Source organism: Clarias gariepinus, chromosome 1, assembly GCF_024256425.1.
Source record: "Clarias gariepinus isolate MV-2021 ecotype Netherlands chromosome 1, CGAR_prim_01v2, whole genome shotgun sequence".
Classification (NCBI taxonomy): Eukaryota; Metazoa; Chordata; class Actinopteri; order Siluriformes; family Clariidae; genus Clarias; species Clarias gariepinus.
Window position 1 is genome coordinate 39169827 of NC_071100.1, and position 144179 is coordinate 39314005.

General features: G+C 37.0%; 3 protein-coding genes and 9 gene segments (V, D, J or C); 1 reads left to right on the forward strand and 11 right to left on the reverse strand.

Moving 5' to 3' along the window:
* Positions 1 to 1882: 1882 nt before the first annotated feature.
* On the reverse strand, positions 1883 to 6357 carry LOC128521163 (T cell receptor gamma variable 2-like). The segment is given in 3 exon segments: positions 1883 to 2148; positions 5673 to 6032; positions 6154 to 6357. Coding segments are annotated over 3 exon segments (669 nt in total).
* A 4013-nt stretch (positions 6358 to 10370) lies between these two features.
* LOC128521179 (T cell receptor gamma variable 2-like) lies at positions 10371 to 11437 on the reverse strand. The segment is given in 3 exon segments: positions 10371 to 10444; positions 10898 to 11257; positions 11344 to 11437. Coding segments are annotated over 3 exon segments (477 nt in total).
* Positions 11438 to 27426: 15989 nt separating this feature from the next.
* On the reverse strand, positions 27427 to 27821 carry LOC128529662 (T cell receptor gamma variable 3-like). The segment is given in 2 exon segments: positions 27427 to 27696; positions 27779 to 27821. Coding segments are annotated over 2 exon segments (312 nt in total).
* A 670-nt stretch (positions 27822 to 28491) lies between these two features.
* Positions 28492 to 28971, reverse strand: LOC128526935 (T cell receptor gamma variable 2-like). The segment is given in 2 exon segments: positions 28492 to 28820; positions 28929 to 28971. Coding segments are annotated over 2 exon segments (372 nt in total).
* An 8259-nt stretch (positions 28972 to 37230) lies between these two features.
* On the reverse strand, positions 37231 to 37696 carry LOC128526943 (T cell receptor gamma variable 3-like). The segment is given in 2 exon segments: positions 37231 to 37559; positions 37657 to 37696. Coding segments are annotated over 2 exon segments (369 nt in total).
* Positions 37697 to 46226: 8530 nt separating this feature from the next.
* On the reverse strand, positions 46227 to 46827 carry LOC128521195 (immunoglobulin lambda variable 6-57-like). The segment is given in 2 exon segments: positions 46227 to 46630; positions 46723 to 46827. Coding segments are annotated over 2 exon segments (447 nt in total).
* A 6118-nt stretch (positions 46828 to 52945) lies between these two features.
* LOC128528613 (T cell receptor gamma variable 3-like) lies at positions 52946 to 53491 on the reverse strand. The segment is given in 2 exon segments: positions 52946 to 53301; positions 53399 to 53491. Coding segments are annotated over 2 exon segments (396 nt in total).
* Positions 53492 to 53745: 254 nt separating this feature from the next.
* On the reverse strand, positions 53746 to 54390 carry LOC128521211 (probable non-functional T cell receptor gamma variable). The segment is given in 2 exon segments: positions 53746 to 54158; positions 54262 to 54390. Coding segments are annotated over 2 exon segments (456 nt in total).
* A 3274-nt stretch (positions 54391 to 57664) lies between these two features.
* Positions 57665 to 58209, reverse strand: LOC128530433 (T cell receptor gamma variable 3-like). The segment is given in 2 exon segments: positions 57665 to 58020; positions 58118 to 58209. Coding segments are annotated over 2 exon segments (396 nt in total).
* Positions 58210 to 64707: 6498 nt separating this feature from the next.
* On the reverse strand, positions 64708 to 76156 carry LOC128521228 (uncharacterized). The gene is made up of 8 exons (XM_053495539.1): positions 76114 to 76156; positions 75657 to 75999; positions 73255 to 73325; positions 72854 to 73163; positions 68730 to 68776; positions 65585 to 65902; positions 65376 to 65480; positions 64708 to 65005 (listed from the first exon to the last, which is right to left on the reverse strand). The coding sequence occupies exons 1-8, from the start codon at positions 76154 to 76156 to the stop codon at positions 64854 to 64856; spliced, it is 1389 nt and encodes a 462-aa protein (XP_053351514.1). The 3' UTR covers positions 64708 to 64853.
* A 3352-nt stretch (positions 76157 to 79508) lies between these two features.
* On the reverse strand, positions 79509 to 119616 carry amph (amphiphysin). Of its 2 annotated transcripts, XM_053500660.1 has the most exons (25): positions 119518 to 119616; positions 109045 to 109125; positions 107884 to 107938; positions 107676 to 107770; positions 106111 to 106206; positions 105851 to 105958; positions 105635 to 105720; positions 102508 to 102583; positions 99746 to 99828; positions 98165 to 98303; positions 97612 to 97734; positions 97392 to 97493; positions 97171 to 97194; positions 96926 to 96946; positions 94915 to 95070; positions 91200 to 91244; positions 90031 to 90261; positions 89492 to 89545; positions 87324 to 87374; positions 87084 to 87134; positions 86653 to 86694; positions 84225 to 84488; positions 83678 to 83854; positions 83438 to 83539; positions 79509 to 80796 (listed from the first exon to the last, which is right to left on the reverse strand). In XM_053500660.1, exons 1-25 carry the CDS (start codon positions 119584 to 119586, stop codon positions 80692 to 80694), a joined length of 2436 nt encoding a protein of 811 aa, XP_053356635.1. In that variant the 5' UTR covers positions 119587 to 119616; the 3' UTR covers positions 79509 to 80691. The 2 variants fall into 2 exon arrangements, with proteins under 2 accessions (XP_053356635.1, XP_053356644.1); XM_053500669.1 differs by lacking the exon at positions 84225 to 84488.
* A 10674-nt stretch (positions 119617 to 130290) lies between these two features.
* Positions 130291 to 144179, forward strand: part of otulinb (OTU deubiquitinase with linear linkage specificity b) — a 14714-nt gene continuing 825 nt past the window's right edge. Inside the window, exons 1-9 of the mRNA XM_053504872.1 lie at positions 130291 to 130362; positions 130598 to 130747; positions 135455 to 135610; positions 135733 to 135803; positions 135974 to 136086; positions 136853 to 136996; positions 137417 to 137527; positions 141405 to 141674; positions 142528 to 144179. The exon at positions 142528 to 144179 is cut by the window's right edge and continues 825 nt beyond it. Of these exons, the coding sequence (XP_053360847.1) occupies positions 130629 to 130747; positions 135455 to 135610; positions 135733 to 135803; positions 135974 to 136086; positions 136853 to 136996; positions 137417 to 137527; positions 141405 to 141674; positions 142528 to 142791 (1248 nt within the window). The 5' untranslated portion in view covers positions 130291 to 130362; positions 130598 to 130628 and the 3' untranslated portion in view covers positions 142792 to 144179. The remainder of the gene's footprint in view (positions 130363 to 130597; positions 130748 to 135454; positions 135611 to 135732; positions 135804 to 135973; positions 136087 to 136852; positions 136997 to 137416; positions 137528 to 141404; positions 141675 to 142527) is intronic.

The window sequence follows — 144179 nt, forward strand, 5'->3', positions numbered from 1 at the left end:
TTACAGAAGGCAGCCCAGAATTATGCTGCAAACTGGGGTCCACAGTCCGATACAATGTCCGTCGAGAGTCCATGAAGCCGGAAAACATGAGTGACTAGTAGTTCCACCGTCTCCTTGGCGGTGGGAAGACTAGACAGGGAAACAAAGTGAGCTGCCTTAGAGAAACGGTCCACTACCGTGAGAGCGCAGGCGTGACCTTCGGACTTGGGGAGTCCGGTGACAAAATCAAGAGCTATGTGGGACCAGGGTCTGTGCGGGATTGGAAGAGGTCTGAGATGGCCAGCGGGTGGCTTATTGCTGGTATTATTCTTATTATTATTCCTACCAGGCATTGAGGGGGCAAAATGCTGGCTTCAGATTCTTGATTCTGGACTGGTGAGAACTGATGAGAGAGTGCATCTGGTTTGGTGTTCATTGAGCCCGGGCGGTAGGACAGGGAAAAATTAAAACGAGAAAAGAATAGGGACCACTTCGTCTGTCGGGAATTGAGGCGTTTGGCTGTTCTGAGATACTCCAGGTTTTTGTGGTCTGTCCAGACCAGAAATGGGGTCTCAGTCCCCTCTAGCCAGTGCCTCCATTCCTCTAACGGCAGTTTCACCGCCAGTAGTTCTCGATCACCAATGTCGTAGTTTCTTTCGGTGGGCGAAAGTCAGCGAGAGAAAAAACAGCAGGGGTGTAGCTTGTAGTTGTCCTTGGGTGATCGTTGTGATAGTACTGCCCCTACTCCAGAATCTGAGGCGTCCACCTCGACAATGAACTGAAGGGAAGAATCAGGCTGTTGGAGAATGGGTGCTGAGGTAAAGCGCCTCTTGAGTTCCTAAAATGTTTCAGCTGCTTGTTCTGTCCAGACAAAAGGACTTTTTACTGAGGTCATGGAGGTGAGTGGCATGGCTACCGAGCTATAGTCGCGGATAAATCGCCTGTAAAAATTGGCGAAACCCAAGAAGTGCTGGACGTCTTTACGGGTGGTTGGGAGGGGCCAGTCAGTAAAAGCTTGCAGCTTGGCATATTCCATCTGGATCTTTAAAGGGGCAATTATGAAACCCAGAAAAGAAACCGTGTTGCGATGAAATTCGCACTTCTCAGCCTTGACGAAGAGCTGGTTCTCTAGAAGCCTCTGAAGCACCTGGCCAACATGTCTGGAATGTTCCTCTAAGGAGCGGGAGAAGATTAAGATGTCATCCAGGTAAACGAAGAAAAATACGTTAATGAAGTCCCTAAGGACGTCGTTGACCAAGGTAGACCGCCGGGGCATTGCCTAATCCAAACGGCATCATGAGATGTTCATGATGACCGGACATGGTGTTGAAGATCGTCTCCCTCCCTGATTCTGACCAAGTGATAGGCACTGCGAAGGTCCAGCTTGGTAAAGATTTGGGCCCCCTGCAGGAGGTCAAAGGCGGTAGACATCAGGGGTAGGGGATAATCAATACAGGGACACAGGGACCCGTCTTTTTTTGGCCACAAAGAAGAAGCCAGCCCCGGCAGGAGATGATGAAGGTCAGACGATGCCGGCGGCTAATGATTCGGAGATGTACTTGTCCATGGCCTCCCTTTCGTGTTGTGAGAGTGAGTAGAGATGTCCCCGGGGCGGACGAATAAGAGAATTCGTCTGGGACTTGCTGAAGACCATTCTGAGATCTGAGTAGTCATTTGGGACCGAGATGATGTCGGGGAACTCCTCAGAGGAGATTGTTACTGAAGCGGGACTGAGCACAGACTTGAGGCATGAGGCTAGACAAAGAGGGCTCCATCCCAGGATGGCGTTGTTCTGCCAGTCTATTTGCGGGTTATGGCGGATTAGCCAGGGGCGTCCAAGGACCAGGTGGGCTTGAGCCTTTGGCATGGCTAAAGATGATACTGTATTTCCTCCGAATGGTTCTCAGATGTCCTTAGGGTGACTTGAGCGGTTCTCCAGGTAATTGGGGGGAGGAGCGTCCCATCGAGGAGGCGGAGCTCCCATCGAGGAGGCGGAGCGTCCCATCAAGGAGGCGGGGCTGTGACGCAAGGGAATCTTCACAAACCCGGAAACCCGCAGTTTAGGGTCTGGAGGTGCTGGTTTGGTCTGGCTGGCGTGTGACACATATAGGATCCTTTTAAGACTTTTACCATCTTTCCTTTGGTACCAATGGACATAAGTGGTGGACACTTTACAGCCAGCCAACTTTTTTTGTCAGGGAGATATCTTTTTGCTCAAGTGTCAGTCCCAGAACAGCTTCTACAGTGGTGTGAAAAACTACTTGCCCCCTTCCTGATTTCTTATTCTTTTGCATGTTTGTCACACAAAATGTTTCTGATCATCAAACACATTTAACTATTAGTCAAAGATAACACAAGTAAACACAAAATGCAGTTTTTAAATGATGGTTTTTATTATTTAGGGAGAAAAAAAATCCAAACCTACATGGCCCTAGTAATTGCCCCCTGAACCTAATAACTGGTTGGGCCACCCTTAGCAGCAATAACTGCAATCAAGCGTTTGCGATAACTTGCAACGAGTCTTTTACAGCGCTCTGGAGGAATTTTGGCCCACTCATCTTTGCAGAATTGTTGTAATTCAGCTTTATTTGAGGGTTTTCTAGCATGAACCGCCTTTTTAAGGTCATGCCACAACATCTTAATAGGATTCAGGTCAGGACTTTGACTAGGCCACTCCAAAGTCATTTTGTTTTTCTTCAGCCATTTACAGGGGGATTTGCTGGTGTGTTTTGGGTCATTGTCCTGCTGCAGCACCCAAGATCGCTTCAGCTTGAGTTGACGAACAGATGGCCGGATATTCTCCTTCAGGATTTTTTGGTAGACAGTAGAATTCATGGTTCCATCTATCACAGCAAGCCTTCCAGGTCCTGAAGCAGCAAAACAACCCCATCACACTATCACCACCATATTTAACTGTTGGTATGATGTTCTTTTTCTGAAATGCTGTGTTACTTTTACGCCAGATGTAACGGGACACGCACCTTCCAAAAAGTCTCGTCGGTCCACAATGTATTTTCCCAAAAGTCTCGGCAATCATTGAGATGTTTTTTTAGCAAAATTGAGACGAGCCTTAATGTTCTTTTTGCTTAAAAGTGGTTTGCGCCTTGGAAATCTGCCATGCAGACCGTTTTTGCCCAGTCTCTTTCTTATGGTGGAGTCGTGAACACTGACCCTAATTGAGGCAAGATAGGCCTGCAGTTCTTTAGATGTTGTCCTGGGGTCTTTTGTGGCCTCTCGGATGAGTTGTCTCTGTGCTCTTGGGGTAATTTTGGTCGGGCGGCCACTCCTGAGAAGGTTAACCACTGTTCCATGTTTTTGCCATTTGTGGATAATGGCTTTCACTGTGGTTCGCTGGAGTCCCAAAGCTTTAGAAATGGCTTTATAACCTTTACCAGACTGATAGATCTCAATTACTTTTGTTCTCATTTGTTCCTGAATTTCTTTGGATCTTGGCATGATGTCTAGCTTTTGAGGTTCTTTTGGTCTACTTCTCTGTGTCAGGTAGCTCCTATTTAAGTGATTTCTTGATTGAAACAGGTGTGGCAGTAATCAGGCCTGGGGGTGACTACAGAAATTGAACTCAGGTGTGATAAACCACAGTTAAGTTATTTTTTAACAAGGGGGGCAATGACTTTTTCACACAGGGCCATGTAGATTTGGAGTTTTTTTCCCCTTAATAACGTAAACCTTCATTTAAAAACTGCATTTTGTGTTCAATTATGTTATCTTTGACTAATAGTTAATGGTTTTTGATGAGCAGAAACATTTATGTGTGACAAACATGCAAAAGAATAAGAAATCAGGAAGGGGGCAAATAGTTTACAGTAGTTCACACCACTGTATTAAAAACAAATTAATTATTATTATTATTATTATTATTATTATTATTATTATTATTGTTGTTGTTGTTGTAATTATTATTAATAATAATAATAATACAGTAGTTATTAATAATAATTAAAATAATAAAAAGAAGAAAAAAAACTTAAAAACAGCAAAAACATTTATTTTTAATTTTCCCTTACACCACGAGAATATTCGCACATGTCTCTCATAAATTACATTTATCATTTTGCTATAATACTTACCTGCAGCCAAAGAGAACAGAACAGAATATATGGCAATAAACATTTTATTAGATTTATAAATTAAGTATTACAGGACTATTTATTGAACCTGTTTTGGCATGTATACTGGTATGGAACTTTTTTTTTTTCTTCAAAAAAGTAATGTTTTTTGATGTAATTTCCTAAGGGCGGGAACTAGCCACCTTGGCAGCCAACATTACACCAGATTTGGATAACTGTTTATTCCTAAAGATGTACCCTGTTTGCTACTTTAAAATGAACTTACTATTCATACTATTTATTTACTTGCACAAGTAAATTCTTTTTTTTTTACTCCTTCGTTATATGTTTCAAATTGTACAAATAAGAAAAATAAACATTTTGTAGAGAATCAGTATATAGTAAATGAACTTATAAATAATTAACCAGACAAATATAAAGATGTTCAGGCTCTATTCACTCTTACACGCTCATTCTCTACACCCCTTATACTGTACAGAGTCACGAGAAACCTGGAGTTTATTCTAGAGGACACAAGGCACTGTAATTTCTGAAAAGGGCACTGTGTGAGTGACTGTGTGCAAGTATGTATGTTTGTCAGGTGTGTTGCTGTACAGCTGTATTGTGGTTGGAGTCACACTGTATCCAGGGAATACTGCGAGAGTTCAGAAACATTTATGGAACACCAGTCAAACTTCATATAAAGAATCATCCAAATTGCAAGATTGATCCAGGCACCTTGGAGCTGTAAGGCAAGAACTCTATTCACTACACCATAGTAAAGCAGGGAAATTCCTAAGATTGCAACAATGGATTAGAAAATCATTTTTCAAAATATATAAAGCATGTGTGCATACACTAAATATGAAATGTTTTAATTGACACAACTGTTAAATCCTATTCTACATCTAGCATTGGTACCACAACATACAATAATTTTTTCAAGCACAGCACCAGCAAAAGAATATCTGTAGCGCCACCACTGATTTTGACATTCTTACACTTAATAATGTTGCCTGTGAAAATCATTTCCTGTTTTGGTTATATACAGTACCATCAGGGTTTTTGTACATGCTGTTAATATTTACTGTCACTGTGGTCATCATCATCCCAGCTGGCGCAGTAATAAACTGCTGAGTGTTTTTTACTCAGTTTTGTTATCTTTAGATCATAATTATCAGACTATATCCTCACGTCAAATGTATTTGCTTCAGGATGGGTATCGTGAACAGCTGGGCTTTCTTTGACATACAGGATCCTTTTAAGAGCGTCTCCATCTTTCTTTTGGTACCAGTGGACATAATTGCCACTAGACAATCCGGTCTTTTTGCAAGTGATGTACACACTTTTGCCCTGTAACAAACATGAATCTGTAAAAAATTGATTTGATGGATTCCCCTGTTGTCGGTCTGCACTAGTATGACTGACCCCCAGAAATCTTGCATCAACTTAAATTCTGAGGACTGTTTGTTACCCTAAACACTGCATGTCTAAAACTCACCTTTTATTTTTTATACAAAGGGATTTCCTAAATATTAAATGAAAAAAAAAAGTTTACTCATGTCATTACTGTTTGAGTAAATGTATATTTAAGACTTCTAAAGTGTTTGAATGTGCTTGTATAACATTGGGGTTTTTGCACACACTGTGAATATTTGCTATCATTGTGGGAGCCTCCCCAGCTGGCACAGTAATAAACTGCAGAGTGCTTTTTCTTCAGGTTTGCTATTTTCAGGTCATAATTATTAGACTGTGTCCTCACACCAAATTCCTGTGCTTCATGAAAGTTAGCATCATGAACAGGTTCCAGGCTTCCACTTTTGACATACAGGATCCTTGCGAGAGCTTCTCCTTCTTTCTTTTGGTACCAGTGGACATAATTGCTAGAAGACAATCCGGTCACCTCGCAGCTGATATACACACTTTTGTCCTCGTCTTTGGTCATGGAGAAATCTTTTTGCTTCAGTGTCTGTCCCAGAACTGATTCTGTAATGAAACGAAATTGGGTGAAAATTTTCTGGGATTATGTTTTTTTTTCTTTATCTTTTTTGTTTTCCATATCTGTTTTTCTGTTCTTATAGTTTTATTGCAGTGATCTTATACTTACCCATAGCCAGAGAGAAGAGAACAGCATATATTGTTATAAACATATTAAGTGAAATAAAGTTTTTTCTCAGTCCAGCACTCTTTATTGCACCTGTTATTGCATTAATGCTATCTTAGCATATGAGTCTTTCCTTTTTTTAAAGTATTGATGTCATTTCCTGGGGTGGGGATTGTACCCCTTGTCAGCAAACATTAACCCAGATTTGGTGTAATATTATAAGACAACTCATTTATACTATATCTAGGAATAAGAGGAAATGAATAGGATTTGACATGACTTTTTAAAATTTTATATATAGTACAAGTTTGGTAACCGTAGAAATACTGCTAGCCTCGGGACAGGTTAAGCTCATTGGTTAAGGTGCTGGTGTACTGATTGGAAAGTCGCAGGGTAAAACCCCAGCACCACCAAGCTGCCGCTGTTGAACCCTTAAAGCAGACCGTTAAACCTCAACTGTTCAAATGTTTGATGAGCTAAAATGTAAGTCACTTTGGATATGGAGATTTGTCATATGGCGTAAATGTTTTAAATGTAGTTTTCTACTTGTTCTCTTTTTTTATGATTTTATTGCAATGATCTGATATTTAACTGTTACCAAAGACAAGATAACAAATGTGGTTATAAACATGAGTTTGAGTTGGTTGTCAAAAAAAGAAAAAAGGAAGGACAAACATAAGCTTTATGTTCTCCACATTTTTCTGTGAAATTTAGGACATGCGTTTTTATGCATTAAGTAATGATGTCATTTCCTAGGGTGGGGATTGGCCACCAAGTCAGCCAGAGTTGCCCTAAACTTAGTGTATGTGTAAGTATGCAAAAAGCAAGACAATTTATTACAAGACACCCTGTTTGTAATAGTTCTAGAAACATTTTTGACTCTTTTATAAATGTTTGGTAGAGAGCTATTAGTGTTTGAATAAATGCGTGTTTCTCTGTCCCATTTTGTGGGCTTTTGTGCATACTGTAAATATTTACTGTAACTGTGGTAACTTGACTCCCAACTGGCACAGTAATAAACCCCTGAGTGACTTTGCTGGTGTTTTGCTATCTTAAGCTCATAATTATCAGACTGTTCCCTTACTTCAAAGTCAATATTGGTATTATCAAGAACAGCTGCACCATTTTGCATGATATACATGATGCTTGTGAGAGCTTCACCATCTTTCTTTTGGTAACATAATTGAACATAATTGCCACTAGACAATCCAGTCACTTTGCAGCTGATATGTACAGTTTGCCCTCTTCTTTTGTTATGGAGATCTTAACTTTTTGGTCCAGTCCCAAAACAGATTCTGTTCAAAGTCATAATGTGTACAGTTGCAATTCTGGCATTTTATGTTTCTCAATTAAAGTAGCAATACAAGTTGTTATTTGTTAAAACTATCATTAGTTTTGGTTTAGGGAATTTGTAAAATGTTTTATTCTTATGTCATTTTATTTTTTTTCATTTACAGTAAAGTAGATTTACTTATACTCAACAAAAGAAAAAAATTAAAATTTTTATTACTCAAGGCCTAAAAACAGTTTTGTGGTCCTCATAAACATCTACTGTATAAGCAAACACCCTTCAATACATAGAAATGGGATATAATGCATCAGTGTTTGAATTAAGAATCTTCTAATTCCTCTAGAGGTCGTGCAGCGTCATGATTACTGTACACACTGTGGATATTTACTATAAAAAATATTGCCTTCTGTAGAATAGCTAACATGGTAGTTTGGTTATTATGAAGTATGCTCTCAGTTCTTTATTGCACATACTCTACTATATTGCACCAGTTTTGCATTATAGAACATAAGCCTTTTTAAAAATAAAGTAATTACATAATTTCCTGGAGTTCTAACTCAGACTTGGTGTAGTTGGTTCCTTATGTTCCTTAAAGAGGTCCTATTATGCTTTTTCAAATATTTTCTTTCATGCAGTGTCATGTAGCTGTATGTGAACATAAACTATCTGCACTATCTGTGACACTGACAGTGCAAGATATTTGGAGTTTTTGTCTATTAAAAAAAGAATCGGCTCACATTCGCCTAAACGAGTCGTTAGCAAATTTATTTTTATTCTGTTACGGATCCACGTCACTCCATAACATATTTGCATAATGTCCGACCATGTTCTATGTCGCGAACAACGTGCCCGCCCACATTCTTTGTCATGAACAACTTGCCCGCCCACGTTCTACGTCACGAACAACTTGCCCGCCATCTTACAATTAACGGTACCACACTCTTGTTAATGTGACCGAGCATTCATGCCAGGTTCGCTTAAACACTTTGTAATATATAAAAACAATAAAAACGTGAGCAAACAAAATCCTTTTTTAACTGTTTATTCTCCACCACTCACCAAAACTGAACTTAAAACTCGCAAAGTGGCAAGGCCCATGCGCACTTCGCGTGTGTGGAGGTATTTTTTCCCTCAGGGTTTGCTGTAGACACACAAAATCTTTTTACCTACTGTTGCTACCCTTAGAATAGCCATAGTAGCCACTAGCACCTCTAAGAAATTTCTGTGATTTATTTTGATGTTTTATTTTTAATGTGAGAATGCTATAATTTAAAAATGTAAAAAAATTGTTAAATGGATTGATAAAGCAAACTGATCATTTTTTGCTTGAACATATTAGGCCAACACAGTAATCTGTTTTAATTAACTGGTACAGCATGCATTGAACTTTTGACCTTACTTTATCATCCTGTTAGCCAGAGCGCTGTAGCATTATTATGAAACTTTAAATAACTATTTCACTGTAATTTAATTAAACCAAGTAATTTAGTTTTTAATTCCAATAAGTCCCTGTAAACATTTCTGTAGGATAGGCTTGGTTTCATTACTACATTTTAAAGCACCTTAAAAGCCAAGCAACCCCACAGCACCAGCAAAAGAATATCTATGGCACCACCAGTGATTTTAACATTTTTACACTTACAGTAATGATGACTGTGAAAAATCATTTAATGTTTTGTTTATATGCCATAAGGGTTTTTGTACATGCTGTTAATATTTACTGTGGTTGTCATAATCCTAGCTGGCGCAGTAATAAACTGCTAAGTGGTTTCTACTCAGTTTTGTTATCTTTAGATTATAATAATCAGACTGTATACTCACTTCAAATGTATTTGCTTCAGGATGGGTATCGTGAACAGCTGGGCTACTTTTTTGACATACAGGATCCTTTTAAGAGCTTCTACGTCCTTCTTTTGGTACCAGTGCACATATTCTCTGGTTAATTCGGTCACTTTGCATGTGATGTACACACTTTTGCCCTCCTCTTTTGTCACAGAGAGATGTTGTTGCGCCAGAGTCACTCCTAGGACAGTTTCTGTAACAAACATGAATCTATAAAACATACTGTAGATTCTATGGATTACCCCCTTTTTATTGCTGTACCATGGTATACTTACCTGTGACCAAAGAGAAGAGAGAAGCATATATGACTATAAACATGTTGATTAGATGATTTAATAAAGGTTTCTGTGGGTTCAGCAATGATGTCATTTCCTGGGGTGGAGATTGTTGACCTTGGCAGGCAGCATTAACAAGCGTTAATTATAAATATTAACATAAATATACAGTAAGTTTAAGTATTTTCTTTGTTATATAAAGGGATTTCCTAATTATTTAATTTAAAAAATGGGTTTACTGTTATGATGTTGTGGGATAGCGCGTTATGCAAGCGTCCCCGACTTTCCTTTTTTTCTTTTTACATTGCCCTGATGCTGGGCTTTGGAGGGAAGGTTGTGTGTATGAGCTATGGGAGTGATTGTGCACACTTACCGTAGGCTTTTCCCGTTCTGAGATAACGTGGGATTATTAATTAGACACAAAACTTCTAATGGGAGAAAGAGCAAACATAAAATATATAACTAAGTGTTCTGTCCCCTCCAGACAAGGTTAATTCTTCTTATTGACCTTCAGTTCAATGAAGGTCAATAAGAAGGATTGTTTTTCCTTTTCAGTTTTCTTTTTCTTATCTGTTTTCTTTTCTCTTTTTAGTTTTTTTTTTTTTTTTTACTTTTTTAGTTCTTTCCTCCTTTAAATTTTTTTTTTTCTTTTAACTTTCTCAGTTTTCTTTTCTCTTTTCCTATACCGAAGCAACGCTCCACACCCTGGTGCTTCCTAAATGTCCGCGCGCCAAATGCTTTAAGTTGGGGGCCTATATAGACATGCATTCAGGTGTCATGCATCCCCCTGATTGCCATCATGGCAGCGTTGCCTAGAAACTGCACGTGAGGGTGACCGCGGGCCTGCCTGACTGGAAACCCGTGGAGTAGTTATCCGTGGGTTTGCCTGTCGCAATACCCGCAACGTTACAGTTTACTATGTTGAAACAAGACCCAGGCTACTAAGTTTTTATTTCATTTGTATGCTATATTTTATAACATGTATAAGTTTTAAATAAAAAAGAAGAGAATATAAAAGGAACAAAAATAGACACTTTCTTTTAAGCTTTGATACGAACCCCCCGAATATGTGGTTTTTGTTAAAAAATAACGATGAGAAAGTAGAAATTGTATTATTGTGCACTTTATATATCTTGTCTTTTATTTTAGAAAGAAATAAAATGTTGAGGAATCATCATTGTTTGAATAACAAACAGAACAGAGTTATCCATACACTGACTTTGTAGACTGTCGGATATGGTAATTTTAATCTACAGAGTTTGAAATTTATATATTCACCTTTTCACAATTTACAGTATATAATTCTTGTAAATATCATTTCCTGTTGTGCTTGTATAACATTGGGGTTTTTGCACACACTGTGAATATTTTCTGTCATTGTGGGAGCCTCTCCAGCTGGCACAGTAATAAACTGCAGAGTGCTTTTTCTTCAGTTTTACTATTTTTAGGTCATAATTATTAGACTGTGTCCTCACACCAAATTCCTGTGCTTCATGGAAGTTAGCATCATGAACAGGTTCCAGGCTTCCACTTTTGACATACAGGATCCTTGCGAGAGCTTCTCCTTCTTTCCTTTGGTACCAGTGGACGTAATTGCTAGATGACAACCCGGTCACCTCGCAGCTGATATACACACTTTTGCCCTCGTCTTTGGTCATGGAGAAATCTTTTTGCTCCAGTGTCTGTCCCAGAACTGGTTCTGTAATAAAAAAAATGCGATTTTCTTTTCTTTTTCCATTTTTTTTTTTTTTGCTTATAGTTTTATTGCAGTGATCTTATACTTACCCATGGCCAGAGAGAACAGAACAGCACATATGATTACAAACATGTTAATTTGGACGGAAAAAGGTTCTCTTTCAAAATAAAATAAAACTATTTTTCATGTAAAATAGTTTTCTCTAAGTCCAGTACTCTTTATTGCACCTGTTATTGCATTAATGCTAGTTTATCATATGAGTCTTTTTCTTTTTTTAAGTATTGATGTCATTTCCTGGGGTGGGGATTGTTAACCTCGTCAACAAACATTCATCCAGATTTGGTGTATTTGTTGTTTTCTTGTTACTGAGAAATACCATACTACTACTATTACTAAAATAATAATAATAATAATAATAATAATAACAAAAATAATGTATGACATGTAATTATAAGAATATTGTTTGTACCAGTTCTAGGAAAAGGGGAAACGAAGCGAATTTGACCCAGACTTAACATATATACACATTTAGTGATTATAGAGATTTATCAGGTTTAGAATAAACACTGCTAAACTTGGGACAGGGTAAGCTCAGTGGTTAAGGTGATGGTGTACTGACTAGAAAGTCCCAGGTTCAAACCCACAGCACCCCCAAGCTGCCCTTTGTGTATCATCGGGGTTTCTGTACACTTTGAACATTTGCTGTCACTGTGTGTCACTGCTGTACTCCCAGCTGGCGCAGTAATAAACCCCTGAGTGACTTTCCTCAGGCTATTGTATCTTCAGATCGTAATTATCACTTTGTATCCTCACTATAAACTGTTCTGCTCCAGGATAGTTATTATCAGGAACAGGTTGGTTGTCTTTTTTGACATTAAGGATCCATTTGAGAACTTCTTCACCGTCTTTCTTATGGTACCAGTGGACATAATCTCTCGATAATTTGGTAACTTTGCAGATGATGTTCGCAGTTTTACCCTTCTGTTTTGTTATGGAGAGATCATTTTGCTCCAGTGTCACTTCCAGAACAGCTTCTGTAATCAATATTTAAAAAACAAAAACAATATTTTAGTATTTTGTTTTCTACTGTTTTTTATGCTTTCATTGTAGTGATCTGATATTTACTTGTGATCAAAGAAAAAAGAACAAATATTGTTATAAACATTTTAAGTTGGCTGTAAAAATAAATAAACAACAAGGTCTCAATTCACCATTTTTTATGAGAAATTGTTTTTTAAAATGTGTTTTTTATGTATTGAGTAATGATGTCATTTCCTTGGGTGGGGATTGGCCACCGTATCAGCAAGTCTTAACCCAAACTTGGTGTATGTATTGTGGGAGAAAATTCTTCCACCTGTTGATGTTGCTGTTAATTTAAAATATCAATCAGTTAACAAGTCATTAACAAAGAGAATTAAAAAAGAATTAAAGAAGATTACGCCACGCAGAGCTGGATGAAGTAAGTCAGGCTTTTATTGCAGCAATAAGAACCCAGATGAGCCAGCCTAGCCATGCCTTGAATCAGAACCAAAGCAGTGCCAAGTCCAGACTGAATTCACAGTCAAAATCACGCTCCTTTTATACAGTTTCTGAGAGGGGGGATCTCCAGTCTCCTCCCCTGTACCTTCACCTCGTTTGACCACAGCAAAATTGTAATCCATTATAATTCAGTTTTTATCAATTAATTTTTTCATTAAAATTACATTTCTCTTATCTTGTACCATTATGTCATACACCTCGCTATCTGACTCCTCTCCATGCTCATAACTCTTTCCCTTTATATTTACACCTCGTTATTTGACTTCTTCCTGCGCTTATCTGACTCTTACAACTTCTCTCCATTATAATACATCTTCTTTAATAATTATTTTCTATTATCTTTACACTTTTCATATCTTTTTTTATAAAAATATAGGGGTGCCGCTTGTTTTCAAGGCTTTTTCCTTGTTTTTCTTTTGTATGTTCTTCATTTTTCAAGAGACCAGCCATGGGTAAGCATCTCCTTTACACTATTTTACTTATTTGCCTTATTTTACCCCATTCAATGTTTTTATACATTTTATTCTATTTTATAGCCAACTGCGACTTCTCCATTGATGACTTCATCCCTTTGGATGATTCGGACAGCCAGAGCAGTTCAGATCGTGTTCATTCTGAGGAATTTTATTTCTGTTGATGCTTTTACCCTGGCCCCTTATGTTTTGTATTTTACGTTGGGCTTTTACACTTTGTATTTTATATTATTACCATGTAGATATGCCTTTTTATTCTTTGTCTACTCTTATTAAAATATTTTATTCACAAGACTAGCTCTGTGTCTCTAATTTTTTCTATTTCTTATCTGCCCGTCCAGTCTGCCCACATGGCCATCTTCACACACACACACACACACACACACACACACACACACACACACACACACACACACACACACACACACACACACATACTGTCTCGCAGGGAGATTCCCCTGATTCTTTCAAGTTTAGTTTCAGTGTATAGTTTATTACATAGTTTCCCGTATACCTCGTTAGCCCCTCTTTTTATCTGGTTTCTAGTGCCTGGTGCTTATCTGGTGTCTGTCACCTGATTATTTCTTCTGTCCTTGGGTTTTTGTTGGTTGTTCCAGGATTTTTCTATCCTCCCTTCTTTGCCCTTGTTTTTTCTATCTGTTGGTTGTTCCTGGTTTATTCTACAGTTCTCAAGAGACAGACCATGTATAAGCATCTCTTTATTAGGTAGATGCACATACTTGTTTATTTTTGTGTCTACTTTTATTAAACTCAGTATTCCTAAAACTGATTGTGTGTCTTTTGGATATTTGTCTATATTTTTACTTAGACATGTATACGTGTATCCAACACTTGTTTCAATCCTTCATTAGGCCAAGTCCAACACCTGGCACCTTATCTTGTCTTATCTGGGTCACTCTAACCATTCCCTTACTGCTATGTTTTACGACCTGTCTGCTTTTCTCACTTAACCTCTATATTATTTCACTAAGATTAATATTATGTTGATTAATATTATCATATTGTTACATTGCTGCATACACAAATATATTTAATTAAAATATGCTTACATATTTCCCCCTCTGCGACTTTTAAGTCGCATAAAGAAAAACTCTGCAACTTTTCTTATCAATCCATTTTTCCTGTCCTTCTTACATTTTTCTGTCCTTCTTACATTTATCTGTCCTTCTTACATATTACCCCCTCAATCAACGGACCACCCTGAAATTAAGCATAAACGTATACAGTATAATCAGGTGTAAACATATGGTGAGTAAATAAGAAGTAATAATGAGTATGTTGGTTACAAACTTGAGTAAATAGCGGGTACATATAATGAGTAATTAACAGTTATATATAACGAGTTCAGAGGTGGGCGAAAAACCCTCAAGTTTAGCCAATCCAGAGGGAAAATTCCACACCTTGCCAGCATCTTATGCTCGACAGTGTATTTATCACCTGAACTTATCCCTTTGGATATATAGCAAATATCATACGTATACATTGAAAGACGGGTCGAACATAGAATTAGGGTCCCTGTAGAACAAAGATAGAGTGTCCAGTTTTTCACTTCCCTCGTCCATCATCAGTTTGCGGTCCTCCTTAGTGTAGTCAAGGATGTGTAAGTCTGTACAGGTCAGGAGGAATGATAGCGGTTCGTCTCCAACAGTTTGTCTTCTCCTTGACAAAGAAGATCTAACCAGTGCCCTGGCGTGGGCAATGCATCCAACATTCGTTGTGTGCATAAACGTTCATAAACATCTTTTCCCAACCGTATCTTAGTTATGGTCTTTGATGCTGTTAGATAGACATGTTCGAATTCAATCGTCCCAACGGTCCATACCTTTCGCCATGCTCTTTACCGTTTGCAGTAGTGCAGCAGCCAAACTTAAAGTATCTCTCTAGTTGGTATGATGTTGTCTCTAGAAGTCCTCAGTTCTCATCAAGGGAAACCATGTCCCGTGCCTTTGCTGTAACCCACTTGAGGTCCTGAGTCACTACGCCTGCCATGGTGATGAATTTCTTAGGCTGTGTTGGGTAGGCTGGATACCAGTCGACCAGATCATGTCATAATGCGTCCCATCTTTCCTGGGGGTCTGTGCCGTAGTCTGCTTCCAGATCTCGGTGCAGATCGTACAGGAGATTTTCCACTGTGGATACGGCCTTGCTACCCCCTCTGGTACAGGTTCTATAGGGTCCATTCTTGTATGGTCCTTCTCTTCTAGCAGCACTGTTCTTTCGTCTGTCTCCTCTGCGTCGTTAGCTGGTCTCTGCCTGTTGTCATCAAGCACTGTTGCTCCCTTAACCTGTTGGAAAATAACTTTGTGTATTTCAGATTAGTGTTTTACATAATGATCAAGTTCACTTTGTAGTTATTCGTGAGATGGACCTTTATAGGGTCCTCGAACAAAGGATGTCAGCATTGGTCTGCCAGTAAGCATTTCATACGGTGTTAAATGTGTGTTTTGGTTAGTTTGCGATCTCGTGCACATTAGAGCTAGCGGTAAAGCTTGTGACCAGCTCATACCTGTATCTGCACATATTTTAGCCAATTTCATTTTTAAAATTCCGTTCGCTCTCTCTCTACCATCCCCTGAGATTGGGGCAATATACACATCCGAATCTATGCTTGATGTTTCTGTATTACCTTGTTTGCAAAGTGCTTTCCGTTATCTGAGCTTAGGGTGTCTGGGATTCAAATCTTGGTATTACTTCTCTACGTAGGAATTTTACTACAGCAGTTGCATCCTCCTTAGCTGTTGCTATAGCTTCTACCCATCTGCTGAATCTATCGACAACCACTAAGATGTATCGTTTATCTTGAAACCTAGGCTCACCCATGTCTACAAAGTCACACATTATGTGTCTAAATGGTCCGTATGGTTCTGGAATATGTTCTATTGGTGATGTAAAGTGCTTTTTATTGTTTAATCTAGCAAAGATGTCGCAGAACTGTGATAGCGTTCGATGAACCATGGGGCCTAAATAGGGTGACCACCATTCCTTTGGATTCTTTTTATCACTTCCCCTCTTGCTACATGATCTTTACCATGAGCTTGTTTTATCAAGGTTATGAGAAAACTTTGTGGAGCAAAACAACGCCCATCTGCACTTTGCCATAAATTAGTGTCATTATTTTTATTCTGGCTTCCTGTTTATCTGTTTTACTGCTGGTTTCTTTGCTACTTCATCTGCTGCTTCATTTCCATCACTAACAAAAGTACTATCTTTTCTATGTGCTGTACACATTTGACTATGGCTAGACTTGATGGTAGTTTGATTGCATCTAATAGCTCTGCTATTGCTTCTCCATGTACTACTGATGTTCCGTCCGCTCTTTCGTAACCTCTTTGTGCCCATATGGGGCCATACAAATGGCATATTCCATATGCGTAAGCTAAATCAGTATATATAGTGCATGCTTTTCCTTCTCCTATCTTACAGACAAAGCTAACTGGGTACAAGGTAGTGGCACATGTTCTGCTTGTACTATTCTAAATGCTTTTCCATATAGAGCTGGTGTTACTATTGCATAGCCTGCTTTATTGCTATCCCCATCTCTAAAACACAACCCATCTACAAAAAATATACAATCTGGATGTGACAGAGGTTGATTCTCTAAATCTTGGCGTGTCTATATATATATAGTTAACTCAGGTGCAGAAAGTATTACATAATATTCTTTTCTTCTAGCATTTGTAATTACAAACTGTGGCTGGTCAGGAGTGCATGTAATAGGTGGGTGGTATACAACTGGATGTCCCATGGTAATAGATGAGGCTTGTCAATAAACAAATGCTGCTGCTCGGTAGCAGGGTGGCATGCCTTTTCCAATATTATCAAGCGTTGTACTATAATTAACGATTGGTTGCTTGCTAGGACCTTGTTGTTATGTCAGAACCCCCGTGGCAAAACAGCTACACTCTGAGACATACAGGTGGAATGGCTTATTATACTCTGGACTAGCGAGTGCTGGTGCTGTACAGAGTTCTCTCTTTAGCTGTTCAAAAGCCTCCAGTGCTTCAGGTGTCCATTCTAACACTGCACTATTTTTTGTCTGTTCAGCTGCTTTAACTATTGCTCTCAATGGATCACAAATCCAGTCTCTACTAAATCCTACCTAGAAAAGACAGCATCTCTTTTACAGTCCGTGGTTTAGGGGCTTTTAATATTGCTTCTATATGTTCAGGAGATATGTGTCTAGATGTTCCTTTCAATTCTCTTCCTAGATATTCTACTTCCAACTTTTCTCTACTAGCTTTGTCCATTTTCACATGTAGTGGAATACTAACAAATCCTGAACATAAATCTATGACAGTGTGCCACTGAGTATCTTCTGGTATATTAGACAGTGGTGTGTGAGGATCAGGCATTACAGGCAATTCTGCTTCTACAATTTTATCTATGGCTCATAAGTCATGCACAAGTCTCTATTATCTAATTTGGGCTTTCTGACAGGAAATATGGGAGTATTACAAGGACTTTTAGTGGGCATTAATACTCCAGCTTCTAATAACCCATCTATTGTAGGCTTAATACCTGTTATAGCTTGAGGTGTCAGTGGATATTGTCTTTGATGAGGCAATGTTGCATTTGTCTTATTGTTATTAACACTTGTCCTCCAGCCTTAACTAATCCTACCTCTGTGGAATGTCTTGTCCATAGTTTCTCTGGGATTGTTTTTAGCTATTCCTCCTCTATTGCTAATTCTTTTTTATCTATCCGTCCTGCCATCTTAAATGACATTTGTGTGTGCGATGACAACAGAATGTTACACATCCCCCTCTAAGGGTGTGTTGACAAAAGCATGTTCCCATCTATCTCTGTGTGTGTTACCCTTATTCTATCTAATCCTAAAAAATTTTTTTTGTATTTGTTTTTTTCAAAAAATCTTTGATCTTGTAAAATATGTACAGAAGGGTTAGAGGTTTGTTCCCACCTAGTCACTTCAGCTGCTTGCTTGATCATCAGTCATAGTTCTTTAGATTGTGTTTTCTTCTCCCACTAGCAGAGAAATGTGAGGTGCTGTGTTAGATACTTGATACCAGTGTTCCAGTTGTTCAGTCAAATGTACAGTAATGGCTGCTCCTGAGGCACCTAAGATTATGTCTCCTAATGCCATATAGGTGATTGTGTCTTCCATAACATCGGTCCACAGCTGTGCATATTCTTCATCTTGACTTCCTGTGTCATAATACATGATTTCTGTGCAATGGCAGGGTCACTCTTCTGCAGTCTGGTCATCGTTGCGTGCGTTCTCCACCTCTTGGGTATGTTTAAACGCTGCGTCTTGAAGTGCTCATCCGGTCTTTCCTTTCTGTTCTTTTTATTGCATCTTTTTTAGGTTCAATGATCATGAACCCTTTTACTTTCCTTTTCACTCGTTCCTTCTGAGCTCTTTCGATTATCTTATCCTCCTCGGTTTCTACCTCTTCTGTGTCACACTTGTGACATGACGACGAGCAGGATTCTCTGGGACATACGTCTGTGTCTTCCCTTTCTTCCAGGTCTTCTTCTCTTTTTCTTTCCTTTATGGCACATTCCACTTGTTCCATTATTCCTTTGTCAGATATGGCTTGCCGTTTATCTCCGAGCCCTTTTCTTTCCCTCAGGTATTGTGTACTTTGTTTTCTCATTCTCTCCAGCTCCTCATTCTCTGTTAGCATGTGTAACTCTGTTTCTTCTTCTTCACTCCATTCTTTTTCGTTGTCACTATCATGCCTGGGAGTTGTTGACTCTTGTCTTGTTTCTTCTGTTTGTCTGGGCATCCACTCAGAGTCAAATAACATCATTTTTTTTTTTCCTTCTTCCAACACATGTCCTTCACATCCCCATGTTCCTTTATCTTGTTCATGCAGCTCCTGTAGTGGGTACATTCCCCTATTCCTCTGTTGTATGTGTTCCTCAGTGTATGGTGGTGGTCTCTGAGTTTGTCTTCTCTTTTCTTCCCTCATGAGCTTTTTCTTTCCTGTCTTCGCTCCCTCCTGACTCCTGATCCTCTTTCTCTAACTTTGTTTCCTGTTTTTCTTCTTCAGTTTGTCTTCTTTTATCCTTTTCTTATTCTTCCTTTTCAAACCATTTAACAATGTCCTTTTTTTTTTTTTTTTGCTACCCTTTCCCGTAGTTGTGTGTCTGATCATTTTTTTTACTTCCTTACAACATTCTTCATTAAAAGTTCCTTGTTTAAGCCATTGCAATTCTCCTGATGTCCCGTCATGCCAATTTATCATGCACTTTCAAATATTTTTTTATCTTCTTTATGTTTAGTTATAATTTATGTCTGCAGGTGTCGCTGGCTTTGGCCATGCTTTTTTTTTTTGTGTTTACTGCAGAATATCTTCCCCATCACACACCTCTGTCTTGATCTATGGTGTAAATTCCTGTGCCTCTTCCCTATAGCTCCCTTACTGTGTACTTTTTAGCTGCTACCGATTTATAATAGCTGTTTCTTTTTTGTTTTTTTTCATATATATATATATATATATATATATATATATATATATATATATATATATATATATATATATATATATATATATATATACATACACACATACATACATATACACACATACATACACATAAACACATACACATACATATTTAAGCATTAATATTCCACTGGTGTCAATATCAGAGGCATAACTATCTTGTCAAGGGTCTGAAAAATTATAATCCTGTCTGGTCCCTCATGTATTAACGCAAATTCACTATTGTTATTAATCACCCACATACGACTCAGCGCTACCGGACCTGCCTCTGCTCTTATTAGTCTATATCTTTTTACTTTCCAACCTCCCGCGCCTTCCAATAACGCAATAAATCTGGGTATGCTTGCAGGAGTGAAATGAGCGATAAACAAGGAAGTAGAGGGGGGGTCCACTTATTCCTCCAAATTCTATTACTTTTAAACGAATCTCTCTAAGAACTAACCCAATGAAAAAATAGTTTCTCCATCCTAAAATATGATGTAAGTAATAAAGTGTGTGTTGCCATCAAGATCCAACACAACAGGTCTTAATGAGAGCCTATGTATCCACTCTCCCTTGTCACACTCTTTTTCTAAAAGTAAATCCTTCTCAGGATTATTCAATAAACATCTATATCTTTCACTCTGATCTGACTCCAAAATTCTAAACTCCCGTTCGCGCTTAGTTAAAACTTCTTCTTCTCTTATTTGCTCATCCCAGTTAATTCTCTAACTCCACTTATCATCTTATCTCCTCCATTTGTTATATTTAATATTTGTTTTACAGTATGTGTAACCTAGGTGCATTTATTACTTTATGCACTATGTCTATTGTTCTTAGTATTGTGTCAATGACTACACAACACGTAAAGGTACCTTTTATATCTTACTTAAGCTTATCATTAATAACTAATATGTTGCTGCGCATATGTACACTAATCCAAAAATATTATTATTTTATAATACTACTATGCTGGTACATTCAACACCTGTACCACTTTGTGTTACAGAGGAAGCTTATGTCACAGTGAGTTCTATGTCTAACGGCACGTACCATAACCACACGTTTCCTTTAATACTATAAATATTATATGTATCACTTATATGCTTTTATCTTATACGCTATTATTTAAACTTATTATTATGTATTTATCATATTTATTAAAATCAGGGACGTTTCTAGGATTTTCAGTTAAGGGAGGCTCAGCCCCCATAGATGTTTAACACATATTTGGCTTGTTCATAATCATTACTCAAATGAGTCTTCCTGATCACACATGCACGCACACACACTGTTTACTGTATAAACCTTTTTCTATGTACAGGTACAATCAGAAAAATGTAACCAGAAAACAGCATATAACTTTAAACTTACATTGATTAGCAAAATAAACAACACACCTATGAGGCTGGACAATGGAATAAACTGTGTGGGTGCCAATTGGAAAAACACACACCTTGACTTAATCCTCCCTTTGTGATGGCGAATTAAAGACCCGCTGAAAGACGCGAAGGAGCCGAAGTCTGTCACCGCTTTCATATCAAATTTAAAGGGGACGACGGGCGACCAGCAATGTGTGTGAAGTTTATAGAGAATTTTTAGGGGGGCTGAGTACAAATGTTGGCCTAACGACGCCTATGCTAATAATTATAGCAAGTCAGAAAATCCAAAAAGGTGTTTTTGAATTCTTCTATCTTCTCATTAAGTTATCTCTAATATCATATCACTTACTATATTCTTACACACACACAAATTCAGGACTGTGCACATAAATTTAATGCACGCACACTTTTAAAGGACTCTCACAGATACAAAAGACACACAGCACAAGCGTTTTTCTACTTTTCACAACAGTTTTTAACAATTTGAGTACTCAAAACAACATCAACAGTAAAACCTTTTATCACACAACACAACCTGGGCCCAGAAAACTTCAATACCACCTGTAGGAATTTTCAAATAGCAATCTCCTTTCCTTCCCTAGCGATACCTCATATATATGGGTTCTAACCCTAAGGAACGTGATTGCAGCACTGTTCCTAGCGATACCTCACACAAGTGGGTTCTAGCCCTAGGACTCGTGATTACAGCACAACCACCTACAGGACTTTTTCACAATAACCACCTGTTCAGCTCCGCGTCTTAGAAACACCTCGCTTTTTAATGAGTTCTATACCTAGCGGCTTATTACAGGACTTTTTCCACCTGCCACGTCTGAGGATTTGCTTCCGTCCTCTACCTAGTGATCTGCAGGACTTTAAACCATCTGGGTCCAGCCCCACCTGTTGGCGATTCCTCGTGTACGGGCTCTAGCCCCAACACGGTGGCGTTACCTCAGATATCTTGTACCATATATCAAAACGGACCATCTGGGTCCAGCCCCACTTGTTGGCGATTCCTCATATACGGGCTCTAGCCCCAACACAGTGGCGTTACCTCAGATGTCACACAACACAAAAAATAATAAAAAGAATATAAACAACAAAAATCAGAAAACAAAAACTTTTGGAGATCTCCCAGTTCTTTGTTACTTCATCCAGTCTTTTTATATTAAAATAAATGTAGCGCTTATTTGATCAATATTAGCAACATTCAACAAAATGTGTTCAATATACCTTAGGAGTTACTCCCTCCAGCCGGAAACACGCACAAGCCGGCACAAGTTAATGGTCTGTCAGCCCGCGGTGGTCCCAGGTCCCCAGAGGGGTCACCCCTCAACGGCAGTCGCAGTCGGGGGTCACCAATAAATGTGGGAGAAAATTCTTCCACCTGTTGATGTTGCTGTTAATTTAAAATATCAATCAGTTAACAAGTCATTAACAAAGAGAATTAAAGAAGAATTAAAGAAGATTACGCCACGCAGAGCTGGATGAAGTAAATCAGGCTTTTATTGCAGCAATAAGAACCCAGATGAGCCAGCCTAGCCATGCCTTGAATCAGAACCAAAGCAGTGCCAAGTCCAGACTGAATTCACAGTCAAAATCACGCTCCTTTTATACAGTTTCTGAGAGGGGGGGATCTCCAGTCTCCTCCCCTGTACCTTCACCTCGTTTGACCACAGCAAAATTGTAATCCATTATAATTCAGTTTTTATCAATTAATTTTTTCATTAAAATTACATTTCTCTTATCTTGTACCATTATGTCATACACCTCGCTATCTGACTCCTCTCCATGCTCATAACTCTTTCCCTTTATATTTACACCTCGTTATTTGACTTCTTCCTGCGCTTATCTGACTCTTACAACTTCTCTCCATTATAATACATCTTCTTTAATAATTATTTTCTATTATCTTTACACTTTTCATATCTTTTTTTATAAAAATATAGGGGTGCCGCTTGTTTTCAAGGCTTTTTCCTTGTTTTTCTTTTGTATGTTCTTCATTTTTCAAGAGACCAGCCATGGGTAAGCATCTCCTTTACACTATTTTACTTATTTGCCTTATTTTACCCCATTCAATGTTTTTATACATTTTATTCTATTTTATAGCCAACTGCGACTTCTCCATTGATGACTTCATCCCTTTGGATGATTCGGACAGCCAGAGCAGTTCAGATCGTGTTTATTCTGAGGAATTTTATTTCTGTTGATGCTTTTACCCTGGCCCCTTATGTTTTGTATTTTACGTTGGGCTTTTACACTTTGTATTTTATATTATTACCATGTAGATATGCCTTTTTATTCTTTGTCTACTCTTATTAAAATATTTTATTCACAAGACTAGCTCTGTGTCTCTAATTTTTTCTATTTCTTATCTGCCCGTCCAGTCTGCCCACATGGCCATCTACACACACACACACACACACACACACACACACACACACACACACACACACACACACACACACATACTGTCTCGCAGGGAGATTCCCCTGATTCTTTCAAGTTTAGTTTCAGTGTATAGTTTATTACATATTTTCCCGTACACCTCGTTAGCCCCTCTTTTTATCTGGTTTCTAGTGCCTGGTGCTTATCTGGTGTCTGTCACCTGATTATTTCTTCTGTCCTTGGGTTTTTGTTGGTTGTTCCAGGATTTTTCTATCCTCCCTTCTTTGCCCTTGTTTTTTCTATCTGTTGGTTGTTCCTGGTTTATTCTACAGTTCTCAAGAGACAGACCATGTATAAGCATCTCTTTATTAGGTAGATGCACATACTTGTTTATTTTTGTGTCTACTTTTATTAAACTCAGTATTCCTAAAACTGATTGTGTGTCTTTTGGATATTTGTCTATATTTTTACTTAGACATGTATACGTGTATCCAACACTTGTTTCAATCCTTCATTAGGCCAAGTCCAACACCTGGCACCTTATCTTGTCTTATCTGGGTCACTCTAACCATTCCCTTACTGCTATGTTTTACGACCTGTCTGCTTTTCTCACTTAACCTCTATATTATTTCACTAAGATTAATATTATGTTGATTAATATTATCATATTGTTACATTGCTGCATACACAAATATATTTAATTAAAATATGCTTACAGTATTATTTTATTATAGCTGAAAAAACATACTAAGCAAAATCAAGTCAATTTGTTATAGGACATCCTATTTGTAGTAGTTCTGTAAACAGGAAATTAAAAGGAAATTAACTGTATGTAAACAATTCCTACATACATGAGGAGTGAAAGGATTTGTTGTAGGAATAGTATAAATATGTATATACAGTAAATTAGTATTTAAAATTCTATTTATTTTAGCTGTCTCCCACAGTATATAGAAAGTAAAATGTAAAAATTAATATGACATTAAAACCCAGACATTCAGTTTTAATTTCATTCACTCCTTCTCTATACTGCTTATTCTTTACAGGGTCATGGGAAGCATGGAGCCTATCCCAGTTCAATCAGGGAACAAGGAGAATTATTCCCTGGATGTGGTGCTTATACAACACAGGGCACACGAGCACACTTATTTACCCACAAGTCTTAGGATTGTGGGAGGAACTAGAGCAACCAGAGGAAACCAACCAAGCATGGTGGAAATAATGCAAACCACTAGGCTTTTTAATTGAAGGGTATTTAATCCAAACCGTGTAGGAATTAAAGCAACTTTTTGTTCAGTCCGTACGGGGTTTTACAAAGACAACAAAGATTATAACACAAAAACTCTCTTTCTCTCTGGTACAACACTCAAAAATAAATGATGAAACATACAACAGTCAATCAGAATCTCAAAATACTAGCACATGAAAGATAGCATTTCACAAGGTTCAAAATGAGACCTTCTAGCTGAGTGTTTGGGGTCCTTATATTAGGATAGGATGCAGAGTAAAACCAATCCCTAGCTCCAGCTGATTAACAGGCCACACCTATTTATTTTGATTTGATTTTTTCATGTTGCCAAGTTTATTTTGTTTTCTCCTTTTGTTTTCTCCTTTATTGCATATACTCTTTACTATATTGCACCAGTTTTTTCATTAATGCTAGTATATAACATGAGCCTTTTAAAAAATAATCATATATTTCCTGGAGTTCTAATTCAGACGTGGTGTCGTTGTTATTTCTTTATTATTAACCAAAATCTAGCACTGTCACCTTGCACCTCCAGGGTCAAGGGTTCGATTCTCGCCTCGGGTCTGTGTGCATGGAGATTGCATGTTCTTTCCCACAGTCCAAAGACATCCAGATTAAGTTGATAGGGACCTGTCAATTGTCTGTAGTGTGCATATGTGTGTGTGCCCTGCGATAGATTGCCACCCAGTCCAAGATGTACCCAGCCTTGTGCCCTGGTCTCCTGGGATAGGCTCCAGGCCCACTGTGGCCCTATACACAGGATAAGCTGTAGAGAAGATGAATAATCAAAATCTGTTTAGTTTTAGAGACAAAAACAAAGTAGAGATAAAAATAAAGATAAAAATAAAAGTAACCATTGCACCATCCACTGTCTACACTGTTTATCCTATGTATGGCCTTAGATGGCCTGAAGCGTATCCCAGTTAATTTAGACCACAATGCAGGGTACACTCTGGACAGGATGCCAACAAAAAAAAAATTCAATGTTTGAACAAAATATTTATTTTTAGTCATACCACTGCCTGTGAATGTAATTTTCTGTTGTGGTTGTATACCATCGTGGTTTTTGTACACACTGTGAGTATTTACTGTCACTGTGGGTGCCTGACTCCCAGGCAGCGCAGTAATAAACTGCAGAGTGACTTGTATCCAGTTTTGCTATCTTTAGATCATAATTATCAGACTGTATCCTTACATCAAATTTTCTCCCCTCAGCAGGGTCATCAGGGACTGGTGGGCTATCTTTTTTGACATATAGGATCCTTTTGAGAGCTTCACCATTTTTCTGCTGGTACCAGTGGACATAAGTGGTGGATAAACTGGACACTTTACATGTAATATGCACAGTTTTGCCCTCCTCTTTTGTCAGGGAGAAATCTTTTTGCTCAAGTGTCACTCCCAAAACAGCTTCTGCAAATAAAAAAAAAGGTTATTATTATTATTATTATTATTATTATTATTATTATTATTAATTATAATTAAAAGAAGAAGAATATTTTAAACAGCAAAACATTTAATTAAATTTTCTCTTACATTTTTACACTATAAACATATTTGCACACTTTTCTCATTAATTACTTTTATTATTTTGCTATGATACTTACCTGCAGTCAAAGACAAAAGAAGAGCATATATGACTATAAACATTTTTATTTGATTGTAAAGTGAAGTATTTCAGCACTCTTTATTGCACCAGTTTTGGCAAGTATACTAGTATTGAATATGACTTTTTTTCCCCCTTTAAAAAGTAATGATGTCATTTTCTGGGGCGGAGACTGGCTACATTGGCAGCCAACATTACCCCAGACTTGGTGTGTTACAGTAGTTCGTTACTTGTTATTGAACAAAAACTATTTATTCCCAAAGAGGCACTTCTTTACTACTTTAAAATGTACATTCTGTTGATCCAGCCCACAAGTATAACCTTTTTTACTTCTGCGTTAAATGTTTAAAATTGTACAGTTAAGAAAAAATGTATACCTATTTTAGCTTTGCTCCACAGTATATAGTAAGAAAAACTTAACATGACATAAAAACCTGGACATTCAACTTTACTTTACAGCTTTTCATTCACTCATTCTTTACTGTACACCACTTATACAGGGTCACAGAAAGCCTGACGCCTATCTTAGGGGACTCAGATGGGCAATCCATCTCAGGGCACACACACAAACACACACACAAAATTGTTCCTCATAATACTGGCACCTACTGTTGCTACCCTTAGAATAGCCATAGCAGCCACTAGCACCTCCAAGAAATTTCTGTGAACAGTAATCTGTTTTAGTTAACTGGTACAGCATGCATTAAACATTTGACCTTACTTCATCATCCTGTTAGCCAGAGCACTGTAGCATTATTATGACAACTTTAAATGACTATTTTACTGTACTTTAATGAAACCAAGTAATTTAGTTTTTAATTCCAATAAGTTGAAAAATTTCTGTAGGAGAGGCTTGACATATTTTAGTATTTTATTACTACATTTTAAAGGACCCTAAAAGCCAAGCAACCCCACAGCACCAGCAAAAGAATATCTATGGCACCACCAGTGATTTTGACATTCTTACACTTAATGATGGCTGTGAAAAATCATTTTATGTTTTGTTTATATACCATAAGAGGTCTTGTACATGCTGTTAATATTTATTGTCACTGTGGTTGTCATAATCCTAGCTGGCGCAGTAATTAACTGCTAAGTGGTTTCTACTCAGTTTTGTTATCTTTAGATTATAATTATCAGACTGTATCCTCACGTCAATGCATTTGCTATGTTTTTTAACATACAGGGTCCTTGTAAAAGCTTCTCCATCTTTCTTTTGGTACCAGTGCACATATTCTCTGGTTAATTTGGTCACTTTGCAGGTGATGTACACACTTTTGCCCTTCTCTTTTGTCACAGAGAGATGTTGTTGCTCCAAAGTCACTCCTAGAACAGCTTCTGTAACAGACATCAATTTATAAAACATACATTCTATGGATTATGGCCTTTTTTTATTTTATTACTGTGCTATGGTACTTACCTGTGAGCAAAGAGAAGAGAGCAGCATATATGACTATAAACATGTTGATTAGATGGTTTAATAAAGTTTTTAGTAGGTTCAGCAATATGTATTGTCTCTGTTCATACATTAATGCTTATTTGCAACAGTTTTTGTTTAGAAAGCAATGATGTAATTTCCTGGGGTGGAGATTGTTGACCTCCAGGCAGCATTAACAAGCGTTATTTATAAATATTAACATAAGTATATAGTAAGTATAAGTATACTGTAAGTTTAAGTATTTTCTTCTTTATATAAATGTATATGTTTTAAATAAAAAAAGGAGAGAATATGAAAGAAACAAAAATAGACACTTTCTTTTAAGCTTTGATACGAATCCCTGAATATGGGGTTTGTGTTAGGAAATAATGATGAGAAACATCAGGACAGTCTACACCACTAATGAATAGTTACTTCTAGTAGAAATTGTATTATTGAGCATTTTAGATATCTTTTTCTTCTTAATACTTTTATTTTAAAAAGAGATAAAATGTTGAGGGATCATCATTGTTTAAATAACAAACAGATCAGAGTTATCCATACACTGATTTTGTAGACTGTCGGATATGTTGATCTTAATCTACAGAGTTTGAAATTTATATATTCACCTTTTCACAATTGATATAATTCTTGCAAATATCATTTTCTGTTGTGCTTGTATAACATTGGGGTTTTTGCACACACTGTAAATATTTTCAGTCATTGTGGGAGCTTCTCCAGCTGGCACAGTAATAAACTGCAGAGTGCTTTTTCTTCAGGTTTACTATTTTCAGGTCATAATTATTAGACTGTGTCCTCACACCAAATTCCTGTGCTTCATGAAAGTTAGCATCATGAACAGGCTTCAGGCTTCCACTTTTGACATACAGGATCCTTGTGAGAGCTTCTCCTTCTTTCTTTTGGTACCAGTGGACGTAATTGTCACTAGACAAACCGGTCACTTTGCAGCTAATAAACACACTTTTCTCCTTGTCTTTGGTCATGGAAAAATCTTTTTGCTCCAGTGTCTGTCCCAGAACTGATTCTGTAATGAAAAAAATTGAGGGAAAACGTTCTGAGATTTCCTTTTCTTTTTCCATCTTTTTTTTTTTTTTTTTTGCTTATAGTTTTATTGCAGTGATCTTATACTTACCCATGGCCAGGGAGAACAGAACAGCACATATGATTACAAACATGGTAATATAGAAGTAAAATAGTTTTCTCTAAGTCCAGCACTCTTTATTGCACCTGTTATTGCATTAATGCTAGTTTATCATATGAGTCTTTCCTTTTTTTAAGTATTGATGTCATTTCCTGGGGTGGGGATTGTTAACCTCGTCAGCAAACATTAATCCAGATTTGTTGTATTTGTTGTTTTCTTATTACTGAGAAATACCATACTATACTATTACTAAAATAATAATCATAATAACAATAATAATAATAATAATAACAATAATAATGTATGACATGTAATTATAAGAATATTGTTTGTACCAGTTTTAGGAAAAGGGGAAATGAAGAGAATTTGACCCAGACTTAACATATATACACATTTAGTGATTATAGAGATTTATCAGGTTTAGAATAAACACTGCTAAACTTGGGACAGGGTAAGCTCAGTGGTTAAGGTGATGTGTACTGACTGGAAAGTCCCAGGTTCAAACCCACAGTACCACCAAGCTGCCCTTTGTGTATCATCAGGGTTTCTGTACATACTTTGAACATTTGCTGTCACTGTGTGTCACTGCTGTACTCCCAGCTGGCGCAGTAATAAACCCCTGAGTGACTTTTCTCACTTTGTATTCTTACTATAAACTGTTCTGCTCCAGAATTGTTATTATCAGGAACAGGTTGGTTGCCTTTTTTGACATAAAGGATCCGTTTGAGAACGTCTTCACCGTCTTTCTTATGGTACCAGTGGACATAATCTCTAGATAATTTGGTAACTTTGCAGATGATGTTCGCAGTTTTACCCTTCTGTTTTGTTATGGAGAGATCATTTTGCTCCAGTGACACTCCCAGAACAGCTTCTATAATTAATATTTAAAAGACAAAAACCAAATTTTTAGTATTTTGTTTTCTACTTTTTCTTGTTTATGCTCACAAAAAAGTGGTGAATGGAGACCTAATTGTTTATATTATATTTTCACAGCCAACTTAAAATGTTTAAGCTTTCATTGTAGTGATCTGATATTTACCTGGGATCAAAGAGGAGAGAACAAATATTGTTATAAACATTTTAAGTTGGCTGTGAAAATATATAAACAATTAGGTCTCAATTCACCACTTTTTTGTGAGCAATAGTTTTTTGATATGTGTTTTTTATGTATTGAGTAATGATGTCATTTCCTTGGGTGGGGATTGGCCACCGTATCAACAAGCCTAACCCAAACATGGTGTATGTATTTTTTTTTATAGCTAAAAAAAAACATACTAAGCAAAATCAAGTCAATTTGTTATACAACATCCTATTTGTAGTAGTTCTGTAAACAGGAAATTAAGGTAATTAACTGTATGTAAACAATTCTTACACGTGCACCTGGACGTGGTGCTTATACAACACAGGGCACACAAGCACACATTTATTTACCCACAAGTTTTTAGGATTGTGGGAGGCACTGGCAAGCATGGTGGGAACATGCAAACCACATGCAAACCACTAGGCTTTTTAATTAGAGGCTATTTAATCCAAATCAGGTGAACCATGTAGGAATTAAAGCAACTTTTTGCTGTTTAAAAGACTAAAAGTAATTGTACCACATACTATTTGCACCAACTGATGTTGCCAGTTTCACTGTGGGCAACACCAGGGAGGCACCTGGGGTCCTGTAGCTAGGATATAGGATAGCTGTAACACCCCGATGATTTAACGCTTTATTATTATTATTAGTAGTAGTAGTAGTAGTATTGTTGTTGTTATTTGTGAAAACATAAATGTAATATAAAAGTTAGCATTAATGATGCTGCTATGAGTGGTGGCGTGGCAAATGTTAAGGGAGCTGCTGAGATAGCCGTATAATAAATGGAGCCAGATGCAAGGCTTAGAAGAAGTTTTGGGGAACGTTTTGAGTGAAGAACTGCAGGAATGGTTGTGCAAGTTTTTGGGAGATTGTTTCTCTTTTCGTTGGGAGGGGGTCTTTCTCTTCAGGTTCAGTGTGAAAGGTCGCTTTGTACCTTTTATTTAAGCACTTCCTATCAGGTATCTTTAAGCAAACCCTTTCTGTTATTTACACACTGTTCTCTCTCTTCTTTTCAAACCATCTTTGCCCTTTTTCTGCATTTTCCTTCAGGTACTCTTTTACCTTTTCTCTTTTCTTTTCAAACACTCTTCTTAACAACATACACCTTCTCACTAATACTCCAAGTTTCTTGGATTCCACTCTCAGCGGAAGGTTCTTGCTGCAGAAACATACTCACTGTCTTGTGCAGAATGCTGCTCCCAACTTGCAGTTCTATTTTCCATTTTCCATTCTTTCCAGATTTGGTAACAACACCAAACTATTTAATGAGGCATTGAGACCCCTACTTCAGGTTCCTTTTCTAGGAATATGGATGAAGGATAGCCGTGCTGACACTCAAATGATGACATGCCCACGAGTTAAAAGTGCCACAAGGTGGGCACTTCACCCGGAGTAGATATTTGGCCAAGGGCAGGGGGTTTAAGGATGCTAGATATTGGCGGGAGACTTCTATGTCTATTTTACCCTTTCAGAGTTCCCAATCCCCCTGACGATAAGCTGACTGTTGTTCCAATTGGATGCCAGAAGCCCTTTCTTAAATTGGGTCCGCGGTCTAACACTAGGTACTGTAACTCCTTGGCTCAGTAGAGTTACGGCAATGAGATGAATTTGCATGCCTTTAAGAAGCAATCTGCTACCACTAGTATGATCATGTTCCCATTGGAGAGCGGCAGGCCGGTCACAAAGTCTAGTAAAAGGTGGGACTATGGGCAAGTCAGTATGGGCAACAGATGCAAAAGACAGCAGGGTCACAAGTGCAGCATTTTATTTTGTGCGCACATGGAACATGTCTCCACATGGGCACGGACATTCTTGTTCAAACCAGGCCACCATACAAATGCCAGCACAGATGATCACATTCCAGGACAGTGTCACGCTCTCAGCTCTTCGCTCAGCGCTGTTCAAAGACCGCTTCCACCTTTTGACATTTCTGTTTCAACAATGTCATGCTCTTCACCACGTGGGCTTGTTTTCCCATGCTGTCATGTCACCTTCTACACCCTGGACCGCCCGGCCTGCACACCGGTTTGTCATCCGGCTCTGATTTCTCTTTAATTATAAGGAAGCGCAGCACGCTGTCTCTTCGTCAGATTGGGACAAAGTGCCCTAGCCCAATTCTTTTTATTGTTTTTTATGTTGCCAGGTTTATTTTGTTTTCTCCTTTTGCCTCACCATTCGGATTTTTTGCTTTGCTGACGGATTTCCCTGCTCTGACCCCCGCTTGCACTTTCTCGACAACGGCTCTGTTTAAATCTACACTGACGGATTTTACGGCTCGGATCAAATGCGCCTGCTCTCTTGACTACTCAATTCAATTCAATTTTATCTGTATAGCGCTTTTAGCAATTTTCATTGCCGCAAAGCAGCTTTACACAGTCAAAATAATTATTTAAGTGTGTATGAAATGTGAATTTGTATGAATCAAAATGGTCAGTTTGTCCCTGGTGAGCAAGCCGAGGGCGACAGTGCGAAGGAAAAACTCCCTGAGATGGTAATAGGAAGAACCCTTGAGAGGAACCAGACTCAACAGGGAACCCAACCTCATTTGGGTGAAACAGAAAGCAGTAAATGATCTGCATTTATACAGTGTGTAGGGTGGGAGGCAGTTCAGCTATAATAGCTGATGTTAATTGATGTTAATATGGAGTCCAGGTAGTTATTGAAGATCCAGGTAGACTTGTAGGAAGTTCCAGTCATGAACTATCAAACTGTCAAGTCCCCAGAGAAACAGTTGCCAACACCAGTCAAGGCCAGAACCGTCTTCTAGGTAGAGAAAATCATCCCCAGACACCAGACGCATCCCAAAGAGACACACGGGGCATCCATGTGACAAGATCTTCAACCAAAAGCGGGGCACCAGGATGGGTCAGACAGGTCCGGAGGGCAGAGGGAGTCTGGATCACTGGCAGCTCAGGAACGACATGTGTAGCTCGACAGAGAGAGAGAAAGAGTGAAAGAGGGAGACAGAAGGAAAGAGGAAAGAGAAAGAGGGGGAGAAAGAGAAGAAGAGGAGAGATGGCAGTTAGGTATGGTCACAGTCACACAATGTATAATGTAAATGTATATTAACTGTAGAGTGCAAGCAGAGACTCCGGCAGGACTAACTATGACAGCATAACTAAAAGGGAGAGCCAGAAGGAAACACAAACATGAGGGCTTCCTGACATGTAAAGCAACCAATCACCTCACCGTCAGCAAACCTGAGTGATCAATGAGAGTGGGGAAGACAGCATCTAAACATACCAGTTCACCATAATACTCTACGTCCATGAGTCCCCCAGATCTGCTCCTTTACCTATGGCAAATCTATTTTTTAAAATGCTTGGCTAAATAAATAGGTTTTTAGCCTGGACTTAAACACTGAGATTGTGTTTGAGTCCCGAACACTATTTGGAAGACTATTCCATAATTTTGGGGCTTTGTAAGAAAAAGCTCTGCCCCCAGCTGTATTTTTCATAATACACGGTACTGACAAGCAGCCTGCATCCTTTGTTCAAAGTAGGCGTAGCGGATCGTAAGACACTAGCAGTTCGCTCAGGTACTGCGGCGCGAGACCATTTAATGCTTTATATGTCAAGAGTAGTATTTTAAAATCAATGCAAAATTCCACAGGGAGCCAATGAAGTGAAGATAAGATAGGGGTGATGTGCTTATATCTTCTGGTTCTAGTGAGGACTCTCGCTGCTGCATTCTGGACTAGCTGAAGCTTATTTATGCATCTAGCTGAACAACCAGACAGTAAGGCATTACAATAGTCCAACCTAGAGGTGATAAAAGCATGAACTAGTTTTTCTGCATCGTTTAGCGACAATAAATTTCTTATCCTGGCAATATTTCTGAGGTGAAAGAATGCTATCCTGGTAATATTATCAACATGAGCTTCAAATGAAAGGCTGGAATCAATAATCACACCAAGGTCTTTCACTGTTGCATTTGATGGAACAAAAAGGCCATCTAAAGTTACGGTGTGATCTAAAATTTTACTCCTAGCTGTATGCGGTCCTATGACTAGAACTTCTGTCTTATCCGGATTAAGCAGAAGGAAGTTAATTAGCATCCAAATTTCCAGGCGCATTCCTGCACACATTGCTCAACTTTAGTAAGCTGTTTTTTTTCATCAGGTTTTGCTGAGACATATAACTGTGTGTCGTCAGCATAATAATGAAAACTAATACCATGCTTATGGATTATGTTGCCCAGAGGAAGCATGTAGAGAGAAAAAAGCAGTGGACCTAAAACTGAACCCTGCGGAACGCCAAACTCCACCAGAGAACATGCAGAATAATCACCATTTAAGTCTACATACTGATAACGATGGGTCAGATAGGATCTGAGCCAGGAGAGGGCTGTACCCTTAATTCCTACTACATTTTCTAATCTGTGAAGAAGAATAGCGTGATCAATGGTGTCAAAAGCTGCACTGAGGTCGAGTAATACAAGCATAGTTACACAACCCTGATCAGAGGCCAATAGGATGTCATTTACTACTTTAACGAGTGCTGTCTCTGTGCTGTGATGAGGCCTAAATCCTGACTGATACAGTTCATGTATGCCATTTCTATGTAGATATGAGCATAGCTGCTCCGCTACTATCTTTTCCAAAATCTAGTCGGCATTGACACTACTCTTATGAACTTCACAGCTTTGACCCAACGCTCACGACCCCCTGACCATGGCTCTTCTCTACGCCTTGGTACTGACACTATGATTCCAGATTTAACGGCTTTGACCCAATGCTCTGGCTCTCTCAACCACAGCTTTTTTTCACACTTCTAAACTGACGCCACACTGATTGATTTCATGACTTTGAAAGCACCAGGAGGAACTCGTCACCACCAGACAGACAATGCTATAAAAACAGAGATTCTGATTTCTGAGATTTACTTTTTATTTTACTTATCTGTCACCAAAGAGAAGAGAGCAGCATAAATGACTATAAATCAAATCATAACAATATATATCGAATCACAATATGTTGATTTAATTGTATAATAAAGTTCTCTCTAGATTCAGCTATATTTAATGTCTCTGTTTCTACATTAATGCTTAATTGCAACAGTTTTTGCTCAGAAAGTAATGATGTCATGTCCTGGGGTGGAGATTGTCAACCTTGGCAGGCAGCATTAACATGAATTAATTATAAATATTTGGGGTTATGTGCCATGCTGTTGCCATGGTGTCATGCTGCATCGCATTGCATATCATATCTGTATGATAAAGCATCAGAAATCTTGCAGCAATTTAGATTCTGAAGACTTGTTGTTACTTTAAATACAACATGCCTAGGAATCACCTTTTCTGCTTTATACAGTATCAAGGGATTTCATAAATATTGAATAATATATAGATTTACTATATTGAAACAAGACCCAGCCCACTTACTTTTTAATTTTTATGCTATATTTTATAACATATAAGTTTCAAATAAGAAAAAAAAAGAGATCCTATCATCCGGAGATCACTGGTTCAATCCGCAGGTGATGCTATGGCCTCTCACAGCCATAAGTCTAAAGAGAGCTGATTGGCCGAGCTCTTTTAGAGGGGAGGGATGAGAGGTACTCATGCTCCCACATTAATACGGCTCTACAAACCAATCAGTCTGTGAGCTCACGTAAGCGGAGGGAGCAGATAGCGCTGTCATCCGAGTGTGTTACTCCGCCCCCAACGGTGCATGAGCAAGCAGTTCGAAAAGATGGTCGGTGACATCACGTGGGTCGGAGGAAACACATGATAGTCTGCGGCCCTCCTGACTGAGTGGTGATAGAAGCTTAGGTGTGGGAGCACCCTAGTGACTGGGATGAATTGGACACTACTAAATTAGGGAGAAAAATCGGGGGAAAAAATATAATAAAACAAAAAAAAGAAGAAGAAGTAAAAAGAGAATATAAAAGGAACAAAAGTTAACACTTTCTTTTAAGCTTAGATATGAGCCCCCAAATATGGATTTATTTGTTAAGAAATGGTGGTGAGATGGGGCTAAAATTAGACCCGACAACACTGATCAACAATTAATTCAAATAGCATTATTGTGCATTTTAGATATCTTTTATTTTAAAAACACATAAAATGTTAAGGAACCATCAATGTTTAAATAACAAACAGAACAGGGTTATACACTACTTGTGCAAATAGCATTTCCTGTTGTGCTTGTACTGTATAACATTGGGGTTTTTGCACACACTGTAAATATTTTCTATCATTGTGGGAGCTTCTCCAGCTGGCACAGTAATAAACTGCAGAGTGCTTTTTCTTCAGGTCTGCTATTTTCAGGTCATAATTATTAGACTGTGTTCTCACACCAAATTCCTGTGCTTCATGAAAGTTAGCATCATGAACAGGCTTCAGGCTTCCACTTTTGACATACAGGATCCTTGTGAGAGCTTCTCCTTCTTTCTTTTGGTACCAGTGGACGTAATTGTCACTAGACAAACCGGTCACTTTGCAGCTAATAAACACACTTTTGCCCTCGTCTTTGGTCATGGAAAAATCTTTTTGCTCCAGTGTCTGTCCTAGAACTGATTCTGTAATGAAAAAAATTGAGGGAAAACGTTCTGAGATTTCCTTTTCTTTTTCCATCTTTTTTTTTTTTTTTTTGCTTATAGTTTTATTGCAGTGATCTTATACTTACCCAGAGAGATCAGAACAGCACATATAATTACAAACATGTTAATTTGGACGGAAAAAGGTTTTCTTTCAGTCCCGCACTCTTTATTGCACCTGTTATTGCATTAATGCTAGTTTATCATATGAGTCTTTCCTTTTTTTAAGTACTGATGTCATTTCCTGGGTGGGGATTTCTAACCTTGTCAGCAAACATTAATCCAGATTTGTTGTATTTGTTGTTTTCATGTTACTGAAAAATACCATACTACTACTATTACTAAAATAATAATAATAATAATAATAATAATAATAATAATAATAATAATAATAATGTATGACATGTACTGTAATTATAAGAAAATTGTTTGTACCAGTTCTAGGAAAAGGGGAAATGAAAGGAATTTGACCCAGACTTAACATATATACACGTTTAGTGATTATAGAGATTTATCAGGTTTAGAATAAACACTGCTAAACTTGGGACAGGGTAAGCTCAGTGGTTAAGGTGATGGTGTACTGACTAGAAAGTCCCAGGTTCAAACCCACAGCACCCCCAAGCTGCCCTTTGTGTATCATTGGGGTTTCTGTACATACTTTGAACATTTGCTGTCACTGTGTGTCACTGCTGTACTCCCAGCTGGCGCAGTAATAAACCCCTGAATGATTTTCCTCAAGCTGTTGTATCTTCAGATCGTAATTATCACTTTGTATCCTCACTATAAACTGTTCTGCTCCAGGATAGTTATTATCAGGAACAGGTTGGTTGCCTTTTTTGACATAAAGGATCCGTTTGAGAACTTCTTCACCGTCTTTCTTATGGTACCAGTGGACATAATCTCTAGATAGTTTGGTAACTTTGCAGATGATGTTCACAGTTTTACCCTTCTGTTTTGTTATGGAGAGATCATTTTGCTCCAATGACACTCCCAGAACAGCTTCTGTAATCAACATTTAAAAAACAAAAACCAAATTTTCAGTATTTTGTTTTCTACTTTTTCTTTTTTATGCTTTTTATTGTGGTGATCTGATATTTACCTGGGATCAAAGAGGAGAGAACAAATATTGTTATAAACATTTTAAGTTGGCTGTGAAAATATATAAACAATTACAGTAGGTCTCAATTCACCACTTCTTTGTGAGAATTAGTTTTTTGAAATGTGTTTTTTATGTATTGAGTAATGATGTCATTTCCTTGGGTGGGGATTGGCCACCGTATCCACAAGCCTAATCCAAACATGGTGTACGTATTTTTTTTATAGCTGAAAAAACATACTAAGCAAAATCAAGTAAATTTGTTATATGACATCCTATTTGTAGTAGTTCTGTAAACAGGAAATTAAGGTTATTAACTGTATGTAAACAATTCCTACATACTTGAGGAGTGGAGGGAATTGTTGTAGGAATAGTATAAATACTTATATACAGTAAATTGCTATTTAAAATTCTATTTATTTTAGCTGTCTCCCACATTATATAGAAAGTAAAATTTTTAAATTAATATGACATCAAAACTCAGACATTCAGCTTTACTCTCATTTACTCCTTTTCTATACTGCTTATTCTTATCAGTGATCTGTTTTAGTCAAAAGACCCAGCACATATTTAACTTTTGACCTTACTTGCTCATCCTGTTAGCCAGAGCCCTCTTTTAGTAAGTTAGCATTAATGATGCTGCTATGAGTGATGGCGTGGCAGATGTTAAGGGAGCTGCTGAGATAACCGTATAATAAATGGAGCCAGATGCAAGGCTTAGAAGAAGTTTTGGGGAACATTTTGAGTGAAGAACTGCAGGAATGTTTGTGCAAGTTTTTGTGAGATTGTTTACCTTTTCGTCGGAAGGGGGTCTTTCTCTTCAGGTTCGGTGTGAAAGGTCGCTTTGTACCTTTTATTTAAGCACTTCCTATCAGGTATCTTTAAGCAAACCCTCTCTGTTATTTACACACTGTTCGCTCTCTTCTTTTCAATCCATCTTTGCCCTTTTTCTGCATTTTCCTTCAGGTACTCTTTTCCCTTTTCTCTTTTCTTTTCAAACACTTTTCTCAACAACATACTCTCTTCTTACTAACACACTAACACTCCAAGTTTCTTGGATTCCACTCTAAGCAAAAGGTTTTGCTGTAGAGACATACTCACTGTCTTAAGCAGAACGCTGCTCCCAACTTGCAGTTCCATTTTCCATTCTTTCCAGATTTGGTGACAAGACCAAACTACAATGTGGCATTGAGACCCCTACTTCAAGTTTCTTTTCTGGAAATATGGATGAAGGATAGCCGAGCTGACAGTCAAATGATGACATGCCCAGTGAAAAGTGCCAGAAGGTGGGCACTCCCCCCAAAGTAGATATTTGGCCGAGGGCAGGGGGTTAAAGGATGCTAGATATTGGCGGGAGACTTCTATGTCTAGTTGACCCTTTCAGAGTTCCCAATCCCCCTGACGATAAGCTGACTGTTGTTCCAATTGGATGCCAGAAGCCCTTTCTTAAATTGGGTCCGCGGTCTAACACTAGGTTGGAGAAACCATGAACATGCACCACATGCTGTTTGGTCTCCTCGGCTTAGTGGAGTTTTGGCAGAGAGATGAATTTGCATTCCTTTGAGAAGCAACCTGCTACCACTAGTATGAACATGTTCCCATTGGAGGGCGGCAGGCCGGTCACAAAGTCTAGTAAAAGGTGGGACTATGGGCATGTCAGTGTGGCGCGACGCTACAGCATGAAAAGATTTACTAAGCGTTATTATACCGATTACGCCACCCTGGGACTCACCCCAGAGACAAAAAGATTTAAACCACTCAATTTAGAGGTCAAGCACACAAGTTTGACTACTTCCCAGCAGGCAGGAGGCGTGGATAAGATATTTGGAAAATTAGAAATTTATTGATACAATTATTTAAAACACACTAAAAACAGAAGACAAAAGAAACCCCAGGTCAAACAGGTAAACACAAAATATAAAGAAAGGAAAACTAATTGGAAAGACCGGACTGAAATGTATATATTGTTGGATAAACTCAAATCAAAATATTTAGAGCTAAGGTTCACCAGAGCCAGACCAAGTAGAGTGGTCTTTTTACCGGAACACACTTCCACACACACCACTGTGCACAATGATCGCGCGCTCAAACACTCCAGGTGTAGCACTGCACACAATCGGGAAGAATGACCACCACAGCGAAGAAAACCAATCGGTCACTGAACCTCAGCTCCTACAATAAACAAAAGAAAAAGGACAAACAAAACACTCCAACAATATTACAAACACTTCTTAAGACATCTGACAACAATAAGGGTCAGAAGCTAACAAGTACAAAAGAAAGAATCATAAAAAATTAAACGTACTGAATAGTCTCTAGCAGGTCAGCCGTCAAGAAATGCGTCCATTCCAATTAACAAAGAAAAAGAAACAATTAATAAAACCAAAATAACAATAAACCAAATACACTTAAATAGGCCAAGAAAACTTAAAGTACTTAGCCAAAAAGGGAACAAAAAGAAAAAGAAAGAACAACGAATAAACCATACGTTCGACACAGGGCGACAAAGCAACACGACACCAGACGGATAAACAGTCCCCTCTCGACGTTATTCACGGCAACACTGGCGCGAGATTAACGGCAGCGTCTTCGCTATCAGCAATTAGCAACTTTAGCTTCTCACACTGTTAGCAGCTGTATCTTCACAGCCCTACAAACGAACAGTTCTAGCGGCACTTCTTACCTTAAAGATAGGTCATATGAGGTAACATGGAGGGGATCTACATCTGCCCCACGTAGACTCTCTACTGGTGTCCCGCAGGGCTCAGTACTTGGTCCTCTTCTGTTCTCCCTCTATACCCGGTCTCTTGGTAAGGTCATATCATCGCATGGATTCTCATACCACTGTTATGCAGATGACACCCAACTTGTCCTCTCCTTTCCTCCCTCTGACACTCAGGTTTCCACCCGGATCTCAGCATGTCTGGCAGACATCTCATTTTGGATGGCTGCTCATCAGCTGAAGCTCAATCTCAGTAAAACCGAACTGTTGTTTATTACTTGTGACTCATCTCCAGGTCAAGACCTTGTGATATCCATGGACAACAACCAAATCACTCCCTCAACCACCGCCCGCAATCTTGGGGTAACCGTGGACAATCATCTGTCATTTTCCCCACACATCGCTAACCTTACGCGCTCTTGTCGATTTCTTCTTTACAATATCAGAAGAATTCGCCCATTTCTTTCTTCACAGGCTACTCAGGTGCTTGTTCAGTCCCTTGTTATTTCAAGACTGGACTACTGCAACTCACTCCTGGCAGGCCTGCCTCTGTCCACGATTCGTCCTCTGCAACTGATCCAGAATGCAGCAGCACGACTCGTTTTTAACCTTCCCAAGTTCTCCCACACCACCCCACTCCTCCGCTCCCTGCACTGGCTTCCTGTAGCTGCCCGCATCAAATTCAAAACACTGATGCTTGCCTACAAAGCCAAAAATGGCCCAGCACCCACTTACCTCTCTGCGCTAATTACACCACGCACTGCACCACGTTGCCTCCGATCCTCCAGCACTGCTCGCCTCATCCCACCATCTCTCAGGGATCGAGGGCGGCATTCATCCAGGCTCTTTTCTGTTCTGGCACCTAGATGGTGGAATGAACTTCCTCTAGATGTCCGTACATCAGAGACTTTGACTATCTTTAAACGACGACTCAAGACGCATCTGTTTCTCCAGTACTTGGACTAACCCCCCTCCCCCCGAAAAAAAAAAAAAAAAAAAAAAAAACCTCAGTTGTGTTGGACTAATGGTACTTAGTTATTAACCTAGTTAACCCAGTGTAAGTATGTATCCAATGTTGTAAACATTAAAGCACTTTTTGTAAGTCGCTCTGGATAAGAGCGTCTGCCAAATGCCTAAATGTAAATGTAAATGTAGCGGCACCACTCGATTAGCAACAGCCAACACAACAATAGCAACGAGAGGGAGTTTCTTATGACAAACACAAGAGAGGAAACAATAACAACATGTACACTTCTAACTCTCAGTAAAAGGCAAGTTAAACCACTTACCATTCAGGTCTTCAGAGCGAAAACACACAGGCACCGGTTTAGTCAGAGCTGTATCCCATCATAACAATGGGGCACAAGGAAGCCTAATCAATATGCAAGAATTAATATTATTAATTCCTTCGGCAGCTAATGAACCAACCCGGGTTAAACAAACATACCTTTAAGGCAAATGCTCACAACTACGTCCACTGCAGCGCTGGAAAACACGCTATAAAAAGTAAGAATGATTAATGTTTAAACAACGCGCTTACCTGTCGCCTCTACAAACATGGACAACAAAGGGGAAACCGGGCGTGACGCAACCCAGGTAACCTCCAATCCGGCTTTAAATAGGGAGGTGCCCTACTCTGATAGGCTAATACTGCTGTCACTTACCTGAACCCACTACATCAGTATGGGCGACAGATGCAAAAGACAGCGGGGTCACAAGTGCAGCATTTTATTCTGTGCGCACATGGAACATGTCCCCACATGGGCCCGGACATTCTTGTTCAAACCAGGCCACCATACAAATGCCAGCACAGATGATCACATTCCAGGAAAGTGTCACGCTCTCAGCTCTTACGCTGTTCAAAGACCGCTTCGCCTTTTGACATTTCTGTTCCCACAATGTCATGCTCTTCACCACGTGGGCTTGTTTTCCCACGCTGTCATGTCACCTCCTACACCTCTGGACCGCCCCGCCTGCACACCGGTTTGTTATCCGGCACTGATTTCTCTCTAATTATAAGGAAGCGCAGCACGCTGTCTCTTCGTCAGATTGACGAAGCCCAATTTCTCCTTTTGCCTCACAATTCGGATTTGTTGCTTCGCTGACGGATTTCCCTGCTCTGACCCCCGCTTGCACTTTCTCGAAAACGACTCTGTTTAAATCTACACAGACAGATTTCATGGCTCGGATTAAATGCGCCTGCTCTCTTGACTACTCGGCATTGACACTACTCTTGTGAACTTCACAGCTTTGACCCAACGCTCATGACCCCCTGACCATGGCTCTTCTCCACGCCTCGGCACTGACACTATGATTCCAGATTTCACGGCTTTGACCCAATGCTCTGGCTCTCTCAACCACGGCTTTTCTGCATGCTTCTAAACTGACGCCACACTGATTGATTTTATGACTTTGAAAGCACCAGGAGGAACTCGTCACCACCAGACAGACACTAGCCGATGCCATGGTCCAGATGCAAAGCCTCCAGACACCTACAGCTCGTAACACAACCCTAGTACCCCCACGAGAGCCACGCCTACCAGCTACTCCCACTTACGGAGGAGACTCGGGAATATGTACTGTAGATCCTTTCTATCCCAATGTTCCCTGATTTTTGAGCTTCAAGCCTCCACCTCCTCCTCTGAAAGATCCCAGGTGGCCTACGTGATCACTCTTCACACCGGTAGGGCACCGAAGTTTAGCATGACTCTCTGGGATGCTTACAACCCATGCTACGAGAGTTTTGAGGCCTTTTCTGGAGAAATTAAGAGGTTCTTTGATCAATCTTATGATGGCACAGAAGCCGGGACTAAACTACTACTCCTTCTCCAAGGATCATGCTCCGCCTATGATTTGGCCATCGAGTTTCGAACTTTAGCCGCCTTGAGTGGGTGGAACGACAGAGCCCTAGCAGGCGTCTTCCTGGAGGGACTGTCGGAGGCACTAAAGGATGAACTAAATTCTCTAGAGCTTCCCTCTGACCTCCACGAACTTATGGAGGCCACTGCCACCCGGAAAGGGCTGCTGTGGGGGCTCAGGTCACATGCTCAAGGACTGCCTGGTAAAAGGAGGCGCCCTCTAGTCAGGCTGGCCACCACCTTTGCAATGCTCCAGGGAGCCAACACCTTCACGAAACTAGATTTATAAAATGTTTATCACCTTATCCGTATCCGGGAGGGTGATGAGTGTAAGACAGCCTTCAACACCCTTACTGGGAAGTTCAATAATTTGGTGGTCCCTTTTGGTCTGACCAACACCCCTGCCATCTTCCACTCCCTCATTAATGACGTCCTTTGCGATTTCCTGAATTCTTCCGTGTTCGTCTACATGGATGACATTTTAATTTTCTCTTGAGGCCTGGAGGAGCACTGGCACCATTTTTGCCAGGTTCTATAGATAACAACCTCTATGTCAAAACAGAAAAGTGCTCCACCACTTTTCTTGCTTTTGTTATTTCCCCTTCCAGGCTAGAGATGGAACCAGCCAAGGTCCAGGCAGTCTCCAACTGGCCCACTCAAGAAGACAGGCTTGATTATACAGTAGGCCCTGTTTGGAGTGGCTAGCCATCTAGCAATGTCACTGGGATACAGTAGGAGAGGGAAGTAGGCTCATGGGGATCCCTAGTTTCTAGCTCATTTAGCTTATTTTTTGGCTGTTCTGATAGCCCCTGCGTGTGAGCCGCCATGAGAGCCAAGGCGTTTCAAGTTGGCTGCCAAAGTGAGAAATTCTACTGCATAGTCGACCTCTGAGTGAGTACCCTGACGAATCCATAGTAGCGGAGAGGTCACACCCCCTGCCGTATGTAGGTAAAGGAAGGTAGTTTTAAATGCTTCCACAAATGTGTCCAGGGTTGAATCAGGGGAAAGTACATTTTGCCACCTTGCAATGGTCCATTTCAGTGCTCAATTGGATAATATAAAGATCATGTAGGCTATTTTAGCTCTTTCCAAAGAGAATTGTTAGGGCTGCGGCTCGAAAACTCGCAACGACTGCAAAATTTTAAAAAAGTCTCTGGGTTCCCCTGCACTCTTCTACTAACACGCATTCTAGTCCCACATACCCTCTTATCACTAACACACTTTATTTTCTCACACGCTCTCTTCCCACTAACACAAATTCAATACAATGTTATTACACTATAACATTTTCAGTTGAAACGGCTTGATTTTTTTTTTTTACAATGCTCACTAAATACATTTAATAATGTTGCCTGTGAAAATCATTTCATGTTTTGGTTATACAGTATACCATCAGGGTTTTTGTTAATGCTATACAATATACAACATTGTGACAATGCCAGCTGGCACAGTAATAAACTGCTGAGTGGTTTCTATTCAGTTTTGTTATCTTTAAATCAGACTGTATCAGACATAATTATCAGAGTGTATCCTTACATCAAACTTATTTGCTTCAGGATGGATATCATGAAAAGCTGGGCTTTTTTATTTAACATTCAGGGTCCCTGTAAGAGCTTCTCCATCTTTCTTTTGGTACCAGTGCACATATTCTCTGGATAATTCGGTCACTTTGCAGCCGATGTACACATTTTTGCCCTCAAAGAGAGATGTTGTTGCTCCAGCATCACTCCTAGAAAACTCCTACAAACATAAATCTATAAAAACAGAGGTTCTGATTTCTGAGATTTACTTTTTATTTTACTTATCTGTCACCAAAGAGAAGAGAGCAGCATAAATGACTATAAATCAAATCATAACAATATATATCAAATCACAATATGTTGATTTAATTGTATAATAAAGTTTTCTCTAGGTTCAGCTATATTTATTGTCTCTGTTTTTACATTAATGCTTAATTGCAACAGTTTTTGTTTAGAAAGTATATATGTATAATAATGTCATGTCCTGGGGTGGAGATTGTCAACCTTGGCAGGCAGCATTAACATGAATTAATTATAAATATTGGGGGTTATGTGCCATGCTGTTGCCATGGTGTCGTGCTGCATTACATTGCATATAATATCTGTATGATTAAGCATCAGAAATCTTGCAGCAATTTACTGTAGATTCTGAAGACTGGTGTTACTTTAAATACAACATGCCTAGGAATCACCTTTTCTGCTTTATACAGTATCAAGGGATTTCATAAATATTGAATAATATATAGATTTACTATATTGAAACAAGACCCAGCCCACTTACTTTTTAATTTTTATGGTATATTTTATAACATAAGTTTCAAATAAGAAAAAAAAATGCTGTGGCCTCTCACAGCCGGAGGTCTAGAGAGAGCCGATTGGTCGAGCTCTTTTAGAGGGGAGGGATGAGAGGTACTCGTGCTCCCACATTAATCATGGCTCTACAAACCAATCAGTCTGTGAGCTCACGTAAGCGGAGGGAGCGGATAGCACTGTCCTCCGAGTGTGTTACTCCGCCCCCAACGGTGCGTGAGCAAGCAGTTCGAAAAGATGGTCGGTGACATCACGTGGGTCGGAGGAAACACGTGATAGTCTGCAGCCCTCCTAAATGAGTGGTGGTAGAAGCTTAGGCGTGGGAGCACCCTAGTGACTGGGAGGAATTGGACACTGCTAAATTAGGGAGAAAAATCGGGGGGAAAAATCCAAAAATATAATAAAATAAAAAAAAAGAAGAAGAAAAAAAGAGAGAATATAAAAGGAACAAAAGTTAACACTTTTTTTTAAGCTTAGATACGAACCCCCGAATATGGATTTTTTTGTTAAGAAATGGTGGTGAGATGGGGCTAAAATTAGACCCGACAACACTGATCAACAATTAATTCAAATAGCATTATTGTGCATTTTAGATATCTTGTATTTTAAAAACACATAAAATGTTAAGGAACTATCAATGTTTAAATTACAAACAGAACAGGGTTATACACTACTTGTGCAAATATCATTTCCTGTTGTGCTTGTAGAACATTGGGGTTTTTGCACACACTGTGAATATTTTCTATCATTGTGAGAGTCCCAGCTGGCACAGTAATAAACTGCAGAGTGCTTTTTCTTCAGCTCTGCTATTTTCAGGTCATAATTATTAAACTGTGTCCTCACATCAAATTCCTGTGCTTCATGAAAGTTAGCATCATAAAGAGGTTCCTGGCTTCCACTTTTGACATACAGGATCCTTGTGAGAGCTTCTCCTTCTTTCTTTTGGTACCAGTGGACATAATCACCACTAGACAATCCGGTCACCTCGCAGCTGATATACACAGTTTTGCCCTCGCCTTTGGTAACGGAGTAATCCTTTTGCTCCAGGGTGATTCCCAGAACTGGTTCTGTAATAAAATAAAAAACATTCTGTGATTTTATTTTATTTTTTCATCTTTTTTCTGTTTTTATAGTTTTATTGCAGTGATCTTATACTTACCCATGGCCAGGGAGAACAGAACAGCATATATGATTACAAACATGGTAATATAGAAGTAAAATAGTTTTTTCTAAGTCCAGCACTCTTTATTGCACCTGTTATTGCATTAATGCTAGTTGAAAATATGAGTCTTTCCTTTTTTAAGTATTGATGTCATTTCCTGGGGTGGGGATTGTTAACCTCGTCAACAAACATTAATCCAGATTTGTTGTATTTGTTGTTTTCTTATTACTGAAAAATACCATACTTTTACCAGTTTTAATAATAAGAGGAAATTAAGGGAATTTGACCCAACTTTTACAAAAAATATACATGCTTGGTGACCGATAGAGATTTATCAGGTTTAGAATAAACACTGCTAAACTTGGGACAGGGTAAGCTCAGTGGTTAAGGTGATGGTGTACTGACTGGAAAGGCCCAGGTTCAAACCCACAGCACCACCAAGCTGCCCTTTGTGTATCATCAGGGTTTCTGTACATACTTTGAACATTTGCTGTCACTGTGTGTCACTGCTGTACTCCCAGCTGGCGCAGTAATAAACCCCTGAGTGACTTTTCTCAAGCTGTTGTATCTTCAGATTATTATCACCCTGCATCCTCACTTTAAACTGTTCTGCTCCAGGATAGTTATTATCAGCAACAGGTTGGTCGCCTCTTTTGACATAAAGGATCCGTTTGAGAACGTCTTCACCGTCTTTCTTATGGTACCAGTGGACATAATCTGTGGATAATCCTTTAACTCTGCAAATGATGTTTGTGGTTTTTCCCGTCTCTTTTGTCATGGAGAGATCATTTTGCTCCAATGTCACTTCCAGAACAGCTTCTGTAATCAACATTTAAAAAATAAAAACAATATTTACAGTATTTTGTTTTTTACTTTTTTATGCTTTTATTGTAGTGATCTTGTATTTACCTGTAATCAAAGAGAAGAGAACAAATAGTGTTATAAGCATTTTGAGTTGGTTGTTTTAAAAAAAAAAAAAACAAGAAAGAAAACGGACAAAAATAAGTTCTAAATGCACTCTCTTTTTGTGTGAAATGTAGGACATGAGTTTTTTATGAATTAAGTAATGATGTCATTTCCTGGGGTGGGGACTGGCTACCGTCTCACCCAGTTTTACCCCAACAATTTATTACAAGATATCCTATTTGTAATAGTTTTAGAAACAGGAGGAATTTACCTTAGTTTTTGCCTTTTTATATTATAAATTTTTGGTGACAGTAGAGACTTATTAGTTTTTGAATAAATGTAGGTAAGGAACACCTGGACAGGTAATTTCCTGGGGGTGGGGATTGGCCACAGTGTTAGTCAGCATTGAGCAAGCCTTGGTGTTTAATTATTGAACAGAGCAACAATACTAGTAATAATGCAAGACCCAGTGGTAGACCCAGTTTTTAAAAAAGGCAGAATATTTTGCTTCCAAAGCTTTCTTGCTCACTTCAGGCACATTTTTCATTAAGGCAAAATATATTTTTTCAGAACGTAAGTATATAAATAATGTCAGATTTATGTTAAACATAAATGTAATTATATACACTACGGCTCAAAAACATGGGATCACTTTTTGGAACACTTGAAAATTATATTGTTTTCCAAGAAAACACACACAAAATTAGTCTGAATATAACATATAGCAAAATAACAAAACATGCTGTCATTGTCAGAGTTAGAAATAATGATTTTAATGGAAATGATGAATGTGTTTTTTAAACAAAAAAAAAAAACCTTTTGCATCAAAAGGAAGACCATAGGCATTCCTGTTATCTTTTGCTAGTTACATGCAATTGTTGCATAAAAATGCGTTTGAGTAGAAACTCTTGAGCAGTAGTATACATACTACCAGTCGGAAGTTGCCTGGTTTCTTCCAGGTACTTCGGTTTCCTTCCACAGTCCAAACACATGCAGGTTAGGCTAACTGAAATTACCTGTAGGGTGTCGAGCAGGCAACTTAAGTAAACACCTCTGTTTGCCCGCTAGAAGTCTAAATTCACACCTAAGCTTCGTGTCCCTTTCAGATATTAAAAGTGCTGTTCATGCAAAATTCTCTTATTATATCAGTACTTTTTTATTTTTACTTTAAACAACCATATGCTTGATTTCTGAGTGTACATCACATACAGTACAGTACATAGGATATGAAATACATTGTTTCTAAAGTAATGGCCATATTTGTACTGTTATAAAAATGTTTTTGTCAATCATGTAGATCATAATTAAACCAATCTTCACTTTAAACTGTTCTGCTCCAGGATAGTTATTATCAGGAACAGGTTGGCTGCCATTTTTGACATAAAGGATCCATTTGAGAGCTTCTTCACCATCTTTCTTATGGTAATTGCTCCAGTGTCACTCCCAGAACAGCTTCTGTAATCAACATTTAAAAAAACAAAACAATATTTCTAATATTTTGTTTTTGACTTTTTCTATTTTTATGCTTTTATTGCAGTGATCTAATATTTACCTGTTATCAAAGAGAAGAAAACAAATATTGTTATAAACATTTTGAGATTTTATTGTCAAAATATAATAAGGAACAAAAAAGGCTCCAAATTCACCACCTTTTGTGTGAAAGTTAGAACATGAGGTTTTTTTATGTATTAAGTAATGATGTCATTTCCTGGGGTGGGGATTGGCCACTGTATCAGCCAGGGTTACCCCAAACTTGTATGTGTATCTGTTATTTTCACAAAAAAAATAGTATTAAACAATACTAAGTTACCAAAGCAAGACAAGTTATTACAAGACAACGTATTTGTAATAGTTCTAGAAACAGGAGGAAATTTCATAATTTTTTATAAATGTTTGGTGACAGTAGAGAGCTATTAGTGTTTGAATAAATGTAGGTAAGGAACACCTGGACAGGTTTTGTTGTGGTTGTATCGCATCAGGGTTTCTGTACACACTGTGAATATTTACTGTTACTGTGGACCCTCTTTCCCAGCTGGCGCAGTAATAAACCCCTGAGTGACTTGCCTCCAGTTTTTTGATCCTTAGATCATAATTATCAGACTGTATTCTTACTTTGAATTCCCCAATTTCTAAGGGATTAGGGTTGGTTTTTTTTTCATATATGATCCTTGTCAGAGCTTCATCGGCATCTTTCTTTTGGTACCAGTGGACATAATCTGTGTTTAATCCGGTCACTTTGCAGCTGATGTACACGCTTTTACCCCTTTCTTTTGTCATGGAGAAATCTTTTTGTTCCAGCACCACTCCCTGGACAGCTTCTGTAATCAACATTAATCATAAAAAACTGCAATTTCTGTTGCTATTCCTGTTGGTTTTTCCTTATTTAATTTAAAAAGTTTTAATACTTACCCATGACAAGGCAGAACACAACAGCATATATTGCTAGATACATCTTAATTTTATAGGCAAAATTATGCTTTTAGCTGTGCATTCTTTGATTCTTTGGATGGGCTTCATGAGAGCCAGTTTCATTAAGGTGATTGATGGGCTTTAAAAATGCACTTCTTGCAAGAAGTATTCCAGAGCAGTTGACCTTGCAGTCTTAAAATAACAACTGACTGTTTTTCTTACCTAATTACCTAATGCAGTATGGCATAGTTTTAAAATCTGCAGTACGGTGAAAGATTGTGGAAAATACATCACAAAACAAAAAACCTTGAATGAGAAGCTGTTTTTAAACTGTTATAGTGTGTGTGTGTGTGTGTGTGTGTGTGTGTGTGTGTGTGTGTGTGTGTGTGTGTGTGTGTGTGTGTGTGTGTGTGTGTGTGTTCACATAATAATTATAGTCGTGACACAGTGACTTAGTCAATTAGTTAGAATGTTCTCCCCATGGTTGCTGTGTTTCCTTCAGGTACTTCAGTTTTCCAAGATTTTCAAATTCCCCACACGGTGCGAGCTGGCAACCTGACCCCTTAAGAAACATGCAGTATATACAGTATATACAGCTTGATAGGGCAATACAAATTCACTCCTGATATCACATCATAATGATATCACAGAGCTGCTGGATGTTAGACATCTGGTGGTGGATGCCCCACAGGTGCTCAATAGGGTTCAGGTGTGGAGGCATAGTGATGCTACCACCACCATGCTTAACTGTCGGCAGGGGTACATACTGGAGACACATACTGGACACCATTTTATCTTAGTTTATTTTGGTCTCATCAGACCACAGGACATGGATCCAATAATTCATGCTCTTGGACAGGTTGTCTTCAGCAAATTGTTTACAAGCTTTCTTGTGAATCAGCTTCAGAAGAAGCTCCCTTTTGGGATGACGGCCATGCAAACTAACAAAGTTAGTTTGTCTGAGCACTGCCAGCTGACCTCCCGCTTCTGCAACCTCTGAAGCAATGCTGGCAGCTTATGCATCTGACACACAGCACAAGGAGTAGAATCTGTCTTGGAAAACCTCTGTATGACCCTGGCCACTGCACTGTCACTCAGTTTCAGGGTGTTACTGATCATCTTGTAGTCTAACACATCTTTGTGGAAAATAACAATACTATTTCTCAAATCCTCTGAGAGTTCTTTGACATGAGGTGCTATGATTATCCAGTGGTCAGTTTGAGTGAATTGTACACAAAGCACCAAATTTTAACCGCTCTAATATAATATCCACAAATTTGTGATCCTATCAAACTGACAAACACAAAAACATGATGAATAGGACATGTGACTTTGCATGGTATCACTTAGGGTGTACTCACTTTTGTTGCCAGATATTTTGACAATAATGGCTGTATGTCAGTTATTTTATAAAAGTTATTTTCACTGGACAGTAACTCTATACTGTTATACAAGCTCCAAGTTTCATTTCTATAGTATTGCCTTTTAATAAGATATACTTTTTGAGATACTGTACTGTACATCATTTTATTGTATACAGTTCTGAAGGGGTAATATATGATCATTAACATCCTGTAATAAGTGTCACCTAGTAGAGGATCGGTGCCCTCTTGAGTTCCTCTTAGGGATTTGTTTTTAGCCACAGTCACCTCTGTCTTGTTCATTAGAAGTCTAAATACAAACCCAAGCTGCATTCCTTGTGAATGTTGTATATTAACACAGTAGTAGAGCTGTCATCTGTGATTCTACATTTATAGCACATCTTGCTTAGGTATAGAATATGTACTGTAGCTTACATGTGTTTGGTGATAGTATCATCAGTGTTATCAGTGTTATATTATAAAAATAAGTAATTAAAAGACTGCTGTAGATTTACTGTTGAGGTTGTGTCCCGTCAGGGTTTCTGTACATACTGTGAATATTTACTGTCACTGTGGGTTCTTTCCCAGCTGGCGCAGTAATAAACCCCTGAATGACTTTCTTTCAGTAATTCTACAGTATCTTCAGGTCATAATTATTACCCTGAAATCTCACTTTGAAATCCCCTGCTTCACTATGGGTATTATCAGAAACAATTGGGCTATTTAGTTTGACATAAAGGATCCGTTTGAGAGCTTCTTCACCATCCTTCTTTTGGTACCAGTGGACATAGTCTGTGGATAAATCGGTAACTTCGCAGGTGATGTGCACAGTTTTGCCCTTCTTTTTTGTCATGAAGAAATCTTTTTTATATTTTTTCACCTTTTTTTTTGTTGCCTTTTTATATTTTTTTAGTGAGTTGATACTTACCCAAGGACAAAGAAAAGAGAACAGCAAATATGGTTATAAACATTTTTATTTGGCTGTCAAATAAAAATAAGCTCCCAGTTCAGCACTCTTTATTGCACTTTTTTGCAGTAATGTTAGTTTAGAACTTGAGTTTATCATGTGTAAAGTAATGATGTCATTTCCTTGGGAGGGGACTGATAAACTTGTCAGCCAGCATTGACCCTGTCTAATTATTATTATTATTATTATTATTATTATTATTATTATTATTATTATTATTAATATTATTATTATCATAGAAGATCATCATTATTATTATTATTATTATTATTATTATTATTATTATTATTATTATTGGAGGCCTTGAGGTCAAACAGATCTAAACATAAATACTTTATAAATTATGTTTATTATTACGATATTACAATAATTAACAGAGCACATTAAGGTTTGCCAATACAGGGTGCCAATAACCGCTAAAGCTACGTCTACTGGTCATCCCAGGTTAGTTCTTGACAGATAGGCTATGTACTGTAGCTTACACGTGTCTGGTGATAGTATCATGAGTGTTAGTTAGTGTTTAAAAATGTGTAATTACTCTACTGCTGTAGAGTTTTTCTTTTGTGGTTGTGTCACATTAGGGTTTTTGTACATACTGTAAATATTTACTGTCACTGTGGGTGCTTTCCCAGCTGGCGCAGTAATAAACCCCTGAGTGACTTTCTTCAAGCTTTTGTATATTCAGATTATAATCATCATCCTTTATTTTCACTGTAAACTTTTCTGCTCCAGAATAGTTATTATCATGAACAGGTTGGCTGCCTTTTTTGACATAAAGGATCCGTTTGAGAACTTCTTCACCGTCTTTCTTATGGTACCAGTGGACATAATCTGTGGATAATCCTTTAACACTGCAGGAGATCTCCACAGTTTTTTCCTTCCCTTTTGTCACGGAGAGATACTTTTGCTCCAGTGTCACCCCCAGAACAGCTTCTGTAATCAACATTTAAAAAACAAAAACAATATTTCCAATATTTTGTTTTTTACTTTTTCTATTTTTATGCTTTTATTGCAGTGATCTGATATTTACCTGTAATCAAAGAGAGGAAAACAAATATTGTTATAAACATTTTGAGATGTTATTGTCAAAATATAATAAAGAACAAAATAGGCTCCAAATTCACCACCTTTTGTGTGAAAGTTAGAACATGTTTTTTTTTTTTATGTATTAAGTAATGATGTCATTTCCTGGGGTGGGGATTGGCCACCGTATCAGCCAGGGTTACCCCAAACTTGTATGTGTATCTGTTATTTTCACACACAAAAAATACTAAGTTAATACTAAGTTAAAAAATACTTGCAAGACAAGTTATTACAAGACAACGTATTTGTAATAGTTCTAGAGACAGGAGGAAATTACCTCAGTTTTTGACTCTTTTATAAATGTTTGGTGACAGTAGATGTAGGTAAGGAACACCTGGACAGGTTTTGTTGTGGTTGTATCGCATCAGGGTTTCTGTACACACTGTGAATATTTACTGTCACTGTGGACCCTCTTTCCCAGCTGGCGCAGTAATAAACCCCTGAGTGACTTGCCTCCAGTTTTTTGATTCTTAGATCATAATTATCAGACTGTATTCTCACTTTAAGGTCCCCAATTTCTAAGGGGTTAGGGTTATCTTTTTTTTCATATATGATCCTTGTGAGAGCTTCATCGGAATCTTTCTTTTGGTACCAGTGGACATAATCTGTGTTTAATCCGGTCACTTTGCAGCTGATGTACACGCTTTTACCCCTTTCTTTTGTCATGGAGAAATCTCTTTGTTCCAGCACCACTCCCTGGACAGCTTCTGTAATCAACATTAATCATCAAAAAACTGCAATTTCTGTTGCTATTGCTGTTGGTTTTTCCTTATTTAATTTTCAAAGTTCTATTACTGTTGGAATACTTACCCATGACAAGGCAGAACACAACAGCATATATTGCTAGATACATCTTAATTTTATAGGCAAAATTATGCTTTTAGCTGTGCATTCTTTGATTCACTTATTTTTTATTCTAGTTGATTTCATGAGTTAAGTTTATCATGTGTAAAACAATGATGTCATTTCCTGGGGTGGGGATCGGGCACAGTGTTTGTCAGCAATGAGCAAGGTGTATCATCCTATTTAAAGCTACATGCTTTTTTTATTTATTGAACAGAACAACAATACAGAACAATACATTTAATAAATAATATCAGGTATGTTAAACATATTAAATAGAATTATGCACATACTACTATAAGTCAAAAGTTTGCCCCCTTCGAATTCCTGTGTTTTATCCAACATGTAGAATAATTTTCTTTGATCAGTTATTATTGAGATGTGTCTACTACTTATGGTCTGTGAAGCCTTCTAATCTAAGCTGATAATTGGTGATTTTTGAATAAACTTCTCCTCTGCAACAGAGGTAAGTTTTGGTCTTGCTTTCCTGGGATGGGCTTCATGAGAGCCAGTTTCATTAAAGTGATTGATGGGCTTTAAAAATGCACTTCTTGCAAGAAGTATTCCAGAGCAGTTGACCTTGCAGTCTTAAAATAACAACTGACTGTTTTTCTTACTTAATTACCTAATGCAGTATGGCATAGTTTTGATAGTACTGTGCTAGATTGTGGAAAATACATCACGAAACAAAAAACCTTGAATGAGAAGGTGTTTTTAAACTGGTATTGTGTGTGTGTGTGTGTGTGTGTGTGTGTGTGTGTGTGTGTGTGTGTGTGTGTGTGTGTGTGTGTGTGTGTGTGTGTGTGTGTTCACATAATAATTATAGTCGTGACACAGTGACTTAGTCAATTAGTTCGATTTCCCAGGTCAGGTTTGTGTGCATAGAGTTAGAATGTTCTCCCTGTGCTTGCTGTGTTTCCTTCACTTACTTCAGTTTTCCAAGATTTCCAAATTCCCCACAGGGTGCGAGCTGGCAACCTGACCCCTTAAGGAACAGGCAGTATATATACAGCTTGATAGGACAATACAAATTCACTCCTGATATCACATCATAATGATATCACAGAGCTGCTAGATGTTAGACATCTGGTGGATGCCCCAAAGGTGCTCAATACTGATGCTACCACCACCATGCTTAACTGTAGGCAGGGGTACATACTGGAAACACATACTGGACACCATTTTATCTTAGTTTATTTTAGTCTCATCAGACCACAGGACATGGATCCAATAATTCATGCTCTTGGACAGGTTGTCTTCAGCAAACTGTTTACAGGCTTTCTTGTAAGTCAGCTTCAGAAGAAGCTTCCTTCTGGGATGATGGGCATGCAAACTAACGAAACAGTGTGCAGTGTATGGTCTGAGCACTGACAAGCTGACCTCCCGCTTCTGCAAACTCTGAAGCAATGCTGGCAGCTTATGCATCTGACACACAGCACAAGGAGTAGAACCTGTCTTGGAAAACCCCTGTATGACCCTGGCCACTGCGCTGTCACTCAGTTTCAGGGTGTTACTGATCATCTTGTAGTCTAACACATCTTTGTGGAAAATAACAATATTATTTCTCAAATCCTCTGAGAGTTCTTTGACATGAGGTGCTATGATTATCCAGTGGTCAGTTTGAGTGAATTGTACACAAAGCACCAAATTTTAACCGCTCTAATATAAGATCCACAAATTTGTGATCCTATCAAACTGACAAACACAAAAAAAATGATGAATAGGACATGTGACTTTGCATGGTATCACTTAGGGTGTACTCACTTTTGTTGCCAGATATTTTGACAATAATGGCTGTATGTCAGTTATTTTATAAAAGTTATTTTCACTGGACAGTAACTCTATACTGTTATACAAGCTCCAAGTTTCATTTCTATAGTATTGCCTTTTAATAAGATATACTTTTTGAGATATGGTACTGTACATCATTTTATTGTATACAGTTCTGAAAGGGTAATATATGATCATTAACATTATCCACTGTCACCTAGTAGAGGATCGGTGCCCTCTTGAGTTCCTCTTAGGGATTCGTTTTTAGCCACAGTCACCTCTGTCTTGTTCATTAGAAGTCTAAATACAAACCCAAGCTGCATTCCTTGTGAATGTTGTATATTAACACAGTAGTAGAGCTGTCATATGTGATTCTACATTTATAGCACATTTATAGCTTAGATATAGGATATGTACTGTAGCTTACATGTGTTTGGTGATAGTATCATCAGTGTTATCAGTGTTATATTATAAAAATAAGTAATTAAAAGACTGCTGTAGATTTACTGTTGAGGTTGTGTCCCGTCAGGGTTTCTGTACATACTGTGAATATTTACTGTCACTGTGGGTTCTTTCCCAGCTGGCGCAGTAATAAACCCCTGAATGACTTTCTTTCAGTAATTCTATCTTCTGGTCATAATTATTTACCTGATATCTCACTTTAAAATCCCCTGCTTCACTATGGGTATTATCAGAAACAAATGGGCTATTTTGTTTGACATAAAGGATCCGTTTGAGAGCTTCTTCACCATCCTTCTTTTGGTACCAGTGGACATAGTCTGTGGATAAATCGGTAACTTCGCAGGTGATGTGCAAAGTTTTGCCCTTCTCTTTTGTCATGGAGAAATCTTTTTGTTTCAGTGTCACTCCCAGAACAGCTTCTGTAATAAGCATTAAAACAGCAATTTCAGTATTTGTTTATCTTTTTTATATTTTTTCACTTTTTTTTCGCCTTTTTTATATTTTTTCAGTGAGTTGATACTTACCCAAGGACAAAGAAAAGAGAACAGCAAATATGGTTATAAACATTTTTATTTGGCTGTCAAATAAAAATAAGCTCCCAGTTCAGCACTCTTTATTGCACTTTTTTGCAGTAATGTTAGTTTAGAACTTGACTTTATCATGTGTAAAGTAATGATGTCATTTCCTTGGGAGGGGACTGATAAACTTGTCAGCCAGCATTGACCCTGTCTAATTATTATTATTATTATTATTATTATTATTATTATTATTATTATTATTATTATTATTATTATTATTATTATTATTATTATAGAAGATCATCATTATTATTATTATTATTATTATTATTATTATTATTATTATTATTATTATTGAAGGCCTTGAGGTCAAACAGATCTAAACATAAATACTTTATAAATTATGTTTATTATTACGATATTACAATAATTAACAGAGCACATTAAGGTTTGCCAATACAGGGTGCCAATAACTGCTAAAGCTACGTCTTCTGGTCATCCCAGGTTAGTTCTTGACAGATAGGCTATGTACTGTAGCTTACACGTGTCTGGTGATAGTATCATGAGTGTTAGTTAGTGTTTAAAAATGTGTAGAGTTTTTCTTTTGTGGTTGTGTCACATTAGGGTTTTTGTACATACTGTAAATATTTACTGTCACTGTGGGTGCTTTCCCAGCTGGCGCAGTAATAAACCCCTGAGTGACTTTCTTCAAGCGTTTGTATATTCAGATTATAATCATCATCCTTTATTTTCACTTTAAACTTTTCTGCTCCAGAATAGTTATTATCATGAACAGGTTGGCTGCCTTTTTTGACATAAAGGATCCGTTTGAGAACTTCTTCACCGTCTTTCTTATGGTACCAGTGGACATAATCTCTGGATAATTCTTTAACACTGCAGGAGATGTCCACAGTTTTTTCCTTCCCTTTTGTCACGGAGAGATACTTTTGCTCCAGTGTCACCCCCAGAACAGCTTCTGTAATCAACATTTAAAAAACAAAAACAATATTTCCAATATTTTGTTTTTTACTTTTTCTATTTTTATGCTTTTATTGCAGTGATCTGATATTTACCTGTAATCAAAGAGAGGAGAACAAATATTGTTATAAACATTTTGAGATCTTATTGTCAAAATATAATAAAGAACAAAATAGGCTCCAAATTCACCACCTTTTGTGGGAAAGTTAGAACATGTTTTTTTTTTAATGTATTAAGTAATGATGTCATTTCCTGGGGTGGGGATTGGCCACCGTATCAGCCAGGGTTACCCCAAACTTGTATGTGTATCTGTTATTTTCACACACAAAAAATACTAAGTTAATACTAAGTTAAAAAATACTTGCAAGAAAAGTTATTACAAGACAACGTATTTGTAATAGTTCTAGAAACAGGAGGAAATTACCTCAGTTTTTGACTCTTTTATAAATGTTTGGTGACAGTAGATGTAGGTAAGGAACACCTGGACAGGTTTTGTTGTGGTTGTATCGCATCAGGGTTTCTGTACACACTGTGAATATTTACTGTCACTGTGGACCCTCTTTCCCAGCTGGCGCAGTAATAAACCGCTGAATGACTTGCCTCCAGTTTTTTGATCCATAGATCATAATTATCAGACTGTATTCTCACTTTAAGGTCCCCAATTTCTAAGGGGTTAGGGTTATCTTTTTTTTCATATATGATCCTTGTGAGAGCTTCATCGGAATCTTTCTTTTGGTACCAGTGGACATAATCTGTGTTTAATCCGGTCACTTTGCAGCTGATGTACACGCTTTTACCCCTTTCTTTTGTCATGGAGAAATCTCTTTGTTCCAGCACCACTCCCTGGACAGCTTCTGTAATCAACATTAATCATCAAAAAACTGCAATTTCTGTTGCTATTGCTGTTGGTTTTTCCTTATTTAATTTTCAAAGTTCTATTACTGTTGGAATACTTACCCATGACAAGGCAGAACACAACAGCATATATTGCTAGATACATCTTAATTTTATAGGCAAAATTATGCTTTTAGCTGTGCATTCTTTAATTCACTTATTTTTTATTCTAGTTGATTGCATGAGTTAAGTTTATCATGTGTAAAACAATGATGTCATTTCCTGGGGTGGGGATCGGGCACAGTGTTTGTCAGCAATGAGCAAGGTGTATCATCCTATTTAAAGCTACATGCTTTTTTTATTTATTGAACAGAACAACAATACAGAACAAAAATACATTCAATAAATAATATCAGGTATGTTAAACATAGCAGTTGACCTTCCTGTCTTAAAATAACAACTGACTGTTTTTCTTACTTAATTACCTTATGCAGTATGGCATAGTTTTGAAATCTGCAGTACTGTGAAAGGTTGTGGAAAATACATCACGAAACAAAAAACCTTGAATGAGAAGCTGTTTTTAAACTGGTATTGTGTGTGTGTGTGTGTGTGTGTGTGTGTGTGTGTGTGTGTGTGTGTGTGTGTGTGTGTGTGTGTGTGTGTGTGTTCACATAATAATTATAGTCGTGACACAGTGACTTAGTCAATTAGTTCGATTTCCCAGGTCAGGTTTCTGTGCATAGAGTTAGAATGTCCTCCCTGTGCTTGCTGTGTTTCCTTCACTTACTTCAGTTTTCCAAGATTTCCAAATTCCCCACAGGGTGCGAGCTGGCAACCTGACCCCTTAAGAAACATGCAGTATATATACAGCTTGATAGGACAATACAAATTCACTCCTGATATCACATCATAATGATATCACAGAGCTGCTAGATGTTAAACATCTGGTGGATGCCCCAAAGGTGCTCAATACTGATGCTACCACCACCATGCTTAACTGTAGGCAGGGGTACATACTGGAAACACATACTGGACACCATTTTATCTTAGTTTATTTTAGTCTCATCAGACCACAGGACATGGATCCAATAATTCATGCTCTTGGACAGGTTGTCTTCAGCAAACTGTTTACAGGCTTTCTTGTAAGTCAGCTTCAGAAGAAGCTTCCTTCTGGGATGATGGGCATGCAAACTAACGAAACAGTGTGCAGTGTATGGTCTGAGCACTGACAAGCTGACCTCCCGCTTCTGCAAACTCTGAAGCAATGCTGGCAGCTTATGCATCTGACACACAGCACAAGGAGTAGAATCTGTCTTGGAAAACCTCTGTATGACCCTGGCCACTGCGCTGTCACTCAGTTTCAGGGTGTTACTGATCATCTTGTAGTCTAACACATCTTTGTGGAAAATAACAATACTATTTCTCAAATCCTCTGAGAGTTCTTTGACATGAGGTGCTATGATTATCCAGTGGTCAGTTTGAGTGAATTGTACACAAAGCACCAAATTTTAACCGCTCTAATATAAGATCCACAAATTTGTGATCCTATCAAACTGACAAACACAAAAACTTGATGAATAGGACATGTGACTTTGCATGGTATCACTTAGGGTGTACTCACTTTTGTTGCCAGATATTTTGACAATAATGGCTGTATGTCAGTTATTTTATAAAAGTTATTTTCACTGGACAGTAACTCTATACTGTTATACAAGCTCCAAGTTTCATTTCTATAGTATTGTCTTTTAATAAGATATACTTTTTGAGATACTGTACTGTACATCATTTTATTGTATACAGTTCTGAAAGGTAATATATGATCATTAACATTATCCAGTGTCACCTAGTAGAGGATCGGTGCCCTCTTGAGTTCCTCTTAGGGATGCGTTTTTAGCCACAGTCACCTCTGTCTTGTTCATTAGAAGTCTAAATACAAACCCAAGCTGCATTCCTTGTGAATGTTGTATATTAACACAGTAGTAGAGCTGTCATATGTGATTCTACATTTATAGCACATTTATAGCTTAGATATAGGATATGTACTGTAGCTTACATGTGTTTGGTGATAGTATCATCAGTGTTATCAGTGTTATATTATAAAAATAAGTAATTAAAAGACTGCTGTAGATTTACTGTTGAGGTTGTGTCCCATCAGGGTTTCTGTACATACTGTGAATATTTACTGTCACTGTGGGTTCTTTCCCAGCTGGCGCAGTAATAAACCCCTGAATGACTTTCTTTCAGTACTTCTATCTTCAGGTCATAATTATTACCCTGATAACTAGCTTTAAAATCCCCTGCTTCACTATGGGTATTATCAGAAACAAATGGGCTATTTTGTTTGACATAAAGGATCCGTTTGAGAGCTTATTATTATTATTATTATTATAGAAGAGAATTATTATTATTATTATTATTATTATTATTATTATTCAAGGCCTTGAGATCAAACAGATCTAAACATAAACACTTTATAAATTATGTTTATTATTAGGATATTACAATAATTAACAAAGCACATCAAGGTTTTGTAATAACAATAATAATAATAATAATAATAATAATAATAATAATAATAATAATAATAATAATAATAATAATGTATTTTTAATTCTGGTGTTTTGCACTGGCACATGCAGTGTGTAAACTGTGCCACTGGTGGGCAAACAAGTAGTGTAGTAGTGATCAGGATTAGTGTAGAGATCATCATAAATATTTAATGGTTCTACAAAGTGGAAAAATAAATTACTTAAATACATTCCCAAAAGGAAAGATCAAATCTCACTCACTTACTTACTTATCAATATCACTTTATTCTGTATACAGGGTACAGGAAGGCCTGGAGCCTATCCCAGGAGTGCACGACGCTGGGTACACCCTGGACAGGGTGCCAATCCATCGCAGGGCACACACACGTACACTCAGACCTTTATTCACACGGGCAATTTGGGAACACCAGTTAGTCTGATCTGTATGTCTTTTGACTGTTGAGGAAACTGGAGTACCACCTAGCATGGGAAAAACATGCAAACTCCATGCAGACAGACCAGAGACAGTAATCAAACCGAACAGGAGGTGCAAGGCACCATTGCTATCCACTACACAACAGTGCCACCTAAAGATCAAATCTACCCAAGTTTTTTTTTTTTTTTGCTTAAAATGACCATAACAAAAAAATAGCTAAACCTTGCAAAATTAAGAGCAGCTTCCTCTTTACGTAGGAAGGTAGCCTTGCTATCTGTAATTGCAGTCACTGGCGTTACTGTAGTTGCATTCACCTTGTTGTTTACTGTTGTCCAAAAAATAATAATACTTTTGCTTGTCCTCCACTAGAGGTTCTACTTTGTTCATGTTCATACTGTATGTGCCTATTCTTAAAAAGAGAAATGGTATTTGTTGACCTTGTGGCCATGTGCACATAAGAGCACTACTAAGAAGACATTGTTTTATCCCAGTTGTGTTTGTTTACCTCAACCAGACCAAGATACTCTATGCCCTCTCCCACCTGCAATTTTAAATACTGTCTTCTTAGATGTACAGATTAATGTTAAGGCCTTACATTAATGCTTGTTTATAAAGAAGTGAAGTCTGCAATGTAAACAACATGTCAGATACACATAATGTGCACCAAATTGTGCCTGGATTGTTAGGGCACTAATGATTAACTAACATGTCAATACTAGGTATGTGACAAAACCTTTCAGATGTCAGATCTAATGTAGCCCAGGTCTCAAAATTACTATGGCCTAGTTCTGGTCCACCTCTAACACATGGCCTACATTTTAAGCCATCTGACCTACATACCACATGGTATGAAAGTTTCACTCCTGTTTGCCAAATGCCAAGGGCACACAAACAATTATTAGATAATTCTAGACTCTAATTTTTTTATATAAATTTTAAATACCTTTACAAATTACAAATGCAAATGCAAAAATACAAATTTTTACTCTGGGCAATTTTAAATTATTATTATTATTATTATTATACAATACAAATAAAAATAATATGAATATAAATATAAATAATAGAATTTTAAATCTGATTTATAATATTATAAAATTAATATTTGCATTCACTATTTGATAATTTAAAATATGTTTCTCCTATTATGCATTCAATTCAATACGTAATTAGAATAGTAAATGTTGGCAAGATAATCAAACTTTGCATTAAGGTAAATATTGTTTTAGTGTTATACAGAAGTAATTAATTACTAACTGAGAACAGTATTATAATAAATAGCAGCAACTTATTATAATAGGCTAAATAGCAGCAACTTATAATTAATGATTATTACAATCTATGATTGTCATGTCATTAAACTTCATTTAAATAAATAAATAAAATTATTTTTATTGTATTATTATTATTGTTGTTATTATTATTTTAATTATTATTATTATTAGTAGTAGTAGTAGTAGTAGTAGTAATAGTAGTATTGTGGTTGTTAATAATGATAATGACAAGAAGAAGAAGAGGAAGAAGAAGAAGCAGAAGAAGAAGGAATATTTAGCTTGGTACAATATTCTAACCTAATTTCATTTAAAAAACATAAGGTTTTGTTTGTTACTAAAGTATTTTAACCAAAGTACAATTCATGGCACTTGGCAGATGTACTGTATAATCAAATATAATCAAAAACTGTTAAATCAGAAGGAAGTTTTTTTTATGCAAAAATACCACTAAGTGAATCCAGGTGCATCCTCACTGTTAAATGATTGTTCAGCTCTAATAAAGGAAACTTTGCACGCTTAAACATTAAATATAATTGAAGCCTACATTATATTCACTCAGAATAACACATAAATGGACATTAATGTTATTATACATCTAAGATTTAGCGATAATTATAATTTTGAGAAATACCAAAAATTAGATTAAAAAAAAAATAAAAATCCAGTTTTTTTCTGTGCACATATATGTTAATAATCAGTGTTTGACTGTAGTCAAGATTTAAGTATCTAAGTATTGAAACAAAATTACACGACAAAATATGTCCACACAAATTAGACATACAACATTGTCATAGCTACAAGGTGCCACGTTCAGTCCAGTATAACTAACTATGTGGGGACTTTAATAATGTGTATATATATTTTTTTTTTTCTATTATTTATTTATTTTTTATGTGAATAGGCAATGCCAGGACTTTAGATTTTTAACACCATCTATACTCTAAAGAGAAAAGAGAGAAAATATACCCTTAAAGGTTATTTGATTATCCATTTGGGGAAACATTTATAGATTGTTATAGAATCAATCAACAGTGTTTACAAACTAAAACCATTTTAGTAAAATAAGAACTAAAAAAACGTGGGTGTACAAGTAAGGGTTCAGAGAATGATAAAGACATATCCTGTACAGCTACTGTAATAGCTTATCATCTCAGCAAATTGTGGTGAAGCTGCTGCATGTGTTTCCAGCAAACACATCAGCTACCGTGTATGTATATAAAAAAAAAAAACATACAACCCATCATGACCACATTTTCCACCCACAGCAGTTATTAAAGTAATGAACATCTTAAAGTGCAATTGCAAAGCATAGCTGTTTAATTTTAAATAGAAATTTTTATGTCACCAATACAGTATATGGAACCGTGGTACAAACTGTGTTGCAATTTTAAAGATTAACATTGTGAAATTACTTCTCTTTGGATTATACAGACTATTTTTGTTTCTGAAAGCTAATATTAGAAAAACAAAAACTAAGCTTTTTCTTAAGGTATTTTTAGTAATTTATTGCAAGAACATCTTAGCAATACATAAAGAGAAGAATAAAAATGTTTTTAAAAAAAAAAACATATTTACTTAACCAAATAGAATAAAAAGGTGATTTATAGTAAAATAGTAAAAAAAAATGAAAAATGTTTCTCTTTGGTTTATCATTGTACTTACGACAAACAAGTTACAAAGTAAATAAGAAAATGAATGTGGTAAATGTGTCTCAAAAACTATTGCTGTGATGTTGCATGCTGTTTGGTGGATGAACTTATCAACAATCCTTGCTTCTGAGCATCTTCTTTTTTGCAGCATTTCGTTTGCACAGTAGGACCAAGATGGTGCAAAAATATATTATGTTTTTCACCAGCAGCATCACATACGTCACAGTGAAGAGATAGAGGCTGCGGCTGAGCTCAAACACACCTGCACCAGAGATACAAATGATTAATGTGTCCATTTTAAATGCATTTACATTTTATTGCAATCATTAATTATCCTAAAATTATACCTTTCATGTTTTTGATTTTAACATTCATTTTATTTTCATCTCATCCATATACTTTAAACGTGCACTCTTTTTTAGTCAGTTTACTGTACAGCTAGCACCTTCACAAAATTGTCAATTTGTTCCTCTTAACAAATCAAAAACCTTTTAAACAGATGGGTTTTGTTTTTAGATAAGACAGAAGCTTAACTTAAAAAAACTAAAGTTGTTTGTAATTCAGAGGACCTTTTAAGTGAATTAATATCTGACATTGAAAATAGTGCATTTTTTTGTTTGTTTTTGTTTTACCATTTATAGGTTTTTCCTCCACCTCCTCCTCTTCTTCTTTTATTACTTGTTCTATTACTTTAGAGGTTGGACAGGTGTTAACAGGGACAGGATCAGGCTCTTCATCTAAAGTATACCAACATAGAACCATATATAAAATCATTTAATTACATATCAAATAAACTAAACTGGTAACACAAGCTTTTAATGAAACAAGAGCAGAGAATTACCTTGTTGTTTGTATTCAGGAATGTCAACTGTTTGTTTATTGCTGCTGTGTTCAACAGAGCAGGTGAATTTATTGGACTTTAATTTTGACTTGTCTACAATGAGCATGCTGGTTATTCTGACCTCTGGAACCTCATCTCTCTGTTCAAGCAGCTCATCTCTCAAATCCTCCCTTCGCCCACTCTGATCTTCTGCTTGCCAACTGAATTTCACCAGGTCAGGGAACATTTCTCTAGCCTGGCACAGCAACACATGCTTTCCATTTGATTGTGGTTTGGATACTGAGTATGCTGACACTTTGGGAGTCTTTGCATTACCACCTGTCAGTGAAAAGAGCACTGAATCTACTTATTGAACATTTAACAGGTGATAAAACAGATACATAAAAACTTGTATTCCTGTTTGATCTGGAGTCTATGTTGACAACAAGGGGCACAAAACCAGCAGGGATTTACCGGTAATCAAAACCTTGTGGGCAGGTTATTGCGACAATGTTTTGGATGTTAATATACCATTGAGATGAGATTGTTTTTGAAAAGTAGAATAACTTTGATAAATTGATTGATATTTGATATTGATATTGACTGTGTTAATAGTCAGAGAATTGGCTTAGTTGCTGATAATAATAAAAACAAAAACATGTATGTATTCGTATGTGTGTATTACATATCATTTTTTATAAATGTACATATTATACTTAATGTTCCTTACTCAATTGCAACTCAATTTATATAATGTATGACATTTATATATATTTTTTTTATTGATATTCTGTCTCTTAAATCTGATAATTGATGATATTATACATTTTAAAGTTATACCTTGCATTTCTTTGTAAGTGGGCAAACTGCAGGGGATATTACTTAATATTTAATAATAATTATTTGTAATAACATGTGTGTGTGTGTGTGTGTGTGTGTGTGTGTGTGTGTGTGTGTGTGCGTGCGTGCGTGCGTGCGTGCGTGCGTGCGTGCGTGTGTGTGTGTGTTTATACTGCTGATTTTTTATCAGCAACTTTGCAAATTTTCTGACTATTAATCAAACTAACATGGAATCTACTGCTAAATCTGGAAAATGCACATATATTGCTTTGTCAAACAGCAAGCACAAAATAACTCCTACAAGTCAAAAATCTGGGCAATTTACAAAGCCATGAAATTAGGAACCAGCCAAAAAATAAATAAAAAATGTGAGCATGCAATATGAACAAGTCAAGTACTGTTTAACATTGGAGATCTGTTTTGTGTAACCAGATAATATGCAGTTTGGACCATGCATAACACCATGTTACCCTCAGCAGTGTACACATTGAGCAAAGCTATTCAGTGTACCTGCAAAGTATGTATGTGACATGCCTATTTTAGGAACAGCAGTATTTATTACTTTTCTGTAGTTTATTAACCGTTTGTTTCATTTGTAAATGAAAATGAACTTCTCTGTGTAATATGTTTATAAGAAACTTAAACAGAAAAATAATGCAACAACACTCAGGAGAGAAGTAAATGCTTTGTGTACAAAAAACATGAGGCCGCATTAATACCAAGAGCGCTTATGAAACAGTCTCCAAAGCTCTATAGTTATGGAATGCACTGATTGTTACATCCATCTACTTCCACTGAGCTCTGTTGAAACTTAAGTGATCATAAATGTACAGTATATACAGTCAGACACTGTGCAAACACATGTTAAATTGCATAGATGAGACAAATATATATTTGATAAGTTGTTTTAATGTTTCTTTTGTAATGTTGGCTTAATTTATTCAATATTATCACAAGGGCATGTACTGTAAATCAGTCTAACTTTCTAAAACAATTTAATATCATTGTTGACCCAATGTCATGTTACACATAGGGCAAATATACAACAACCTTTGTTACAGTCCTTTGGAAACTGTTTAAGCAAATTGTGCACTGATCACGTTTAAACTAATATGTAATCAGTCAATCAATTAATTGAATAATAAAGCGGTCTTAGCGACTTACATCATGGCATACCTGTTAGTGCCACAATGAGCCGGTTCAACAAAGAATTTTCACCCACAGACTGTCACTCACTGGATATTTTTTCCACATAATTCAACTTACACCTGTGTGCAAATATCTTAGGAGATCAGCATCTGAAATACTCAAACCGAGCTTGTTTGGCACAAACAACCATGCTCCGATTAAACCACCAAATTCACATATCTCAGTTCTAAAGTAAATATAGTACATATTTAACAGTTGCAGTTTCAACTGTTTCTGTCCATTTGTAATTCTTTAGGATTTTTTGGATAATTTAAAATGTTATGAGACAATGAAACATTAAATAAACAGGGCTTGACTTGACCAACCATGCTGTACTTCATAAAAAGAAAGACATGCATGGCTGTTCAAATCACTAATTTACTGTATCTTGAAACAATAATGATGACAGGCCTCTTTACTAAGAATTGCATCAAGAAAAAAAGGTATTTAAACTCTATCTTTTATACTTTGTACTCAAGGAATTAATTACTGTCCTATGTTTGAATCTTGATTATGTTTTATCTGTATCCTAATGTTTTTTTAAGTTTCTGTTTTTTGAAACGTGTGATATTGTATTACACTGATAAAACACACAAACAAACATAAGTATAAAGGTTAATACATTTGTTTGTTTGTTTGTGTATGTGTATTTTGTCTTAAGTAGCTTTTTTGTAGTAAAGGATGATTATTTAAATTGTTAGCATTAAAGAGGGTTACCTGCACTTACCATTGCATGGATTTTGTTAATTTTCTTCTACAGTGCTATTAGGAAACTCTCATAATAACGCAATTATAAAATTACAACATTTTTCTTATGCCTCGTTATATAAATAGCCATAACTTAAAGACTTTTTTTGTGATGTGTGAACTTTGTACAAACAAAATAATGCTGAATAAATCATTAGTTATAGTTTTAGGGTTTTTTATGTTTTTTGGTTAGTATGTAAATAGCATGGTATAAAGAATACTCATTTGAATGTTTTATCGATATTTAGCTTTGCAGAGATATACAGTAAATATTTCTTAGTACATTGCCAAATCATAGAGTACAAGAAAAACATTTAAAAATCAATTTATATTACAAGCCAAATAACATCTCATTTACCAAAACCATTTAGTCTTTAGAGTTTGTTCTTACCTGTAACAATCAGTCTCGTGCCTGAGCTAAAGGCTTTCTCATACCACAATGTGAAACGCAAGAACAAAAAGTCGAACATAATTTCATAGATGTGTGAGTAGCATAACTTATCCCACATTACACATTTATCATATTACCCTGGAAATGTTAATTTAAAAAAATACTGTATTCATTTTTGATTAACTTACAGATGCGTTGTGCTCATGTGTTTTGTTGTTTTATCAGAAGGTTGAGAGTTAAAATAAATCTGCTTTAATGTGCAGTATACAGTGTTCATTTTCATGCCATTTATGAGTTTACTATTATATACCATTCATATTTAGGTATATACTTGTCTATACATACACATACATGACATACGCTGATTGCATATCACATTGATCAGCTATAGCATTAAAACAACTGGCAGGTGAAATAAATAACATTTATTATTAGCAGCATCTGTCAAGAGTTGAGATATACACTGCCTGGCCAAAGAAAAGTCACACACTCATTTCATTTGACCACCTTTATCTTTAACTACAATACTTGAATATACCCAAGTCATTAGGGAAGAAAAATAAATCATAAAAGGGGTTAACCAAATTATTCAGGACTTTCAGGTAGTCAGCTGACTTCATTTTATTACCACATAACTTTGCTGAGCTTGGACATGACCAATTGACTGTATTTTACTGACTGACCATATTTGAGTTAAATATAGGTTATAGTTTACATTAATATCTTTTTTAGCTTATTTTGTCACCGTTATATAAAATGTAATGAAGCCTTACAGGGAAAAACAACTCTACAAGTAAATAAAATCATGATAAAATATTTTAAAAAGCATGTTAGAATGGAATGTTCTGAAATTGCACATTAAAAAAATAATTACTACCTAAATAAAAGGAAGGTTTTATTTGCACATTGGTTGTGTCGATTTCAATTATATTTTTTCGTTTCATACATTGAAGGACCCGAAACCAGTCTCAGAAAATTGTATCTATGTAAAAATGTATCTATGTCTGTCAAGCCAGATTTTGTGTCACAGCAACACGCTAAACTGTCTCAACATAATTTAATTAAACTTTGGTGGTTGTTAGGCATTTGTCTGAACTAAAACCTGCACCACATACATGGTACATAACTGCTCATAACAAAAAAGTAATGAGCAGTTATGTACCACAGCATCTAGCGCTTTTTTAAACAAAGATATTGCTTTTTTCCCTTAAGGTGGGGGTAGCTATATGCGTCTTCAACAGAGCCAAACAAGATCGTTTACTGTGTATAGACTGAGTATGAAGCAGACACAGAAATTACAGTAATGCACCTCATATCAAAAGCCGCCAAAACCTCATGAACTCAAATGAAAGCATGACAAAGCGTGACTTACTCCAAAAAAAGTGCAAGTACACTATGAAAACTGAATTTACAAGGATAAATGGACAGATGTTTGTATGTTTATTCTTTCTGTGGGAAGTTTAAAACCACTTTGTTTCATGATACTAATAAAAAGCAGTAATGTAAAGCACAATGCAAAGATAAAACATGTTTTTTTCAAGCAATATGAGGTGAGAGCATGGAAAATGCCCCAACTGACAGAAGATTGTTATGTACTAAAATATATATATATATTTTTTTTATTCCTCAAAAAGCTGGTGGACAAACAAAAACCCACAAATTGTGACAAACTCAAATAATACATTATGCAGGAATGGTCTGCTATCAGTCAGAATGTGGAACAGAAGTTGATTGACAACATGCCAGGTTGATTGACAACAGAGGTCTTGAAAAAGATGGGTTAACAAGCATATATTGACCCTATGCATAAAAGGTTATATAAGGAATCACCCCTTTGGCTCGATAAATTAGTATGTGCATTTGTGTATTTTTTGTTTGTTTGTTTTTGGACTCAGTTTCCCAGAAGGTACCTCGGTCAGGTGATGAAATCGCACTCCTAAACCGAGGTAGCTCATAAGTTCCTTTATAAATAGCTGTTTGTTCTGGGAAACTGGGTCGATCATTTGTTATTTAAAGTGGCCATTTGTTTTGTTATGTTCTGTTTCAGTTGGTTGTGTCATGTTGCCACTTGTTTTATGGAGCTGTTTGGTTTTTTACATGTTCTGTTAAGTTGGTGTTGTTAGTTTTTTCTCTTTGTCTGTGAGTATTCTTGTCTGTGTAATACCCTAGTATGTTTAATTACCGTTACTGTCTGTATGTCTCCTTATCTCTGTCTTCTCCTTCTATAAACTTAGCCTCTAGCATGGTTAGCCCCTAGTAGGATTAGCCTCTTGTGTGTTTACCCTCATGTGTGTTTCCTCTTTTGTAGAGTATGTTAAGATCTTAGTCTGTTTAGCTACTAACCTATTTAGCCACTAACCTGAACCTGTTTAGCCACTAACCTGTTTAGTTCTTAGTCTGTTTAGCCTGTTTATACCTATTCCGATGTGTACTTAGTCTGTTCATCCCTTGGATCTTTGGCTACTAGTCTGTTTAGCAACTAGTCAGTTTAGCTACAGTACCATCCTGCTTAGAAGCTAGTGTGCGTAACAGCTAGTAGGCCTAGCCAAGTCTGTTTAGTATGTTTAGTCTCTTGTTTAATCCCTAGTATGTGTTGACACTAGTTTGTATCCTAGTCTGTTTAGTTTCCTAGTATGTTTTAGTTCCTTGTATGTTATGATACTTGTCTAATTCTCTTGTATGTGTAAGTTATTATTTGATAAATGTTTTGTTTAAGACATGCTCCAAAGTAAAGTCAACTTCCTTTGTTCATGTTTTGTTTAAGGTTCATGTTTGTTTTATGTTCTTGTTAATAAAAGACTCTATACGTCCTTACCTCTGTATCTATGCCATCCAACATCCACAAGCCCACAGCCCAACACTAGACACCATACAATACATGACCGGTTAATTGCCAATAAATGCCTTTGACACTTGTGAAATGCTTGTAATTATACTTCAGTATACAATATACACTGAAGCAGCAGGCTTTTTTTTTTTTCACTTTTGAAAATTATTTGTCATTCTTAAAACGTTTGGCCATGGCTATATATGGGCTTTAACCTAAAATAATATTACTGATTACATTAAAGTTGATCAGCTTATTTTTAGCTGTAACCTTTTAACTATTTCTAACAACTGTTCACCCATCAAAAACGGGGACTTACGCTAGTGTGAACATAAATGTATGACTTAACAAAAAAAAAAAAAGAATCCTGGGAAGAAAAATTAAAAATATATATTTTTAATTAAACACAATGATATGTTAAATGTGTAACATAAATATTAATTCATCATATATCACTTATCCTAGTATATTACGCAGAATTTTGGGCACATCCTTGTGGCAAGATATATTACAGGGCACAAACACAGAGAAACATCCACGCAATACAGGCATTTTGGAAACACGAATCATCCTCAACAACATATGGGTCAAGAAACCCAACAAGCACAGAGAGAACATGCAAACTTCACACAGCTCTCACTCATTTTCCATACTACTTATCCGGTACAGGGTAACACGAGACCTGGAGTCTATCCCAGAGGATTCTGGGCATGAGGCAGGGTGCACCCTGGACAGGATTGCAGTCCAACGCAGGGAACATTACAGGGAATTAAACTAATATGCATGTCTTCGCACTGTGGAAAGAAACTTGAGTTCACAGCTAAGGACTACACATCATCCCACCATCATGTGAATTTTGCATAAACAAAAATTTCAAAAAAATTAATAAAATATTAAAATAATAAAATGAAAGAGATAGGTGTATTAATAAATCCCATGTGAAGAAGTGAAAAAAAAACAAAAGTGTGAAATTGTGTAAATGCATCACTGTGATTATCATTTAATTTGTCATTAATTCACTTTTCATTTTGTTAATCCTATGTGGGGTAAAAACCCAGCAAGTACAGGGGGGATATGGACTCCATGGCAACTGTAAAGTTATTAGTGATTACTCACAATTTCAATAAATTTTGATTTGTGTGATTTTGTTTCATTTGTCAATCATTATTGTTTTATTTACAATAATAAAATGTTTGTGATTATTAGTTCTTCTATTTAGTTTTACGTGGCTGTTGTATAAAGGGAGGAAGCGCTGAGTTTTTGCACAGCTGTAAGCGGATGCTCTGTAACCGTGTCCCCGCGCCACAGCGCGCAGTAGTAAGTGGCCGCGTCGCCGTCGGTTGCGCCATTGATGGTCAGAGAAAATGTTTTGTCCTTTTTACCACCGTTAATTTTGCCCGAAAATTTTGTCTCGATGGTGGGTGATGAAGCTCCAGCTCCAAAGTACAAAAGCCGTTCCATGGCCTCTCCGGGTTTGCCTCTGTACCAGTGAATAACATCGGAGGAGAGGGTTACTGACGAGTCCACGGTGCAGGTGAGCCGCTTAGCCCTGCCTTTGCGAGCGAGTTCCCATGGGGTCTGGAACTCAAACTGCGCACTGATGTGACCTGATCAACAGAAACAGTTTTTACTATTCATAAGATAATAGGACCAAAATTGTAGTGTAAACTTAGTGTGTTTAAATGGGAGCAACCTCACCGATTAGCGCCAGCAGAAAACATGCAGTTGTTACATTGGACATGGTCAGATTTGTGCAACAGACTTCACGTCTTTACAGGGTTTATTCAATGCAAATACCTGAGGGTACAGTGAGCAGCCCACGAAAAGTTGCAGTGGGTGGGTATCACGGCTGCTGAAGGGGGCGGGTCACATAGGAAGAACACAATAATGCAAAACATGCAGTTGCTTTGTTAGTTGCTCTAATAAGTCTTCTGTTTGGCAAAACCTCAAACTACACCAATGATCTGCTGGTGTGCTCAGGTGTCAAGTATGTGAAAACGTAATTTCTTTTAATTTAAAAAAGAATTGAGTGTGTACCAAATAACTTGTGATTTCAACAGACTTCAAACACATTTTTTGCCCTTAGCTACTGTATAAAGATTATTCTAACATCGGTGACTGCATTTTGATGCGGATTTTTCCCTCTCATGCGTCATTGAGAGGAAACAGCGTGGTAATGTAGTTTAGAAGACAATTTATTACACCCGGTTTGGATGAGCTTTATGATTTTAAGTTAGTAAAAACAATAAGAAAATAAATAAATAAATAAATAAACAAGCATATAATGAATAACAATAATAATGTAAAGTACTGTAGTATTAGCACTAAATTATTAAAAGTAATATAAGTCAGCTGGGCAGGTGAAGTCACAGTGAGTGGAATATTACACTGATAACATTTTACACATCTTAATACATTTTAAATGCACTATAATAATAGTAAATTATATTGCATGTTTGCTGCATTCCATCTTGGTTTTATGTTAGATAATATAATAGGAATTAGACACACAAGATTAGAATATGGGGAGTTTCTAGTAATTGTGTATTACGTTCTACACAAAACTATTAAACATGGATAGAATTTATTAACGAGCATTTGGTATCCACACTTCAGACTTTCGTTTTTTTTTAGCAAGCAATAAATGCATAACATATAATAATTATAATTATAATTATAATTATAATTATAATAATTATAATAATAATAATAATTATTATTATTATTATTATTATTATTATTATTATTAATGTGACCACTGGACAAGTGGGACATGTTCTCTGTCACCTTTTACAATAATCTTAATTCCACATAAACATCATATGATTTTAGAATGCTTAGGTTTTCTTATATACAGTTTTATATAAAAATTTAATTAAGAAATACTAAACACAAGATATTATGCCTCTTCAAACATCTTTTTAGAGAAGAAAAGACAGGAGGCAGAGTTGGAGGTAGCAGAGCTGAAGATGTTGAGGTTCTCCTTGGGAGTGACAAGGATAGGATCAAGAATGAGTTCATCAGAGGGACAACCCACGTTAGATGTTTTGGAGATAAAGTCAGAGAGGCCAGATTGAGGTGGTTTGGACATGTTCAGAGGAGAGATGGGTAATTTATCGGTAGAAAGATGCTGAGGTTTAAACTGCCAGACAGGAGGTCTAGAGGAAGACCAAAGAGGAGATTTATGGATGCAGTGAGAGAGGACATGAAGTTGGGACATGTTCTCTGTCACCTTTTACAATAATCTTAATTCCACATATAACATCATATGATTTTAGAATGCTTAGGCTTTCTTATATACAGTGAGAAAGGACATAAAGTTAGTTGGTGTGAGAGAAGAGGATGCAGAGGACAGGGTTAGATGGAGGCAGATGATTCGCTGTGGCGACCCCTGAAAGGGAACAGCCGAAAAAGAAGAAACATCTTTTTAGAGGATACAAAAAGAAGGATATAAAATACGATACCCATACTGCCATAGTGGGACTCCAACTATTTTTTTGTTTTGTTTTTTCAACATTTTGCTTTTGATTTCTGAAAAATATATATTTACACATTTAACTGGAGTAAATGCGGATAATACAAAAATACGAGAGGTATGCTGTTCATATTTTCAAATTGCTAACCCTATGTAGAGTGTTGGGAGGCCTGGAGCCCATAAAAGGAAACTCGGCTAAGGGCAGAGGACACTTTGGATGATACAATGGGTCAAGCACACACGTAAACACACACCATCACAGTCACAATCCCACAACATTTGGGTAATACCAATAAGCCTTTGTCCTGTGAAAACGGAGTACTCAAAGGAAACCCAGCAAGTACAGGGAAAAAATGCACTCCACAAAACTCAAAAACACAGATGAAAGTCAAGAATCCTGAATGTGTGAGACAACTGTAAATTTATTAGTTTTTACTGTATTATTGTTTGTTGTGTTAATCAGTAGTAAATTATGGGACCATTTCTATTTTGTCTCATGTGATTATTGTCTTATTTGAGAATGATGTGATTTGTGATGTGTATATATTATTATTATTATTATTATTATTATTTATTATTTTTTTATGTGGCTGTTGTGTAAAGGGAGGGAGCGCTGGGTTTTTGCACAGCTGTGAGCGGATGCTCTGTAACCGTGTCCCCGCGCCACAGCGCGCAGTAGTAAGTGGCCGCGTCGTCGTCGGCTACACTACTGATGGTCATAGAAATTGTTTTGTCTTTTATACCACCGCTAAATCTGCGGGCAAATTTAGACTCGATGGTGGGTTTTGAAGCGCCACCTGTAAAGTGCAAAATGCGTTCTATGGCCTCTCCGGGTTTGCCTCTGTACCAGTGAATAGGAGTCGAGGAGAGGGTTACTGACGAGTCCACGGTGCAGCTCAGCCGCTTAATCCTGCCTTTGCGAGCGAGTTCCCATGGGGTCTGGACTTCAAACTGCGCACTGATGTGACCTGAGCAGCAAAAACAGTCATTATAATGTAATAATAGTGTACTATTACTAAGTTCATCGGACCAAAACTGTATGAGTAAAGTTTGCTAATGTATTTAAATAGGAGCAACCTCACCGATTAGCGCCAGCAAAAAACATGCAGTTGTCACATTGGACATGGTCACATTTGGTCAACAGACTTCACGTCTTTACAGGTTTTTATTTAATGTTTATGCCAGGGTAAAGTGAGCAGCCCACATAAAGGTGCAGTGGGTGGGCATGACGGCTGCTAAAGGGGAGGTTTTCACACAAAGCAAACATTCCATGACTGACAGATAAGAAGAACACCATAATGCGAAAGTTGCAGGTGGCGGCCAATAGGTGTTTGCAAAAACATAAACTGCACTAATGATGGTGTGTTCAGGTTCAACATTTTTTTTTTTTACTTTGTATGAATTGAAAAAATTCAACAAAAAAAAATTAATTTTAACAGAATTACAGTTTTATGATTTTATGTTGGTAAGATATTAAGCAAATAAATAAATAAATAAATAAATGAATAAAAACCATGCATTTAATAAATAACAATACATAATGTAAAGTGTTAATATTCTAAAACAGCACTAAAATATTAAATGTAAGATGGGCATGTGAAGTTACAGTAAGTGGAATATAACCCTGATTACATTTTACACATTTCAGTCCATTTATAAATGCTCTACAATTATACGATTGTACTGTGCTCTATTTTGGGTTTATATTAGATAATATATTAGGAATCAGACAAAGAATTTGAAATAGTTATTTAAACTTTCTAATGAATTTGTATTGACTGCACACTGGCAAAAAAAATTAAAACACACTTGATAAGTATGTTTTGTTTCTTTAAACCGAAGGTACCAAAAATAATCACTTTCTTTATCTTCTGTATGCGGACATCGCATACAATATTTAAAAATGAGCTTTTGCAACATATGCAGTCACAGGGAGACGTTTGGTATCCAAACGTCAGATTTCCGTTTATTATTATTATTATTATTATTATTATTATTGTTGTTGTTGTTGTTGTCGTTGTTGTTGTTGTTGTGAACAATGGTAAAGTAAGACTGTTTTGAAAATTTCGTGTTTTCTGACACTTTTGACTATAATCTTAACGCCAAATATAACACCATATTATTTCAAAAAACAAAAAAACAAGCACAGAAGAAATTGTGCCTCTTCAGGTCTCTATTAAATTTAAAATCTTTTTTTTTTTTTTGAGGATGCTGGTAAAAAAGGAGGATACCCAAACTGTCAAAGTGGGAAGTTAATGTTTTCTTGTTTTGTCAATGTTTAGAAAAGTAAAAAAAAATGCATAATTTTTGTTGGGGGACAAAATGTATGTTGTGATAAGTGGGACAGCCAGTTAATGAGTATTGCATGTTGCAAAATCTGATTTGACTTTGTCTTTGGATATAGATTGTATAAATAAGTCATTTTGGCATTTCTTAAATAAAGTATATTTAAATAAAGAATTGTTAATATATTTGCCAACATCATATTGAATTAGAATATTGACCAGGAAAAAAATACAACTTTTTTCATATCCAAGACAGACTTTTGTAAGGGACCGCCACTAGAGGTCACTGTTTTGTTTTTTGTAGTTTTTGTTTGCAGACTCAGTTTCCCAGAAGGCACCTCGGTCAGGTGATGCGGGTGCACACCTGAGCCGAGGTAGTGCATTAGATCATCTATAAATAGCTGTTTAGTCTGGGAAACTGGGTCGAGCAATGTTTAAAGATGGCTGTCACTATGTGGGCGTTTTGTTTTGTTTTTTGTTTTTTGTTTTGTTAAGATAAAAAGGCTCTATTGTTGGCCATGTCTAATGTTCAGTGTGTGTCTGTTTGTGGAGCTGACTCGGTCATGTGAAGTGTGGTGTGTAATGTTTGAGTATTGTTGGTTGTGTCCTGTTATTTCCCAGTGTGTTTAGCTAGTTGGTAAGTTTAGCTAAGTGTGTGTTTGGCTAGGTGCATGTTTAGCTATGAGCATGTTTAGCTAATTGCCATGTGGAGCTAGTTGCTATGTTTAGCTAATGATCATGTTTGGCTTACTGCCATGCCTAACTGATTGCCATGCCTCTAGCCATAGTCTCTTCGTGTCCCTTCCCCCTTCGTTTCCCTGGGCCTCCCTAGTTTCCCTGGTGTCTCCGTGTCTCTAGTCCCTCTAGTGTGACAAGTCCCTTTCTAGTCTTGTCTTGTCCCGTTTCAGCCCCTTGCTTAGTTTGTTTGTGTATGTCCTTAAGCCTGTGTTTTGCCATAGTGCTTATGTTTAGTGTAACAGGTATTAGAACCTGTAGATGTCATTAAGTCTGTGTCTTGCCATGGAGCCTGTGTTTCGACATTTTGCTTTTAGTTATTGTTGGAGTTTGTTTTGTTTATTTATATTTTGTTATTGATATTAATAAAAGACTGTTTGCAATGCCCCTCTGTGTTTTGCCTGCTCTTTTCGCCCACGGCGACAACAACAGCCAGCATAACACCCAGTTTATGACAACTTTCCCCAACCATTTAGGCTATTTGATAGTATAGTCAATAAATTATAATTCGATCATATTCAGGGTAAGCTATTTTACCATCATACAAAGAGTGTTCAAGTCAAACCTCAATCCAAGCCATTTCCGCATGTTTGGGGAAAAAAGTCCATAGGAGACATTTTGAGAAGTTTTCTGAGAAAACTTTCTACATTGATGGTATTCAAGCACTAGTAAAAACTGGAATTAGTGTAGTTGGAGATTCTATAGAGAAATAAAGGGAGGTTTTACACTCACAACTGTATCAAAATTCCCAGTTTGACTTGAACGCCTCGTATTTTTGTTATACTCATTTTCTTCCTGTTAAGTGTGTGCATACAGTTTTTTTTTCAGAAAGCCAAGTAGCAGGGCTATCACAATAAGTAAAACTTAAAACAATCACATTTACTAATTTTTAATTAATGTGATAAACAAAATAAAAATGCTTAAAAAATGAATTGTAATAAAGGCAAGACATAAAATAGTTTTTGAATATAAGCTTGGGGAGAAATTTGCTTTTGGAAATGTGAATTGTATAAATGCATATTAGGCCCACTTCCTAATATAGGCCTAAACTCATGAAAAAAAAAATATATATATATTTTTTCATTATATATATATATATATATATATATATATATATATATAACTTTATATGATTGTTTTAAACTGAATAGTTCTATTTGAGATATGCAACATTAAAATCATAAAACAAGGATAATAGAGCCCTCTGGTGGACATATGTCTGGAACGGCAACACTATGCCTGGTATTGGCTCTGAAGTGGTTTGCAGATGTAGAAGAGTGTAATCAGTTTTGGAAAACATTTTAAGTCACAGATTTTTAAAAAAAATCTTTATCTGTCCTTTTCTGCATCGAATAATTTTAAGGCTTTAATGTACATTGTGCGTTGCTTCCATTGAAATTGTGCCTATTTACAGTGGTTGAAAATACATTTGATTTTCTGAAGAAAAAACACAAAGCCACATGGAGAACTCTTTATTTACTTTAAAGATAAATTAACACAGATATGTACATCACAAAAATCTCTACAATGAATGCTAACAAACACAGGTGTGACCGTTACCTCTAAACAATCAAGACAATGGATATCTTTTAAACCTAACAACACATATTGCATATTTTTCGCAGATATCCCAGCCCAAAAACTCTCTCAATGAGCTTCACTTTTAAAAATATAAAGTTAAATAAATAGCATTTTTCAAAACATAAAACTTTATTCAACACTTTTTTTCCAGACATGTCTACAGGTTTTTGTAATGTGGATATAAGAAAACTTTAACCACTAGATTCTGTGTTATCTAATTAGCAAATCTGCATTTTGCCCAAAAAATGGTTTTTAAATAATTTCACATATGCATGTATCTTTTTCAATCAGTTCACATATTTAGGATTTTATTATTATTATTATTATTATTATTATTATTGGCGAGAGCACAACAGGTGTTGAATAAACAAATTGCGCCCTTAGAATTACAAAGTTCTAACTGGAATTGTGTCTACACCCAGGTAGAGACTTATAATACTAAAATCACAAAATGTTGATATTGGTTTCTCCATAAATTATCACCAGAGCCATATAAGTCCAGCCATTAAAACTACAGAGAACACTAACAAGGATGCAAGGTAACATTTAGGTTGGAACGGCCTTAAAGGAAACATTGAAGTCTTGTGTAACACTTAGAATGGTTAAATAGATCATATCACTACAAATTTGGATAAAATTTGCTGCGGAGCAACAAACTCAATACGATACACTTGCAGAGAAAATATTTTTTTGTCTTTAGAGCATAATTTCCTTTTAAACAGATAGGGATTACATGTGGAGGTCACCACAGTTCCAAATAAAGCACACATCAATTCATTGCTGCTTACAAGTAAACAAACATAAACAGAGAGCTCTCGGGTCAAGAGTAAGGTAGACCATACTATCGCATCATGCTCTGTTATTTTCTTTAAACTCTGAGTAGAGTTTTTGTGTCCTCTCATTCTGTTGATTGTGTATTTTCCTCTTAGATACTATTTGCTTTGTTCTCTCTGATCGACAGCTGTCAGTCAGGGCTCCAGACCGCACTGTAGTGTTAGGTGTTAGGGCTGTCTGTAGCTCTTGGCTTTTATATATCATGTCCTAGTAAACTCTGATGGTTTAGCCCAGTCGCTGTATGAAATTCTCTGGAAATAATCCTTTCTGAGCAGAGGCACCCTGATGTAGCCAGTCGATCTCCCTGATGCCAGTGAGCCAGCCAGCATCCTGCAGAGACACATAGTCAGGATAACTCAATGGTGTTTGCATTTACATAAAAAGCATACTTACATATTTATGCTGACTAATAAGGCAGGTGTTGTCCAACACCTAATACACATAAATTGAAAGTGTTTAGTTTAAGTGAAAAAAAAAATGTACAACAATTGGCCAATGTAATAGAAACACCTGCACCATTTCATTTCAATTCTTCAATCAGCTCAGTTGTTGTGGCAGCCGTGCAGTGCATGTAACCCTACAGATTAAGGTTGTAAACGTCAGTTAATGTTTACCTTAAACATGTAATTTCAGTAACTTTGACTGAAGCATGGTTCATAGTAAGCTAATCTCCTGAGATTTTTCCACACATTCGTCTCTTCACTTTACACACAATAATACAAGGGAAGGTAAGAAAAGATCCAGGGCACAATACAGTAGTAATGGGGTGAAAACACATTGGTAAGAGATGCTTCTAAAACATCATGAAGCCTAAGGTCTTTCCTAAAGCAAAAGACCACCAAAAACATAAACAGGTACTTTATTGTCATGGAGAATTAAATAATCAGTCTAAAGCTATTAGGAGTTTTTTGGGAGCAAGGATAGACTTTATTGGAGCGAAAGAAAACCGAGTTGGACTACAAAGCAAATACAAAGCCTTTATCAGTTTTCTCCTTATTAATTTTAAATGTGGCGCTTCCATATTTGTACATGCATGCACTGTCCTTCACCCTATTTATATACTTTTCAATTCAGGCCTCTTTCTCCCAACAAATCCATACGTGTACCATATCCATGGTAACTTGATCACTCATTGTGCAGTTATGCACTTCACACTCATTTTCTACATCTATTAATTAAAATATTCTATGGTATCTGTACTATCTGTAATTCTATGCATTGCACTGCTGACACATGATTGGCTGATTAGATTAATTGCATGATTTATTGCATTGGACTAGTAAAGTAAGATTTTAGTGTGTAATAGTTTGGGAGGTGTAAATAGAGTAAATATTAATACTATACTGAATGCCCGTTACCTTTTTTATTTATGTGCTTCAAAACATATTCATTTCATATATTAATATATACTTTACAATTATAATATCACATATAATGTAAGCAATTTTTCCACAGTCCTTCATGAGAAATCTGAATTAGGATAAACATTCTTGCCTGTTGGGGGGGGGGGGGGGCACTCTTTCAGAGGAAGGCATGTGTGTATTTTGGAACAAGGCTGTTTTTTCTTAAAATCACCTTTTAGAAAAGCAATATGATTAAATTTAATAAATAATTCTATTATTGTATTGTATACATATAGTGCAGAGATTTCTGACCATTTAAAGGAACTAAAATGTTCTAGATTTCACTGAATAACAGCTACATGGTTTCCAGTGTGAATATTTGTTTTACACTCCCACTACACAGCAGGAGGTATGATCATTATGAAAAAATAACAATAGCAACTCAAAAAGCAGGACAGTTACATAATTTCTACGTGCTATTGAAATACCACAGCACACTCAACGGTGAACAAACTGCTTTTGATAACAAACTGCGTAATAGTTTTTAAGCCTAAAGAGTGCACACTATTGTCAGAAAATTATCTATACCTGAGGGTCCAAAAGAGTAATATTGACTCATGTATCTGTGTTTTGAAACTAGTCAATTGTGGAATGCTCTTAGCCTAAAAAAAGACCATGTAGAAAATGGAAAAATGTGCATTTATCAAATTCACACTACTGAACGCTGTCAGGTTTTTAATGTGTCAATCATGTTGTAACTAGTTTCCTATCACATACATGATTGTGTGCTCTCCAGGTCTAATAAGATCGAACTGAGTTATTACTACATGTATATCCGATCAGATGACATCCTGATCTTACAGTACCAGCTGCTTACTAGGTTGGCACTAAAATGATACCAAGCACTTATTATGCGCTTACTACTTTGGAGCTTATAGTACTAAATCTTAGCATACAGTACTTAATCTTTTGACCGTGACATACACATGCTGATTACCTGCTGCAGGCATACCAAAAAACATAATAAGCACCAGAGGAACGTCCTCTAATATGAACTTAATGCGGCCTTCTACAATGTGGCTAGACCTACTGTACCATGGTCACAGCACAAGTCTGAAGAGATTGTTTGTGAGAACTCTATTGATAAAACAACATAGCAGTGACATCCCAATGAGTCAGAGTCAGAATGCCATCCAACTTAACTGGTCAATGCTATTGATAATACATCCATATAAAGCTCATGCAGCTCCAAGTCAAGGGAAACAATACTTCATCCTTAATGGTTTCTATTGCGATGTTTAAGTTTTTATTGTGTTCACCTATTTTTCTTTTAAGTTGTTTTGACACATTTGATGTAAAAAAAGTAAATGTTACACTTTCCCCTTTGTGGCATATCACAACTGCTAAAAAGTATTTAAAATAAGCATAGTCATTCTGTCAGTCAACAACATCTCGTTTGACAGACAGTTGTTCTTGGACTGCAGAAGCAGAAAGTAAAAAAAAAAAAAGTTCTATAACTTTGGCCAATAAACCAAAATTTGGCCTGGGTTGTCAGCATTCATTTTACATAATACTGAACTATGTGTTTCAGTTTGATTAGACAGTTACATTGTAAACACAGTTCATACCTGATCTTCCACCAGCTCAGTGGGAACAACAAGAACAATATCTCCCTTCTTCAGATCGAGCTCATCTGTGTTTGCAGCCTCAAAGTCATGCATCGTTTCAACCTAAAACAAAGGGAATAGATTTTCTTCGAGTTCTTTTTGTTTTATATTTTGTTTGTTATTCCTTTCTTCTTTTTTTTGAGGGGGGGTGCACACATACTATCAGGTATACTTATGTGTCTGTCGATGCTGTTTATTGACCTTATACAGGAAGCCTGCAGGCATGCCAGAGGAGGAAATATCTTTGCCTGACTGGCTGTCTGGTGTCACTCCACCTCCACTGCTTGCTGTTGGAGATAAGATGTCACCATCTCGGTCATCATCACCCTCATTGCTGGAAGCAGGCTCAATAACCACAGAGGGAATGGGCATCTTGTCCTAAGATGAGATGTATTTAAAATGTAACTTCACCAAAATTTCATGAATGTATATTTAATGAGCAAACTTTCACACAAATTGTTAAAATGATTCTTAAGGAATAATTCTAAACACAATGAAATCCTAGTTCACTAAATAATTAAGTACAAACATCTAAATGAAGTTTCATTTCACAATATTACATTACAGTATACAATTTTACAAAATCATAATAAAGAAAATGCATATAGACCATTAGTATTCTGCATATAACATATAAATATCGCATACATCAAACAGTTTTTATGCTACATCCAAAGCACAGACATTTGAGTTCCTATTAGTCACAAGAGTACCAAAGTACAGTATAGCTACTTGGCTGAATATCTACCTCCTCTTCAAAATTCTTTGAAGCCCCTTCCTTACTGGCTTCATCCCCTGGTTTGACCTGTACTGTACCAGTTTCTCCTTCTGGTTCGACCTCTAGGGTACCAGGTTCTTCGTCTGGCTTGACCTCTAAGGTACCAGTTTCTCCTTCCGGTTCGACCTCTAGGGTACCAGTTTCTTCTTCTGGTTTGACCTCTAGGGTACCGGTTTCATCTCCAGGTTTGGTCTCTACTGTACACGTTTCATCTTGTGGTATGCCCTCTACGGTCTAAAAGATGCATTGGGTTGTGAGAGTCAGAAAGAGGACACTCACTACAACTACTCATTTGGATGGATCAGTGCGGAGAAGGCACTTAGCACAATGAAGGGAACTGGGACCAGTTTAACTGCAGTGGTTGAAACTGTCCTCAGTGAGGAGAGGATGAGGATAATTTTAGGAATAAACAAATTGGATCATGCCATCTGAGTTAGGGAAGGTTAATCAGGTATGAGAAAGGGTTTGGGGAAGAAAACAAGCTATGGTTCTGGGGACTTACTTAAGGCACAGGGGAACTAAGTCATCTGAATGCTAATCTACCACTTAACCTTACTACTGGTAATAAAGTTTTTCTTCTACATTTGACATCACATCCATAATTTCCCAGCAAAATTAACAAGTCTCTATAAAGAACTGTATTTTGTACATACAGTAGTGTATTCTATACAATAGTGTATTTTACAAAGTCGGGCTCAAACATTCACTTCAATAAAAATATGTTTTTATCAGTCATGTCAAAGAAAAAACTACACCAATTAACTTAATAACACCCTAAAACCAAAAAAAAAAATGTTAGATCATGTACATTTTTACCTTGATAACCTACTACCCTGATTCTGCTCTGGTTCTGACAAGCTAGATAATACCATAGCACATCACACATTCAGAATTTGTGAATGATGATGTTATATAAATTATACATAAAAAGATAAGAAAATGCAATGAAATGGAATGGATTTACCATTAAAACCACAGAGTCATTTGTGACAACAAAGTGTACAAAAATATCAAAAAAGTGAATTACAGTTGTAATTTTAAAATATGTTTACACTCATTTCATAGTATATAAATTCTTATTTGTTTTGCTTTTTATTTGTTTTTTTGGCAGTTTTATTGCAATTGACTTTGTGGTATCATGGATCAAATAATTTGTGCAAAAATAAATTACAAATAATAAAAAATAAAATAAAAAATAAAAAGATTAAACCAAATAATAGATGTTATTAATGTTCCTTAGGTGAGGAAGTGGGAAGGGGCCCAGAAGTTAAGTGTTTTAATGCAAACTTTAAAATATTTTTTTTCTGAGCTGTTATGTTGAGCATTGTCATAAACAAAAAGATGAAATATACTCTGCAGTGTAAATGAATGTTATACAGTCTCCATCCACCAATAAAGTATTCACATAAAAACATCTGTCAAAAACAGACAAAGTATAAACTGGACAAAATGTTTAACACCAATTATTTCTATAAAAAAAAAAAATAATAATAATAATAATTATGAATTCTAATTAAAACATAATCAATCCCCTACTTAAATAACTAAGATATACAGTCCCAGTCAAAAGTTTGGACACAAGATTGGACTTATTTTCTACATTCTAGAACAATACTGGATTGATTTTTTTTTTCACTTTGAAATAACGCATATGGAATCACGTCATTCATGCAAGAACAGTATTATCAAGTGCATTTACAAAACGCATCAAGCACCATGATGAAACCATCCCAGGAAAGCAAGACCAAAAGTTACCTCTGCTACAGACGAGAAGTTCATTTAGAGTTACCAGCCTCAAAAATCACCAATTAACAGCACCTTACTGTAGGTTAGAGCCCCTATGAAGGCTTTACAGAGCATAAGTAGCAGAAACATCTCAATATCAACTGCCAGAGGAGATTATTGTATATTTTGCATGCCTTCAGCATTGCCTTACAATGTAGGGTAAATAAATGTAAGTAAATTGAACATTTGTGAGATTTTATCTTTAACAGTAATGAGAGATAGTTGTAATCTATGCTAGAATCTGTAAAATTCCTCACTGCACAAAAATAATTTGGTCAACACTGACACTATCCATTGTAATAGTCTGTATTTAGCTTGATGTCTGTCTGAAACCAGCTGTCAGCCTTAATTAGGAAATACATGCAATAGGAAGGTAACTCATTAGTTACCTTACTATTGACTTTCTATTTTATTTTAAGGATTCAATAATTCTCCTTAGATTTTTTTTTCTGATCAAAACTAAAATATTTTGTTTAAGATACACATACTGTAAAAGGTTTCATACTGAGACAGCATATTACGCAGACACCACAACTAAAAAAGCAATATCCAGCGTGATTTTTTATTTTATTATATAATATTTTCCAAGGCAATAGTAATAGAGAATAGTTACCGGAGTCTCTTCGATAGGAGACTCTTTATCTTCTGCAGGGGCCTACACACAAAAGAAACATGAATAATTATCGTTCACGTGCACAAGAATGAAACATATAGGATGCCTTCAACACAAGGAGTTTATAATCCTTCCAACTATATACATAGCTTTCATGGTCTATTTCAAAGGCAAATCAATAAAAATAAATGTAAGTAGTAGTATTCGTTTATTCCGTGTAATTAAAAAAGAATATTCTAGTACCAGGATACTATTAAAAATGGATATCTCTGAAATAGTTGCTCTGCTATCACATACATATGTTATTAAGCAGAAAGGTGTGAGGAAAAAAATATATGGAGACTGTCCTATGGATCTGCAGCAGGGTACAAAAAAATCACTACAGTGTAAACAGGTCTGAAATTATATGGAAAAAGTAGGAAGGGAGTTACCAGAGCCTCTGAAGATGGCTCCTCTACTGACTCTGCTACTGGAGCAGATTCCTATATATGGCAAAAAATTAGCTGTAATTAAACACACTTAATGTCTCATTCTTGTTTCAAATATGCATAAGTGTTAAGGATGATACGGCACAGTGTATAGTGCACAGTATGTATGAGTAGTGCTGCATATGAACTTGAAATTTGAATTTGAATTTATTTAATGCCATTCATAACAAAAGGCATATTTACCGGAGCCTCTTGGCCGAGTTGGTCTTTCTCAGTGTCATCAGCTGGGGTGGTCTACATATAAAATATTTTTTACCCCAGTTATTAAAAAATCCTTGACTCGAATATGCTTATAGTCAGATAACTACAAACAACACTCCCCCTCATTTTGTATAATATATGTAGTAAGAATAATAATACTAAGATTCTTGTAGGTAGAAACTCAACCTTATTTTCTGTAGCCATGATGTATAATGTGGACAAACAAGTCAAATACTGTTACTATCCAAAGTCAAGATAAATTAGTGTGACATGATAGATATGAACATAAATTATTTCACAAATACAACAAATATTGGTTTTTTCTCTTAGACTCTTGGACAAGTTTATCTTTAGTGTCATTAAAACAAATTTAACATAATTAATGATAAATAAAACTAACAAAAACAATTTTGATTTTGATTTGATTAATAAGAAAACAAGATATGTGTGGAAGACTAAAGAAAAGTTAAATTAATTAGATGCCTGGCAATTGATCAAAACAATAAATATATTTAACAACAATAATACAAATGTTTTAAATTTTACTTATCATTTCCTTCCTTCCGAAGATTACATTAGGCAAGGAGTTGCTTTAACCAGTAAAGTGGTAAATATAATCAAATGGAGGTTTTCAGAGTTAGACCATATGATCAAAAGTTTGTGGACACATGACCATTACACCTTATCATCCCTAAGGGTCATCCCTAATTTGTTGACACAAAGCCCTAAGCACACAAATATACCCTTACTACCCTTACACATGCTCATTTATGCAGTTTTCCAATCATTCAATCACGTGACAGAAGCACAATGCATAACATCACTGATACAAGAGATTCAAATAATGTTCCACATCGAAAATTAGAATCTGGAAAAATGTGATTTCAAAGATGGGCTATCAGTGATGGGCAAATGGGCTGGCCTTGGAAATGGATACGTCTTGTGGATAAGAGAGATCACAGCTAAATGGACAGACTGATTTGAGCTGCCAGAAAGAATCTAGTAACTCACACATTAAAACCACACTTTGCTACGATTGTGAGCAGAGAAGCACCTCAGCATAAAGAATAATTGGAAAACCTCGAGGTGGATGGGCTACAGCAGCATAAAACTATATCGGGTTTCATTCCTATTGGCTAAGAACAGGAATCTGAGGTGATGATACCCACAGGCTCACCCAAACCGCACAGCTGAAAGTATATAAAAAAAAAAAGAATCAGTTGGTCTTTATCCAGATTGTATCTGCCAATCATAGCCTTTGATTCTTGTTTATGGCTGACAGGGTATGGAACCTGATGTGCTTTTTTGTTGTTCTAGCTTATCCATTTAAGGTTTAATGTGTTGTGTATTGTAACTGACATGGTTACAAGTGCTCAGCACGACTGTCAAGGGTGTTTTTTTTGTTTTGTTTTTTGAGTTATTATCAATTTCCTGTTGGCTCAAAACCATCTGGTCATTCACCCCTGATCTCTTTTATTAGCAAGGTGTTTCAGCCTGCAAGTGTAAAGAACCACAAGAGATAAGCATTTTTTGCTAAAATACTCAAACCAGCTCATCTGGTTCCAACATTTATGCCATGGTTGAAGTCACAGCATTTGATCACGTTATGATGTTTGATCTCAACCTTAATCTGCATTATTGTATACATTGTGCAGCTGCTACATAACTGAGTGATTGGATAACTATTGTTTAAAACACATATGGGTGTGATGGTCATGTGTCCAGAAACTTCTGTCTATATACATTGTTTGTAGTATATAATGCCAGAATTTTTACCAGGGTTTTCCCAAGCCACCACACATATACCAAAAAAGATGAAGGTTTTTTTTTTTTTTTAAACCAACATACTACATTTACAAATATTAAATAAAAAAGAAGAAGAAATGAAATGGAATTGAATTGAAAAAAAAAAAATTCAGTTTTCATTTCCAGTCATACGTGAGAGAAAAACACAAAAACAAAACGTTGAACATAAAAATAAAACGTTAATAAAATGTTATTAATGAGATACAAATTAAAAGGTAATAAAATAATACAAGGTTAATAAAATTAATAATAAAAAAATATATTTCTCATGAAGCACAGTAATGTAATGAGCAAGACGATGTACGCAGTGCAGTCATTGTGAGGCTAATAAAAAAGGAACATACCTCAGGCTGCTCTGCTACCATAGCTTCGGCAGCTTCAGGAGACTCCACTATGCTCTTAAATAGCAGCACGGTACATAAAAAAATACCATTAACTACAAACCTTTTTTACAAAAGACTTGTAATAGAAGTATGGTTAAAAAAATGGTTTAAGCATAAACAATATTGGGCTAACATAATCACCAAACCATAATGAACAGAATAATGATCTGGTTACGGTAAAAATAATGACTGATGAATGATATAGCTGATGTAAATAAGCAAATAAATAAATACAATAGGGCCACTGACACGAATACAAATTTTTGTAATGAGGATAAAATGACACGGGTGCTGATGAAGATATGTGACCATTTCATTGTGGTGAAGATAAAGATGAAGATGATGAAGAAGAAGAAGATGATGATGATGATGATGGTCATGATGATGATGATCATATTGGTGATGATGGTTATGGTGATAATTAAAATACTTATACAAATAATTAAAATGACACCAACAATGCTATTAACATTTGGCCATCGATAAGCAATAACACTCACAGAAGCAGTCTCTGCAGGTGGGCTGCTAGCAGCAGTGGTTTCTGCCAGTTCAGTAGTGGTTTCTGCCAGTTCAGTAGTGGTTTCTGCCAGTTCAGTAGTGGTTTCTGCAGAAGGAGTCGTGACACTACCCTCAACCTCTGGGGCCTGGGTTGGTGACACCTCCCCCTCCCCCTCTCCCACTTCACCTGGGGCTGCTTCTGTACCAGTTTCAGCCCCTTCTGGGGTCTCAGACTTTAAATATACATACACATATGCAGTATGAGAATAACAAATTCTACGAAATTAAAAGCAGACATGATTTGTCCTCTCAAAAGGGAACAGTTTTTGAAATAATGGTCAATAGATATTTAGCTTAGATGTAAAAGTTTGGAACAAGCTCTGAAGTTGTCCATACAAAATTACATACTAATATGGGGAAACATATGATAATAAACCTGCAATAGTCATTAAACATTAAACATAATTGAGTTACCAGAAGTACATTTTAGCTTTAGACATGACATTGTAGGTGCATTTTACTTTTTTATATCAATGAAAATAAGTTGTCAAGTTCAAATACAATTACAAAAATTCTAACAGATGCAGAATAACTATTCTGAATACAAATTAAAAGAAAATACTTTTATATGTTATCTGATATACAAAAAATTATATTGATTACAATACAACACATTCATAAAAATGATCCTGGACTGCCTAAATGATACTGTATATCCTATATAATTAGGCTGGCATTACTTTGATTACGGTGTGTAGTGTGGTGGCTAATTTTTATTTGTAAAAATGATTCCTCTAATCTTTATCCTCACTAGCATATTAAAACCTTTTATTCCAATTAGTCTCACTAACAAGTGGTTAAGGCAAAGTCCTTAGGTGTTTTTTATTCTTAATGCAGGCCATTAATTTGACCTTTCTATTGTGTGCCTTTTTTATTGGCCAGGCAATATGCAACATGCATCAGTGTGATGCTCTCTCATCCCAAGCAGAACCTTTTCTGAGTTTCAGACACTCTTTCAACTCGCTTTAAATAAAATATTTAAGATATATTTTAACAAATGCAGATGCACAACACTGGGAATCCATGATGCCAATCCCCAATCCCAAATTTTAGTTTTTAATGTACACTAAGACAGTATAATCTATTGTGTTAAAGAGAACCAACAACTCACCATTTTATCAAAGTCCGCCACAAAAGGTGCAACTGAGGCATCCGCCTTTGTAAGAAATAGAAAAGATATGAGAGGAAACTGTTAACAAATCAAACAAGTTTGCGTAACATATTAAACATGAAGGTTACTTGTCAAGGTAAGAGAATTATAAATGTAAAAATTATTAAAGTAATCTGAACCTTCTAGAGAAGGGGGATGATAAGATGATGACAGTAACAGAGACAATGTTATATGTGTAAACAAAAATAGTCTATAACTTTTTAAGGTTGCCGAACATCAGCGCTTTAGCAATATACACTGATCAGCCTTAACATGACAATGCAAAACATTCTGGCCCATCGGGGCATGACTCCACAACACCTCTAGGGGTGTGCTGTGGCAGGACTTTGGCCAGCGAATCTTTTGGGTGGTGTGAGTTGCAGAGTTAGAGCTCTGTAAATTGGACGTTTGTCTGGCGCATTACATGTGTGCTTGCATGGATTGGGATCTGGGAAGTTTGGAGGTTGAGTTGGGAACCATGGGCTCTTTGTCTGCTGGGCTCCATGCATAGTGGGCTGTGGTGTACTATTTGTTCTGGTGACTTACTATTGTGGTCAGCATTGATGTTTGATCCTGTGACCAGTTTACTGGTGTATACTGTAATTGATAATCAACGTTAATGTGTTAACATCATGTAATGTTAATGTTATGGCTGATCAGTGTATAAACTTAAACTATCTGCGGGTGTTTAACTTGACTTAAACTAAGAATAAACGAAAGCTGCATCATAATTACATTTTGGCAATGTCCCTTCTACTTTGTATATGTGATGATGACAATTTAAAAATCTGCAGCAGTCAGTAAAAAACTCTATTGGAACTATACACTTGTCTAATTGGCTATTTACCTGAGCAAGTCCTTTTTTATCTCTGTTGGACACCTAAACCAAACCGAATAAACAGTTTAAATACTGGCTCAAAACACACTTGCCATGTATGAGTAATGAGAGTAGGAACACTATTTCAACCAAAAATCAGACGCAAACAGAGGAGAGACCAGAGGCAAGGGACCAGGATCTGTAGACTCTGAGGGATTCTGGGATCTAAAGGGGTATGTAGCAGGAAACTACTGCTTCATCTGCAAGCAGGAAAAGAGCTTTTCGCTGTGATAGGTTCATGCTACACTAAAATAAGGAGGAATTCAGTACCTCTTCCTTTTCTGCATCTATTTCCTGGTACAACTTTCCATATCTCCGATTTGCAACCTCATCTTCAGACAGGTCAGAATTCTCTGGTTCTTTAGCAATGGATGTCTTTTCCATAGCTGCCATCTTTGGACTAGGGATGTAATTTTGACCATGACAAGGAACAAATGAGTCTTGAACTGGGCAATTGTCTCTAGACCAGCTTGGCGAGATGTCATCTTGGCCACCAGACAGGAAAAAGTCACCCCTGTCATCTAGCTCCTGCCAAGAATCCTTACTGGACCATTCTAAAGCATCAGTTGGGGGAGGGAACACTGCCCACTGGGCAAACCTATTCCTAGTTGAGTCTCTTGCTTCCCCACTTGATTGCACAGTCATTGTGGATTCCCAGTCCCTGGCCCATCCCTGGTTGCTCTTGGTGGCCAAAGCATTTTGGTCTCTCTCTCCTAAAATGTGGATCTGATGAGTGCTACTTGCAAAAAGGTTCTGGTGAGTCTCACTTGCACTAGTCTCACTGGTAATATAGTCTTGTGTAGTCTCAGTAACTAAAGTATTATGTTCATTCTCACTAGTAAAAGAATTCTGGTTCGTCTCACTAGCAAAAAGATTATCTTTCTTATGGTTCTCACTAGCAAAATCCTCCCGCTTAGTCTTACAAGTGAAAAGATCTTGATTATTTTCATATGCAAATGGATCCAAATTAGCTTCATTGGTAAAAAGATCCTGGATAGTTCTGTTGGTAAAAGAATCACTTTCACTGTCAAAAGGATCCTGGTTAGTCTCAGTGGCAAAAAGATTAGTCTCGTTGGTAAATGCATCTTGATTATTTCCACTGGAAAAGGAATCCCAATTAGTTTTATTGGCAAACGGATCCTGAACAGTCTCACTATGGTACTGGTAAGTATCACTAGCAAAATAATCTTTATTAATTTTGCTGTTGAAAGGATCATGGTTAGTCTCACTGGTGAAATGAGCTTGGACTGTTTCTCTGGCAAAGTTATCCTGTTTTGTTTCAATGATAAAGTTATCTAGAGTGTTTTCAGTGGCAAAGGAATCCCAACTAGTTTTGTTGCCAAAAGGATCCTGGTCAGTTTCACCAACAAAAGGATCATTAGGATCATTAGTCTCATTGGGAAAACAATTCTGGTTAGTCTCACTCGAAAAATTATCTTTGTTAAATTTATTGGTAGAAGGATCCTGGTTAGTCTCACTGGTAAACAGATCCTGCACAGTTTCACTAGCAAAGGAATCCTGGTTATTCACACTTGCAAAAGGATCCTTGTTATTGTCACTGGTAAACAGATCCTGCACAGTTTCATTGGCAAAAGGATCCTGGTTAGTCTCACTTGCAACAGGATCCTCATTAATCTTACTTGCAAAAGGATCCTCGTTAGTCTCACTTGCATAAGGATCCTGGTTAGTCTTATTTGCTAATGGATCCTTTTTAGGATCCCAATAGATCCCTTTTGCTAAATGATCCTGATTTGTTTCACGTCCTACAGGATCCTGGTTTATCTCACTTGCAAAAAGATCTTGGTTAGTCTCATTTGCAAAATGATCCTGGTTTGTCTCATCTTTAAAAGGATCCTGGTTAGTCTTACATACAAAAGGATCCTGGTTAGTCTCCCTTTCAAAAGCATCCTGGTTAGTCTCACTTGCTAATCGATCCAGTTTAGTCTCATTTGTAAAAGGATCCTGGTTTGTCTCAATTGAAAAAGGATCCTGGCTAGTCTCACTTGCAAAAGGATCCTGGTTAGTTTCACTTGCAAAAGGATCCTGGTTAATTTTATTAGCAAAATGATCCCAGTTATTCTCATTGGTAAAAGGATCTTGATTATTCTGATTGGCAAATGGATCCCAATCAGTTTCACTAGCAAAGGGATCCTGGACAAAATTGCAAACAGGATCCTGGCTTGTTTCATTAGCAAAAAGATTTTTGTCTAAGTTGGAAAATGAGTTAATGTCAGTACCAAATGGATCCACCTCTTGATCCACAAAGTCCTCTTGATTTAAACTCCTTCTTGTTGCATTCTGATCTGATGTTGGTCCCTCATTTTCTGCAGACTCAAGCTCATCATCAGCACTTATCCATCCACTATTTTGACCTGGAACATCTCCCCACTCCTCAGCGGTCTCATATTCAGACCCTGACCCGTCCAACTCTCCCTGACATGTTAAGGAACACTTAGAAATGTTTCCCTCTTCTTCTGGGTATGATCCCTGCCCACTTTGCTCAGCGACCTCTGCTATTTCTTGGCCAAATTCATTTGTAAATATAAATCCTGGCATGGACTTTCCAGCTCCACTCTCCTCTAAACCTGTGGTTTTCTTTTCTGCAGTCCATCCTTCCTCATCCCCTGTCCACCCAAAGTGATGCGTGTCTAAGTCTGGTTGCTCTGATGCCCATCCTTCCTCAGTACCCTCCTGAACAGGCTGCTGCTTAAATGGAGGCTTTATCTTGTCACTCCTCAAAGTACATGTGCCACAGTCTGGATTTGGCTTTTGGTCATAGTTTTCATCCCAACTTCTAACCTCAGCTGTGGCTTCTCCTTGGAGCACTGCATCTGTGCTCCATCCATCTGCTGGAGGCCAACCTTGCCCATCAGTCGCAGGTTTAACATCTCCCAAATCTTGAGTTACAGAACCAAAATCTGCTGTCCAGTTGGCATTGAAGCCAGCATCTGAAGCCTAGTCAGAGAAAGCAGGTAGTGAGTATTTCTTGTCAATACTAAGTCATCAGCAGTCTTTTCGTTCACCTTCTGTAAGGTTTGACATGTTCGCATACATGACAGAGTAAATAAATATTAAACCGCAACCAACGCAAGAAATGATTGCCAATGTCTGTGAAAAAAAAATACTTATACAGTGGAACCTTGGATTGCGAGCATAATTCATTCCGGAAGCGGGCTTGTATATTAAAACACTCATAAATCAAATAATTTCCTCATAAGAAATCATGGAAACTCAGATTATTTGTTCCACAACCCCAAAAAATAAATACATAAAATATTGAATACAAAATATAAGGTAAAAATGAAACAAATTAATCTGCACATTACCTTTGAAAACAGTAAAAATGAATCCCGACAAATTCTATTGGTGTTTGTGGTGTGTATATGTGTACGTGCGCACAACGCTGTGTATGTGTGTGTATGTGTGTCTCTGGGTGCGTATGCGTGTGTGTGTGTGTGTGTGTGTGTGTGTGTGTGTGTGTGTGTGTGCCACCCTCTCCCTCTTCTCTTCTTACACAGCACAGATGATGATTATACCAGTGACCAGTTATAAAAAATAAACACTCGCAATCCGAGGTTCCACCATATATATTATCTATAAATTTTTACACTGCTCGGCCAAAAAAAACACCTGGATTCAACTAAGCTAATAGGTAAGATCCTTCTACTGCAGTGATTAATAGGTAAGGTGACAAGTTATTTAACTGTACAATAACTGATGTGGTGTGGAACTTCTCATTTCTTAAACATCCAGGTCAGAAGAAATATTCTATAAAAAAAAACAAGGAGATTGCTGGGTTAGGATTAGGGTTAGGTAAAATTGGCTTAAGAACTATAAAGCCTATTATTAAAACCTAGATAGTCCTCTGATGATGGTTCAAGATAGTCGTGAACCATCATCAGAGGAAGAAATGTGGTCAGATGCATTTAAATTTATTTTTTTTTTTTTTTTTTTAAAACAACAACAGTCAAACTCTCAGGTAAAAGTAAAAACATTTCTTCACACACAAGAGAACTCAAGGAATTAAGACTAAACAATTGTGTAGCCTTAAGAAAATTACTTATCACTTATAAAAAATAAAAATAAAAAAGTTTAAATTTGCTAAGGAGCATAAAAAATGGACCATGGAGCATTGGAAAAGGTCTGATGATACATATATATTAATGAGAACAAAATTTTCCTTTTCCAGAGTGCGGAAAGATAGAGGCATCAGGATAAGAAGAACAGGCGATGCATCCATCATGCCTAGTGCTTACCACACAAGCCTGTGGAGGCAGTGTTATGATATGGGTTGCTTCAGTTGGTCAGGTCTAGGTTCAGCAACGTTATGTGCCCGAAAAACTATGTCAGCAGATGACCTGAGTATACTGAATGACCATGTTATCACATCTATGGATTTTTTTTCTCCCTGATGGCAATGACAATGGTAGGATTCATTGGCCAGTACAGACCTTAACCAGAGTCCAGACCTTAACCTCATTCAGAATCTTTGGAATGTGCTAGAGAAGACTTTGGGCCAACTCTTCCATAATGAATACAAGATCTTGGAGCGAAATTAAAGTTACTCTGGACTGAAATAAATGTTATGATATAGCATAAGCTTATTAAAATAATACCACAGCCATATTCAAAGCAAACACAGGTCCATAAGCTTAAGGTCCATAAGGTCCAATAAAATATAAGAGTGTGTGACTTTTTTTTGGCCAGGCAATGTATATATTAATTTATTAGAATGTTCCAATTTTAAACTAACTGGAAAAATGCTAAAACATTTAGGCAATATTTCGACAATAAGCTCATTTTTACTTACAGGCTGGGCATCAGTATTTGTCTGGAAAACAGAGAAAAATTCATATTAAACATGTTTATTTAGTTATTAAGCAATAATTGAAAGTGCGGAGTGTATTGAAAAAGTATAAAGACAGACAGACAGACAGACAGACAGACAGACAGACAGACAGACAGACAGATAGATAGATAGTAACATTATAGCAGGCAATTCACAGATTATGCAACAAATAAGCAACCAAACAAGGACAAACCAAAAGCTCTCACCGTCCAAAGATCCCACGATAGTGCCTAGGAAAGTACAAAACAGACAGCCTGCATTAGACTTTAATTGTTGCATACTGCTATACACTTGTTATATACATTAATAATTATGTGCTATGTATTCCTATATAATGGCAAGGCATACCAAAGAGGCATGTTGTTATTTTTCTGATCAGGAATGTAAGTCCCATTGATTGAGAGTGGGTTAAGAAACAGAAATGAACCTGAGATGCAGGTGGTTGGGCTTGACCAACAGATGTATTGCTGTCTGGCTTGAATGGGTCAAAGTCCAAGTCCAGGAGAGATTCTGTGGTTTTCTCATTTGCCTAAAATAAGACGCATTTCGTAGTTATCTTCAGTATCGTGTGAGGCCAGCAACTACAGATACATATCTTCAACCCATGCTTATAAAATCAAAGATAATTTTTTTATATGTGTCCTAACCTGTGGTGAGGTGACACTAATCTCAGGAAAGCCTCCATCGAACAGGTTGATGATTTGCTCTTGGGCAATCTCCTTGCTTGGAGTGACTTTGGGAGGAGGAGGCTTTGGTGGTCCCATCTTGAGCTGATAATGACATGTTGTGCGCATATAATTATTTAGACCATCATCCCATGTCAAAACTAATACTGTATATGCATGTCAAAATGACAATAAACTACTCTAAGCTACAGGCTCACTTACATCTTCACTCTGTTACATGCAAAACAGAAAAAAAAACAAATATGGATCAGCAAAGATGCTTTTGTTTTGAAAGTTTACACTAAAAAAGCAACAAAGAGGCCGATTCTACAGTATCAGTCTCTTAAAGACGTGGAGAAGTTTTGGGAGAAATTATGTGCTTAAATGTTTTTTTTTTAACGATAAAAATATAATTTTTATCTTGTTCACTCAAAACTGACTAATAAAGTTTCACTAATTTTATGCAAAACTTCAACTAGTCATTGCAACATTTAACACTATTCTGATGGAATTTGGGTTAGATTCCAGGGCTGACCTGTGAGGGGGATTTGGGTCGAGGAGGGCCAGGTGAAGTAGGTCTCAGTGTGTGGTTGGGGCTGGCAGCAGGGCTGACTTCTGGACTCTCATCCTCGGGAGGTGTTGGGGTCCTAGCCAAGCGCAGTGGGCCTGAATCACTGAAAATTAAATTATATTTGGATGTAATATACTGTACACATACATATTATACAAAATGCTCACCTTCCTGAATACAACTCAAAATCTGTTTGCTATTGCAACCAAAGATACTGCTCTACTTTTATTTGAATAATCAAGTGTAGACACTCAACAAACCATCTAGAGTCCTGAACATGCACATCAACTAATTGCCAGTGTTGTGATATTGTTTAGCTGATTGGCTAGTTGATGTTCCTAAAATTACAAATTGAAACAGTCTATAGGTTGCACAGTCTGTAGAGTATTTACATTGAACTATCCAAAAATAGCGTCTCCAAAAAGTCTACCCAAAACTAAGCCACACACTACGTGTTTCCATTTGCAGCTTAAAGTGTATTGCTGAGGTGTTTTGCTTCTGCAGCACTACTATGTTGTATAGTACCACAGCCCCAGGGTGTTGATCCTAAATTACTCTCTATGGTACATCACATACCTTCTCTGACAGCTATAAGAGGAGGACAAATAGAACCAAAGCACATGAATATTACAAATTTGTTTCCAAACCATTAATAGGTAAGTTAATACAGTGGTACCCAAATGGGTGAAATTCTAATGTATTAATGACATTCTCAAAATGTAAAAATAATAACAATCAAGATAATAATTCATATTTAATGAAAATGGTATACAACAATCAGTATTTAGTATAAAATCCTCTATTTTCCGAAAACCGCTGGATCCCACCGGGTATAACATCAAAAAGATGTCTGCAGTACTCTGGGGACACCTTACCCAAGGCTTTTGTTGCCAAATACATTAAGTTTATACAACGAGTAGACATTTGCAGTGTTGACCCTTCTTTTTCAAGACCTCTGCTAGTCACCCTGGCATGCTGTCAATCGACACCTGAGCCAAATCCTGACTGATGGCAGCCCATTCTTGTTTAATCAATGCTTGAAGAATTCGTGGGTTTCTGTTTGACCACCCACCTCTGGGGTGTTTCCTGGCCATAGACCCAAAATTTCAATGTTCTGTTCCCCAAACCACTTAGTTATCACTTTTGCCTTATGGCAAGGTCATCATGCTGAAAAGGGTACCATTGGTTCATTACCATTCTCCTTGGATGGTTGGGAGAAGTTCCTCTCAGAGGATGTTTTTGTACATTTCTTTATTCATGGCTGTGTTCTTAGGCAAAATTCACAGTGACCCCACTTCCTTAGCTGAGAAACAACCCCACACATGAGTGGTCTCAGGATGCTTCACTGTTGGCATGACACATGACTGATGGTACTTTTACTTCAGTATTACCATAGTAACATCTGACAAAAAGATCTAAAAACACTGAAGCAACAGACTTGGTGAAAATAAAAATTTGTGTCATTCTTAAACTCCGTAAAAAGTGGTGAAATGTGTGTACCTCAGCAATCAGAATTTAAATGACAAATAAATTATAAAGACTCACCTGGGTGCTCCTTGGATGGTGAACATTTTATCTGAATGTTGCTCTGCAAGCTTGTTCATTACCTCATAAAGCTTGTGACAGAACTAGTATAGGAAAGAAGAAATAATATGGAAAAAACAGTTAAAATGTAAGTATTTCAAATGTTCAGCTTCTTGATAAAGTGCACAGAATAGTGTATACCATATAGTGTATAGTGGAGATGTGAAATATAAACTGCACCTAAAACATTAGTGCAATATATAAAGTCTTATTTTAATAGACATTTCCACCTGGCTTTTATAACAATACGTTCCAATTCGTCAGTCAGTAATTATGTGATTCGATGATTATATTATTATACTTCAGCCACAAAATGTGCTTGCTTTAGTCTGTACTCCTTTTCCTAATAATCAACTATATTCCTTTTAGTAATAATCAATTCGTAGGTACTGTTTTACTGATTATCAATAATAAATGCTACTTGTTTCATGCAAAGTGCTAACTTACCATACATTGTATATTAAATATTATAAAGGCTTTATGAGTATTTTTTTAACAGGCCAAAAACTTGAGCATCAGTACATTTCATCTTTCATTTGCATGCAGGGAGGAATTGAGACAGATGGAAAAGCAGATGGTTGGTGTAACACAGCAGTTGTCCTGCAGAAGGCAGCATCGAGGATGTCTGTCACTGCTGAGCAAAACAACCTTAAAATGGAGCAGCACCCAAAATGACTCAGTGAAGTACAGGCTACACATTAAAGCTGGTCTGCAAACTAAATTGACTTTAATTTAATTAAAATTCATTTTAATAAGCTTATAAGCTCTAGTCTCTTCATACTGTACTGTAGAGTGAAGAACATAGTAAAGACTGTGTATAGTATTGTCTCCCTTGATGTGGAGCTACCACACTTTTTGTGGGCATGTTTAAAATAAGTCTGATGAGAAAGTGAATGCCATCCAGTCTTTCCAGTCTGAGACATGCTAGTACTATGCACATCAATGAAGACCCTATGAGGTATTGGTTATGCAGTCAACTGATCAGTGCCATCATTATTACATCCTTATTAAGTTCTTCCTGTGTCTTCCAGATCAACTACTGTAAAAGCTTGATTGTGTTTCACAGCGATATCTATTGTAGGCTGAAAACTATCAATAAATGAAAGTATGGCCAAATACAGCATGGGTATAAACAAGAATATGACAAAAAGTCAACAAGTTATTGGTCAACATTTGACTATGAATGTATGTTGGTATTATGTCCTCACAACTATCAGGAAGGGTTTTTTTTTTTTTTTGCACAATGAAGACATATTTATATCAAAACTATAAAAATGTAAATTTTGAATAATAGGTGCATTATAATGTTCCTCATGTAAAAGGTTCCACAGGTAGAAGAAAAATGTTTTGTGTTGTTTTGCTCCTCTTTAAGACTGGGTGGTAAAAACACTCTTCTTCAAAAAATCCAATATTTGTTTCACTACTGCAACCAGATCTAAAAAGACCTATTAGTAGAAATAGTAATGCTGGCTTTTTTAAATGTGATACAATAATTTTTTTTTAATTATTTAAAAAATATGTCCCAATAAACAGGAAATAATAATTTTCTCTTTGTAATTCATTTCGCAACACTGATAGCGTTCTGAAATACAGAGAAGAAAGAATAGAGGTTTGGTAAAGAAAACCAAATGATTAATTCAGCGTGACAGATACAGAGGTGTCTGTTAAGGGATGGGAGGAGGTTCAGTCTGGTTCCCTGTTGGCTATGGCACTATTTATCCAGAGCACTGCATTACAGCTAAAAATACACCACACACTCATCAGATGCTTCATCACAACCTCTAGTGATAATATATGTAGTGTAGATGCTGCCAAATTACATGCGATTTACCCAATGAATATCTTACAAACACAGGGGTCTAAATATAAATCTACATTTATGGGTAGATTATGCATAACACTTGTTCTTGTTGTTTTCCATGATGATAACAAACCGTCCTGAGCAGATTGAGTAAGCCACCCTTACCTGAACCATTAAAAAATTTGGTCATATATCACTGTTTTTTTTTAGGCTACAAACATGTGTTGAAAAAGAGAATTCAGGGGGGACCATTTCTCCCAGATAAATATAGAGCAGAAAGGCAGCATTGTTAAAGAGTTAAATAGGCCATAACTGTCTCTGGTGAAAAAATCAAAGTCTACCCTGCAATTTAGAAAATGCACATGCCAGAACCCTGAAATTTTATGGATAATAATCAACTGCAGCTCTGCAAATCCAGCTGGGAGGAAGATGAGATTGAAAGGGCAATAATAGTCTTTGGCTCCAAGGAGAAATGCATGTTTTTTAGTGCATGAAAGCAATGATTGCCAGACATGTGTTACTTTTCTTTTAATGAATAGATTACCCATTTTCCGCATGCTTTAACGTCATCACTTAATTCATTCTTTTTGTGATGACTTCAACCAATCAGTTTGAATAGTCATATTATTGAAGGGCAAAACAGAAGGACTGGCTAAAACAGAATACCTGGATGAGAAATGTTAGGAACATTAATAACCATTAGCAGAAAGTGTTGGCAGTTAGTCTAAAGACTTCTGTTCCAAAGAGTCTAGAAATGTCCTACTGCTATCTTCATTAGCATAACTCTTACTATGAGTCATGCCATGCAACAGTGCAAAGAAGAGTCTGCTCATTATGAAGAAATGAGCATTGCGATGATCACAATACACCAGCATCTTTCACTTTGTGTTCTGTAATTTCAATTTAAAAACGTGTGACTTACAATTGAGATTTCCCTGTGAAATTTGGCTTCCAGGCTGCTGACACTCTTGAAGGTGTTCACATAAAAGCCCACTCGGCTGCAAAGACAGGAAGAGGACTTCATGAGAATACACAGAGGACTCGTGCTTCATGGTCCCATTCAGCCATGAAAATGCCAACATCTATGACTCATAGCACAGCATGAAGAGGCTGGATGTTCAAACGTACAAAAAAAAACCTCAAGTCTGATTAGCTGTGTGTTGCTCACAGAGGCAAATCCATTCCCCTTATATACTGACCCATCATCATTATCACATATACATACATATACTGTATAAATTTAAAAGAAAGCTCGGTGAGCAATAATTCTTACACTTTTTTGTTTTATACCTGGATATTTTTACTAGATAATGACTGACTGAGCAGAGCTCAGGGGACAAGTGAAAAAATTATGTAAGCACATTGCTATTCCTCTCGTAAACACCAAACAAGTCGTCTCTCTTAATGCTACACTCTCTTGAGCATTATTAGTATAATTTTTTTATGATATATTAATATATGTCAGCCCATAACATTCATAAGCTTGTCACATAGGATAAACACCAATTAGCCATAAAAACATTAACATTAAAGCCAAACCAGGTTTTGTGTTCCCGGGTGGCTCTGGGACTGGATGGTCTTTGGCTCCCCTGGGCATGAATGAGCCTTGGGTGCCCATGAGCCTGTCACTAGTTTACTAGTATATAACTGATAATGTGTTAATGTGTGGTGTTATTGTTGATCGGTGTAAAGCACTGTACAAAAGCCTTAGGCAAAGGAAAGAAATTCTATACAGCAAAAATGTTTGGAAAAAATTATTACAAACAGCAGTGAACAGCACTAAACTAAACAAAGTCAACATTAGGTGTGATGAACATTTGCCAAAAAAATTTTTTTTTTCATCTCAGCTACACTTTGTGCCAGAAACTGACACATTTACTTTTGCTGGTAAAAATAATAATTCATAATTAGACATTTTGACATAATTCATTACTGAGTTTTTTTCCTATAAAAAGTGGTCTATTACATAAGATGTAAGACCAAGCTCTCTGTCTAGAGAAGATTGTTTAACTTGCAAATACTTCCATATGCTCTGCAAAAAAAATCATGTATACCTCGGAAACATAATTACCATAATCATTAAAAAACACTTTCGCAGCCGAATTATATAAAGTCATTTAACCTGCAGAATATCATTATCAGAGTCTGAGCACATGAATACTGCAGTCCCTAATAAATCATTTCAATCAAGACTAAAGCCTTCAACACAGACCTACAAAATGTCCAGCAACACAATGTACTGCAATCCCATCATTTCTTACATGTTTTGCTTCTTTTTATTTCTAAACAGATCTATCCAAAAGATGACATAAAATTTATAAGCCCTGTTAAAAGAGAGAAGTATAATGCCTAAAGTCAGCAAATTCAGCTTATGATTTAAAGAGAAACGGTCGTTCTCCTGCTTTAGTTAATTAAAGACGAGCCTCAGCATCCTTTAGAAAATCTCAGGAACATACCTGTGTCCTGTTGTTGTGATGATGATGATGATGATGATGATGATAGTGACAGAAATATGATCAGCTACCATGCTACAGAGCTGCACAAATGGACACACTGGGCTACAGGGAAACGTCATCGTCAAAAGAATTCAATAGTATTGATAGGAGCTGTCAGAGTATTAGCCCTTCCCGGTTTGCCCAAAATGGGAATAACCTTGGGTGTCACTGAGTATCAAACTCTAAAACTGTGCAGTGCTTCCTGTCTTAACCAGTATGGGAATCACCCCAGATGCACTGAATAAAAGCTTCTGTTGTGTAATTTACATTTTTGGAATTGACAAATAATTTAAAAGAAAATAAGGGAATAAATTGTTGGCAGTGGTCTCTTCTGTGTATTTCATGTGTGTCTCCCTTTTCTTTTTCACTTTCTTTTATCTCTCTCTTTATCTGCAGAATGCTTTCAATGCACAGTTCTATCACTCTGCTACATGAATTACATTGTATTGTTCACAAAAAATATAATGAGAAAGGATTAAATTCCTGCTTAAATAGCAAGATTAATTATCTTCTCTGCAATTCCTGCTTGTTGCTTACTTGTATATGTAACATACAATTTTCCTTTGGGATTAATAAACTACTCTGTCTTTTTCCCTAACAAACATAGGTTTTATACTAGTCTTTTTTATTAAATACATAATAGCGCTGCATACCTTTATATTTTACCCAATTGTACTTTTCTTGCCTCTTTTGGGACTTAATAACTTTGACCTTATTTAGTTTTTAAATTAACTACTGTAGCATCAAGGATCATTATCCACCCCAAATGTACCTCGGGGGTCTGAAAACTGCTTATATTGTAAACGATTTCACACAACACAGAAAAAATAAATATGCCTATAAAATACAGTATACTTTCACAACATTATGAGTGATTTAAGGTTTATTCTGTAGCATTTTCGTGTGACTGATTTTACTAATTGCATTGCTTTAAACAGTTAGATGTGCACTTTTTTCCCCTGCTTCCTTCCTATCTCATATTAAGTGAAAGATCCTCCCAGTCAGAAACCTGCCTTTCTCACAAACTAGAATTGGGGGTTCCATGAGGTCCCATGATGATCCGCACGATGACATGAAACAATGTGACGTACAAACAAGCGATGGAACCACCACCAAGAAGATGCTGTCCATGTCACCCATATTTAAATCCACCACTGATCATGACACAGTGAGACACAGTGTTTGCTCTCTCTTGGTGTATTGTTTATTCATTTTTTCATGTTTCCCAGAGATCCAGTTCATAAGCCCAGGAACATTATTTTTATCTAGGACACCAGCGTTGTAAAGTACCATTATTCTCATAATATTTTATGCTGTACCTGGAACATGGTAATACCAAATAAGTTATTATTGTTGTTGTTGTTGTTGTTGTTGTTGTTGTTATTATTATTATTATTATTATTATTATTATTATTATTATTAAAATATCATTAGATATACTAGATATACCATAAAAAGTCAAGTTTAGATCAGAAACATAACATTTTTACAAAACAAAAGAGATTTCCTTTTCAATGTAGCACAGTTTCAGTGCTCTCATGAAAGATGACTCACCTATCCCACAGATTGGGCAGCTCATCCTGCAGATCCACATTCAGATCATCAAACACCTTCTGTGCCTTTTTCAAGTCTTCTTCTGCCTTTATGAAAACAGAGAACAGGAAATCAAGTTAATCTTTAGCATATCCGCGGGGACCAGTACAGTACAGTACAGCACATGCTACACAAAATCTATAAAATCTATAGAGTATAAAGCATGTCCTTCTGTACCTTAGCAACCTTTCTTTCACTCTTAACAGCGGAAGTCTGCAGGGTCTCGAAATGGTGCCTTGCACTGTCATAGTCGATTAACTTTCTGCTCCGCTTCGCTACACGCACCTAAAGAGGGACAAAATAATTATTATACGTTTGCTTTATAATAAAGTTGCCCTTTGATAAGTACCAGGGATAAGCTACTTTTAAACCCACCGCAGACTGTAACATGCACATATGGTTAAACTGACAGAGAAGTTAAAATTGTAGAATTGTACCTTGAGATCAGGGAACTGGGCCAAATATGTGTCCAGTGCTAAGATTGTGGAGTCAACCAGCTTTTCATGGAAGTCTTCCCATAATTCATCACAATTCTAGAAAAAAATATACAAAGTGTTGTAATTATCCAGTTCAAAGAGAAAAAAATATAACTGGCAAATCTCTGACATACAGTACATATACTGTACATATATATAAGAAACTGTGTAAATGCTAAAATATAATAAATGCATGTCATAGCAAAACATGATGCATTCTCATCTAACTACAGTTCCATATGTCATGCATAATGTAAAAACATTCAACTGACTTTGGTATAATGTTTAAGTAGAGAAAAAAAATACTTTTTTAGTCTGTTGACTGCGATTTGAGTTCAGATTCAGACTTCAGTTGTTCTTTTTTTAATAAGCCCCTGTTATCAACCACCAAAGAACATTTTATATTGTTTTTAAAATACCTAAAGGATTTTATTAAAACCCATTATTTAAAACATCATATTGTTACTATATTACATATTTAACATGGCCACAGAAGCTGATTTATCAATTTTGACAAAACCATGGAAGGAGGATTGCATTCTGCAAAATAATACAAAAATGACGATTATATGATCAAAACAAAAATTGACATATTTTGACAATAATTTGGCATTTGTGCCTTTTAACAAATATATGACTTAAATAAAACATGCAGAAAATATTCTCTAACAGTTTGTAATACTTTTTGCATCGTTTGCTGCCAGAATGGATTTATTTCAGGTTGCAGTAACACTCTTCATATATGTTCATAAAAAACATCGTCTTGGGATGCAACATCAACATTGCTCTGAAATTCATCGACATTGCTCTGAAATTCGAGGACATTTGGGTAAATGGAACAATCAGTGAAATGTGCTTAGTCATCATCTGAGATTCAGTACTCAAAAGGGACATTTCATTGACATTGATTCACTGCCAACATTTTGTTAAGTTTATAAAAAAAGGATCGATGGCATTGATTGAGTTTGTTTTTCCAGGGCCTTATCCTTGCAGTTACCTTTCGGGACGGAGCTTGTAATGTATTTAAACTACAAGCATTAAGCTGTCACCTGAACATCTTTTAATGCTGATTTTAGAGTAGGTAAGCAAGCAAGAAACGTTTGTGTTATATTACATTACATTACATGTTGTCTCTGTTTAGACACTTATGACAGCTGATTGAAATTGTAGGCTATAATCCATGCTATTAAAATCCCTCTGTGGGGTTGTACTGGACCCACTGCTGTGAACAACGGGTTTAATTGCTTTAAATAATTTGCATGTGTTTGTACTACACTACGGTATCAGGTACGTTTCGGTGAGTGGACGTTCGTTTCTTTAGAACAGATGACAATAAAACTATGGTTAATGAAGACAGTGCAATATAACCAGTCTCAGACTGACCCAAAATGAAGGGTTCCTTTAGTCATCCTTGCTGTAAACAGGCACTATCTAAGCTATAGCTGACTGAATTGGTGCTGATTTAAAGCCAGTGTACAATGCATATTTTCTTATCGATGAATTGAAACAGCTAAAATGACACTCACCTTTCCGATAGACATCACATCGTCCTTCCCGTGCCACTCAGGCTCGTACACTTCGTGAAGAGATTCTGTCAGGCTCATAGAGGCCTGCTGCATTCCTGCAGTTTTACCAAAGAGCAATCTAAGCTAAGCACCCCTATTCATCATTTTAGCAGCATCATTTACAGAAGGCTGTTGTGTGTGTGTGCGAGTGTGTATTAGGATGAGTCACCTTTCACAGCTGCTATGTACGCCTTCATCTCCCTCTGTAGCCTTGCACCCTCAGACTGGAGAGACAAAACAAAACAAGGCTCTGAGCATAAAAAAAGCACAAAGCAGTATCTGACCATAATTGGCCTAAACGCTGTGAGCCATAATCGCAGAGCATGCCATAGATCATATCTGTCACTTTTTAACCAGTAAACACTTGTGTAAACCACATCTGCAGATTTAATAACATTAATGAGTGGCACAAAACAAGGCAAGAATTTTATCTACAAATACAAACAAGGTTGAATAATGGGGTATGGCTGGTTGGTGCTTTACTATGCCATACCGTATTTCACCAGGATTAATATTTAGCCTTGTACTGGCTGGTATGTAGGGCCCGTTTTATTGCTGGAGGTGAAATCCTTTTGCAACAATGTGAGCGGCAGACACTAATTCAGCAGCCTCGCTATTTCATTTCCATCTGGATTTTATACAGGAGGAGGCAGTGAAAGGGTTTGCAGTACAGACAGACAGTCACGTAGAGGAGAGGAGAGGAGAGGAGAGGAGGTCTAGCTGGCTGATATATAAAACAGTCTAATCGGGATTAGTAAGGACAGGTGGAAAGGCAGGATTAGACTGTAGCTTTTCCTCACCATTGGCATGTTTTACCAGTAAAGCACATGTCCCTGTTAAATTCTAGTATAAGTCACCCCCACAAAATGTATGTACAGTAAGTGGCATTGTGGCGTACTGATTAGTACTGTCGCCTTGCACCTCCATGATCGAGGGTTCGATTCCTGCCTCATGTAAACGTGCGTGTGCCCTGTGATAGATTGCCACCCTGTCCAGGGTGTACTGTCTCCTAATATAGGCTTCACCCCCATGTGACCCTGTATACAGGGTAAAGCGGTATAGACAATGATTAAGTGAGAATGTATACATACTTTTAGTGGAAAACTATAATTGTTAATGTCTGTGACTATCCAGTATCATCTTCTATACATACAGTATAATAAAACTCTAAAGTTGGCATGTCTGTACATTGAGGATATTTGCGGAAAAATACTTTCGGGGGACGTAAGATGAGTACAGCAACTCAAACATAAAAAATAAATGATTCACAAGCACCCTGATTATTTTATGCAATCATAATGCGGATTATTATTCGATTCTGAAATCTCACCTCTTGTCTCTTGAAGTTCTGAACACACTGATCAAACTCCTCATCTTTTGTCTCATCAGCCTTCCCCAACTTCTGCAAGACCTATAAAAAGGAAGAGAAACACAACAATAACCACTGTACAGAACACAATTTTATATTATGTAGATCAAACAGTACAATGAACTTTTAAACGAAAGGCCGCCATGTCTGTTATCTCTAATAAACCTGGTGTATGGGCAGGTGACGTTATCAGCATAAAAAAAATTAACGTATATACGTTAATATATACGTATACTTTGGATTATTATTATTAATAATGTACAGTACCCCGACTGACAGTGGCTTGAAAATGTGTATAGAACAGATAAAATGCCATGTGAAGAAAAAAAAAGCAGAGTCTATCTTCAGCACTTAAAATGTCTTACATGTTTAAATGAACTGCATGAAACTACATTATGATTAAAAAATCTTTTTTTTTATAAAGTGCATTTATTTATGTGTAGTTTAGTATCCGGGCTATGTGATATGTGCTGAGTTTTTTAACGTTCTGTGCCTTTGTGGGTTTCCTCAGGGTTTTTCAGTTTCCTCCTGAAACATGGCTATGCTTATTTGCCTCTGGTCTAAATGAGGGTGTGAACGGTTCCCTGCAACAGACTGACAACCCAGCCAGGCTGTACTGCCACCCAGGAATAAGCTCCTGATCAACTGCATCCCTGACCCAGTTTTTAGTACCATAACATTTCACATCCCATGTACAGTTGGAAAGAATGTTTAAAATGCCCATCAGCCTTGATGCAGTTAAAAGTATTAATTTTTTCTCGGGTTTTGTCCCTCTTATCCAAATGGTCACCACATCAGATAATTTGATTTCCACGATCTGGCACAGGTTTTACTCTAGATGCTCTTCCTGTCGCAACCCTCCCATTTTTTAAGCAGGCTTGGAACCATGCAGTGGCATGGCCTAGGGCTAACGTCCGTCCAGTGGCGCAGTGGAGGGCATTCAACCCCTGACGCTCAGATCAGCAACCCATTTCTGCCTAAGCCACCACTGCCTCAGAGTATTATTATGGTTATGAAGTCTATATTCAGGATAATTATAAAAATTACCTCCCTTAAACAGAGACACCAGGAATCTTTGGCTCCAATACAATTTGGTGATTCCTCTGCTTAAACACAGATGATTCCACTAATCTGTTAATTACCAGGTTCAGTGCATGTGTTTGTTTAGCTGTTGGTGAACTACAGTACAAACTGTGCTGGACACTAGCCCTCCAGGACTGGAGTTGAAAATTATTGCCTTACATTGTACTGATTTTTGCAGTGCTAGACTGAGAAGCTTTTATGCATACTCAAAATAGCTCCAGGTAAAATCTGGTTGCTGTAGCCTGTAGTCCCTGAACACACAGTATCATCTTTAGATGGCATTTTGTCATCATGATGGTATCTCTTTTTCAAACTGTTGTCTTTCACTTAAATATGGTTCTTTAATGTTCAGCAGAAGTCAAACAGCAAGATGCAAAACGCATGAGCCGAAAGAGAATGTGCACAAATAAAGCACACTAAATTTACCATAGCAGCTCTATGGTAACCTCTTCATGCTATCCGAATCAATAAAACTCTCACTGAATTAACAAAAGGAAAGAATTCCAGACGAAGACTGATGACATGCCAGGAGCAAGACAACTGCTACCATTTTCAGGGTAGGCTTCAGATCACAATGGTATCCAAGGCTCCACTGCTCACAAGCTATTCATTAAAAATAGACAGTACCTGCTTAATATGCATATAAAAGCCTTGTGTTCAGTATATCTTTCTATACAATCTAATTCTCTGTATTTTAAACATTTAAGGCACATCTATGAGCCTCACACAGCACCAGTGTGAAAACTCTCACCTCTTTATACCACTCTCACACTGGCGTTCTTACAGTCCCAAAGCGTCTGCTTAAATAAACGCAAGCCGCATAACCAGAGAAAATAACTCTCAGATTGATGTTCTGCTGTCACATTGAGGGATTATCATTTCTATCATCCTTACTAAATGCCCAGCACAACATTAACATGCATCATTATGCATGAGTCTTCTCCCAGCTGTGTACAGAAGGGAATCTGTTTGAAGAACGATGTCGTGACACAGAGCTACACAGTGGGCCACCAGGGAAAACCCATACATACACACATGCACCCATATTCACACACACACACAGGATTACTACAGCTAGATCTCCAACATAATCATGATAGCCCATGTTGTGTGTATGTGCTTCCCTGAACCATGCTATCAGGTATGTCTGTCTGCTGATGAAGCCTACTGACAAACAGATTAGTAATTATCAGGGCAGATTAAAATTAAATCCCAAGATGATTATTTGAACAAAAATGTTTTATGAAAACATCACACTTTCTTAAATGTGGAAATACAACATGGTCGAAAAATCTGAGACCACACTGTAAAATGTGAAGAACGTTTTTAAATTGTAAAGTAATGCAAATGTTCACAATGTTATCATGGACATTTAATATTTAAGCATTTGCCTTATCCCTATTTAGTCCCTATTTAAGTGCAAGCAAATTTGCAATAATGACCATCTCTTCCATTGAAGTATTGAACAAGACTCTCTTATAGATTTGATCCTAAAATAAATAAGGATTCAGACAAACCTACGGAGTCCGTGCTATATATACTTGGACGAGAAGGCCTGGCTCGCAGTCTCCGCTCTAATTCATCCCAAAGGTGTTCTATCGAGTTGAGGTCAGGACTCTGTGCAGGCCAGTCACGGTCTTCACTGAAACTCGTTCATCCATGTCTTTATAGACCTTGCACAGTCATGTTGGAACTGGTGTGGGGTTGTTTTTCAGGAGTTGGGCTCAGCCCCTTACTTCCAGTGAAAGCTACTCTTAATGCTTCAGCACACCAAGAAGTCCATTTGGTCCATTTTGAACAATTGCATGCTCCCAACTTTTGGGGATTGACACCAGTGCACAAAATAAGGCCCATAAAGACATGGATAAGTGAGTTTGGTGTGGAAAAACTTGACCGAGTCCTGACCTCAACCAGATAGAACACCAAAATATGAAGAAAAAATATGAAGAAAAAAGGGGTGACTCAAGATTTTTTCACACTCTGTCGAATCATTAAACATTCTGTTTTCGTTAACTTTATGCAAGCCTTGTCAGCTCAAGAGAGGATGAAGTAAATGACAAATCTATAAATGTCTGGCAAAACGATCCACTTACAGTTTCAGTCTGCTCCAATGATCTGCCTTGAGTTAAATAATTTACATAGATGCACGTGAGAGTGCAGACTGCAACTGAGGATCTGCTACAAAAGCTGAACTGGTTTGACTCTTTAAAAGCTTTAATAACTGTATTAGATTGTTTTCTTGTTTTCATACATTTCTTGGCTTTGCTTCAGTGGTTATTGAAATACTCAGTTCAGTCCCCTGAAATACTTGCTGGACCTGTATCCAGCCCACTGTGCAACAGTTGAATTGTCTTGTTAACAAGACATTGCTATTCCTCTTCCATCCAAAGAAATTAGAAACAAATCCTTAAAACAAAAAGCAAAATGATGCATATAAAAATGTCTCGAATTCCACCAGGAAGGAAAGTGAAGCAATGCACTGCGGCTTTTCTCTTGGCACAGATGCACTAACCTTACTCCCAACTGGCTGCAGACACCATGCAGGCACAGCCAGCCTATAAAATATTAAGAGCACTTGAGCCCCAAGAGCAAACCATAACAACTGCAGAGTCCTACTTCTTCTGCAACTTCGATTCTTTTAATAGTGTTTGTTCTAAATGTGCAGTATTAGCATCTGATCAATTTACTGGGAGAATTAAAAAAAAGGCCATTATTTGCTCTTATCACAGAAATTACAGCCAGTCATGTAATGAAGTGTTAATTATACTGCACATATTGTTGTGTTCAGCCAGAGGCCTGCATACGCCAACGGTCCTAACAGTGTGCAATGGCTTAGCCTGCTTTCAGAAATCTCAACTATAAATAGAGAGATATTTCCAGCATTTAGATAATGTGTATTCCAAAGATCTAATTTGCTATGCAATAGCGTTTTACATTATTCCATGCCAGTTAAAATGCTTGTGCACAGTAATCATCTAACATCTGATAAATAATGAGTGTTTACCTTGATAATCTGTAACCAGTTGGGGTTGAATAGGAACGAGAAAGAGCTTTCACCACTTATCATATTATCTGTACTGACTGTGCATCTCATATTCCACCAGGGTGAACTGTACGCCTACACGTCAATGTGTTTGCCTGCATGTAGTTGTTTTATAGCTACCATGGGAACCCAGAAAATGTTGAAGGTGGTCTAATACCTGCATTTCACTTGGTAATGTTATATTATGTCCTATAAAAGTCATCGGACCATTTGTCCAACAAATCAAGCTGTATGAGCTGTGCTTTTCTACAGCACAGGACACCCACATTGAGATTTTCACTTCCTGTCTCACTGGATATAAAAAGAAGAGCAATCCTCTTACAGTAACGCTTCATGGATGGTGAAGCCCAGGTTGCCTGTAGGCTTCAAAGATTGTATTTCAAATTAACTTCCACTGCAAGTGTGCTGAGATTTATAAGCTACAACTGAAAGAAAAACTCAGCAACAACATTAGGGGATTTCTGGCAACAACAAAATATAAATCAGCCTGTTATATGTGACCTTTAAAAGATGACTAGGATATATTAAGCTGAATTTCTTGCTTGAATTATGAAACATAATCTGCAATATAGACTTGAAAGACAGAGTGAAGCGTTTTACAGTAAGTGTGATAGCCAGCCTTTGTCTTTTCTTCTACAAACAGGATAGACTTAACCTGTTATTTGTCTTGTTTTGTCATGTGACTTTTAACCAAATGGTAAGGCCAATAGCGTAATTAGCACTATGCATGCTCAAATCAAATAAACCATTTTTTCCCAGACTGCATTGTGCTGTTATGTAATTGCAATTATACAACAGTTAGTACAGAGTAATCAGATGGGATGAGAGGCTTTCCTCTCAAGTGTTGATAATGGACAGTAACAGCACTGAGATGGTTAACTATATGTATCAATCCCCGTCACAATCTACAATTGGTATTCTGAATCGTTCATTACACTAACTGGCGATCACTCCACGGTACTGGAAAGAGTGGAGAGCAACTGCCTGCCAAAACACTTATTCATAACTAGTGATGGAAGCACTTTTAGCAAAAATACACATCTGAAACAACACTTTGTCTAGTTAATAACTAATTCTAACTTATTGCTACACAATCCCTGTAACCCCTAATCAAGGGCACCACTTGGGGTGTTTAAGTGATCGTGCACGCTACTGCACTAGCTTTCCATTTAACACTATTTGAGACTTAACCCCAAAACCTGGATGTTAACGTGACTGATATTCTAAAGCTGAAAAAGTGAAAATATAAAGAGAAACTTATAAGATTTACAGGACTGTCCACCACCTCCTGTCTTACTCTCCTTACTTTTGGCTACATACTGTAGTTCCGATAAACTACTTTCACCCCTGGTAAATTACACTACCTGTCGGTCGCTAACCATTTGTCACTAGTTCTGCCAGGTGCTTTATTTGTTGAAACAGCAAAATAAATAGTTAAATAAAAAAATCGTAATATGTTGATAATAAATGTTTGTGGAACTGGATCACGTCCAAGGCCATGCTGTTGTGCTGAATATCAGCACAGCTGTGATGCCTTGGGCACTCCCTCTCGTGTGATAATGCTTAATGATACAGTTAATTCCAGTCCAGGAATTTGATTGGTAAAGCTGTGTTTCAGGAGTGGTTATACTTAGTATAACTGCACCAAGGCATTTTATTGTGGATATTATTCTGCTCTCCAATAGGCTATAAAGTGAGTGTGGCTGAATGGCCATAGAGCTGCATGATTTGATAATAAATAAATAAATAAATAAATAAATAAATAAATAAATAAAACTTTTACATTTTAAACTGTGATATTTAACTATTAAACATACCATTTTGTATTTAAACATATTCATAAAGGCTAACACCAAAGAACTTGGCAAATGATCTCATTAAGAAGATGCTTGTCAACATTTATTAATTAACTCAAAATTATTTTAAAAACGTTTTTTATAATTTAAACAAATATTTAAATTATTGACATTAATATTCCCATAAATACATAAATTCCCAGCTATATATATATATATATATATATTATCAGTAATATAGTAAATAACATAATACGTAATAATATAAACAGCGATTAAATAATTGCATAGGTTCTTTTTGCAATTTTTATTTTAATGTGATTAATTGTGTAGCTGTCACGAATCCACTCTCTGCGACTTCCTCCGATCACCACCAGAGGGAGCCATCGCCGGAGTACTAGTCTCTTTAGGACTCCATTACCCACAACCCTGTGCCTGGGGCTGATCACCAGCCCAGGTGTCAACAATTACCCACAGACTTTAAATTGCATGCTCACGCTCACCACCTCGCGAAGTCTTGTTTTGCTGCTGCTGACATTTCTGAGCGTTTATCCCTGCTTTCATCTCTTGTTGCCAACTGGATTGTTTTTGTACTCTGTCTGCCTGCCGCCTGCCTTTTGACCCACGCTTCTGTTTATTGATTTGCACTATTGGACCGCCGCCTGCCACGACCCTCTTGCCTGGACTTTGATTCTGATTCTGGTTTGTCTACACTGTTCTTATTGCCCCGGTTTGACCCTGATTTGTTTACGTGTTTGCTTTCAATAAAGTTGCATGTGGATCCCATTCACGTCAACTCTGCGTCACAGAAGACTTCGCCGTCAACTGATCCAGCAACTATGTATCAGCTCACCACGGAACTGTTTGCCCAAGCGTCTGTGCTGGCGGCCCACCAGCAACAACTCAACCGCCTCAGTACCCTCACCGAGGAACTAGTGAAGACGCTGCAAGCGCTCCGTACTCCGTCCACTGAGTCATCCGTCTCTCTGCTCAAGCCCGCTGGTGGACCGAGAGGAGGGGAGGACCAGGGGGTGGTTAGTGATCAGAGTACCCCTCCACTCATCATTGACGGCGAGGAGGCCTACCGGGTCCACGAAATCCTGGATTCACGTCGCCGGGCCCGAGGTCTTCAGTATCTGGTCGACTGGGAGGGGTATGGACCGGAGGAACGCTCATGGGTGAATGCAGAGGACATCCTTGACCCCAGTCTGGTAAATGAATTCCATCACTCCCATCCGAACCGGCCTGCCCCGAGACCTCGTGGGAGGCCTCGGCGTCGTTTGCCTCCTCGCGTCAGGAGCCGCTCGCAGGGGGGGGGCTCTGTCACGAATCCACTCTCTGCGACTCCCTCCGATCACCAGCAGAGGGAGCCATTGCCGGAGTACTAGTCTCTTTAGGACTCCATTACCCACAATCCTGGGGCTGATCACCAGCCCAGGTGTCAACAATTACCCACAGACTTTAAATTGCATGCTCACGCTCACCACCTCGCGAAGTCTTGTTTTGCTGCTGCTGACATTTCTGAGCGTTTATCCCTGCTTTCATCTCTTGTTGCCAACTGGATTGTTTTTGTACTGCCTGCCGCCTGCCTTTTGACCCACGCTTCTGTTTATTGGATTTGCACTATTGGACCGCCGCCTGCCACGACCCTCTTGCCTGGACTTTGATTCTGATTCTGGTTTGTCTACACTGTTCTTATTGCCCCGGTTTGACCCTGATTTGTTTGTTTACGTGTTTGCTTTCAATAAAGTTGCATATGGATCACGTTCACGTCGACTCTGCGTCACAGTAGCAATAATTTAGTTAGTATTTTTTTGCACAGCTAACCACTAATCTTTTAATATTTAATAATCTTTTTTAAAAGTGATCCTTTTCAGGGTGGATCCAGAGCCTTGCATGTACAGAAATAAAATGCAAAGCAATGTATTTTCACTTACATTCTCTGAGATAATCTGCCATAACATATTTTAACAAGTTAACATCTAGCACTAGTTTAATAAGTTTGATATGCAATAAAAAGGTTTGTCCCTCTTTTTTTAATACCATATTAAGCATTGCCTACTTGCAAGCACAATAGGTTTTTGCCAATAAGAGAAACAGTTTCCTCAGCACAGTGAGTAACCATTGCTCAATATGTTGTTGTTTTTTTTTTGTTTTGTTTTTTTTAAAGAAGTAAAATTATTTAATACATATCAATCTTAAACTGTATTGCTATCATTTATAAATTGGCTTTAGAAAAATATATTAAGACAGAATGTCTCATACAGTCCTTCTGCTATTGAAAATTGTGTACACAGTACTTATGCCAGTAGTCTGATATTCTTCGTATTGAATGAGCTACAAATGACTTGTATGCAAGCTTTTTTGTGTGAGACTGAGTCGCTAGTCTGGAAACACTAGGCCTGAGAAGGGAATACACCCAGGATAGGATGACATGTTCATTCAGACTTAGGGCCAATTATCACAGCCAATCAACCTACTGGCATATTTTTGGAAGCTGAAAGGAAATCTGAGAACCTGGAAGAAACCCACATGAAAATCCAAAACTCCACACAGGACCAAAGAGTAACCCAAACCTTAGACTTTGAAGCTATAAGGTAGCAGTGCTACCCAGTGCATTTCGGTTCCAGGAAAATATGCATATACAGTAGTAATAATAAAGAAGAATTGTCAAATGGACCAATGTGAGTTGGGAGGGCATGAGTTAAATTTTGATTTAATAAAAAAACAAGAGAAAATATTTTGATCAAATCTTGCAGCTCTACTGTAAATTTATGCCATACTCTGCCACAGCCACACTCACCTTATAGCCTGTTACTATTTGGTTAGCTAGCTCATATTGATTTGTACGTTTAGATACATGCATAAAATTCTTTCTCGTTTCATAAACATTTTCCATGTTCCTCGATGAGTTCGTTAGTAGTAACCATTTTGAACTAAAAAGTGAACATTTATGGTACAGGGTGTGATTAACATAAGAAAGTACAATAAAACGTCTTGGTTCAAAACATACTGGGATAGGCCAATGGCTAACGGGTATCTGAGTGGTTAACTACTAATTGGAACTACTAATCCAGGTTCAAACCCCTGCAAATTTGCCTCTGTTGGGCCCTTGAGCAAGGCTCTTACCCCAAAACTGCTCAGATGTATAATGAAGTAAAAATGTTGTGTGATGATTTCATACGCAGCAATTATTTGCCATCCATGTTGGTCCCATAGCTACAAGGTAAAACCAAAGTGGCAGGTAATGTAGCTTTGACCCTAATATCAGATATCTAGATTCACGACTGACACACAGCGATAAAATTGGAATTGGAATTCCAAATTGGAATTGAGTGTGATACACCTTAACAACCAGTGATAAAAACATACTAAACAGTACCATGTAAATGATGACAAGATATGCAAAAAAAATGTGTGCAACTGATAAAAAAAAAACATTAGTCACTATACATTAATGCCATTATAAAATCAATAAAGAACAGCCTGTGCAAAGACTGGAAGAACCAGCCTCTTAACATCTGGAATGATCTTGTTTACGATTCTGTAGCTTTTGTCAAATGGAAGCAGAATGTATGTTGTGCTGGGTGGGAGGACATTTCCAAGCTATTTTATGAATGTATTTGATGTGCAGGGATACACTTTGGGTTACATCATGTCCATGGTTAATGTCAATTCGAGCTGGATCCAATACTTCTCAAAAATAAGGATTTCTTTTTTATTTAAATCTCCTTTCTCCTTTAGCAACAACGGGTTAATTTTATGCATGCCTTATACTGCCCTCCCCCGCATAAGGAGAGAGGGATCCCCTCATCTTCCCTCCTCCCCCTCTCTGACCTTGCAGGAAAACACACACACACACACACACACACACACACACCGCACAAACCATTTCTGTTAAACACTGAACGACAAATTTTGCGGTTCGTCTAACTAGTCGTGACACGTTACAACATGCCTCGCTGTAGCACAGTCACAACGTGTGTGTGTGTGTGTGTGTGTGTGAGTGTGTATGAGCAGGTGTTGCAGAGCGGATGTACTGTAGCGCGCGACTGTAGGGAGCGCGCAGTCATTTGAGATTCAGCCCGTGCGCGTGAGGCTGCTCTTAAAACCGAGGTCAGCCGGATTTCCTCGCGCGAGCTCGCTTACAGTAAACGGATCTTTCAATTGATTAAAACAGTTCAGTGTGCAAACGCTTTAATAATGTCAGAGTAACGAAATGCCCCTGCAAATCAAAATCCAGAAATACTGCATGAGACTGTACGGAGACGTGAGGAGACGATTTACGCGAATAATTTGTTATTTTTATAAGCAGAAAGGGGGAAAAAAGAAAAAAATGCAATGTACAGCTAAAGTGATATTAAGGTAAACAAGCTGCTGTTTCATTTGCTCCGCCTTTTAGGCTCTCTGAGCAGCAATTCAGACGTAGAAAAGACACGCGCACAAAAACAGATTTATTATTATGTGCTGACAATACGTTTATGTATAAGCAGATTAAATGCGGCGTCTTACCTTCTCCTGAGCACGGCTAATCCTCTTCTGGACGTTTTTGGCGAAAACGCCTGTCTTTATCTCTGCCATGGCTGCTCGAGGACTGAAGCGGTGGGAGCGTTTCAGCACCTACACGGAGAGGACAGCGGAGGGGGAGGGGGAGGGGCTCTTAAAGCCACACACCACACCCCAACCCCCGCACTACTATCACCAGCAGCAGCAGCAGCAGCAGCACACTCCACCTGAACACCTGCACCTACACTCACACCAGTTACATTCAACAATTCCGATGTTGGTATTAATGTCTCAATCAGAAAAGCTAATAGTTTGAAACTGCAAATCCAATCTGCCCATCTCTCTCCATCTCTCTCCTTCTCTCTCCTACGTCAGCGTTCATCCACTGTAGACAGTTTGGCTGCGTCCCAAATCGCAGTCTGTGCTACTCTACTGAAGGGCATATCAGCGCTGTCCTCATAGTGTCTTGGCACACTATTTAGTACAGTATTATGTGGTTTAGGACGGAGCCTCGTGAGGGGCAGACGGTCCCCAGTGACTCACATTGAGGCCACGATTACTTACAGGGTTTACAGAGGGTGATAATGCAAATGTATACATACATAAAAAAAAAAAATACTGTATGTGTGTGTATACCTTAGTATATACTGTATGACTTATAGTATATACTGTGGGTATAAATAAATAGAAACATGCTTGTATATCAAAACACATGTAGATCAATGCAAATTTCTCTTAGGAAATAATGGAACCTCCGATGATTCGTTTTTACAGCCCAAATATGTTCGTATAAAAATAAATAATTAATACAAAGTATAAAGTAAAAGTTAAACAAATTAACCTGCATTTTACCTGATAAGAATCATGGCTAGAGTAAGACAAGGGAGGAGAGAATCTGAGAGGGCGCAACTGTGTAGGACGACTACACACGCACGCGTCCACAAAAACACAAACACTAACAGAACCGCTGCTCTGTTGAAAAATGGCTTTACCAAGGCACCTATCTAATAACACTTGCTTTTGCCACTTTTTGAGGATTTTGCAGAAATGTGACATTGCATTGTCGTTAAACAGATGCATCTCCCGTACTGCTACAGCCTTTTTAACCTTTTTCTTCATGGGGGTCGTTGTAGTACAGTTACTAAAGAACAGTCACTATACCTCGACAAAAAAAGTAGAAAAATGCTTTATGCACACACACACGTGGTCACAATGTTATAGTAAATAGTACACGCATACACGGATGTTGACTATACGAGTGCCGTATGCGCTGAGACAGCATATGAGATGATTACCCACAATCCCACAGTACGAGAGAGAAAAAGAGTGCCATTGGCTCAGTTGGGATCACATGAAGTTCGGCAGACATATATATATATTTAACCTATATTAAGTTAAAATTTATTTAAAAATTTTGCTTGTCTTGGAAAACGCTTGCAGACCAAGCTACTCGCAATCCAAGGTTTTGCTGTATATATAAATATATAAACGTCCTGCCTAATGAAACAACTCTGACCCTCAAGGCATGGACTCCTTCAACCTCCTCCCCCAACACCTCTCAACAGGGGTGCCATAAAAGGGTGATATGAAAGGACAATTCCAATTGCTTCTGAATGACAGGCCCTAAAGTACTAGGGGCATAAAACTAATTGACATTTACCAAAGACTTCAAGCACAGTGCAGTGATGAGACCGCAGTAAAATATTTGAACGGTGCAAATTTTTTAAACAAGGCTGTACTGTATATTCATGAATGAAGATCCCGGCCCTGCGGGCTCAGAGCCCACTGCAGTTGTTCTGCAGTTGTACATTCAGTAAGTAAAACATCTAATCCTTGAAAATTGATGTACAACCTATTGCCAGCTTGCAGAAGAATCTGTCTGTGGGAACTGTACACACAATCATTTTCAAACACCACTTGCACATTACAGGAACTCAGCTGGGAGTTATCATACAGTCCTGGCCTTGATCCAAGCCATTTCCACATGTTTGGGTCATTAAAGAAGCCAGCATTTCAGTTATAAAGCACATGGAATCTGTCCACATATGCTCGATCCATGTCTGGGGAGAATCGATTCAAGCAGGCCAAGTTATTAATTTAAATTCTTAAAAATTTTCTTAAACCATTCCTAATCATTTTTGCACCAGAGCCTAGTCTTTTCCAGTGTTTTTTACTCAGAGCATTACACTTCCTTAGCCAGCTTTTCTTCTCCCCATAGTGCATTCTGGTGCCATCTTTCCCCCACACACCCAGTCATTTACGTACGTAAAAATAAATGTAAGACCAGGTCACCTCCTTCCATTGCTCTTTGATCCAATTCTGATGGTCAAAAGATGAGTCAAACATTATTTTGGGCTCTTTTGACAGTGGACATGGGTCAGCATTGGCACGCATTATACTGCATATAGTACTAATAGTCTTAACTCTGTCCTATATATCCAGTGTTAAGGGCGGCATGGTGGTGTAGTAGTTAGCACTGTCGCCTTACATCTCTAGGATCCGGGTTCAATTTCCGGCCAGGTTTGATTCCAGTCTCTGTGTGCATGGAGTTTGTATGTTCTCCCCGTGCTTGTTGGGTTTTCTCCGGGTACTCCGGTTTCCTCCCACAGTCCAAAGATTTGCAGGTTAGGCTAATTGGTGTTCCCAAATTGCCAGTAGTGTGTGTGTGCCCTGCGATGGATTCGCACCTTGTCCAGGGTGTACGCTGCCTCTCTAAACAAGTAAAGAAACCATTATTTTACACAGATAAAAAACAGTTATATAGATCTTTATGGTTCATAAGTCTTTAGAAGTCTTTGAACTTAGACAAAAGCTTTAAAGTTCCATAACTCCCAGATAATTTGATGCTTACCACCAAACATTGCAACCTAGCATGATGCCTCAGCTAACATCCTGCCCCTCCTACAATTTTATAAAAATTCTCGGCATATATTAAAAATCCAAGTGCACACTCATTTTCTTCACTTTTTTCCATTCCATAAAATATGCTTTAATTCTCTCAATTGACGAGTTCCAACCACCAAGCTTTATACGGTCACATCGCAGGGAATACCGGGACCCATCATGCAAAATTATAGCCAACATTTTTATCATTCTATCCATCTTTGATCCTTTCCTTCATTCATTTTTGTGAAAAAACTAAACTGGGTGATGGCCGTAGCCATTGTAGGTTATTATGAGGCTCGAACTGACTCTCTCAACACAAAATTTTCTTATGTGAAACCAAATGTTCTGTCTTTACAATGTTTATCTACTCACCATAAAAAAAAACTGAAATATTTAGTTTATTAGATTTTTTTAACACAGGAGGGTTTGTTTGCCACTAGAAAAAAATGAAGAAGTACTTATACTGCAACATAAACTCAAACTCATACACTCATAAATCAAATAAATATTCCTAACTTAGACAAAACAACAGGAATGGGAATCTCTGTATCATTTACTGTAAAACAAAAGGTGTGTGTGTGTGTGTGTGTGTGTGTGTGTGTGTGTGTGTGTGTGTGTGTGTGTGTGTGTGTGTGTGTGTGTGTGTGTGTGTGTATTACAGTTTAATATCTCCAATAACAAGTGTGTATTTGGCTTTGATCCCATTACAGCCTTTTAAAATAATTGAGAAAAGATTCAAATATAACCTGAATGCCATGAACCCACACTGCCATGGCAAAATAAAGAACAACATCTAAGTTTAAACACACACACACACACATTTAAATGTGAATATCAAGAAATCTCCAAAAAAAATCTTCAACATGTGTATCTACAGTATAGTCTGAATAGAACAATACACTACATCTAACATGAACTTCACTGTGACCAAAATAGAGAAAACAAATATAAAATGGTTTTAAATATAGTATAGTATGTGCTGCAATCAGTCTCTAGATGTCAGTAAAGGACATTTGGTCATTGGATTATTCTTTGGTAATGGACTGGCACAATGGCATTAACAAAGTGGTTCTCAACCCTAGTGCACGTCACATCTCCTGCACATTTTAGTGTTTTTCCTGCTTTATTACACCCACTTCAGAAGAGGCTGTTAATCGGCTAAACAATAAAATATGCAGAGGAAGTGGTCATCCAAGGCCAAGGTTGAGAACCCCTGGCATTGCAGAGCGAGCAAGCAGCAAGCGAGAGAATAAAAAATGAATGATGACACCGTATCTGATGAAAGGTGGAGGAACAGCATGGTCATGAAGAGTGTATGAACACACACACACACACACACACACACACACACATTACGGAATTAGGCCAGATGGGCAATCCCCATGCACATCATTGGGCAATCAATATTTATGGAAGCCTTTAATCTCACAAGACTCTTGACTCATAAACACACCTCACATTGATTTTATATCAGCTGCAGCTGTTGTGATTAATTTGGCCAGAATGAGGGGTATGGAAAAAAAGGAGTTACAGATCCAAGCAATTTGAAATATTCTTGATGTATTGACATTGACTAAATTTGACTCGTCTGCATGAATCAGGGTCTTTTTAAAGTTTGCATTATAAAGAAAGCATAGCACTGCATCAGAATGTGCATGACATTAGGACCTGTACCACTTGGAAGAAAGACCAACTTCGTGGTGTTCATTGGACACTAGATAAGAGCATGTATAAGCAGACATGAAAACAATTGCCACTGCTTTAGAGTTAAACAGGGGGGTGTTTTAACATAAAAAAAAAAAAGAGTCAAGTTTTCAAAAGTCAAGTTTAACTTCTGATTTATGATATTTATGGTGTATTTGAGAATATTGCTTGTCATAGAAGTATATTAGATCTTGTAAATAAAGCTCTATTGATTTTCCTTCATAAATGGTCGAGGAGTTTGTTGGGTTAGAACACTACTGTAGGCAATGCCTATGAAAACTGGGGTGTACTGTGGTTCCTCTTATTTCTACTTAAACATTTAATGCCAGTAACATTTAAAGCCAGGATTACTTATGTTGTTGGATTTAACATATATTTTTGAGTTAATGGCAGCACAGTGGCTTAATGATTAGCACTGTCGCCTTGCACCTCCCACATGCATGGTCTGTATGAATGTAGTTTGCATGTTTTTACCTGTGCTTGGTGGGTTCCTTCCCACAGTCCAAAGACATGCAGATCAGTCTACTTGTCATTCCAAAATTGCCCTTCGTATGTGAATGAGCATTTAAGTGTGTGCCCTGAGATGGTTTGGCACCTTGTTCAGGGTGTACCCCACCCTAAGTTTCCTGAGATAGACTCCAGGCCCCAAACGACCCTGCATACAGCAAATAACTACAGTATATATATATATACCTAAGTTGATCACTTTTTGCATAAACGCATCACTATACTGTAAGGTTTTGTAATATGATGCGAATTTTTCTATATGCCTCTCTGCCCATAAAATAACCCCTTCATTGTGCTTCCAAATACCTCCAAACACTTCCTACTGTATATCCTGTATCAAGACGAATATACAAATAGCTTGTGGCCACTGGAACCCTTTTAACTGGAAAATGCTAATGTATTTCCTTTTGTCTGTCTGCGTCTGGGTTTCTCTATGACTTACATGCTCATGACTGGTTCCTTTGATGTACAAGATGTACGTGATGCAGGGCACCTAATCCAAGGCTTAAATATTCTCTCTTTGCTGATAATAAACAGAGATCTTCACAGACACATCATGTGTGCGTGTGTGTTTGTTTTTCTCTCCCTGAAATACTGCTGATAAGCATCGAGGTGCAGCGAACACATCTAGCAATAATTATTTTAATTAATCTTAAAACTTAACAATTCGCACACTTTTCTTAAATGAAAATGACCATCCTATAGGGTAATTATTTTAGGCCCATGGTCCCAGCTTATAGTTTTAAGAAAGGACATGACACATTCTTTGAGGTCAAAATACCCCAAAACAAGTACATTGGCCAATTCTATTGTTGAATCTATTGTTGAATCAGGCCATGTGGTGACCTTGAATAAAGCGTTTTCCTCTAAAAGGTTAATTAACCATCAGAAACTCAGTTAATATCTCAGCGCTGCTTTCACATGCATGCAAATTTGAAATTGGTAAGGGATACAAAAACAGGTTTCCTAATGTGCGTGTGATTTGTTTTTTAAAAGCTGCCTTCACTGTCTGTTACCCTACTTCTCTCCATATTCTGCATGAATTTGTGGTGCCATATTGTCTGTGGGAGCTTCTACTATAATTTTAAAATCAAATTTGAAGTCACATTAGATACCATATTGTATGTCATGCATGCAATATTTGTCATGCATATCTTACCTAGGCTTCTCATTTTTAGCCACAATTGTCTAATATGCAGGTTCACTTTGAAATCATCTAGTTATGCTTTGGGCAAAATAAAAACTGGTGCTAAGGCTACAGTATGTGCTACAACACTGGCTTTCTAGTCAATTGATTTGAAAATGTGACAATTTCAGCTATCCCAGGTACAATATTACTCAGGTCACCTATTTATATTTAGTAAAAGTAGTAAAAGTAAAAGTATTCCCTAATATAACGCCTCAAGCACATATTAATAAAAACTGCACATAAGTACAGGAACAAAGAAAATGTACTTAGATTCCCTCCCCCTCTGGACATTATGTAGGAAAAATTTCTTACCATAAAGTATTATGGAACATTGTTTTTAAAGAGCCACAGGTTTACTTTCCAATACGGACTTCTTAATTAACTTAAGGTACGAAGACGCTCTGACTCTAAGTCAGAGGTAAGTTCATGAATGCATCCTCACTTCAGTGGATGAAGTGAAGTATAGTCATGTTACCATCACAGTAATCCCTATCACAGCAGCCTCAACACCTCCAACTCTTCCACCTCACTAAATACTATGTGCATGCACTTTGCTGATGAATCCTTGCCGTGATGAGTACACTGATGTACTCTCTTCACCAGTTTTAGAAGAAACTGCATCTTTTATGTTCATAGGTTTTGCTGAACTGCAAGTAGAATGGGGCAAATGCAGTGTATAAACAAAAAGGGCACATTGCTTATTCCAGATCTAAACTAAAATCAAAATTTCTGATCGCTTGGTGCAAGACATCGTGCCTCATACAAAGTTTATGCCAATAATAAATATTTTAGCACTGTTGGAGAGGCCCACATCTCAAAGCTTAAAGAAAAAAATGTCAATATATCACACTCACTTGAGAAAGCTGAGCTGCCCTGTGGTGATAGTAAACTCTCTCGAACACAAACCTGAAGGCAAACCAAGTGTTGCTTTTGTAATAATCTTTTTTTACTGCCCGATCCCTCATCTTAGAGGAGAAACTGAGGAAAACTGTGAAAGTGTGAGAGAGGCTCTTCTTTCAGATGTTAATAACAAGAACAATAAGGAGATGGTGAGGATGACAAGGAAAAAGTCATTTGCACATAAGAGGCATAAAGTGGTTAATGAGACACTAATGATGCAGATATTTCAGGCAAGATGGTTGCCTGATATTTCAGGCAAGATTTCAGGAAAAAACAAAGCATGTGATTTATGAAATTACCACAAGTATGTTGGGATTAATATGTTGATGATAATGTAGATGAATCTTTACGAAACAGACTTTCAGACTGTGGGAGGAAACTGGAGTACCCAGGGGAAATCCATATGTTCATGAACATGCAAACTCCACATTCACAGACCCGAGTTGGGAATCAAACCCTTGCCCTGTGTGGTGCGAGTCTACGAATATACTTTCTTTTTGTTCTTAAAAAAAAAAAACAGTTGTATGAACAATCAGTGGATTGTGTTTGTTCAGGTGGCGTGATGTACAGAATGCATTTACTTAAGTAACAGATCTTTTTTAATTTTGTCGGATGTACTTGACCTGATTATATTGACTTAAAGCAACACTGCATGCTTCATAGAAAAGGTAATGTTGCTTTAACAAATTCCATTTAAATATATTTTGCATTAGTAAAAAGTGTGTTTTATTAAAACACTATTTTAAACCACATCATGTTTAGGAAGGTTCTTTATTACTGACAAAACAATTAACATGACTACTGGCACTACTCTATCTTTTCTTTTTACTATCTAACAGCATTTTCCCAGCAGTTCAACAGTAATCCTACACACGTAACACTAGAACCCTCTAGTGGTCATAACCAGTAATAACATGAAAAAATAATCACTCCACAACAAAAGTTTCAATTTAAAGATTCAATAAAATAAATAAATAATTAATGTCCCTTTAACATGGTGTAATAAATTATACTTAACATTACAGTGTCTTAAATGTATATAAAACTTTATGTTAATACAACTTCAATATATATATAGAAAATTAATCATGTTAAGTAAACATATCTTTATTATACATTAGTATGTGCAACCATAATAATAATTACTTTATTATATTGTATTATTAATTAATTCAATAAGATTATTATTATCATCATCATTTTATATATATATATATATATATATATATATATATATATATATATATATATATATATATATATATATATATATATATAGTCAGGCCTTTTGAGTGGACTGGCAAAATAAACTGGAAATGTCGCCATCTATAGGTCAGCCATGGTATGGTCATGAGCAGCTAACAAATGAGCTGTCTACACTACAGAAAAGAAAGGATACTGGTGAAACGTCAACCCTTGATAAAAACCCACAGTAGTATTCACAGATTTGTTTAATAGTAAAAGTAAGAGAATTTCTTTGTTTTTGTTTAGTGATTTCTTTTCTACATTCTACAACAATCCTGGGAATTTCAAAACAATGAATGATTGTTGAACAAAATGAATAATGAACAATAATGGTTTTTATTTTAAGTCACGGAGGTCAGTCTTTCTGGAATAGTTCTTGCAAGAACAGTATTGGATGGATGGATGGATGGATTTGGAAAGTGATCCCAAACTTTTGAGCAAAAAAAAAGAGAGAAAGTGTGCCCTCTGGTGGTCATAGAAACAAATTGTCCATGGCGAACGTGACAACATTTTAAAAGATATGATCTGCTAAGTAAAATAATTGTAGTAGTTAGAGGGTTTTTTATTTTACATTTGAGAAATATTTGGTGTAATCTGATGAAGACAACATTAAAAGAATAATGTTTTACTAAGAATAATGTACTGTGAATAATGTCCTACTGAAAGTTCAGAGTACAGTGGTATGTACCCCTACGGCACATCAGCTAGTTAAATCTCAGATACAGTATTGATATTGGTGGAATAAAAAAAAATAATAGTGACTAAATCATGTATGCTGCTTTTTTCCCTGTTTCAGCATTTTAACTGTGGATAATTACTCTGGCAAGAAATGAACGTGAATTGTTTGCAGTTTTTTGGTTTTCTGCAGAAATGTCCTGAGATTAAATGGAAATGATGTGGTGGTGGGGCTACAGTCCCTAGACATGTCCAGCCAGCCAAGATCATGACCGTTTGTGTTTTATCAGGTTAATATTGTGTTTGTTCATATTTGTGCCTGTGTTAAAAATCAGATAACATTTCATTACAAGTTCATGCAGAAAACCAAGAAACTGCAAATAGTTCACTTACTTCTTTTTTGACCACTGTATAGTCTCTTAGACATGAAGATACACTTAGTCAGACCCCAGTAGCTGTAAAACAGTTTAAAGTACATATTTAAAGTACATTTAAACAAACTTCAAAACCTGAAATGAATTAAGGTACCTTAAGTCTGTGTGACTCACTTAATAGGATTAATATATGATTATATGATTTAATGCATGATTTAAATTTCCTTTTTAATCTGTGAACACTTACTGTATGCATTGTATATGTAAACAAGATGCTTTTTCAAATAAGGCCAGGATTGACTGATAAATATGTCTGTGTCTGACTGTGAGTAATTTTGGTTGAAGTAGTTTATAATTATTTTTAACTACCATCATTCCTGTGTCATGCCAACAGTTAACTATCCTAAGATCATTCATGTGTACCTCTCAATTTTGCCTAAGAACGCAGCCTTAAATAAAGAATGGTACAAAAAAATCCTCAGGGAACAAAAATTCACAAATTCTGACAAACTCCAAGCATTGATTATGCAAGAATGGGCTGCCATCAGTCAGCATGTGGTCCAGCATGCCAGGGAGAATTGCAGAGGTTTTGAAAAAGAAGAGTCAACACGGCAAATATTTTTTATGCATAAATATTTTGACACTTTGCATAAACATAACATAAATGTAAATAAAAGCCTTTAAAACTTGCTTGTAATTATTCAGTATACCATAGTTTTCTCTCTCTCTCTCTCTCTCTCTCTCTCTCTCCCTCTTTATTTGAAAAAAAGATTTAAACAGACTTTGTGAAAATTAATATTTGTGTCATTCTCAAAACCTTTGGCCACAGCTTTAAAACTGATTTTAAAAAATAAATAAAAAAACAGAGGGACTTAAAGGGCACAATCTAGACGGGTTCACAAATACAGAGAGGACCTTGCGTTGTGGGAAATGTCATAAGACACGGCTTCATAAACTGGGCCTGCAAACCTATAGTACAGTAAGTTTTATTGCACAAATCCAATACCATCATACGATGTTAAAGGATTTTACAGAAATGTATGTGTTACATTTACATGAAACATGCTTATATTAATTAATAATATTAATAATTAACATTTTCATTATATTACTATATGTGAGCCAAAGGCAAAACAAAACGATTAAATGATCCACTATGACTTAGCTATAATTCCCTGCCAATGTCTTTAGAGTACATTAAATGAATTCTGATGAGGCCTCGAACCTTCTATTGCTGTAATCATTTGCGGAAACTCCAATTCCCATGATGCCTTGTAAACAGGAAGTGACTCGTCATGCGTGGAAATGAGATCAGTAGGCTGTCGCTAACTTCAATTTACGTGTTAGCCTTCAGTGACACCTAACCCAAAGGTAAATAAACATTAAAATAAATCGACTATTAAACTATTTATTGTTTATTTACATTTATCTTGTATTATTTTGTTTGTCGTGTGCTATTATGAATGTGTAAACTTTGTAGTTGGTTTAATAAACCTCCTCAGCGCTGTCTTGTCCCACCTCACGGAAGTGCTGCTGTGTTTCCTGGCCCTAAAGCACTTTCTCATCGTTTGTTTACCCACTCTGAGTGTATGTGTGTAACTTACAGGTGTAAAAGAGATGAAGGGTGTCTTTGCAACATGCGTGCTTCTCAGTCCGCTGTGAAAAATGGAGCCAGTCGCAGGACTAACAAAACCAAACCCAGTCGAGGAGCTGTAGGTCAGACCTCTGAGTCCTGCAAGAAGTCCAAGCATGTAGGGTAAGTGCTCTCATCATCTTAGGGTTAATCATTCCCAACGTTTATAACTGCAGTGATGTGTGAGCGAGGCATGATACACTGTAACTGGCTACTGGACTTTCTGTTTAACCTCTCATGTGATTCATCATTTTGGATAAGAAGTAAAATTCAAGTCAACTTTATTTGTATAGCGCTTTTAACAGTCGTCATTGTCGTAAAACAGCTTTACACAATCAAAAGAATTATTTAAGTTTGTATATGGAATGTGAATGTGCATGAATCCAAATGGTCAGATGGTCCTTGATGAGCAAGCCGAGGGCGACGGTGGCAAGGAAAAACTCCCTGAGATGGTAATAGGAAGAAACCTTGAGAGAAACCAGACTCAACAGGGAACCCATCCTCATTTGGGTGAAACAGAAAGCAGGAATTAATCTGCATTCATACTGTTCTGTGTGTTAGATGGCAGGCAGTTCAGTGTAACAGTTGATGTTAATATTGAGTCCAGGTAGTTTTTGGAGGCTTAGGTAGACTCATAGGAAATTCCAGTCCTGAACTATCAAGCAACTGCAGCCAAGTCAACAGAGAAACAGCTGTCAACATCAGTCGAGGCCAGAACCGTCTTCATAGATGGAGTGAAACTGTTCCCAAATGCCGGGCACACCCCAAAGAGACACATGGTGCATCCATATGACGAGGTCTCCAACCGGAAGCGGGGTACCAGGATGAGTCAGACAGGTCCAGAGGGCAGAGGGAGTCTGGATCACACATCTTCAGAAACTTCAAACAAGTCCAGTTGTTGGTTAGTTAATTATTTAACTTGTGTGCACAAGATAATCTTATCTTGTAAGATTAAAGAGTTATCTTGTGTGCACAAGATGGGAGCAAGTTATTATCTTTTGGAAACAAACTATCTTAAGGGAACAAGTTACTTGCATTGAGGGAACAATATATATTGTAGGAACAAGTTACTTACCTTGTGTGCACAAGTTATTTATCTTGTGGTAAAAAGTCATTATCTTGTAGAAACAAACTACAGGGGTTGGACAATGAAACTGAATTTAGTTTTGGAGGCTTCATGTCTAAATTTGACCAGCAGAGTAATAGCACAGTTTTGCTTAAAATATTGCAGTGCACACAACATTATGGTTGACATATCAGAGTTCAAAAGAGGACAAATTGTTGGTGCGCATCTCGCTGGCGCATCTGTGACCAAGACAGCAAGTCTTGTAATGTATTCAGGGTAATGTCAGCATACTACCAAGAAGAACGAACCACAACCAACAGGAGTACTGTGGACCCAAGAGGAAGCTGTCTGAAAGGGATGTCTGGGTGCTAACCCGGATTGTGTCCAAAAAACATGAAACCACAGCTGCCCAACTCACTGCAGAATTAAATGTGCACCTAAACTGTCCTGTTTCCACCAAAAATGTAGGGGGGGAGGATCAGTGATGGTTTGGGCTGCAATATCATGGCATTCCCTAGATCCAATACTTGTGCCACTGCCAAGGACTACCGAACCATCATGAAGGACCATGTGCAACCAATGGTTCAAATATTGTATCCTAAAGGCGGTGCTTCAGGATGTATCAGGATGATAATGCACCAATACACACAGCAAGACTGGTGACAGAGTGGTTTATACATGTTTAAAAGCATAAACACCATTATTCTCTACGGTGCAACGAATGATTTAGGGATCATCGTAAAATGCCGCACACCAACAAAAAGCGTAGAACGATATTGATCTTCCTTTTTGTTCAGCGTCTGAAGGATCAAAAAGCAACTTTGTTGCCACACTGGAAACTAGAAATGCCAGACTAGTACTGCCTGATAAAATATAAATTTTTAACAAAAATACAGAAACATCAGCATACACATTGGAATAAATGAAATTACATATATAATACCGAATGTTTCCTTATATATTGTTCCTCTGCAATTAACATGCCGACGTTAAACCGTTATTGTTGCACTATGGTTCCACTTTTTCTCTGATGTTATTTTAATTTACTTGTATCAATGATCCATTTCTTTCCGTGTGATTGTTTAGTTTCGAGTGTCCGATCTTTATTGTCATTAAAGAAAAGCATGAATTAGAATAGGTACCTTTCTATTATTTTCCACTAATTCCCTCCCGTTCATTGCGCCCCACCTGTCATATCTGTATTCACCACTAGTGGGGCGCGCCCCACACTTTGAGAACCACGGCCTTAAGGGAACGAATTATTTTGTGAGAACAAGTTACTTACTTACCTTGTGGGAACAAGTTATTTACTTTGTGGGAACATATTACCTTATGCTCACACACCTTACCTTCGAAGCACTAATCAAATTAACTGTTTAAACAACGGCATGGAGGCCTTCATATTCCAAATACACTACCAGTCAAAGGTCTGGACACACCATGCAACTTCCAGACCTTTTCTGATTTTTGTTTGTTTCTATACTGTAAAACAATGCTGAAGGCGTCCAAAATATACAGTAATCTCATTAGAACAGTTGATATTGAGATGAGTCTGCTCTTATGGTCTGCTAAGGCCTGGTAAGTAATCTGGAGTGCTATTAATTAGTGATTTTTGAGGCTGGTAATGTCAGCTCATTAGATCTGATGCATGACAACAGCTGTCATTAGTAAATGCCAATTTCAAAGCTTTACAAATACTTTGACTATTTAAACCTTGTGCACACAGAAGCCTGGTGTGTTTTGGAAACAAGTGCTGTGAACTGATGAAGTTGAAATAGAACTCTTTGGCCACAGTAAGGCATTTTTGGAGAAAAAAACGGAGCAGCATTTCATGAAAAGAACACCTTGCCAACTGTTAAGCATGGGGGTGGCTCTATCATGCTTTGGGGTTGTGTTGCAGCCAGTGGCACAGGAAACATTGCACAGTTGGAGGGAAGAATGGATTCCACTAAATTCCAGCAAATTTTGGAAGCTAACATCACACCATCTGTACAAAAGCTGAAGCTGAAAAGTGGATGGCTTCTACAACAGGGCAACAATCCTCAACATACCTTGAAATCCATTATGGGATATCTCAAGAGACGCAAGCTGAAGGTTTTGGAATGGCCATCACAGTCCCCCGATTTAAAGATCATTGAAGATTTGTGAATAGGTCTTAAAAGAGCTGTGCATGCAAGACGACCAAAGAATATTACAGAACTAGAGGCCTTCTGCAAGAAAGAATGGGAGAAAATCCCAAGTACAAGAATTGTAAGACTTTAAGCTGGCTATAAAAAGCGTTTGCAAGCAGTGATATCTGCCAGTGGAGGTGTTACTAAGTACTGATTATGTTGGGTGCCCAAACTTTTGCACAGTGCCATAATAATGTTTTTATTTTTTATTTTTGTTCGTTTTATGTTATAAGAAGTAACTACAGTATGCATTAACGTTTGCTGGAAATATTGTGCATTTTTTAAATTTCCAAACGAGACTGTGTTAACATCTTTTCAATTAAAAAAAAATCACCAAAATCTGTTATCAAGGGGTGCCTAAACTTTTGCATAAGACTGTAAGTCAAAACAATAAAGCTAGATTGGCTGAATGTTACCAGATAAATGCATTTATAGGCAAAGTTCACATACTATCTAAATGTTTTAATTTCCTCTATTCTTACTCTAAATTTATCATGCGGAAATGCGAAATTATGACATAAACCACGACAGTAGATCACAAGTAACTAGTTCCCCTGTGTGACTGAAAGACGTACTGCAGAATTACAATAAATCGTGACCCAAATATAATCTCCTGCAACCCACAGCGGTCAAGTGTTTGGGAACCAACATATTGTGTGTGGGTTAAACAACGTAAACATGGCACCTTTGGTGGAGGACCACTCAAAGCAACATTTAATATTTGGTTGTATATGTCTTGCTTGCAAGATCACATCAAATCACCAGCATCACCAGAATTCTTCTGTTGTGATGCCTTTCCAGTGTTTTTTTTTTCAGGGTTGCATTACGTTAGGGTGATCGACTAGACCAGTCTCAAACACCCGGTTTCTCCCCAGATGTATTACAAGTGTGTCATTGTCTCGCTGGACTACAAATTTTCTCGCAATTTTTAGGCTTAAGCACTATGACATCAGCAATATGACCTCTTCGCCTCGATATGATGTAACCCGCAATTTTTAGGCTTACGCACTATATTTTTTAAGCATCACACTTTAAAATATATATAATTTTTAACATTTATAAAGTGCGACCAAAAACTTATGCTGAAAATTGGCTAATAACGTCCTGAGTGAAATTATATTGTGTGTCATAGTGTGATGCTTTTTTTCCCCAACATCCGGGTTTGTTTGGAGGTCTAAAAAGCGCACATGTTTTGTGCCTGAGCCCGCACAGCGTTGCTTGCAACTACATTATTAGGTTCTTTTCACTGTAAAGGACTTCTATTTAATTCAATTTTACTTGTATAGCGCTTTTAACAATTGTTGCAAAGCAGCTTTACACAATCAAAATTATGGAAGTTTTTGTGAAATGTGAATGTGTAAGAATTAAAATGACTTCTAAATTCATTCTGCTGCTTATTTCATGTAACATCGTCAATAAAGTGAGCCTTCATGACACTGCTTGGTTCCTTATTTTACTTGGTATTCTTTTTCAAATAGTGAGCAACTTTAACAAGGCAAAGCAACTTCCTTCTAAAAATCCTTCTAATCTTTAAATCTTGAATTTTGAAAAAAATTGAGTTTCAGACCTTTTGTGATAATTTCTGTTTTCTAGTGAAAAGGATGCTTGTCCATCTAGACATGGAAAAAGCAGAGAGAGGACTTACAGCATGCAAGCAGCTCCTGAGAAAGAAGCTAAGACTTTAAATCAAGATAGCCGCCTGTGCAAGCAGCGTCCAGAGGAGATGTCGGCAGCAGACGATGATAACGGGTGCTGCACTTTTAACAGTTCGGATTAGTCAAGCCAGACCGTACACAAATTTATATTCTTCAAATCTCATACAGGGTCATGTTTAAACACATCTTTCTTTTTTTTTCTTTTTTTTTTTACAGTGAAGAAGATCTTTACAGGGCTGCAGAGGAAATAGAACAGGAAAGACAGGAGAAGCAGCTGTCCAATGCAGGTATTTAAAGCAAAGCAAACTATATATTCCACACTATTGATTGTGTACTATGTACTTTATTTGTAAAAGTAGGTGAAATCTAACTTCATAGTGTACTTACAGCTGTGGAAAATGTGTGGTGTGGTCCATGTTTCAATTACGAGATGATTGCTTTATATTTATTTTTCTAGCTTCAGTGTCTAATTTTGAGGACCAGACTAGCGTGTCGGCTTCTGAGGGTCTGCTCTCTTACAGTCACAGGGAGTGGAAAGGAAACACAGCAAAAAGTCACCTAATCAGAAAGGTACAGATATTGGACACATCCTCAAAGATGCTAAAATGTTTGATTTCTGAGGGTATGCTTTTACTGATTGACATATTAATCTGTGTATGTTTGTGGGCTTCCTCCTAAAAAAAAAACAATTTTAGAAATCACAAGCATCGAGTAATTTTAATCTCAGCCTATAAAATGGTTGTTTTTCCTTGTGCATACTGTAGACCCACTGCTTCTGCACAAAAAGTGAGGGCAGAAGGTTAACCCGTGAACTATTAACTATTGCATTGTGCTCACATAATATGGTTCAGTGGATACATTTAGATTGATAATAACAGAAAGGATTTTGAGAAAACATAATTTCAAAGCAATGCAGTTTAACCAAAATACAGGCTAAGGCAGATCACACCTAACCATGTATCAGCATCAAAAACAAGAATGGGATAAATGCATGATACCACAATGAAACTAAAGTTTTATAAATAATACCATCCATCCATCCATCTATCTATTAACCTTTGTGGAGACCAATGGTGACCATTTTATTCATTCCCAATTTGTATGACCGTGATAGAATCTCCAGTCAACATTCACACGCACATTCACATACTGTGGGCAATTTGGAAAAATTGTTAGCCTAATCTGCATGTCTTTGGACTGTGGGAGGAAACCCACCAAGCATAGGAAAAACTCTTTGAAAGGGATCCTTAGAGGGTTACTTAGGGAAACCCTGCACTACACACTGCGAGACGTGTCTCTTGCCTTCTTGACAAATTCTATGTGCTATTCATTTTAGGGGTATGAAGCAGTAGCTCAAAAATTTGAGGCACTGCGCATAGTACGAGGTGACAACTACTGCGCTCTGAGGGCAGCCCTTTTTCAGCTTTTCAACCAGTCTAACAAACTCAGTAACTGGCTGCAAGATGCTGAAATAGTTGAGGTTTGTTTTCAGTATTCTACAAGAACCCAAACACATTTATACTTCACATTCACTTTTTATTTTTACATTTTCTTTCCTTTTTTAAATTAATTTAAATAAGAATTTTAAGTTGTTAAAATTGTTACCTTAAGGTATATTAAGGCAGTTGTTTCAAGTAATTAATATATTATATATTATTTATGTTAATTATATAATTATAATTTTAATTATAATAAGTTTATTATTACTTAACAGTAAGTTTACTGTTACTGTAAGTAACTATTACTTATTTTAATACACAGACTAATAAATCTGTGTTTAGGTCAACAAAAATGATGTGGCATTAACATTGACAGAATGTATAGACAGCAGTATCTCTGTGGTAAAATTGATTTGGAATAATTCAGTGATCCCCTGCTGTTTGCTTTGTGTTTAATGTAGCTGCAGTGTGTGCAAGATTTACTGGAAGACTGGCGATTTCCTTTTCAGAGAAGGGATGATGGAGGAGCGGTGAAACAGCTGGAATATTGTCTCAAGTTTCTGGAAGCCAGGGTAACGCTAATACAACTAGACTATTTCACATCATACTGGTAATGTTTTGCGAAATGTGCAGTTTGTAGTCTGCGATTTAAAAAAAAATCACTTCAAAGGGCTGCCTTTTTTCTTTCTAAGCCAAACTCTTTAAAATTGCATTACATCCCTGCTACTATTGCAAGTTGGTTATTAAAAAGAAATGTTCCTGTGTGTGTAACTGTGGCTCTATGAACTCCAGACAGCCCCCGGGGGTAGTGTGAAACAAGTGTGTTATTGTGAAAGACCTACTTGTGTCTATGGCAAGATCTTCCCACAAAGATATTTCCAAAAGAATGGTTCATGGACCTGGCACAGGTTCTGGGGAAAATTTAGTCGGTTTACAGGATCCGTAGAAGGGTGTGTTTGTAATGTTAATGTTGTAGTGTTCCAAAAATGTGCATGCTTGTTGTTTTATCAATTTGGCGATTTAATCTAGCTTTTTCTTTTGGTTGATTTAATAATTGAATCAATAGACCTGTTAACAATTCAGAATCAATTCCCACTGTTTTTAATCTATTCTGGTTTTAGAGCTATAAATAGTCTAAAATTGGTGGATTCTTGTTTGATGAGTAAACAATACCGAAGCTCCATTCATTCTTAAGCATTCTGTTTCAATAGAAACTGAAGGTGATTCAGAATACTTTTCGTTAGTTTAAAAGTTTTGAATGATTTAGCACTAAAGTACCCTATAATCGTATCACTATAATGCTTTACTAATATAAGACAGTGTTGCGTTATAAGAAGGAAAACAATTCAGAGCATTTCAGCTTGATCCATCCTTATATAAGGTTATCATGCACCCAGTAATATTACAAGCATTCACCAGGCTCAACAGACTTATGATAATAGTGAAATCTCGTGACGTGCATAAAGGAATAAAAAAATGCATGAGCTCACAGTGGACATTGTGGATATATTTTAATAGGTTAAAATAACAAGGAGAATGTGTAGTCCATTTGAAAAACACATTTATAATTTATTTTAAACATAAGTACAGTAACGTATGCATTCACATTTATACATTTTATTGTAGTCATATAAGTGATGTAAACTAGAGTATTCAGGGAGGCATGACTGCTTTAGTTAATGCCTGCTTTAATTTCTTCAAACCATTAGATGTCGCTGTCTCGCAAAAGATTTTGAACCATTTTTTCCCCTCCTCATAAGCTTGGAATATTTTTTTTTGACACAAACAAATCATTAAGCTCCATCACTTCGATTTCATCGCTTCAACGTTCTAATGACGAGTTGACATACAACTGGACTGGATGGTGGAGCAGGGAAAAAACAAGACATTTAAATAGTCAGTAAGACAAGTTAGTCACCAGTTTAATGTTTATTAGATAATGTTAATAGTTGTAATACTTCAAAGCTGTACAAAATATAGCCGCTTGAGACAAATTAGACAATTAACATTAGCGCTGTTGTATTCCTTTAAATGAAATATCACAATGCCCAAAAAAATGTTGCTCTAATACTTTTGCATGATTGTTGCAGCACAGACCAGACCACTGGAGCTGAGTGTAGATTATGTACTACTTACTGTAATACTAAATGCAGGAATAATAATGGTTGTGCCATAAGGTTTTTTTTTTCTTATAAATGAATTTTTAAAAACTACTATTATTTTAGAATGACTTTTTTTATTGGAGCAGATAAAAATTTCGGCCCATATTCACAAAGCTTCTTAAGCCTAAAAGTTGCTCCAAGTGATGAAATTCTAAAAGAATTATGACATTTTCTTAAAATTTCCCCTTAAATTTAGGACTAAATCTTAGTAAAGATAACAATTTTTACCTTAGGAGCTGTATTTAGGGCTAAGATTTTTTGTGAATCATTTCTAGTTTTGAGTAAAGAGGAGGACTTTTAAGAAACTCAAGGGTTTCTATAGCAGAGGTCAAAATGGCAGGAAGATGAAATATTATTAAAACACTGAACATAAAACTAAAAGTAAACACTGCTCTTCTGTCCAATTTGGTTTTCTTGTTGTTTTACTTCCTTTCATCTCTCTTGGATTGTTGGCTACATACCATCCAAAAGTGCAACTTAAATAGACTGTCCTGCAATCATATAAAATGGTAAAAGCTGAGCCATTTTGCTCCCATCAATAAAGAAATTGAAATGAATTAAAAGTAATAAAATCAGTATGGTAAATAAATGTAAGAACTTTAATATAGTAACTACTGTGTGGAAATTGGTTGCTTCAAAAGTAGACACATTTCCAACATTTGGCTGTTTAATTAACTTTAAGATAATTAGTCTATAACGGAAACTTTGCATAAAGTGGCCTGTAGTCATAATTATAATTTTTTTTTTCATATACAAACATTACGATTTCACTGTCTGCTGTAAATGTAAGAACTTTAATATAGTAACTACTGTATGAAAATTGGTTGCTTTAAATTGGCTGTTTTAATTATCTTTAAGATATTTAAATCATGATTATACAATTTTTTCATATTCAAACATTATGATTTCACTGTCTATTCTATTATCATATATTCTATTTCAAGGTTATTTTTTAATCAACCAATCACAGTCCTTAAATTGCTGCATCATTCGTAGCAACAGGGTCAACCACGCTTTAACTAAGATAAAGAATTTTGTACTTTCCTTATTCAGAGTTGTTCTGAGAAGATTCCTAAATCAATTTTAGTCTAGGACTCCCAGCTAGAACTGAGTTAAGATAGGAGTGCTCTGAGAGAATTCTAAGAAGCTTTGTAAATATGGGCCCTGGTTTTGGGTAATGACTTACAAGGTACAAAGCCAGGCTCCAAGGTGACTGTAGTAGTTGGATGCCCCTTGCCCCCCACCCCACCCCCCTTTAAAGGTCTTATGCAACCCCAGGTACATGCCAACTTTGGTACTGTTGTGTGCAGTCTTGACCACCATATTCTTTGTAGAATCAACACATTTTTCTAGTGGGCCAATGTTCCTTGTTGAGGACTGGTTTCAGGCTAGTATTGAACTTCTCACAGCTTCAGAAATCCAAGTCAGATCACTGATGAGATTGCCGGCAGAAATGGAGGGCCAATATAATACTTTATGTCACAAATTATCACAATGCAGTGGATAAAATTTTTCAATAAGGCTGTTGTGTAGCCTCTTTTGATGTTAGGAATTTCCCTAAGTTTACTCAAAGACCAATTGTTTTATTGTAGGTGATGCCTGACATGTCTCAGGCTCTTACCACAGAGTATAGGATGAGATTTGAGTTTGCTTAAAACTCCTTTTGAAGCATTCAGTTTGATGAGACCACCAGTAAATGCAACACAGGCATTAAAAGCAAGGAAATGGCAAAACCAAAACTGCCAGTCATTCATCAAAATGGCTAGAAAATATACTATGTGCGCTTTTCACCTGGGATATGCTCAAACTTGCCCCTAATCTGTTTAGCAAAGCACTTGTACTGTCTTAGTCATAACATCTGCCATCTAAAAGTGCAGTTGATGTTGTGGTTTGCATTGCACCATTCAAACCTACCTGAAACTAAACCTTTTGCCAAGCGCTGATGGAAATGCATTTGAAAATGTTGCTTTAATGTATAGGTTACAATTAGTCTAAATGATCCTCTTCGACGCAGCAGTAGACACTGCTATACTTTAAAACTGTTATTCTAAGAAACCAAGTAAATTAGCACTTAATTTATTAAATCTTGTGTTTTTCATACTAAAACCAGCAAGGTTTTAAGACTGATGGTATTTCCTGACGTAGTATGAGGTATGAGTATACACAGATCAGAAATAACAGGAATACATTAACATTGACATGAATAAGGTATGCTGCAGATTGACTAAGTGTGTGACCTTACCAATGCCCTGATTGACTTTGTATTTCCCCAATGGTGTTCCTACAGTGGCAGAAGGCGGTGCAGTGTGAGAGTCCGGAGCAGAGGGAATGTTTTTGCCAGGAACTGTTTGTTGGGGGCCGAGAAGAATATGAGCTGCTGGAGGCCTTGAAGTTCTTGATGCTGAAGACGGTCATTCAGCTGCACTCCGACATGAAGAAGGGCTCCAATGTACCTGAGTTCTGCTGGCTTCTTTTTGCTCGGGACACCTCGAAATGTCCCAGGAGCTTTCTCACTAATCATCTCAGACATGTGGGCTTCAGCGGAGGTCTGGAACAGGTGGGTACTTTAATGAAGCTTTATAAAAAAAAAAATTTAATTTTAAGAACTACTGTTGGCAATAAGGCCAAGTACTTTTTTACATTCGTAGCAGAGTTGGAAGGTAATTAAGTACATTTTTAGTTTTTTTCTGTACTCAAGTACAGCTTTCACATATCTGTACTTGAATAGTTTTATTAGTGTATGCTTTTTACTTTTATTCAACTACGTTCTACAAAAAGTTCTGTAGTTTCTTTTCCACTACATTTCTGCATATCTTTACATTACAACCACAGTGGCTTGCAGTTACTTATTACTTGAAACAGTATTATCACCACATGCTAACGTTTTAAGACGAAAATGAATCATGTAGCGGGTGTTTAAAATCAGAAGTGGAGAAGGTTGCGGATAGAGAGAGAGAGATATTTTTACTATGACTTAAAGGCTACATTGAGCTAATACAAACTCAGTACTCAGTAAATTTGAAGTTAAGTACTTTTACTCAAGTAATATTTTTCTTATCTTACTTAAGTACAGGAATTGTGTACTTGGCCCACCACAGGTTAAGAGTAATTTTAATCATACAATGTAAATAGCAATATTATTGTTAATTCTGACCATTAAATGTTCATGTAATTTAAAAGTGTGCTTTTATTTATTTTTTTTATTGCCCCCTTTTAAAATACTGAATACAAGCACATACATGTGATGATAGAAGAACATAATATCCATGTATTCTATTGTCATTGTCTATGCTTATGTGAAAAATTCAGTCTAAAATATTTTTTAGTCCTATCATGCCATTGTGGATATTTGCAGAATAGCCACTAAGTAAAGGATATGAGTCCCTAAAGATCTTTTTTGTCTGCTGCAGGTGGAGATGTTTCTGCTCGGCTACTCCCTGCAGCATACGCTTCGGGTCTTTCGGCTCTACAAGACGGACACCGAAGAGTTCATCACTTACTACCCAGATGACATGACAAAGTGGCCCTGTCTTAGCCTGGTCACAGAGGACGATCGACACTATAACGTGCCAGTTTCTAAACAGGTCAAACTACAATCAACAAAACATGACCGGTCAATCAAGCCTACATGGAACCTGCCCAAGGGTGGAACAGGAAAAACTACACGTCTATAGATTTTATGACTATAGAGAAAATCTGAAGAAAGTCACAGATACTTTCCAAAGATATCTGGAAACTTCATTATGTCATATTATTTTTCATCCACAATCCTTCCAACCTTTTTATGGTTGATTGACTTTTTTTACATAGAATTTATCATTGGTTGTGGTAAGGAGTCTTTTTGTCTGTAGTGAAAATGACAAATGAGCCAATCAACATATGATTGACAGATGCGCAGATGTTTTGAAATCTCAGATTTTAGCTGAACCCCCAGCCCTTCTCCTTACCAGTCATTATCCATTGCTCGTCTCCTGGTGCGCTGGTGCAGGTTGTCTGCTTTTGTCACGGAAAATGGAGAGTGTTTTTCATTTTTAACGTGAACCGAAATCTATTCAGATATTATCAGCCTGATTAGACTCAGAGATCAGACTTGTGTACAGGCTAACATGATAAGTTAAGGTATTTGATTGGGATGCAACTGAAAGTGTCCATTTTTGGGCAAAAAAAGGGAAAAATGAATATGCCTACAATGACACATTGAATGTCATTGGTAAGGGATGTCTCTGTACCAGTAATCAGAGTATGGGCACAAAGCCATGCTTATTACTTAGCCATTCTGTCATACCAACAATCAATACTAGTTAATGTAACACGATGTGGAGCTAGGTTACGATTTGTGATAATATACAGCCAATATAAATTGACTGTGTATGTATTTAACTAATAATTATGGTGAAAATACTTTTTCTGCTTATTGTATTGTCCAGGGTTTAAACAAGCAAGCTAGATTTTTCCCTCTTACCTGACCTTATATAAGAAGTTACCATCTTTCAGCTTGTTGCTCAGCTCTCTGGGGGGTGTAGCTCTGCAATGGCTCATTTACATAGATGCTGAAACAGCACATTCAGAAGAGGAGTGACATTTAATTTTAGTAGGAGTTTGAGATATTTCAAAAATGGATTCTCAGAGAGCATTAACAGACACACTTTGTTAGCTGTGAGACTTTTAAAGCATTTTAAACATAAATGAAGTTGAAGAATGCACAAAACATTTAAATAAGCAGAACAGGCACAGTGATGATTAATACCAATATATAATAATGAATTCTCACCAGACCTCAAGAAGTTTTTTTTTCTTTTGCACCAAGCTTTTAAAAAATATTATTTAATTGATTAATTAAGTAAACATATAATTTGTGTCTTGCAGAAACTGAAAATGTACCTATCCTTAACTGAAAACTAAATGCTGAAATTTTGAAGATGAATTCAATTCAGTGCACTATTGCCCTTTCCTCTGTCAGTAGCTCATATGGAAATGCACTTAGAAGTTCACTCTCCACCCTTCTACCCCTCTTATCATAAAGCACCTGTATATACATTTGCTTCAGATTTTACTTTATGCA

Bases quoted from the DNA above. Each gene is read 5' to 3' on its own strand.
- amph (XM_053500660.1), bottom strand. From the start codon at position 119,586: ATGGCAGAGATAAAGACAGGCGTTTTCGCCAAAAACGTCCAGAAGAGG. The intron at 109,126-119,517 runs GTAAGACGCCGC...TCCTTTTTATAG, and splicing joins TTAGCCGTGCTCAGGAGAAG to GTCTTGCAGAAGTTGGGGAA. The intron at 86,695-87,083 runs GTAACTCCCTTC...TTTTGTGTGTAG, and splicing joins AGCCATCTTCAGAGGCTCTG to GCCCCTGCAGAAGATAAAGA.
- LOC128521228 (XM_053495539.1), bottom strand. From the start codon at position 76,156: ATGTCCAATGTGACAACTGCATGTTTTTTGCTGGCGCTAATCG. The intron at 73,164-73,254 runs GTGAGGTTGCTC...TCTGTTGATCAG, and splicing joins TTTTCTGCTGGCGCTAATCG to GTCACATCAGTGCGCAGTTT. The intron at 65,006-65,375 runs GTAAAACAAAAA...TCTCTGGTGCAG, and splicing joins GGAGGAAAAACCTATAAATG to GTGTGTTTGAGCTCAGCCGC.